Source organism: Sturnira hondurensis, unplaced genomic scaffold (assembly GCF_014824575.4).
Source record: "Sturnira hondurensis isolate 20B ecotype Veracruz unplaced genomic scaffold, ASM1482457v3 Scaffold0013299, whole genome shotgun sequence".
NCBI lineage: Eukaryota > Metazoa > Chordata > Mammalia > Chiroptera > Phyllostomidae > Sturnira > Sturnira hondurensis.
In genome coordinates, this window is record NW_028085930.1 from 8,345,277 (window position 1) to 8,489,455 (window position 144,179).

At 42.8% G+C, this 144,179-nt stretch overlaps 1 protein-coding gene across 1 annotated transcript; it reads right to left on the minus strand.

The window, feature by feature from the left end:
- Positions 1–322: 322 nt before the first annotated feature.
- Positions 323–107,013, minus strand: COL6A6 (collagen type VI alpha 6 chain). Its single transcript, XM_037061310.1, has 37 exons — positions 106,926–107,013; positions 106,705–106,802; positions 103,850–104,446; positions 101,951–102,571; positions 100,274–100,834; positions 98,880–99,437; positions 95,330–95,905; positions 92,841–93,410; positions 84,837–85,180; positions 84,675–84,753; positions 80,835–80,989; positions 77,390–77,482; positions 75,090–75,143; positions 73,317–73,388; positions 73,204–73,230; positions 72,830–72,874; positions 72,686–72,739; positions 71,905–71,967; positions 67,894–67,959; positions 66,602–66,655; positions 59,127–59,162; positions 57,321–57,383; positions 55,602–55,664; positions 47,470–47,532; positions 44,630–44,692; positions 43,736–43,786; positions 42,067–42,102; positions 40,787–40,849; positions 34,229–34,291; positions 32,696–32,731; positions 32,539–32,575; positions 30,706–30,717; positions 23,903–24,396; positions 16,145–16,241; positions 12,618–13,289; positions 9,646–9,739; positions 323–737 (listed from the first exon to the last, which is right to left on the minus strand). The coding sequence occupies exons 2-37, from the start codon at positions 106,769–106,771 to the stop codon at positions 521–523; spliced, it is 6,816 nt and encodes a 2,271-aa protein (XP_036917205.1). The 5' UTR covers positions 106,772–106,802; positions 106,926–107,013; the 3' UTR covers positions 323–520.
- Positions 107,014–144,179: the final 37,166 nt, after the last annotated feature.

Consider the following 144,179-nt stretch of genomic DNA (forward strand, 5'->3'; position numbering starts at 1 on the left):
AATCAGAATAATTAGCACTGGCCCATGTACACATGTGTATAACTATATAAAATTTACCTTCAAATTATAATCACCCTTAGACTTCAAAATATTTCTTCATTCTTCCATCTCTTAATGATAACAGTTCTGTAATGTATCAGTCTTAGTATGCTGGACTTACCAGGAGTGGTCACATACATGGACAAGATACATCTTAATACCAATGAGCTCACACAGCACACTGCCTCTCACTCTCCACCCTGTGGTTTGTCCAGCCCTCCGGAGTGGACAAATGTAATGTATCAGTCTTAGTATGCTGGACTTACCAGGAGTGGTCTGTAATGTATCAGTCTTAGTATGCTGGACTTACCAGGAGTGGTCACATACATGGACAAGATACATCTTAATACCAATGAGCTCACACAGCACACTGCCTCTCACTCTCCACCCTGTGGTTTGTCCAGCCCTCCGGAGTGGACCTCCAGGTACAAGTTACCCACAGTCTGGCAGTGAGTCCAGAGTCTTACCATGCTTCCTCAGGTTAAATTCTTCGAGCACCTCCTTCATCACGTCCTTTGGGAATAGTTTTTACCACTTTCCAGTTTTTAAAGGTACGGAATGTGTTCCTGGTAATGTTTCGAACAGTATTACTTCTGCTGTCTCTTGCTGTTCTTGAAACATATTTTTTATCTTGAAAGAATTTTGCCTTTCGTAATGCGTCTTCTTTAAGGGCAGTTTTATGTGGTCCAGGGACAAAGCTATACAGCGAAAGAAAAACATTATAGAAGATAAAGGCCCCTTCAACTTCAACAGGCTCTACATTAATCTTCCTCCCTAAATTAATTATTGTGCCCATTTTTTGTTGCATCCTTCTTTCAGGGTAATTTTATTAAGATGACTAAGTGGGCAGAGATACCAGAAGCTGGTAAGACATCTTGTCAAGGTGTGCACAACTATAATCTCAACAGCAAAATTTCTTCTTCATGGAACATGTTCCACCCAGAACTTCACATGCTTGGCTCCTGCTTATTCACATTTGGGTTCACACGGTATCTCATTAGAGTCCGCCACATCCATAGCTTTCCCAGTCCCACTCCCACTTCCAGTCAATCCACACAACACTCTCATCTATTTCTTCATAGCACTTATTACTAGCTGAATTGTTATTTGCTTGTAAACTTCTTCGTGATCTGTTCTCCACTCTTCCACACTCCCAGGCAGAAATTTAATTTCACAAGACCATGTCTGGTCACCACAGTAATCCCAGGAACCAAGAAGCACAGAGTAAACACTAAGTATTTGTCTAGTGAAAGCATAACTGAATGCCATCCCCTTCTTTTGTCCCTCCCTCCCTTTCACCCATCCACCCATCCACTCATCTATCTATCCACCCACCCATCCACCGATCCATCCACCCACCCATCCACCGATCCATCCATCCACCCATCCATCCACCCACCCACCCATCCACTCATCCATCCATCCACCCACCCATCAACCCACCTATCCTTCCATCCACCCACCCACCCACCTATCCATCCATCCACCCACCCACCTATGCATCCATCCATCCATCCACCCACCCACCCTTCCACCCTTCCACCCAAATGTTTACTTGCTGCTCTAGAGAAGGCACTGTGTTAGGCACAGCGGGCAACATAGAAACTGTGCCCATCTGACAGGCACACAAACAGTTTGATTGGAAGTCAAGAGGAACCCTACAGTGAAGAGAGACAGGGTCTCANCAGAAATTTAATTTCACAAGACCATGTCTGGTCACCACAGTAATCCCAGGAACCAAGAAGCACATAGTAAACACTAAGTATTTGTCTAGTGAAAGCATAACTGAATGCCATCCCCTTCTTTTGTCCCTCCCTCCCTTTCACCCATCCACCCATCCACTCATCTATCTATCCACCCACCCATCCACTGATCCATCCATCCACCCATCCACTCATCCATCCACCCACCCACCCATCCACTCATCCATCCATCCACCCACCCATCAACCCACCTATCCTTCCATCCACCCACCCACCTATGCATCCATCCATCCACCCACCCACCCATCCACCGATCCTTCCACCCAAATGTTTACTTGCTGCTCTAGAGAAGGCACTATGTTAGGCACAGCAGGCAACATAGAAACTGTGCCCATCTGACAGGCACACAAACAGTTTGATTGGAAGTCAAGAGGAGCCCTACAGTGAAGAGAGACAGGGTCTCAGGCTCTGGAGCGCCTTGAACGCCAGACTGAGAAATCAAGGAACCACAGAAGCCGAGTGCGGACTAGAAGTTCTCCCCTGTCCAGTGGAATTCTGTGCTGCAGGAAATGTCCCTTAATCTTCACTGGCCAGTATGGCAGACACTAGCCACATGTGGTTAATGTGACCGAGAACCTGAATTTTTAATTTCAACAAATTGAAAGGTAGTGGCTTCTGTACTAGATAGCACAGGAAGGGAGCCATCTCAGGTGACCTTGTTTTACAGGGAAATGGCACAAAGTTTTGGTTCCAAAAACATTTTTATATTCAGTTTCCTCTTATATTCTATTTCCTTTTCTTTTCTGTGTCCTTATTAGTTGAGCACTTTTGAGGAAACAAATCGTTTTGAGTGATCCTTCTTTCTTCAGGTGTAAAATGGAGATAAAAACAATCTATATTTTTGTGAGCAACAGTGGAAGTCCCTAGACTAGTTACCTTGGTGCCCTATTGGTTACAGATGAGGAAACGGAGGGACAAATAGGGGTCAAAGGTCAACGACAGAGTTGAGACTATAACCCAACTCTTCTGACAATAAGAGTCCAATGTTACTGCCAATGAACTAGGTTTTTATTTGGGATGCTATAAAGAACTATCAAGATAATGAATAAGACACTGAAATGATAAATGTGACACTTTCTGAAGCACCTGGATATGGGTGCAGAACCACATGAAGGCAGATGGCCTGGGGCAGGTTGGACAGTTAAGGTATGAGGAACCTGGTGTATACGCTCTTCATAGACATTTTTGGAGTGAATGCATGACAGCCTGGTGGCATAAGAGAAGGTTTAGCAACCCCCCAAATTAGCTGAACTCCAAATGTGGAGACCAGGAACACAGTGGCAACATCCACTCCGATCTATTTCTTCACAGGGATTTTTCTGCTCTCACTAGCTAGAAGTCTGATCTCTCTCACAAAAACATCAATATTTAGAAAATGAGTGAAAGATACAGAATTTAAAATTAAGTTCACTGCTCTCACAGGCGCCACATACTTCCTTTCATCCATAACGATAGTCAGGGGTGGAGGAGACACCAAACCAATAAAGAAAACAATGCCATTCACCTTACACAGACCCTGAAGCCTCTGCACCTTGCACACTGTATGTCTGGGATTCTGAAACTCAAACCCCAGCGCGTGCCCCAGGTTGCCTCCGTCAGCGCCATCAGGAATGGACCAAGTCAATCAACAAGCTTCTCCCGGTCCCCAAGAACAGCTGTTGTGCCTAAATGTCAGTGCAAACACAATGTTCTCACACCCTCCTATGTTTTTGCTCTTCTCTGTATTTCTTATTAATTCCAGACTGAACACTATGAACTCAAATTCCCCAAAGCCATAATTGTCTATCTGCACAAAACATGGCTCCACTGATTGTGGAGATTATGTTCTTTTGAGCCTGGAACACACTGTTTTCATGGCTTGAATTTATTTTATCTATACTGGTCTCTCCCCTCTGTCCCCCAGCTCCCCACTTCTCATTGCACACTTTTTATGCAACTGGAAAGGTTAGTTATCTGTTATATTCTTCCCTCTTTGTTAAGAAAAAAAGGGTGTTACAACTGGTAACTGCTTCTTTAGCATAGCATTGCAGTCTTTCTCTTCACTCAAATATTTATGTTCTCAAAAGGGTTGAACATGATAAATACCATATCTCTGAATTCCCGTTTGTTGCTCTGTTGAGTATAGGAGCTTGTATTGGATAAACATTCGATAAGAATCATTTGATTAACTTGTTTGGAAATCATATTGACTTTATATACTTCTTTCTCCTACTCTATATTGTTCAGCTACTTTACTGATCAGTAACTCCGACAATAGGTAGTCAAGTTAAAGGCACAGGGATGAAATAGCCAATTCATTTTGCAACGTGTGCCCACCTCCAGCAATGTTTGTGGTAGCTACATAAAATGAGGTCGGTGGATGAGACTCGTGGCAGGCTTCAGTTCCCTGTGACCACAGATTCCTCCCTCTACGCAGACAATTGCACAGCCATACTGCACTCCCTGCCGCGGAAAACGCAGACAAGATGGCTTCTAGTTCAAGAATTCTTACTTTTTACTTTTACATACATTTTGTCTCTCCAAACACACCCCTTGGAAAGCAGAATCACAACAGATGTATTATTCACATGGCATTGATGACTGTGTCCATTTTTTACAATTTAGTTTTTTTGGCTCTGGTCTGTCAGCGCTTTAAAGTCTGGCACTTTCAAGTCTGGCACGAGTGCCTGACTGAATGAACCAACAAGCAGGTGGCTCTCTGCCTTCTATTGCCTCTGAGCAGATCTAAGTGCCTACAAAGATGCTGCCCCACAATCTCACCCTCACTGGCCATCTGTGTCCTTGGTTGACTGTGCTTTGGTCCAGTTTCTTTCTTTTCCCATCTGATAAGAACCAGCTTCCACCTGTATTTCTTAAAATCTCACAGCAGAACTATCTAATTCTCATGCAGGTCACTCTCAGGACTCGGCAAGTTGTCGCTGTCTCCCGCACTTCTGTGTGCTCGGTTCTGCCTCACTTCCCTTGGAAGGCTCCTGCAGGGAGTTTCAGAAGCAGCTGAATGGCTTGTTACCTTCCATTATGGTCTTCGGTCACTTAGAGAAGGCCTGGGGTGGCCTGGCCTAACACAGCATCAGGGAGTTCACTGGCAGAGGTATGGGCTGCACGTCAATTTCTGATACCCGAGTCAGTTCCTAACGTTCCCCGTTTTGGATACACAGGGGAAGCTGAGCCTCCAGGTGTATGGCAATGTGGAGAAGGGGAAAGGAACTTCCCATCCAATCCCCTCCCCGACTCGACTCGTTACTCTTCAAACAATGCAAGGAGGGAGTCATTTCCCAAATGCCTTTTAATTTGTATAAACTGACTACTGAGTCCGCCCCCACACTTAACAGCCCGGCTGCATATAGCGTGGAGCCCAACACAAACGCCATCGCAAAACCCTTGTCCACACTTCCAGGCACCTGCAGCAGAGGGAGCCCCACTCTCGGTGGACTGACCGCAGGGAAACATTTTAGGCTTTACTTCAGGCAGCCTTTGCTGCTGGACAGTTCCCTGCCTCCCAGCAAGGTGAGGAGCGCAGTTCCAGCAGGGGGCTTCGGGATTAGGAGGGCCTCTGGCCCTGATCACCACACAGAAATGCACGCGCAGCACAATAAAAGTGGACACAGTGTCAAAGGCGTTTGCTTAGGTGTGATTCCCAGCCGCTGGTGCAGGTTTGATTTCAGGGAGATGTGGGCAGGCGTGTGGGTTAGTACAGCACGATTTATCACCGAAACAAAGAAACCCTCTGGTAACTACTTGATCTAAATTATTTCTATTTAAAAAAAATGTAAGTAGTATTCACACAGGCAAAAGGTATGATATAAATGTTTATTACTAAGTTTAAAGAAAACTAAGTTTTGCTTTTATTGATACTTTTAAACATATCTTAATTAAACCTAGTAAGTTCTACTTTATTCCTATCTTTGGGTACAATCCATTTTTTTCTTCTATAACATCTTAAGAGCCATGTTTAACTCATTAACTTTTAGAGCTTAAACATTGCCCTAACATAATGCTTAAGACTATAAACTTTCCTAAATTACGAATTCTGACATATCCCATGAGTTTTGACATATGACATTTTGATTACTATACAGTTTTAAGCATGCTTACATTTTCATTACAATTTTTGTCCCATTATTTAGATCACGATTTTAATTTAAAAGTGTATGTGCTGTAAAAACATTGTTTTCATTACTTTCTATCCTAACTGCACTGTGTGTGATCAGATCATTTGGGGTGACGACACTGGTGTGCACAGGCGTGCTGACACTTGCTAAGTTAAACACTGCCCAGTGAACACCTGGGAACTCTTTACTTCGGGTCTACTGCTGGTAGTGTTCCGTATCTCCTTCAGAAGAAGGTCTCATTTTTCTGTGCAGGGTTCTAAATGAGCCTATTAAATCAAGTTTGTTACTGCTGATTAAATCTTGTACCTCTACTAATTTTCGTCTGCTTTACCTACCAATATTCCAGCGGGCATACTGACATCTCCAACTTTGATGACAGTTCTGTGGCAAGTTCTCCATGTAGTGTTTCAATTTCCACTTTGTGTATTTTTAGATTTTATTGCCCTCTTATAAATTTAGAATTGTTGTATCCTCTTCATGATTGGACACTGTCATCATGTAGTAATCCTCTTTATTCCCACAAAATGGTTTTGTTTAGAAGCGCATTTTATCTGATGTTAATAGAGCTATCCCAGCTTTCTTTCTAAAATGTTTGCCTGTAATATTTTTTCCTGTGATGTTACTTTGAACTTTCCCATTTCTTATTTTGTAGCTGTGTCTCTTGAAAGCAGTGATAGCTGGATTTTATTTTGTTTCTTACAATCCATCAATCTTTGATTGTAACTGGCATATTTGGTTTATGTGTTTTTCTCCTGCTGTCTTCTTTTTGCTTTCTACTTATCCTTTTCCCCCTTTCCTGCCTTTAAAAAAATTTATGTGTGAGAGAGAGGGGAAGGGAGGGATGGGAGAAGAGAGAGAGAGAGAGAAATTGATTTGTTGTTCCACTTAATTACGTATTTACTGGCTGACTCTTGTAGGTGCCCTGGTCAGAGATTGAACCCACAACCTTGGCGTATCAGAAAGATGTTTTAACCAACTGAGAACCAGACCAGGACCTTTCCTGCCTTTTTGTTAAAAATATTTATTGTGTTGTTTGTTTTTAATAACAAAAGATGATCTTATTGTTCAAGTAATTAACATCAATGAGTATTTACTAACATATGTAGTGTTAGTACAGTTGTTTTTTTCCCGTTAAAACCACCAGGTGCCAAATGTTTTATTTCCACTCCTTAAACAAGTACAGCCATTTTGTAACCCCACAGATTAGATATTTCAGTTATTTAAAAATACATTTATTTAGATTTATTTAAATAGTGACAAATCACTCACTCTTCTTGTATCTCAAGTCTTTCCTTCTGTGGTCATTTTTATTTTCCTTCAAGTAACATACTTCAGAAGTTCCTTTAGCAAACGTCTTCTTGTGACAAGGTATTGTTTTGGGTTTACCCAAGTTGTCTTTGCTTTACCAGTCTTTCTGAGCTGACAACAGTTTTCTCCCACTACTTGCGAGGTTCTCAGTATCGTGCCTTCCACTGGTGCTCCTGGCAGCTCAGCTGTCAGCTCGGTTACAGTCTCTTTGCAGGCGATCCTCCCAGCGGTTGTAGTTCTCTCAGTCACGGGGTCCTGCATTCTCTACACAGTGCCTGTTGTTGTTCCCATTTTCTTTATCCTGCCTGTTACATCTTGTCTTTTCTTCAACTTTTCATGTATATCTTCCCCAAGTTCTTGAGTGTGACCATCTCTTTGCCTTTCAATATTTCCTCATTTATTATTGTATTTTATCTTTCCAGAATTCCAATGAGATAGGTTCCGGGGTATCCAACCTGTGGCCCACAGGCCGCATACAGTATGGATGGATGTGAATGTGGCCCAACGCAAAATTGTAAATTTACTTAAAACATGATGAGATTTTTGTGTGTGTGATTATGTGTTGCAATGTATTTAATGTGTGGCTCAAGACAGCTCTTCTCCCAGGGTGGTGCAGAGACACCAAAGGGTTGGACACCCCTGGTAAATCTATTCGCTGTCTGTCTGTAAAATTCTTATATTTATCTTCTCTGGATTCTGAGTAATTTCTTCACTTTTCAGTCCATTGTTTTTCTTCAGATGTGCCTAATACTCTGTTTAACCCATTCATTGACTTTTACAAGCTTTTTTTATTTTGAAAATTGTCAAGTTCACAGAACACTGTAAAGAACAGGACCATGAATAAATATCTGTATACCTTTCACCTACATGATTCTCCAACTGTTACCATCTTGCTACTGTGTGCATGCACACACACGTCTGTATACACACATGCATACACATGTAAAAGTATACAGGCACACACGTGCCTGCCAACATGCACGCACACACAGCCCATAAACATGCACCGGCACACACATGCACATGTGCATCTGTATGTGCACACATGTACACACATGCACACACACACTATCCTGCTTCCCTTTAGGATGACCGCCTGGCAGCAGGCTGCACCACCATGCACGTTACCCTCAAACACTTCAGCGCCCCTCTCTGAAGAACAGAGGCATCCCTGCACTAATGTGATGCCATGGTCACGTGCATACAGTGAAATCGCCATGAATCAATAATATCCTCCAGCACATTGTTCACGCTCAAACTTCCCCAGCTGTCCCCCAAATGTCATTTAGATAAGCCATTCTTTCTGAACTAGGATCAAGTCAAGATTCACACTATCGCATTTGGCTATTACAGCACTTCAGTCTCACCCACTTTGGCACAGTGCCCACATGGCTCTGCAGTTCATGACACTGAAGGCTATGAAGCACCTAGGCCAGCTGTTCTGAAGACTATCCCACATTCTGGGACTGCCGAGAGTGTCCTCATTATTAGACTTGGGCCAAACATCTCCAGCAAGAATCTCACGTAGGGGGCACATAATACCAGGCCCTGGTTAAAGGGTTCCGACTGATCCTGCTGCCAGACCTCCTCACACGCAGGCACATCTCCCTCCTCACAATGAGTAAGCAGGTAATGTGAGTGGTTCTGTGGGTCTGGGTAAAGAGCCTGCTCCCTAGCAGCCTGTCACCCATGGTTTCAGCAGTCCTCGATCCTTGCCGACTCAGTTATTGCACTTGGGATGACAAAGAGGTGGTTTTCTAATCTTACCATTTCTTCTATATTTATTAGCTAGCATACTTCTACACTAAAAAAAGAGCTTTTCCCCTGTCCTCCCTTTTTGGGTCTCTCTATAGACTTGTGGATTTTTTAAAAATCAGTATGTTTCAATCTATTAACATTATTATTCTATCTGATGTTTGAATTGTCCCAAATTTGGGCCAGTGAGAATCCTTTCAAGACAGTCCTTTGTCATTTTGACACAATTGTGTTATTGATGACTTTCTGGGTTACTAAATATTCCAGGCTCACACTGTACTTTCCATGCGAGAGCCTAGAAATAGTTATTTCTCCACGAACCCCTGGGTCCTTTCACTGGGGAGTGACACTTAGAAACCACGGTCTGGTCCTTTGGTATGCTCATTGCTACGGGGGAGTCCCATCGATTGTTTTACTTCAACAATTAGACTTTCCACTTTAAAAAACCTCTACTTCTTGTTTTTCAAATCAACGGGTCACTTGTGATAGCCTCTTATTCCCTCAGATGCTATTTTCATATGGTTTATCAATAGATTTTGTCCAAACAGGATGGAGGAGGAGGAAGAGGAAGAAGAGGAAGAAGAGGAAGAGGAGGGGAGGAAACGATGGACAAGCAGGAGGAAGAAGGGGATGCATTCATTTATCAAGTGACGCCAAGCAGGTAATACCTTCGCAGCTGCTGCGGGGGCTGCCGCAGATTTGCAGAGCTGAGCCTATTGCACTTTGTTCTCAAGTTTATGGGAGGGTATTTGTTGATTGCACCTAGGAAGAGAAAAATCTATGATGAGTCAGTCAGTCTCTTCTTCATGGCTATTAACATCCCAGCAAAACGCTCTGTATGCCAAGTGTCACTTTGCCGTTTTCAACAGCCATCAAAGGGAGAGACCAGCTAGGTGGCCATATGGGATGAGAGATTTCTCAGAGGAATTTCTAAAACTGCATTTTAATTTTTTAAAAAGATTTTATTCATTTATCTTTAGAGGGGAAGGGAAGGAGAGAGGGAGAGAAATATCAATGTATGGTTGCTTCTCGTGATTCCCCTGCTGGGAACTGGCCTGCAACCCAGGCACGTGCCCTGACTGGGAATCGAACTGCAATTCCTTGGTTTGCAGGCCTGCACTCAATCCACTGAGCTACACCAGCCAGGGCTAAAACCGCATTTTAAAAACACATCTCTGCCAAATTTATAGGTGGAAAGTTCAACCTGCTTTTCAAGAAGATGCCCCTTAGCTTCTAAAGTGGGTCAAAATTAGAGTTATCATGAGCCAGTCCCGAGTCTGGCCTCTAACTGACTTGAATTAATCAGAATAGTTAGTTTTATTTTTCCCTTTGAAATATCAAAACGTGAAGGGGAAACAATATTACCTTGATCGTCTTTTTCATTAACAACAGAAACAATAGCACCATCTTGGGTTTAATTCATTAGTGGCTCATTTCATCTGGAAGCTTATTACTTTTTCATGATAATAAAGCGTGCCTCTAACCACACCAGCAAGACATTTAAAAGCCATCTTTTATGGGAAACTTTAAAAAATGTATTATTTATTTCCTTGCAGCATTAAACTGAACTGACTTGCTACTGAAGCACAGTTAAACCTCTTCCTGGGGTCCGGGGTGGTCGCCAGCCTGTCCCAGGCTGGGGGACAGAGCTGCTGCAGACTGCACTGCGTGCTTCGAGACCGAATGGCCCACGGCTGGGATGCTTCCCTGGCCGTGCATCCGAATTTTAACTTATCTGTCTTAACTCCAAGCATCAGGTTGTGGGCCAGTCATTTTGCTTTTCTTAGAAAACATGCTGATGCTGATGTGGACTGAGCTCAACAGCCAACGCTGTCACAGCAGTGCGAGAAAGAAGAGCCACAGCTTAGGGAGGTGGCCTGGGATCCCGGAGGGCGCTCACACCTGACAACTGTTTGTGTTGAGTGGGTGGGTGTGAGTCTGGGGGTCAGCTGTGGGGACAGGCAGGCAGGCTCGCACACCATTTTGTCAATGCTCGTCTCAGCTCTGTGTGCTTTTACGGCCACAGTTTCAAGATTGAGGATTTCTAGGTACTGAATTTCTAGAAAAGTGGCGTATAACTCTGTCATGGTTACTGTTTTCCAAAAAGCACTTTCTATCTCCCTCGCCTGCCCCAAGTCACTCTTAAAACATCCCTCCCCCTTTCTCTGGGTTGTGGGGGGCACCTTTTCTCTAATCATGTACAGGCACACCTCCCTTATTGTGCTTCACAGACACTGTATTTTACAAATTGAAGGCAAAACCTTCCTCGGACAATAAGATTATGGTCTGCTTTATTGCAATAAATATAAATATACCTTTATTGCACTAGTCTGGAACCAAGCCAGCGATATCTTCAAGCTATGCCTGCAAGTGTGACTGATTACCATGAAACACAACTAAGAAATTTGGGGGTGGGGAGCTGAGAAGGAAATTCCATCTTAAACTTTCAGGGTTTTGCCTCCTAAAGAGTGTTTCTTTACAAGTTTCTCAGAGTCTTTCAAGATGTTCTTTCATTTTAACCTTCACAAGGGCCTTCTGGTTGCTTCCTTCAGAATGGCCCCTAGCTGCCATTTTTTTCCTAGCTCTTCTTTTTGGTTCTGGTTCGAGAACACATCCACATACATTTCATTCTGGGAGCTCACTGCTCCCATATCAGTGTTTCAGCATGTGTGGGGTGGGGCCTGAGGTTCTGCATTTTCTGTAGGCTCCCAGGGGATGCCAATGCCATTGGCCTTGGACTCATGCTCAGGGTAGCAGAGTCCCACCAGCCCTTTCCCTCAGACCTGCCCTGACTAGAGGGTATCTTTGCAGCCTTAGCTGCTCTCAGGTCTGACAAGTTTGAGACAATCTGATGCCTGGGTGTTCATTTTCATGTATCTGAACCCCAAGGGTTCATTTATCATGAACACATGCAGAAATTCAACCCGAGTGGTTTACAACCTCCAGAATTGCCCAGTATCAGGCCAGGGCTTCTTGCTACGTGCCCCATTGCATTCAAAGTGAATTGCATCCTTTCAAGGCAAGGTCATTTCAAGAAGTATAGCCATGCTTTAAAAATTTTTTTTAATGGGCATCACTACACTAATTACCGGCATCAGAAGAAAGTCACTAACAAGGCTGAGAAAGTTTTGCGGGCAGGTGTCTTCCATTATGACAGGTAAAATGGCGTCTCTTAACGTTTCAACCTCTGCCTTTTGATCTTGTAAAAGCAAAGCCCAGAACTGTTGTTTTTTCCCCTGGCTCTCTTTTTGGATGTGTTCACCGATGACACTTGCCATCAAAGGGCAGCATTGTCATGTGACGTGGCAAGGGTTTCTACTTTGTCTCTCAAGTCCGGGCTGAGACTTCACACCCCCAGACTAGCTGTCCCACGCACTCAGACATGTGAGCAGCTGCTTGTTTTGTTTTGATTGCTTCTCCATAGCAACCAGAGACATTAAAAAAAGATAAGCCAGAAAACTAAGTGCTTAGGAATCAGAGGCTTCCTCCCTCCACCATTCATCACCACGTGTTTTCCTTTCTGACCCTGTGGTGCCCTGGAAGACACCCAAGAGGCTCCCAAACATCCATGTCAACCCTTCATTTGGGAATACTGAGCATGCTCTAACTGTGCAAGAGAAAAACAGGTTTTACAACTTACGCCTGATTGAGTTTATAAAGGACTTCACAAACTTCACACCGTATCCGTGGTCAGGTCTATGAATTCGACCGAGCTGAACCAAGTGGTGATCCAGGGGGTGGCTGGCTAGATCTTCCAGTTCCTTGTCATTCCAAGTAGGGCCAAAGGAAAACACAAACAGGGCAAACCCTTCACATTTGGCTTTCAAAGATTCTTTCTTTAAGGTTTCTCTGTCCAAGTGACTGGTTTCCCCAGCTGATATTACAAATATGACTTTGTTTTTTCTCAGATTCGGGGCACTCAAAAAGATATTGTCCAGGGCCCACTGTAGGGCATGACCGATAAAAGCGTCTCCATTTAGCTGTTGGACGGATTCTTCCAAGTGCCTCTTCATGCGGCGCCTGCTGCCGTAGGTGGTAAGGTTGAACTCGGTTCTCACGGGACTCTTCTGTGTGTTGGGTAGGAAGTTGGGGGGAGCATGGCTTAACAGGGCCACCCTGTCTCCAGTGACAGAGGTCTCAGGCTCTGGGGTGACTTCAAAGTGATCTAACAGTGCTCCCAGGAAGTCTCTTATGCCTTCGAATTCGGCACTTCCCACGTGCCGGGAGCTGTCCAGAAGGAAAGCCGCGTCTATGTAAGACTGCACGGGGGGCGGTCTGGCTTCATCGCAGGAAGTGTCTGGCCTGCACACATCTGTAGACCAAGAGTCACTCTGGGTTACCAAACAGAAGGAGATGGAAAAGGAGAAACAGAATCCCAAATATTTCAACATTTGGAAACTGCACACTCTTTGATCTTAAAATAGTTCCTAAATGACTTTGATAGCAATACCAGGAAGACTTCCCAGTCCATGGTTTGCATCTACTGCAAATTTTATACCCAGCCCGGGTCTTCAATTCCGCTCACTAACACTCTGACTTTTAAAACCTCAGCTGCTTTTGACAGAAGCTTCTTCTTAGCTGTTTTATTTTTAAGTTTATAAAGATCGAAGTGGACACTTTATCGCATGCTTGAAAGGGTATACTGTCTCATGACATTAAAGCTGATCTTCTCTCTAGTTGACAATATACAGGTTAAAGCAATGAACTTTATTATTATGCCCACACTGTTCTGTGGGAAGTATTCTGCTTAAGAAGGCAGAGTGAAGAAAGTGTGAGTCTTATTTCAGTTTGAATAAAGGGTTACAATTCAGTGTCTTTCTGTGTCCACACATGAAGGACAAAGCTACTGTTTATGTTTGTTGTCTCCACAGCAATTATTAGTTGAAAGCTCAAATTTGTTTATTAAATAAATGAATATAAATACTGCATATAAAAGGGCTTTCAGAGCATGAGGTCATTTTAATAAATATGCATATCTCATTTGGCAAAAAATGTGTAGTTATAAAAACAGTAAATTGTATCGACTCCAACCACGTGAATATTCAGAGAAATAAAAAAATAAAAAGAAAGATCTTAAAGGTCACCTAATCTTCTAATTTTACAGATGACACCGAGGGCAGGACAATAAAACAATTGTGTCCAAGGATACAGCAGTATTTCTGGAAGTTTCTGCCTACGAAGTCCATGTTCTGTGGCTAGAGACCAGGCCACGTGGTGCAGTGGCGGGAAGGTCCCTTGGCTTGAGAACCAGGATACCTGGGCCTTGGCCTCACCATGCCCAGTAACATGCTCTGGACATTTATCCAAGTGGCCCCTGGACCTCAGCTCTGCCCAATTCCTGTGCACAGTTAGGTGGCTGGATCAGATTCACCAGAGGAGCCCTTCTGGGACTGACACTCTGTAATCCTGGCTGTTCAGTCATGGTGGTTAAGGATGAGAATGGCCCCCTCTAACACCTAAGAGAAGACAGAGACACGATAACATGTGTGTGGACAGCTGGTACTGAGACAGGGGCCTGCGCTGCAGATAAAGGCTATTAGAGGAAAGGGTGATAACCGGAATGCGGATCCCGGGGGATGCAGCCGGCCTCCCAACCTCATGCCTGTTCAGGGACTCGATATGGCTCTAGACAAGTTAGAGTGCCCTTACTAAAACCCAGTAAAATTTTACGACCATATTTAATCGCCAGATGACAGAACAGTCACCTGTGTGCAAGGCAGTTTCTGAAATCAGGGACAGCAGGCTGCCCATTTGCTCAATTTTGTGGAGTGTTTTAATTGTAGGAAACAGCAGCCAAACTATCTTCCCTTATATGCCTCAGAGACAAAACAAGGGCTTAAGCCAAGAAATGAAGCCAAAATCTATCCCCAGCCACACATGTGCAACTTCTGACTGTGCAACATACCAGCGCCCTGCTGTAACGGACAAGGCGGGGGGGAGCCAGCTGAGAACCTAGAGGCTGGGCTGTGGCGTTAAGTGCTACAGTGGGGTTGGCACTTTTAAGTGCTTTGAGTAAGAATTCCAGCACCTAAAGCTCTGTGCAATTGAGAGCGGTCAGGAGGGAGAGGGAGAAGGAGATATCAAGGTAGGGATGGAAGGAGAGAGAGAAGGAAGCAGAGGGGAGGAGAGGAAGAAGAGAGGGTTAGCAGAAGAAATCCTGCTTCTCCCCCAGGGCTCCCATCTCCCTGCGAGGTCAGTTCCATGGCAAATATTAGCACCTCATCGATACACATGGAGGAGCAGGAGAGGAATCAAGCATGTCTTCAAGGCCAAGGACAGTTTCAAGAAGCAGAATAATGGGATCTGGGTTGCGCATAAATGGCAGGGTTTTTAAAGCTACTTTCTTGGGTTTGATCTGGCTGTGAGGCCCTGAGCAAATGATTTCATCTCTCTAAGCCTCATTTTCCTCATCTGTGAAATGGAGCTATTAATAGTTCAAGTGTCTAGATTATAGTGATCGAATGGGGACAATGAGAAAAGTGCTTGGAACACCATATACACAACAGCGTAAGTACTAACTGTCATCGCCAGCACCAGTGCCATGTAAAACAATGAGAACAGTGCACGGTTTCTAATAAATGTTTGATATCTGAGCTCTCACACCCTCCAGTGATCTCAGTGGCTGTCTCTCATTTCCTCATTACCAGAACGCTGACATTATTAGAACACTCAGATACAGATCGAGCCAATGCTCCAGCAAGACCTGCAGACTGTATGAAGCGCACCATCGCACAAACCAGCTCTTCAAATCTTGCTGATGCCTAACTTTTGGGAGCCCAGGAAGCGCCTTTCCAAAGAGAAATGCATGACTTTCTGCTAACTGCCACTTGTAAAACACTTCTTTGGGGTTGTGAACATTTGAGATTTAGAAAACACATAAATACACTTTATAGCATGAACAAGTTGGCAGTGAGACAGACTACATTTTTCTAAAAATCGGTGCCTGGAATGTAATCCCCCAGCTGTGATACTTAGGAGGAGGCCCTGGTCACAGCTGAAAGGTTCCATCTGTGGATGAGGCAGTGTGATGAGGTGAGCCCAGAGTGCCTGGGGAATTTCTCCCACAGCCACACGTGTCCTTGCTGCCAAGTCCCAGCCACCCCTACCAAGGGTGACTCAATGTGCTCAACAGACCTGGGCAAACTGTGTTCTCTCCGGGGGTCTTACCATAGCAGAACGTGCACCTCTGCAGTCTCTCCAACGTTGGCCTGTAGTCAGCCCCGGATGGAACCATTATTACCTGGAACGTGCCAGTATCATCGATCTGCAAGCAGCAGAAGCCAGAGAGAGAACAGCTTAGTGGGTGGGGCTGCAGGAACTTCCCAGGGGAACTACGAGGCTGCTGCTGAGGTCACGGGGCTGGAGGGCAGGGAGCAGCAAGTCAGAGCACCACCTGGGTGTGAACCTTGGCCCTCGCTTTGGCTGTTTCCTCCTCTGTAAAATGAAACAATCACACACACAAGCTACTAACTGGGCTACTGAATGCGTTCATAATTGAAAAGCACTTACCGGCACAGGGTGGGTGCTACGTGGGTCATTAGAGACCACGAAGCACTTTCCTATCTATTCCCTCAACAAACCGTGAGCTTTTTCTTATGTTCATCATCCCTGTTTTACAGATGAGAAAACTGAAGCTTAAAGAAAGTTTAGGTGTTAGGATGGCCTCAAGGTCTGGGCAGTTCTTACTAAATGCTGTTCTTGCTAAATGTTAGAATGTAGCAGAGTATTCTGCAGACCCAAGTTTAACAGGGTGAGCTTGACTGGAACCTAACTGGCTAAGTGTAGCCAACTGCAAAGAGGAAATCAATGTATAATTAACCAAACAGTGTATATAAGCAATGGCTAAGCCTCCCTTTGAGGCAGGGGACAGAGCTTGTGAAGTGAACCCCAGTCTCTGTTACTTGCTGACAGTAAATAAAACCACCTCAGGACAACCACGACCTTGTCTTGTTTTTGAATGGAACGCCCTGAGCAGCAAACCCCTTAGTTTCATAAGAAAAGGACTGATTTATGGACACTGGACACCAAAGCCTTTGAGGAGCAGGATAAGAGACCCCCCCCACCCCACCCCCCACTGCCCCGTACCAATCCCAGAGAACCAAGAGAAATCACATGATGCGCTTTACAGCCGTCTTGGATCCGCACTATGAACCAGACGTTGGAGCTGGCTTTGCAATGTGGGCCCTGATCCATGTCCATCCAGGTAGCTCTCCTCTGAATAGCTCCTGACCTCTTCCAATGTGGCCCCAGTGCTAGTGACCCACTTGGGGAGTTTGAGGCTGCGGAGCAGGGAGAAGATAAGGAGGCTCCACACAATGAAGAACCATGAGCTCGTTGGTTAACGGACTCAGGGATCATGGACAGCTGAAGGAAAATGGTGGGCATGATCCTAATGCCCAAGAGATGGGGCAGGCGGCACTTGGTGTCCCGTGAATCCTACTGGCTTCTTCCCCTGTTTCCCAGGGAAGCTTCCCACCCAAATATTATCCGTGGAGGGAGGACTTTGGTGGCCAAGTTTACAAGGGGTGACTCCATCTCTCCAAGCAGGCTGCACCGGAATGGACATCTGAGCCCATCAGATCCATTCTCTCAGGTGTTCGGACTTGGCATCCTGAGGTCTCTCCACGCTCGAGGTGAGTGCTAAGAGAGCTGCAGGCTCGCCATCTTTTATCTTGTGGACCAAGGGACAAGGGAAATGGGAAGGAGGGTTGGGGTGGAGGATTTCCCCAAGACTTTTCTGTTTCTGTCCGTTTTTACTTGGTGTGTAAGAGACGGAGCAATCTCTGCTCCCGGAATTGCTCCCTGAGAGACCACCGTGTGTGCTGTCTGCGCCAGAGGAGGGAGCTTCTTGCTAAATTCCTAGGCACAGATGTGTAGTGGACGGAACGGGCAGGGCCCTGGAAAGACTGCGAGAGCAGCCAAAGCAGCAAGGGGGAGCACTGTGCAGAATGAGAGAAGAGGAAGGAAGACAAGACCCTGTGATGGTAGGGCGGTGGGGAAAGGACGCGGTGGTGACAACGAAAAGGGGATGTTTGCAGGGGAGGGCAGTGCTCTGCATTGCTCCCCGGTGCTTTGTGCAAGGGATGCCTTTGAGGAAATGCTGAGTTGAGTGTCCAGGGGGGCACAGGGTGAAAGCAGAAAGACAGAGGCTGCCCACCTGGCTCAGAGGCAGAGGACACCTGGGTTATACCTGGATCCTCGTGATACATTCTCCCTTGGGGTGCGTGCCCGTGTGTACTCAAGCTGGCTTAAGTTGGTTTTGGTGATTATGTAAACAGAGTCTTGGCAAACACACCAGCAGAGACAACTAGTCTGTACTGTTAACGGTTTTAACAGGTCTCTGGGCAGTGTTGTGAGTGAATCGTGTCCTTGCTGCATCTGGATCTTGAGGTGTGATGGGAAACCAAACCCAGAGAGCATGGATAGAGCACGTGGTGGGGGCAGAATGCTGTCTTATTTCCAACTAGCAGGATCCAGAAAAACAATCACATAATGTTTGAGCTAGAAGAAATCTTAGAAACCATGTGACCCAAACCCACCTTCTGACAGATGAGGAAAGGGGGCCAGACAGGGGCGGGGTATGGAAGCTGCAGTGTAAGCCGTGCTCTCTCCTGCACCAGACCTGCCTCCCAACCTCTGCAGGCGCTACCTTGATGACTGCAGTGTGGTGTCAGGCCTTCTACCTTAATTGAGAGCAGCGCTCCCACGATGTCGCCCAGGGACTGCCGCCATTGAACTAGTTTGCATTCTGCACATCTGCAGTGTGACAGTGTCATGCTTACAGCACCGGCACTAGTCGATAATTGAGGCTTCATAGTTAATCGTGTACCAACACGTCGAGGTTGACCTGAAACATCGTTCTCATCGACTCCGATGCTTGACTCCACTGCCCGGCTTCACAGGGAGAGTCCACGGGGAGTCTGAGGTCCTCACCCTCCCGGATCCGAGTAATCTCCTAATCAATAAAGCTTCCCAGAGGTGGTTTTAGCCATCACCCATCCTACTGTGCATCAGTGGAGCGACTACAGTTAGCATATATTGCAGAAAACTCCTTGAACTGAATGTGGGTTGGGAATCTAAAATAAAAGTGTCCTGCCCTGGCTGGCGTAGCTCAGTGGATTGAGTGCGGGCCTGCGAACCAGAGGATCACGGTTTGATTCCCAGTCAGGGCACATGCCTGGGTTGCAGGCCGGTTCCTTGCAGGCTAACTACCAGCAGGGGTCGCACAAAAGGCAACCATACATTGATGTTTCTCTCCCTCTCTCCTTCCCCTCTAAAGATAAATAAATAAAAGCTTAAAAAAATAAAAATAAAATAAAAGTGTCCTATGTAGAATTACTTAAAATAAAAGGGTCCACATTTCTTCCTGCTTTTCTGGGATTCCAAGAAGCACTGGCTTGGATAACAGCACAGCTGTGTAGCTCACAGACAGGCACAATGAGGCATTCAGCAAGTGGTTACGGGTGCTGCTCCATTCTTTCTTTCCTAAACATTATGGGGCTCCACAAATGGAGGAATGCAGGAAAAAATACAATTAATAGTATGAGTAATATTCTTTCTTCAGATAATTCTGTATTAATGAAGGAAATCCTTGTTCAGTAAAAGGTTGGGCGCTCAGAGTGCTAACACTGCCCATGAAAAGGCCTACTCCACTCACGGTCTCTCTGTCTTCCATCACCAAGATCATGTGTAATGTCAAATATTACTCTTAGTCCTTCCCCTGCCTGCAATACCAAACAGCAGAATAAAGAAAAAAAAATAGGCCAGCTAAAAAGAGACATTTCTTATAAGCTTATTAGGCAGGGAGACCATTCTGTATTAGAATTCTTAATGTAGAGCAAGTATCATTTTACCAGAGGTTAGTTGCCAAGGAAATTTAGAGGGAAAACCTTAGTGGCAAAACACAGCTGAGATTGAAGTTTTTCTAGGCAAAAATGGCCGTCCGCTCAGCGGGGATGAGCAGCTGGTCACTCAGTTCTGACCCAGCATGGAAAATTTCCAAGATGCTGATGCCACGTCCATTTGCTGAGGACCACAGGGACATCAGACCACGCTGTCTGGGCAGCTGCTTCCGAGCCCAGCCCCACACGTCTGCTCGGGCCCCAGATGTCACACGGGGCTGCTGAACGCTCAGGTCAGCAGAGACTTAGAAAAGTCACCATAACTATGAAATAACCTCAGGTTTTAATATAGAGCCCCCAAATAAAGATGTGTTGTCATGAAAGTTTGGAGGGCTGTGCTTAAAATAATAATACAGTGCCGTTTGAGTGCAGGTAAGCACAATGGAAGAGAATGAATAGGAGAAGAAAGAAAAAGAGGGCAAGGGGAGAGGTAGTAACATAATTTCTCCTCTGTAGTGTCAGGTGTTGGGCTCCCACTGGCCTGTGCGTTGCCTCTGTGTTTAGCCTTCCTGCGCAACCTCCTCCCTCTCTCCTCCATGAACTAGGTCCCTTGATTTTCTACCTCACTCTTGTGTCCCCAGAGCTGAGGACAGCACCTGGTATGTATGACCTGTTCACCACGCACTTGTTAAATGAATGAACTTTGGGTCCGATTCTGACTTCTATCTACATCTCTCACTTTTCTCCAGTCCCAGGGGTGTTTGGAGCCAATTCTGCTCAGATTTAGGAGGGTCTTTGTCAAGAATTTGAACCTTCGTCGGTACCCTTTTGAGATGGACTATGAAAGAGGCATAGTTCAAGAAAGAGGCAAAGAGTCTCTAGGGTATTTGGGTAGGGTCTTTAAGGGGGATTATTAACACAATAAAAGGTTTAAAATAAACCAACAAGAATACGTTTCCTTGAAGTTATATGCTGTGAGTATACCTTTGTGTGAACGAACGGTGGAATCACGTCAGTTTAAGTATGCTCAATTGTTTATCTGCATTAGGATATTAACTTATCTCTTGTTCTGCGGCTAAATAAAGCCAAGGGACAGTAGGGGCCCTCAATAAACAGAGGGAATTATGAGCATTCTGGTGGTGACCACATCCACGCACAGAATTTGGAGCTCGGGCATCTCCCAGCAGCTTCGTCTGCACGGCTGGCGCCAGTCTTTCCTAGTTCATGTGCATTTCCGTTTCTGAGGCTGCAAGTGCCAGCCTATTCATTTGCATAATTCTGAGTCAGTAATGCTAATAGCCCTTTCAGTTCCTTTACAACGTAGACTTCAATATTGTTACAGAGTTCAGTTCAGTAGCAAGTAAATGAATGACCATAAAGCAAAAGCTACCTCCTCGAATGTGTGCTGTGTGCTAAGCACGGATGTACAGCGTTCCATCAACTCATCTGCACAGCAGCTCCAGGCTGTGGGCACTGCTTTCTCCCTTCTATAGACAAGTACTCTATTTCAACTCCCTCCTACTTATTTGAACGTCTTCACAGAAAATTATGAAGCAGGAAAGGTCAAAAGCCCACTTAATCCTAGCCACCAGCCTCCAGGGAAGACAGACAGATGTCACTGACAGGTGAGTGACTGCCCCTGCAAAATGCCTTCGGAAAGAGGTGACGTCTCAACCTCCTACATTGAGCCATTCAGTCTGCGCCAACAGAAAACCTTGCCTTCGGAAAATTCTTTCTTAACTCTAAGCTGGAGTTTCTGCTGCTCTTAATCCCAGTTTCTTTACTATGGAATTTTGCTAAATTGGAGTTCAGCTGGCAAATTCTCTCCAGTAAGAATTTTTCTCATACCCAAAGACAGTGATTCAGTTGCTTCTTACTTTCCTTCCTCCAAATGAAATAACTTTCAAATGCTTGACCTTTTTGTTCGGGTTGCATCTTCCAGGACCCTTTTTGCTGCTGTGTGGGGCCCCTCTTTTCGGCTGCCACAAGAGCAGAGAACAAAATACCATGTTGGGCCAGCACAGATGACTGGAAGGACACTCCCTGGGTCCGGCAGGTCTTTTGTAAGGGAGCCCTGCCACGGAGCCACCATTGGCAGGGTGCTTCAAAGGTTAGAATGCCTATTACCAACCCAGACAAGAAGTAACAAGTACTGGCAAGGGCATGGAGAATAGGTGGCAACACAAATTGGTTCAGCCACCATGGTAAACAGAGTGGAGGGTCCTCAAAAGGAAATTGAAAATAGAGCTACCATATGATCCCATAATTCCACTTCTGTGTATTTATCAAAAACAAAACAAAACAAAACCCAAAACACCAGCATATATGCACTTTATGTTCATGTGCCATTATTTACAATAGCCAAGACATGGAAACAACTTGTGTCCACCCATGAGAAATGGATGAGCAATTGCTATTCAGCCATAAAAAAGAATAAAATATGGCCATTTGTGATAATACAGATGGCATTATGGGAAGCAAANCCTCAAAAGGAAATTGAAAATAGAGCTACCATATGATCCCATAATTCCACTTCTGTGTATTTATCAAAAACAAAACAAAACCCAAAACACCAGCATATATGCACTTTATGTTCATGTGCCATTATTTACAATAGCCAAGACATGGAAACAACTTGTGTCCACCCATGAGAAATGGATGAGTAATTGCTATTCAGCCATAAAAAAGAATAAAATATGGCCATTTGTGATAACACAGATGGAACCTGAGGGCATTATGGGAAGCAAATCAGAAAAAGACAAATGTCATATGATGTCACTGATGTGTGGAATCTAAACACAAAAACAAAATCTGAACTCATACAGAGAACAGACTGATAGTCCCCAGAGGTGTGGGGTGGGAAGATGGGTGCAGTGGGTAAAGGGAGTCGAAAGGTACAAATATCCAGTTATTACATAAACATGCCCTGGCCAGTGTGGTTCAGTGGATTGGAGCATCACCCTGTACATCAAAAGATTGTGTGTCTGATCCTCAGTCAGGGAGGGCACATACCTAGGTTGTGGGTTCAGTCCCCAGTTGGGGCGTGTATGGGAGACAACTGATCAGTATTTCTCATATCAGTGTTTCTCTCTCTCTCTCTCTGCCCTGCTCCTCTCCCCCTCCCTCCCTTCTTCTCTCTAAAAGTCAATAAACATACCCTTGGATGAGGATTAAAAAGAATACATCACCCAGCAGGGGACACATGAGAGGCAACCATACATTGCTATTTCTCTCCCTCTCTCCTTCCCTTCCCCTCTAAAGATAATAAATGAAATCTTAAAGAAAAGAATACATCATTGGAATGCGATGTACAGCATGATGAGAATTAATACTACATTGTACAGCTGAAAGTTGCCAAGAAAGTAAATCTTAGAAGTTCTCATGGCAGGAGAAAACACATTTTGTAACCACTTATGGTAACAGATGTTAGCTAGATTTTTTGTGGTGACTATCTTGTAAAATATACAAATAGTGAATCATTATGTTCTACACCTGAAACTAATATAATGTTATATGTCAATTATACCACAGCTTAAAAAAAAAGTCCTCTTGATCCCAGGTTTACTTAGGAATGCCATACAGTAAGAATTTAATCCTCAACCTGAGAAGCTATAACTAGAATGGCTTTTCCTTTGTAACGTTTGGATAATTACACGACGAAGGAAGTTATAAAATAAGTCAATTGGTTTTCAAGGTAGAGTCACGGTTACTACTCTGGCCATAAAGTGACATGCAGGAACGTTTACTGGTCCTCCTGACTGAGTCCCTTTACACCCAGATGCCGCTCGGAGGAGGCCCCTGCATTAGCAGCAGAATAGCAAGCCTGGGCTCCAGTCCTGATGTTGCCGCTTCTTCGCTGTGCAACCCAGGGCGTATCAGTTCACTTCTCCAGACTCAGTTTTGCTGTGTGATACATGGTACCTCTTAGAACTAAACAGGGTGATGATTACCAAGGGCTTAGCATGGGCCTGGTAACAGTAATAAATAGTATAATTCAATCCTTTCTTATAGAGGCTTCTGATTATAGTCCCTTGTCCGCCCCAGAAAAAAAGAAAAAGTCACGTAAAAGGCTTAACCCTCTTACCGAAAACGCACGCTTGATGGAGGGCACGTTACTGAAAGCGATCACAACAGGGATGATGTCAAGGGCGCTGAATTCCATGGTGGCCGTGGTGATGGACTGGCCATCAGCAGACTGACCATTGCTGAAGAATGTGGCGATTCTTCTCGTGTGAGGGCCTGGAAGGGTTCGTTTGAAGACGTTCCTGGAGATAAACCTCATTGCTTTGCCGATCTCCCTGCTGTCTGAGGACCTCTCGTAGGGGATGGCTTCAATTTCCCGGAGGAGGCGCTTCTTCTGGTAGGTGTCTGAGAAGCGGATGAGGTGTCTGACGTGCGAGTTGTAGGACAGGACCGCGATGCGCACTCCCACGGGACAGCGGCTGTCGCGGACACGAACGCTGCTCACCAGGGTGGACATCACCTCCTTCATCTGCTCGAACTCCTGCTTGGTCACATCCTGCGACTGGTCCAGGGCAAAGACCAGCTCGGTTGGGTGCACGGGGCATTCGGGTTTTCCTAAAAGGCAAGAATATGTCTCTGATCATGCAGCGCTTAAAAAAAAAAAGAAACATAGAAAGCAAAGTAATTTTAAGTGGTATTCAAATTTAAACAGTAAATAGTAGTCATTTAAATATAAAACATTCAAAATACTAAATATTTAACTTTTGAATACCTAAAAATGCTACTCTACAATCTGAAATTGCTCTTTTAAATAAAGCACAAGGAAAAATCTATAATTCAATTTGAGTTTTATGACATTTGTAAATTAATTTCCAATTTCCTTGTAAATGATAAAGAGAGCTCATGGATATTGGATATGCCCTTCCTTTCACTTACGGAGATTGGATAAATGGCACCATGTTTGTTGCTGGAACTTCACTCAGTGAAATAAACTAAAGCATATTTTTTTTTTAAAGATTTTATTTATTTATATATCTTTAGAGGGGAAGGAGAGAGGGAGAGAAACATCAATGTATGGTTGCCTTTTGTGCGCCCCCTGCTGGTAGTTAGCCTGCAAGGAACCGGCCTGCAACCCAGGCATGTGCCCTGGCTGGGATTCGAACCGCGATCGTCTGGTTCGCAGGCCCGAGCTCAATCCACTGAGCTACGCCAGCCAGGGCTACTAAAGCATATTTTTATTACTTAATGAGGAAATGTAACAGGGGATAAGAAGAAATGGGTATGATAACTCTGACAAGAAGTGACCAAGCCCCCAGGTGGCAAACACAAGGCCCGCGGGCTGAATCTGGCCCTCCACCTTGTTTTATCTGACGGCAGTGCAGACAGTAACCAGGTAACTAGGGTACCCTAGTTAAGGAGTAGCTACATTTATACCGCCCTAAAATTACATTTGCCCCTTTGAAGGCGACCACGAGGCAGAGTGGCCCCCGGTGAAAGCGAGTTTGATGCCCCTGCTCTATGCGGAACTGACAATAGATGCAAAGACAGCGGGCACTACCACAGAGGGTGCAGAGCCCTGGCCCAGCTGCTGACTAGCCCTGTGACCTTGTCCAGGTGTCTTCGTCTTCTCTGTGCTTCAGTCTGCTTATCTGTAAAATGTCAGTGCTAATATCTCCCACTGCATAGGCCTGTGTTTACCAACACAGGTAAAGCAATAGGGTAACAGTGCCTGGCACATAGTAGGCACTCAAGTAATGTTAGCCATTGCTAACTATAATAATTATTACTACAGACTTTTTCACTGTGATAGAGAACTACATCACTTTAAAGAAGAAACACTTTAGCTGATTTATGTAGCAGCTAAAATGTCAGTTTAATCAATAAATAGCTCATCAGTTAGAGAAACGCTGAATTACGATGGTTAAACTCAAATGTAAGCATTACCTTCAAATTCATTCAATGATCCTAATTCCTTCATTCTAATCCCAGTTCCCTGTACTTATTGCAGTTGGCATTTTCTACTTGCCTGATTATCTGATTAATGTTTGCCTCTCCCACTAATTTAGGAGGTGTGGGGACAGGAACTGTGTCTTGATCTGCCAAGTTATTAGTTCCTGTCATATATCGGGGATCTAATAAATGTGGACTGAATAAAAAAGAACCACAGGACAGCTCTTTGTCGCAGGTACGGGAAGAACAACCTGCCCTGGCTGATGTGGCTCAGGGGATTGAGAGCCGGCCTGCAATCCGAGAGGTCATCGGTTGGATTCCCAGTCAGGACACATGCCTGGGTTGTGGGCCAGGTGTCCAGTTGGGGGCCATGAGAGAGGCAACCAATCCATGTTTCTCTTGGAAATCACTTCTCTCAAACACTGATGTTTTTCTCCCTCCTTTCTCCACTCTCTAAAAATAAATAAATAAATAAAATAAACTGCCCCTGCCTTTCAAAAAGCATTAAAAAAAAAAAAGTAAAGCATCCAACTCCTTAAAAAAAAAAAGAACAGGAACTGCCGGCCAAGATGGAGGCATAGGCAGACACACTGAGCCTCCTCGCACAACCAAAAGAAGGACAACAATAATTTAAAGACAAAAGGCAGTCAGAACTGACAGAAAATCAAACTGTATAGCAACAGACAACAAAGGAGTTAAAGAAGACACATTCATACAGCCCGGGGAGGGGCGGAGGCAGGCAGTGGGGCAGAGAGGACCAGTGCAAGGCAGTGGCTGGAGGACCGGGGCAGTCAAAGCGGCAGTGGAGGACCCAGTGAGGCAGCGGACTGTGGAGCAGGCCTCTCAAGGCTGAGCTAGCTGGCAAGGCAGCAGCAGGTGGACCCAGCGAGGCCGCGGGTTGCGGACTAGGTGTTCCACATTTGCAAGTAGATAAACTGGGAGGAACAATTGGGGAGCAGGACAGACTGCACAACCCAGGGTCCCAGGAAATGAAACCCCAAACCTCTGACTGAAAGAATCTGTGGGGCTTGAGGTGCTGCGAGAGGCTCCCAGCCTCAAAGGAGAGTTCGCTGGAGAGACCCACAGGGTCCTAGAATGTACACAAGCTTACCCACCTGGGAATCAGCACCAGAAGGGCCCACTTTGCTTGTGGGAAGTAGGGGAGGTGACTGAAATCCGAGAGATAGCAGAGCAAGTGCCATTGTTCCCTCTTGGACCCCTGCCCCACATACAGCATCACAACACAGCAAAGTGGGTTACCCTGCCCAGGTGAACACCTAAGGCTCTGCCCCTCACTATGTAACAGGTGCATCAAGACAAAAAAAATGGCCCAAATGAAAGAACAGATCAAAGCTCCAGAAAAAGTACAAGTAAGCAATGAAAAGATAGCCAGCCTATCAGATATACAGTTCAAAATACTGGTAATCAGAACGCTCCCAGAATTGGTTGAATTTGGTCACAAATTAGATGAAAAAAACGAAGGCTATGCTAAGCAAAATAAAGGAAAATGTACAGGGAACCAACAGTGATGGGAAGGAAACTGGGACACAAATCAATGCAGTGGACCAGAAGGAAGAAAGAAACATCCAATTAGAAAAGAATAAAGAAATAAGAATTCAAAAAAAATGACGAGAGGCTTAGGAACCTCCAGGACATCTTTAAACATTCCAACATCCAAATTATAGGGGTGCCAGAAGGGGAAGAGGAACAGCAACAAATGGAAAACTTGTTTGAACAAATAATAAAGGAGAACTTTCCTAATCTGGCAAAGGAAATAAACTTCCAGGAAGTTCAGGAAGCTCCGAGAGTCTCAAAGAACGTGGACCCCAGGAGGAACACACCAAGGCACATCATGAAGGAGACAATTCTAGAAGCAGCAAAAGAAAAGGAGACAGTTACCTACGAAGGAGTTCCCATCACACTGTCAGCTGATTTTTCAAAAGAGACCTTACAGGCAAGAAGGGGCTGGAAAGAAGTATGCCAAGTCATGAAAGGCAAGGACTTACATCCAAGGTTGCTCTATCTAGCAAAGCTTTCATTTAGAATGAAGGGCAGATAAAGTGCTTCTCAGATAAGGTCAAGTTCAAGGAGTTCATCATCACCAAGCCCTTATGATATAAAATGTTAAAGGGACTTATCTAAGAAAAAAGAAGATCAAAAACATGAACAGTAAAATAACAGTAAACTCACAATCATTAACAACCACACCTAAAACAAATAAACAAACAAACAAAAAAACAAACTAAGCAAAAAACTAGAACAGGAACAGAACCACAGAAATGGAGATCACATGGAGGGTTATCAACAGGGGAGTAAGGCAGGGAGAGAGAAGGACCAGCTACAGAGAATAAGTAGCATAGATGCTAGATAGAAAATAGAAAGGGGGAGGTTAAGAATAGTATAGGAAATGTAGAAGCCAAAGACTTATATGTAAAACCCATGGACATGAACTAAAGGGGTGAAATGTGGGTGGGAGGGGGTTTGCAAGGCAGAGGGGAGTCAAAGGGGGAAAATGGGATAACTGTAATAGCATAATCAATAAAATATATTTAAAAACAAAAACGAACAAAAAAAAGAAGAGCAAACTTCAATAATGGGGGAGATGCCTGGTGTTGAGATGTGGGTTCATAAAAAGAAATCTCAATGGTGTACTTCTCTTAGAGGGGTGTCTCCTCTTCTTCATAGGCCAGCAGGTCATGTTCAAAGACAATAAGCACACCATGAGGCCCACCAGGTCTTCACATGGAGCTCAGGAACTCAGACCTGCTGGCTGGCGCCTGGGCTGGCAGAGGAGGGAGTCCCTCTGCGGTGGCCAGCTGGGCCTCACCGCCCCAGCCCCTAGTGCTAGACTGTTATCTCTTCCTGGTCCTAGACTTCATGACCCTCACAGGCAAAAGGACCAGTAAGAATAAACATTCAACCCCAAATTTAACTGCGCATCTCAGTGGAGACAGGACAAAACTTGGTGACCCCTGAGTCTCATTTAGGGGGTAGCTGATGTTTAACAATTGAGGTCATGTCAATTCTACAATAAAAATGAGAGGAATTATGACCAAACATAGAAGTGGTTCCACCAGCTTTGCGTTTGGGCTGTTCCTCGAATATGGGAATGACAACAACTCAGCTTCAGATATAATTTAGAGATAAAGGGGAAAAAGATTCACAGCACCGGCTGAAGATATAAACAAATTCAGCTTTCCCGGAAAAACACCAAAGGGCTAATGTAACTTGCCAAACACATTGTCTGAAATCCAGCAAGCTGCCAGGGAGCTGAGGCTGCTGAAGATGCTGGGCTGCCCTGTGGGGGCACTGAGGGGCCCTCCTCCAGGCAGGGACTGCTGCACCGAGCCCAACATGGCTCTGTGCTCACACACCGTATACTGACAGTTGCTGCTGGACACTGAGTAGGTGATCGTGGGGACAGAAAGATGCAAACCACACCACCAACATGGAACTGACATGTAACAATGGTGGCCCTTGTCCAGGACACCGCCATCTTTGCCAGAAACACAACATCTCCTAACTAGTCCTCTGGCTTTTACACTTATCCCATAGTGGCCTGAGGATGCTTCAAAAAATTGTTCACCGCTCATGCTCCTCCCTTCATACCTTCGATAAACCTTTAACACTCTCCCAGGACAATTCAAATACAACTATAACCTGCAAAGACCAGCTTGACCTGCTGTTGCTTGCAGCTCCAGTTTTTCAAATACTCCCCTTCCCCTCCCTCCCTATGTCTCAGTCCTATAGGGCTTCCATCGGTTGCTAGGAAATGCCTAGGTCTGTTTTGGCTCATGGCCTTTGTACTTGCACTTCTCTCTGCCTGGCTCTTAGGGAGCTGGCTTGTTTTTACTCTTCAGTGACTTCAATGTCACTCCCTCAGAGAGGAGCCCTCCCCTTTGGGGTTCTCACCCAAAGGGGTGAGAACCGCCCCTAACATTATTCTGTGACACAGCCTCCTATTCTTTCTCTATTTCACAGCACCTGTGAGTCTGTAATTCCTTCATTTGTTTGCTCTCTGGGCCCCTACTGAATGGAAACTTCTAAAGACAGGAACCATGTCTATCTTATTCAGCCTCGTGTCCCTAGTTCCTGGGACAGACTGGCACAGACTAGGCTTTCAATAAGTGTTTGCTGAATGAGTGAACAAGCAATCTGAGGTCACGGATTGGTGGGTTTATATAAAAGGCATAAGAATATAAAGGTGTAAGAGGGGATGATGAATTTGTACAAAATTAGGTAACAAGCATTTCTAAAAAGACTTTAAAAACTATCACTGAAAGATATTAAACCAACTTGGGCCCTGGCTGGTGTAGCTCAGTGGATTGAACGTGGGCCTGTGAACCACATGATCGTGATTCAATTCCCAGTCAGGGCACATGCCTGGGTTGCAGGCCAGTTCCCAGCAGGAGACTCATGAGAGGCAACCACACAGTGATATTTCTCTCCCTCTCTTCTTCCCTTCCCCTCTAAAGATAGATAAATAAAAATCTTAAAAAAAACCCCCAACTTGGTAATTACCATGAGGCATGAACTTCATGGATTGTAGCATTATCTGAGCTTGCACTTTCAGCTTGCTTGCTATCTGATTATCTCTACTTTTATTTTGCACATTTCCCCCTCTGGATCTTAATTCCTAACCTCCAAACTACAGAGACAATATGATAAATAGTGAGAGAGAGAGAGAGAGAAAATGTAGGGAAGGGGATATTATTACCAAAAAACAACAGTAAGATATGGTAATGTTAGTCATTAAAATATTAATAAAAAAATCAAACCACTTGGCCAGGAAACAGCTGTGAGACTCAGCTACAAATGAGTGATTTCTTTGTCTGTGCCACTAGTGTGAGGCAGCAAAGACAGCCCAGGTAAAACTTGCATCATTCGGCAGGCGATACATTATTCTAACTCATCTTTCCAGATGTATGACATTTTGGGCTTGATTATAATGTGCTATAAATAAAGGTTACTCACCGTATCCGCCAGCTGGGGAGAAGAACAAAGGAGATTAGGTTATTATTTGGTAGGAGAACAGAACTCTGTGTAGGAAAATCAGGGCAGCTGAGATTCTGCAGTGTGTGCTTTTTGTACATGATTCAACTCTCAAAGCAACAGATAGGGTTCAGAGAAAATGCAGATGCAGCCCAGCATCTTGGTACAAACACTGCTCCTTCCACAGGGAATAGCAAGGGAGAGGCGGGGCAATCTTCAGCCATAAATCAACAGCCTGAAGCCTGCTGTCAGAGGAAAAGAACTTCTGCTTATAAGGGAACATTAGGTTGCAGAGGTACACTGAATTTGGAAAGTTAAAAGGTCCTACTCTCTTTTTACCCTGAATTTTCCCCATGCAGATTTCTACAGCTATTAATTATATGTACACTCACAAACACACACATGTGTGTGTGAATAAACATCAGAGACAGATTTATTCTGAGGATAATGAAGCTCAAGTTTTAGGTCTGCACTGTTCAATATGGAAGCCATGAGCTGCATGTGACTTTAAATTTTAATTAAAATGAAAGGAAATAAAAAAATTCAGTTTTCCGGTCCTCAGAGCCACGCAGCCAATGGCTACCACACTGGACAGTGCATCGTAGCACCTCAGTCGTTGCAGAAAGTAGACTGGATGGCATTGCTTTTGACCTCTCACCTGCCGGGCCCCCTTGTGAGGCCCTGGGAGGGTGCACAGTCGCGTGCTCACATGAACACGCACTTTTGTGATGTGCAGAAACCATTGTGTGTGACTTCCTTTCTTGTTCCAAAGAACACTTGCTTTTGAAATAATTTTGGACCCACCTTTGGACCCGTAATTTTGTATCAAGCCCCTCCAGTTTTAAACAATCAGGCCTCATCATACTTGGACGTGCCCTTGGGCCATTATAGTTCACAAGGCTTGCGTGTCAGAAAGCCTGCTGTGCTAATGCAGCCCCAAAGCACCGGTCTTCAGGCCCTAATGTGTATGTTGATTCCCGCCACAGATGGGTCCATTCTGCTGCACAAAGGCAGGGCTGAGATCGGCCCTGCATTCAGAGCTTTTCAGTCTGCGTCTTTGAGACCAATGCTGTCTACAGAAAGGGGCTCTAATGTGTCTATTTATCTTCCCCAACATGTCATGAGAAATTTTGACTTTTCCCATCATTCATAGCATTTATTTGGGAAGTGAATGAGCATTTGTAGATGAATGTTAAATAGTCAACCCTCTCCTGATTTTGTACATGGAAGGAATTCCTTCCATGGTGGTAGCATGTGTTTTAATAGAATAAGCTGCCATCAGGGCCTTACAACAAATTCCAAAGAGCATTTTCCAAATCAAAATGCCTGCTCGCTTACAGAATTTCGAGAGGAAAAATATCACAGGAATCAAGCACACCTTTCTAGGTATTTCCAATCTATGAGCCACACTGCAGACTCCCGCCTGCCCACCAGGGGCACATTTCTCTCACCAGGTGAATGCAATCTTGCCACTTAGGGTCAGGTGTTAATATCATTTTAAAGAGCTCACCACCATTGTCCACCAATTGACTTCACCCTCAGGGGAGTTTTGACCTCTTGTCTCAATGTCCCCCAGATTCAAAGCCCTAGATATACTATTACCTAGTGCTTGGAACAGGTTCCATTAGACAAACCAGCACTGAGAGAGGGAGTTAGTTAGTCATCACCAGTCTGTGCTGACTCAAAATATATGCAGTGACATCTCTAATTTTAAGAGATTGGCTGGTTAATTATCTCAATTTCAAGTGCAGAAATTGCTGCTTTTCTGCTATGACTGCTGACAACTTGCGTGATCGTGTTCAGCAGGGTACTTACGACTGTGGTCTCGCACATATTGAATGAGCTCACAAATCTACGATTCAAAAATAAAACAGAGAGAATTAACCAACAGATTGCCAGGCCCTGAAGTTTACAAAGAAAACAAACTTAATGGAGTGCTTGGGACACCCTGTGGGAGCCAGGAGATACATACGGAAAATGAAGCCAATCCTTTGGCCCCCTTCACACCCTAGAGAAACAAACAAACAAACAAACAAACATAAAATGTGGTTTCATTGCTCTAGACACACACCTCAGAGGCCAGAATGCATACCAATGTTACTCTGAGAAAGTGATAACTTTGTAAAGATTTTTATTCTTATTAAGTTAGAGGGAAAGAAAGAATACATGTAGACATCCATCACCTAATTAATTATAACCTATAAGCTGCAGCACAAACCTCTGAAGACCGATTTCCTCCAGCCCCATGTCTGGGTGAGGGTTGCCCAGAATCTAGGATGAAGCTGACCAGTTGATGCTGGCATGAAAAGCTACAGAGGAGGCCTGTGACTCACAGGGGTGTCCAACCTGCACCCATGGGCTGCACCCCGGGACAGCTGTGGATGCGGCCCGACACAAAATCATAAATATACTTAAAACATCATGAGATTTTTTTTGTGGTTACATGTTGCAATGTATTTAATGCATGACCCAAGACAAGTTTTCTTCCGGTGTGGCGCAGAGATGTCACAAGTTTGGACACTCCTGGTAGGATTAGGTAAGGCTGAACCAGCCATAGGGCTGCTCCTCCTTAAGAGAGACATTGGAGTCCCTCAATTCCTTATTTTGCTTTGGCCACTGAGCAGCAGCTGAGCTGATTTCTTAGTCTTTCCCCATCACCGGTTAGGATGACGAAGGGGCCAGACTCAATTCGAACATCTGGAAAGGCAATCCCACTTGTACTCCAAAATGAATATACATTCGTATAACATATGTATATGCAAATGTGTGTCTGTCTGGGTAAGGATAAAAAGAACAAAGTGGAACTGGTTTGAAATCCATGTGTTCAATCCTGTCTTTGGAGCAGAAAGAGTTTGGCTAAGAGAGACACCCAAAGAAAAAAATGCAATGCTGCTGGCTGCTGTGGCTCAGTGGATTGAGCACCAGACTGAGAACCAAAGGGTCACTGGTTCAATTCCCAGTCAGGGCACATGCCTGGGTTGCGGGCCAGGTCCTCAGTAGGGGGCATGCAAAAGGCAACCACACACTGATGTTTCTCTCCCTCTCATTCTCCCTCCCTTCCCCCTCTCTAAAACTAAATAAATAAAATCTTTAAAAAATTCAATGGAGCCCACCTGAATTCCTAAAAAAAGTAAGTTTAATGTGAATGCAACTTTGATCATTTATTTGCTTTTTATTAATATCTCTTGCCTTCCTTCATTTTTTTGATCATTGAATATAAGAGGAGGACGAGGATTGAATAGACAAATAAAATTTACTGATAATTGTGAAGTCTCATTTTAGTCTGAATACTCTTCATTTCCTCTCTCAATTCCCCCCATCTCCCAAGAAATGGCAACTGATATTTAATTGGCAATTTTTGCTTCCTCTTTCCAAGCCCATCAGGGTGGAAAATAGTTGCCAAGCTGCAGAGACAGAAAGCATGTCCATTTGGACAATGAAGACCCTTTGCGTGGACTATTTACTTGGAAAAGGATCTGGTGTGATTTATGGCTTTTCAGCTTACCTTGCGTCCAGCGGGTCCCAGCTCCCCAGGGGATCCTGGTTCTCCTGGAAGCCCAGTGGATATCTTGAAGCAGAATTTATTTACTTTAAAATTGTATGTGTGCACACACACACACACACACACACACAAATAAATAAATAAATGTGGAGGGGGGTTCAGTGTGTTAAGTTTCAAAGTAACTTTCATTTAATAAAATTGAGATATTTATAAAAAGCACACAGAAGAAAAAGAAGTCCTCAGGAACCACTCCTCCCCCTGACAATGCTAATATTTTGGCGTCTTTTTCTAGTTCTTTATTTATTCTCTTAGTGTTAATCTATATGTTTTTCCTTAATATAATTTTATCCCTTTTTCTCTGTTGCCCTTTAAACTAAATACCTATGGTATCTCTGGACACTTTCATGTTACTCAATATTCTTTTGCAAAATCACTCTTCCTGGTTGCACAGTATCCTAATACCTAGATATACCACGGTCCATCTAATCAGTCCCTTATTATTGGCACTTAAGTTTGCTGCTGTGGCAATAAGCAATGCCACTATAAAGCTGTATTGCAATTCTGGTTACTTCCTTGGGGAAGCTTGCTAGAAGTGGAACCAATGGGTAAAGGAAGAAATTTTTATCTCAATGAAATTTTATCTAAATTTAATTAGTGACTAAAATGAAAAACAAATGAACAAACCCCCCCCCCGAAAAACAAAAAATATATAAAAATCCTTAAAACAACAAATAAAACATTAACAGTTGGTTAGAAATCTTTAGTGAAATGGGGAACAGCAGTGATCATAAAAACAACCGTTGTCGACATTTAGTTTATGCCAGGAATTTTTTCCATGTTCATGTAACAATATGATTTAACAAAGGAAAGCTAGAATTAGTGTAAAAATTAGAACCATATTCCTTTGTTCAGTCAAAATGCTGCAGGATTTATAACCTTTATAGGAATAAACATGAACTTGTCTAAAATCAACATAATTTGTAGAAGCATTTCCCAAGGAGCTGCAAATAATTATTGGTGCCCTTTGGGTATTCTGATGATATTCACAGTATGCTGGGTTGAGTAGAAAAGAAATCACCTATCATCTTTTATTTAGAAGATACAGACTAACCTTCCAGGGGAGAATGGTAGATTGAGCATATGCATGTACTTTTGAGCCTTCCCGGTGCCTTACTGAAATAATAGTAAGTGGACTTTTAAACAGGGAAAAAAAAAACCCACCAAGCACGGAAAGAATGAGAAAGGAGATAACAGCCATAGTCTTTGCAAGTTAGAAGGCAGATGTATAAGTGTGTTACATGCCTCAGCAGATCTGAAAAAGCTGAATTCTAAGTCAACAGCAGGGAGAGCCAAGAATTCATGTGCTTTATAGCACATTCCCAGGAGGCTCAGGAAGTGTCCGCCCGGGCACCTCTAGAAGCATTGTCGGAGCAGAGGGGAGAAGCTGACTAAGGAGGACTGGCTGAAAATCATCTGAGGAATCCACCATCCCCTCTCCATTCTCTATAGCTGTGTGAATGTTCCTTCTTCTACCCCAACACCGGACAGAAGGAAAGCCGAGGTGTCTATGCTAAGGATTTCAGGGAAGAGTCGAAGGCCCCTGGTACCACCCTGAGAACAGAGAGATGGAATGAAGGTATGTGAAGTAGATATAAGGCCCTCAGCTCTTCTTCTCCACGTGGTCCCTAGAAAGCTGGCAGTCCGACCTCCACCCCAGGCAGGAAATGGAAAGAATCTTCTCAGGAGACTCGGACTAGACAAAGACGACCTCAGATGCTGGTATCAGAGATTTGCTAAGAACTCAGCCAGACCATTCGGCAGTGAACTTGTGGTTGACCAGTCCCATTGTCCCTGAGGCTTCCAATCAGCCTTTTTGTCCTCAATTCTGAAATAGGAAGAAATATTGCCTTCTTCAGACATGTGAGAAATATAGAGAGAAAAAAAGAGTGGAAAAAAACAAGCTATCTGGGCAAAGAAGACTGAAAAATGCCAATTTAGATCCTTAAGAGAGGTGAGAGAAGAATTTTAGCCATGAAACAAGAAGAAGTAGTATAAAAAAAGTAATATTCAGAGAGAAAAAATGAGCTCTTTTAAATTGAAATAGAACACCATGAGGTAAAGTCCATGAACTCTCCCAAGAAGTACAGCAAACAGACAACCTAAAAATTTAAGAGAGAAGAGATGGGGGTGGAGGGATTGCCATTTTTTCCTCACAAATCTTGTGAAATTACTTGATTCTTTCAATCCGTGGTTCTGAACTGGGGAGAATTCTGAGCCTCCCCCCACCCCCCGAAGGAGCCACTTGACAATCTCTGGGGACATTTTTGCTGTCATAAGGGGGATGGGGACAGTGGCGGCTGGTGCTGGCATCTAGAGCAGCAATTTTCAACCAGGGTGCCACGGCCCAACGGGGTGCTGCAAGGGTTTTTAAAACATGCAATACCTGACCATTTAGTCAGGGGCACTGACCTCTTTTTCCTTAGATTGTCAAATTAAGAAATGACAACGGCCAACATAACAATAGTCATCCAGTGTGAACAAATCAAAATTATACCTATTTTTGTCAGATTGGCAAAGAATATTATTTATTTTTTCAGTATGCCACAGAATTTTGGTAATTAGCTTATGTGTGCCAGGAGATGAAAAAGGTGGAAAATTGCTAATCTAGTGGATAGATCGGCAGGATGGGACACTGCTAAATCTACTGGAGTGCACAGGACAGCAGCTCACAACAAAGAGTTATCCAGCCCGCCACGTCACCCCTGAGTTTGAGAGTCCCTGCCTTGAAGTATGTGCATTTTTTAAAGTTAATAAAATATAAGTACATACAAACACACAAGAATACACAAAGTAAGAGAGGTTAAAAATCAAGGCCAATTAAAAAGAAAACTCTTTAGTTAGTGGAAAAAAAAAAAAAACCAAGGTGAAGATTCAGAAGGCTTACACTAGGAATGTCAGTATTCCAAGAGAACTGAAGAGGCACTCACCATGTAAGGCAACGCTTCCCCACAATCCTCCAACAGCAACATCAACTTTTTGAGAAGGAAAACCTGGAGGTTTTCAGTGCACTTCCAATTCAACAATACTCATGTAGATGAAAATGCAGCTTGGCAGATGAAATTAGCAAGTTACGCACAGCAACAAATTGCCCAATGTGGGAGGAAAGAAAAAAGAAATTCAAGGAACCAAAGGCCAAGAAAAAAAGTTAATATATTACCCACTAGTTTATTGTTTTTTCAAAAATGATTAATGTGCCATTGGGAGAGAGGAAACCAACAAGCAGCTGAACTCGTTAGAAGGTTTCCAGTGTTCAAGGGTAATCAGCCTCATTAACAAGCAGAGAGAAAGAGGATACAGAGATATTTCAATGCAGATGACATCTAGATTAACTTGAAAGTCTTTTCCAATTGTCTAATTATATCAGTCTTCCATTTCTTTTAAAGAGCCTGATGTTAAAGGACAGTGATCCAGAAATATGATGAGGGAAAGAATTATAGCTGGGAGGCAGTTCTCTTGGGAAAGGCAGGATGACGGGAGAAAAGAGCAGTTTCTTTACTTTGCAGCCCTAAAACCCACATAAATAATCACTAAAGTGCTTGCTGTATGATGTAAAATATACATATATATATATATATATACACACACACACATATATATATATATATGTACATATGTATATATATATATATATCCAGAGTAAAATGAACTCTGATGACAAGAACGAAAAACCACCTCAAGTACCAAGTTCAGTCAGATTCGGTATTTTTCTTTTCCTGCTCGACCTGGTGTTCGGGTCAGCCCACCTGATCAGTGCTGGTCCCAATGCGACAAAGAACACATCTGGAGACAATTATACTACCCTTGTCTCTCTTTGTAAAACAGCTGTCTCATCTAAGTGTAAGATGTAGAAAGAGTCAGCAAACACAAAAATCCATTCTGAAGCCCCTGGAACCCAAGGCCCCTGATGCCTGCAAAATGTAATGGAGACTCGTGTTCGGTCTGAGTGAGTCACAGCATTGGGCAACATCTAACCCCCTCCCATGAATAATAAAGGGATATTCGGTTACATAATACATAGCAACTGGCTCTCAAAGCTCAAGAGATACCCTCTTGAGCTCAATAAAGAGAGGGTCTTTCAGGGCACATACCTCACTAAGATACAACAGTTAACAAAGCCTTCACAGTGAAGATAAGCTCTCAGAGGGTGTTAGGTTGCACTAAAGCTGCCAGGGAGACGTGATTAAATGGACCATATTTGGGGAGCTTCATTACCCAATGTCGCCCCAATAAATTCTATTAAAAACCCATTTTGGACCACTGGAATTCCTTAAAACTTTTTTAAAAACCAGGAATTATAGTACCTTGGCAGCCAGAAGAGGTAAACTTGGTCACTAAAAGCACACAGTTATTGCCCTCTTCCTGGCCTTGAAGGACGAGCAACACATCCATTTCCTTACCCAAGTTTGCTTTAAAAAAGTGCACACATTTGGCCTCTTCACACAACTACAACAAAATTACAACTAAAATATAGAACCATCATTCAGAACCAACAGAAATCAAGGTGAATGAAAGTCTGACAGTTACAGAATTAAAGAACCCACAACCATTAAGACTGGTAAGAGGGGCTGGTCCTATAATTACGTGAGGTGGATAAAAATTTGGGAGGGATATCTCAGGAGCAAGGAGTCCAGACCCACACTAGGTCCCCCAGCCCAGGGTTCCAATGCCAGGAAGATAAGTTCCCCCAATTTCTGGCTGTGAGAACCAGTGGGGAGTGCTTGGTGGAGAAACAGCTGGAGCCCCAAGCACTTCCTCTTAAAGAGCCCACAGGCAGAGTCGTCTACTCACACTCACCCCCTCTGAGCTCTGGCACAGAAGTGGTGTCTAGAGGGACACCAATGGTGTGTAGGGAGAGGCTGAAGTATCTGGCATCAAGGTGAGCAGAGGCCATTGTCCCTTTTCTGGGCCTTCCACAGAGCTGGCAGACTGGTCCCTTATCTAAGATTCCATCAACCTGACCTAACACTGTTTGACCTGCCTTGGAGATTCCCACAGACTCGCCCCACCTAACTTAAGGGCCCACCCAAGCTGCTTTTCCGTGTGAACAAACAAGCAGCAGCTGGCTGCAGTGAGCGCCAGGCCCAGAACTAGCAGCCTAGATTCACAGCTTGGCTTCACCCAGGAATTTCCAAGCCCAGCACAAGTAGCTGCCATCTCATATTGCTTTATGGTTCAGGCAGGGTATCCTGGGTGAAACAGGTGGGGGCTGACCTTGGCCTGCACCTCCCAGGGAAACCCCAGAGCCAGCACACCCCGTGGACAGCTACAGACCACGTTGGAGCACCACCATCCTGCCCCTGCACAGCTGATCCTCCACTGAGGGTGGAGGGTTGTGGACAGTGGTCACTGCCAGTCCTTGCAGCTGACTGGCCTGGGTAAATCCTTCCCATTGACCTGCCTACAGCAATCAATGCTCAATTAAAGAAGAGGGTGTACTCAGCCCACCTGGAGGGCACCTCAAGTACCCGGCTTGGGTGATAGGGGAGGCAGTGTCACTGGACCCTACAGGGGTCCTACTACATTAGGCCACACTACCAAGACACGGAGCTAAAGCAGCTCTACCTAATACAGACACAGGGAGGCTGCCAAAATGAGGAGACAAAGAAACATGGCCCAAATGAAAAGACAAATCAAAACTCCAGAAAAAGAGCTAAATGAAATAGAGAAGACCAATTGGTTATAAGGATGCTCAAGGAACTTACTGAGGACCTCAGCAGCATAAAAAAGAACCGGTGAGACACACAGGACACACTAATTGAAATAAAGAATAATTTACAGTGAAACAACAGTAGAATGGACAAAGCTGGGGATCAAATCAGTGATGTGGAACATAAGGAAGCAAAAAATGACCAATCAGAACAAGAAGAAAAAAATTGTTTTAAAAAGTGAGGATATATAAGCAGTCTGTGGGACAACTTTAATCAATCCAACATTAGCTTCATAGGGGTGCCAGAAGGATAAGAGAAAAGAGCAAGAAATTGGAAATCTATTTGAAAAAATAATAAAAGAAAATTTTCCTCATTTGGTGATGGAAATAGACATGGAAGTCCAGGAAAAAGCACAGAGAGTCCCAAACAAGATGGGTGCAAAGAGGCACCAAGACACACCCAGATCAAAATGTCAAAGGTTAAAGATAAAGAGATTGGAGGGGGGTTGTGGGAGAATGGGTGAGAGGCGAGGGGATTAAGTGTAAACAGGTAGTTACAGAGTAGTCATGGTAAAGTACCGTATAGGAAAGGGAGTAGCCAAAGAACTTGCAGGCATGACCCATGGACATGAACGATGCTGGGGGGATTGCCTGAGGGAGTGGGGACTGGTGCTGGGTAGAGGAGGGACAAAGGGGGAAAATCAGGACAACTGTAATAGCATAATCAATAAAATATAATAAAAAATACATACATCTTATGAGCCTTTGAAAACAAGTGACAACTCAGATGATTGGAAAAACATTGAAAAGGACTTCCCAAAGTAGCCGCGGTTGTGAGCATCAAACAAACTTACCATCAGGCCCCTGGCTCCCTTGGGTCCAGCTTCTCCTGGACCACCGGGGTCACCAACCTCACCCTAAATAAGTTTGGAAAAAGAAAATAAATAGTTATTAAAATCAGAGAGATACCTCAGTGTCTTTTGAAACTAATTCCAACATGGAGACATTTTCTTTTCTTTTTTAAATTCCAAGTCAGAGTTATAAAACTCCTTTCCAAAATTTTTACTGTTATTTTATTATAGTCATCCCAATTTCCCCCCTTTGCCCTCCCCTCCCCAGCCCACACCCTCCTCCCGCAGCCAATCCCCTCTCCGTTGCCCGTGTCTGTGGGTCATTCACACATGTTCTTTGACTGGTCCCCGCCCCTTCTTTCCACCATTATCCACCGCTCCTTCCCCCTCCTGTCACTTTCAGTCTATTCCATGTTCCCATGCCTGTGGTTTTATTTTGTTTGTTAGTTTGTTTTTTCATTAGATTCCTCTTATAAGTGAGATCGTACGGTATTTTGAAGACATTTACATACACACTTGTACCTTTTAAGTCTTTTTTGAGGTACACCCCCAAACTCCACAATTTTATAGCTGTTTCACTTCTGCCTGCCCAGTCAGAACACAGACTCTTTGGAGACATGAGCTCTGTCCTTATTTTGTCCCCTGATCCTGTCGGAGGAGCTGGCATCTACTGAGCTCGGTCAGTGCTTCTAGCACAAGTGACAGCATTGCTAACTTAGTATCTGAAGGAGATTTACAAACATGTCGGGAAGAAGGGGTTGGGGGGGGGTTGGGTAAGTTCGGTGGTCCTTACACCTCACTTTGAACAAATAAGAAAACAGATACGATAGAGGAGCAGCAGCACAAGTGCTCAGGAAAACAAGGACAATTTCTTCCTTTCCCTATGAATTCAACAACTAAAAATAAAATTCTTATTTTTCCAAAGATTTTATTTCTTTCTTTTTAGAGAGAGGGGAAGGGAGGGAGGGAGAGAGGGGGAGAAATACCAATGTGTGGTTGACTCTCACGTGGGCCCCACTGGGAACCTGGCCTGCAACTCAGGCCTGTGCCCTGACTGGGAATCAAACCGGTGACCCTTTGGTTTTCAACCTGTGCTCCAATCCACTAAGCTCCATTAGCCAGGGCTAAATTCTTTTATTTTTAAAAAGCCTGCTGTCTCCCCTCCTTTCTCCCACAATGACTTTAGAAATTCATTTATAATGAATTGCCCCATTGGCCCATGGCACGTTCCATGACCTGAAGCGCCTCTGATCGGTCCCCAGTTAGTGTGAAGCGCACAGTACCTTAGACCCGCTTTCTCCAGGGAACCCTTCTTGTCCCTGTAATCGATAGTACAGAAAATTAATATGTGCATAGATCACCAAGGTAGATTTATACTGACTTTAATTTGACCTCCTGACTTATCTTGTTTTTAGTGCCTATGAACCAAGGAAGGACCAAAACACCTGAAAATGAAACTGTAAAGCACCATTTGAAAAAATGACTTCAACTTCTAAATTGAACTACTTACTGACTTCACCAAAATATCATGGCGAGCTAAGATAAGTGGACAACTGCACGCTGCTGAGGAATTACAAATCAGCTCCCCTTCCACTGTAGGGGTAGCATGGGGAAGCCAGTCTTTTGGCCACGTGTTTCTGAAATCGTCCTCTTCAAATGGATTTCAGTGGGGAAATCTGGGAAGCCTGGAGTCTCAACCTGATCTGTCCTTGTCCAGTTCTCTGCTTACTTTACTTTGACCACAGACTATAGTTGAAGAAGTATGATAACCCCCATTTGATGAAAAAATATTTGATTTAAAATAAAGTTTACTTTCTGATTATTAAGCAGAGTATCTCCTCAAACATGGATAAAATACAAAAGAATAGAAAGAAGAAAAGTCACCCAAATCTCATCACCCAGAATCTCATTACCCATTATAAATACTTTGTGATATTTTCTTTTAGCTTTTTAAAAAGTATTAGAGCACCATTGGGATAAACGGATTTTCCTGATTCCATTCTGATATTTTACTTGATATGTTACATAATGATGTCTTCACATAATTATACATGTCACATACATACACTCTAAATAGTGGTAATATTCCAATGCTGTAGGCCACTTAATACTTCCCTTTTATGAGACAGTAAAGTTGTTTTCAATTATTTTCTATTGTAAAGCACATTTCACTGGCAATCTCTCATTCCAAGTTCTTTCATTCCAAAGAACTTTTAGCTTTGTCTGTTTTCCCAGACAGCCTCTTGCGTCATTCCCAGTGGTATTTCATTTGGAATTACACTGATTCTTCATAATGTTTTAGACTTTTCAACATGAACTTGGCATGTCTTTTTAATCATCAAAGTTTCTCTTTTATATCTCGGTAATTCTTTCTCATAGGTCTCAACCACTTTACATAAAGGACATTAACCTTATTGTTTCTGTGGCTGTTATTATGATTTCTAGGCAGTCACTATTAATGTATATATAAATCACTGGCTTTGATAAATTTTCTAGCTTACTTCCAGACACTTAAATATACAACTATCCTTCCGATATAGTTAAAAGTTTTGTGAGTTACTGCTTGGCCCAGTGCATTTACAAAGGCTCTTCCAAACCCTCACTAATGGCTAAAGTAAACATAATAAAACAAGAACACCTTTGGGACTGTCACCCTAAATACACTCAAGCACAGGGCGGGAACATGTCAGGCCCCGGCTGCACGGCTCTGCAAAGACCAGGACATCAGCTTTCAAGTTTCAACTGTTGCCTGCACCATAAACCACCAAATTTTTCCTTCTTCTACCATATTCCCCACAGGATATCAGCAAATAAATTGCCAAAATCTATCTCTAAAAAGTCCAAAACTGCCCTGCTCACTTTCTTTTCTGTTTAGTGTGGAAAACGAACAAAAAACCCCCAAGCAACAAAGAAGTAGTGGAAAATGTCCAGCTTGCTGCTGCTGAGTCTTACCTTTGCTCCTTTACTTCCAACGCTACCGTAACCTGGGTTGCCATCGTCACCCTGTAAACCAAGCAGTTAATTACAAGTGCCCAGACCACAGACAGAGGCAGGCTTATTTATCAGAAAACAAAGCAGCCAGCTGTGAGGTGTGATGGAGAAATTAGGAAGCAGGATTCTCCAAGGCAGGCCACTGACATTTGGTGACAGCGGCACTAGAGACATCTCTCAAGAACACATACAGCACTGTCCCTTAGTCTCACCTGTAGCATCTAATAAAGTGGGAATAATAATTATACCTGCTCCTGGCGTTATTATGAGGATTAAATGAGAAAAATCTCAGGCATGTCGTACTTTCAATAAAAGGCAAGTGGTGTTTTGTCTTCCAGATAACCCAGGCATTTTAACCCCTTAACACTAATCCATTCCCACTTTGCCAGATAAAAATAAGACCTTCTGAACGCCTGGGCACTGGCTTCTCTTGGACCCTTGTACAAGGCCTTAGTGAGCTGTCTTGAGCTGGGGGTGGGGGGGTAGGGGGGGTGGGGGGTGGGGAAGTGGGGGCTGGGTTTCTGATGACTGGGTTCTCACAGTGGGGTTGGGGTGGGGAAGGACAAAAGAAGGGCTCCGGGGATGCGAAAGGCAAGTTCCGTCCATTTAGTCCTTTGGCTTCCAGAGCTCCTGGCCAGGATGATTGACACCTGGGAGGATGCCACCTTGGAGAAGCTGGCCAAGGAACTCACCCAAAATGAGGATAACATCTCAATTTCTAGAAAGTTATAAGGCTGGATTAGGATGGTATATTTAACCCCCTATTTAGAGAACTGCACCTGACACCCACTGAACGAAAAGATTGTGAGGGCAATGCTTTCATCTCCAAGCGAAAAGTAAGGACAAAACACAAACCGGCAAGCCTCGGGGGCCGGGGAGGCCCATGGCTCCTTTGTCTCCCGGATCTCCAGGTTCTCCCTGTTACAAAGAACATTGAAATGTATCCTTGTTAGGTTGTTTTTGTAAACAAAATAAAAATGATAGCACAGAGACAGTACTTCCAACTGCATCCATGTGTAGCGCACAGTGACACTGGGTTTGTAGCCAGGACTGAGCATTGTGCAACCATCACCGGAGGAGCTGCTGCTGCTGCTGGCTACTGAGGTCTCCTCTAGTGATAAATGAAGCTTCAACGAGTCTGATGTGTTCAGCGCAAGCTGCCATCCTAGCCACTCAGTGCCAAGGACCGCACCCGTGGAAGTGCCTTGCCACGAGTCAAAGAGGAAGCTCTGTACTGTTTAAGAAAATGAACAGAACTATTTTCCATGATGATCCATGCAGATCATCTGGTTGCTGTAAAGATGACAGATGTTATTAATCTAGAAGTGCCCATCAATACAACAAAGCATTCCTGGCAATGACCTCTGACAGCTGGAACACCCACTGAAGGTTCTAAACCAACCTCAGGACTGTGTTGAGGGAATTCCAGCTACTTCGGAGAGTTGGCACAGGTCGACAAAAGGCTACCTCCTTTTCTTAGAAAACAAACAAACTTTCTTTTGATTTACAGAAACGTGAAGACAATACCCAGCGTTCCGATATGCTCCTATCGACCATTACTTTAGTCACATTGATAGGGAACATTTCTCAAAATAAATGATATTGATTCATTATTAACAAAAGTCCATACTTTGTTCAGATGTTCCTAGGTTTTACCAAATGTGCTTTTTGTTGTTGTTGTTCCAGGATCCATGTCACGGCTACTTAAGCTCCTCTTGACTGTGACGGTGTATTAACTCTTCCTAGTTTTTGATGGTGCAAACAGCTTTGAGGAGTACTGGTCAGGTATTTTGTAGAATGTCCTTACGTTTGGGCTTCTAAGATGTTTTTTTCCTCATAGTTACATTGGTTTTTATGGGTTTGGGGGATAAAGGCCACAGTGGTCAAGTGCCATTCTCATCCCATTGTGTCAAGAGTATATCCCGTCTCTCACTGGCTCTCACTGCTGATGCTAACCATAATCATCCGGCTGAGGCCATGCTGGGCGAGGTTCCCATTGTCTCATTATCCCCCTGCCCTTTGCCTCATGCAGCCTTTGGAAGAAACCCTGTGGGAGTGGTGTAGCCCCCACTGAGTGGGAGTGGCTAACTCATTTTAGGGCTAGAAAGGCAACACAGTGCATGTGAGAAGTGCACATGGACGCATGTCCACCAGCACTGAGGTCAGGGTGACACCTAAGAGGGCTTCACGGAAGGGAAGCAGACCATCTGATGCCCCGAGGCCTCTTTCTGGGCAGTGGCTCTCAAAGCATGCATCAGCGGATACTCTTGACCTTTCCTCCTTGAATGCTTCTTCTCAGCACCCAGTATGCTTTTTGGTTTCTTCCCCTCCTTTCTAATAAGTCATTGTGTGACTTCTCTTCCCCTTCTTACAAAAAGACGTTCCCCCAGAGTCTGAATGACTCTGAAATCTGCATGTCCAACTAGCCCTAAAGCCTCTCCCCATCCCCCAAACCACATGAGCTTCTTCACTCCTATACCCGCTCTCCCTCGTGACTTTCTGACTTCCGCGATGGTGTTACCACTCACGATGGAAGCCTGTGTGTCCCCAACCAGCCATCTCCCCTCTTGATTCAGTTTCCTCCTGGAAGAGTCCCCCGCTGTTAAGTCACCCAGTCATTGTTTGGTCTGGTAACTGTGAGCATATACCAACTAGTCTCCGGGCCTCCAGTCTCAGCCTTCAAAATATTTGCGCTGAGTTGCCTATTTACAAGTCTTTCAAAGTCTGGCTGCTTTCATATACTTTAATACAAAATTGTTAATAGCACTGCACTGGCTACTTAATAAAGTCAGTCACCACAGACTTTCTTATTCTTTACGTGCCATTGTTCAACCCAACTACCTGTTTGCAGGATTTTCCAGCCCTGTACTCTCCTTCACCCAATTTCTTCTCCGTGAAATTTCCCATGCTCCCTCTCCACTTGCCAAAGTCCTGCTCATATTCTAAGGCCCATTCAGAGTCTGTAGCTTCTCGGTTGCCTCCTTCCCCGGTCCGGAATACCGCTATGAGCACTATGTTAACACTTCAGTTCTCTGTTTCCGACTCTCTGATACAGATTATTGTCCTGAAAATATCCTAAATTCTGTGGAGTTGACTCCATGTCATATTTGTCATTATACGACCCAGAAACTCTTCCAGGAAACACCTATTTCCTAAGCACATATTATGTGCCAGGTATAGCTCTCAGCATGAGGGGCGCCTCAGTGAGCAAAACAGACAAGGCTCTCTGCTCTCCTGGAGCGGACTTTCCAGGCTAGCTGAGTGCCAGTCCAGGGCCTTTGCCTGAAAAGGTGTTCAGCAAACATTTATATGAATGGAGAAAAAAGTAATGGGAGAAGTAAAGGTTTGCATGTATGGAGAGGAGAAGAAGGGAGGAACAAAGGAAAGGAGCGTGGGTGGTAGGAGGGAAGGAGGAAGGAGGGAGCGTGCCCTCAGAAGAGGCCCCCTTCCTTGGGGTCCCATAGCTCGGACAGGGAGTAGCCCCTGCTGAGATTCTGTGACCTGGAATCCCTGATCTCATCCTGGTCCACACCCAAGTACTCACTCTTATTACTGGTTCTCTAAGAATCAAGCCAGGGTATAGGGGCAATGGGATATGTTCTCCTCTCTGTTGAAAGGGCTCTGGCTAATCCAACCAGACACATTTCCCTGAGGAAAAAAACTTAACTTTGGTGGGTACAAAGAATGTGACCTACTTTATTTCCTTGGCTTCCCAAATGGCCTTGACTCCCTGCCTTTCCTTCTGGTCCTGGAGGCCCCTGAAACAAAACAAGAATTACAAATACAGCAGAACATAAAACAACTTTCCTTGAAACCATCGGTGTCTTTTCTAAGAGCAAAATGAACCCCAGACGCAAAAAAGACATATGGCTTCATTGATTCTTGCTTTGGAAAAAGTATCCCAGCTGTCAAATGAAGCCTAGTAAATAAAGGAAAATTAATAAAGTAATTCATGCCAGATGTTGCCTAAATGAGTGCCAGTCTTCTCTCCAAAGAGATGTTAGGTTCTCACTGTTTTGCTGTTAGAGTGGATGTTGCTAAAATGTGAAACATGTACAGTGGGTGTTCTAGATGACATTTGCCTTGAACTATATTCTTCTTGGTTCCTTGCTTTGGTAGAAAACACATTGTGTGTGTGTGTGTGTGTTCTATGCTAAACATCTTTATTTGCCAATACAAGGGGGTGGGATCCAAAAACCCCAGAATTTATTTAGAAAATTTTGTGTATTTATTCTTAAATCTTTAAACTACAGTCACCGTCAAAGTACTCTCTGTTTGATGCAATACACCTACCAAGACTTTTTTCCACTGCTCAAAACAGTTTTTGAACTTGTTAATTTTGATGCCTTTTAGTGTTTCTGTGGGTTTTTTTTAACTTCTTCCACATCAGCAAAACATCTTCCTTTGAAAACTTTTTTCATCCGGAGAAACAAAAAAAAAAAGGTCACTCGGGTAAGACTGGGGGAATGGCGGGGGGGGCATATGAGAATTAGGCTGTTTTTGGTAAAAAATTGCTGAACACCCAGTGTGGTGTGGGCAGGTGCACTTGTAAATCACCCATCATGAAATGGACAAACATGTTGAAAGACTCTTAAAAAAATATTCACTGAAGCTGAATGCAGCATCTCACAACAATGCTAGCTGGTATACTGATAAAGATGGGTTCTGAGAACACTCACCTAGTGGGGGAAGCCTGAACCACAAGGGGCCTGCCTCCAGAAGATAATTCTGTTTTTTTTCTGTGTTCCCCCTTGTTATAGTATTTGCACACCAGAAAGATCAAGAAACTTTACTGAAAATAATTTACAATAACAAGATATATTTAGGTAGTGCAATATTCTGAAATAGTTTTCTCTTTCCTAGCAATAAGTTAGAAATTTAAATGACTTTTCATTTACCAGTGGGAAATATACTGTAATATTCTTAGATGAACTTAACAAAAAAGATAAAAGACCTACATAAAGAAAGCTTTAAGAGCCTATTGAAGAATATCACAAAACTTAAAAAGATGGGTAAACACACCACACATCTATATGGAAAATCTATTTGATACAATAGAAGTCTCTCCAACATTCCAGAAGAATGTTTTATTGGAATAGTTTTAAAGCTGAACATTTAAAAATCCCAGTTCAGAAAGAGCCTAAATGCCTTTTTATGTTATTGACATTTCGGATTAGAGTTTTCCCTTGGGTTATCAAAACACATGGCAACAAAAACGTGTTTTGGTTAGATTGTTTCTAAATACTTGTAAATAACCCCAGTATTGGTGAATTAAAATCATTTTTATAATTTTTTTTACCATGGTTACTATAATTTAAAAATAAACAAAATCTGTGCAATGAGCATGGTACTTAGCAGATTGTGTTCAGAAGAAAAAAATTATGACATTAATCTTTCATCTTCAAAAAAGTTAAAACTGCAATAAGTTGGGCATAAAACATTTCCCAATATGAAAGACTGTTAAACAATGAATTGGTTACTAAGAAAGATAGTGTAATATTTCCACAGCCTGTCATCTTTTCCCCTCGCTTGTCTTAAAAAAAAAAAATCTCAATTTTGTCTCTCTCCGTAGCAATCTGTGTCCTTCCACGTCCACCACTGCACGGGGCTCCCACAGCCTGCAAGTTCTGCCCAGTTGACTTTTTTGTTCTGAGCTTATCTGAGTTTAACCATGTATATTGGGGGATTTTTCCACTAACTCTGTAACATCAAGTTACCATGGTCTTCCTGGTCCCTCTCTCGTCTCTTCTCAGGAAATCTTGAAGACGCTTCATCTTCTATTTGCCTCTTAAATCTCCATGTGCCCCAGGGACCCGTCCTCTGACCTTATTTTCTCACTTCATCCCCTTTGGCCGAGTGGCAGCCCCGCAGATCCACAAACCACTTCCACACAATGAGTCTTAGACAGATCTGCAGTCCAAACCAGACTCACACACTAAAAGGCCTTGTGGCTATCCTGTAGGAAGTGATTACCAAAGATATATTGACCGTAAGTCATGTTTAGTCTCATGTTTTTTTCATTAAGAAATGGTGACACTTTTACTCCCCCTGAAACACAAGCCCGAAACCCAAGGATCATCCAGACCCTCCCCTCTCACTCATCTTTCAAAACAAATCAGCTATTAGCTCCAATTCATGCAGACTGTATCCCCTCTCTGTATCCATCTCTCTTTCATTCCATTGCCTCTGACCTTCCTTGCATTCTCCCGAATTCCTGGCTTCCCTTGCTGTGGTCCGGCTTCTCTCTACCTCATTTTCCATTCCTTTCTGCTTTTCACTTAAAATGTCAGGCTGCTGTCGTCACTTTGCCTGAAATTCTGAATTCTGAATGGCTTTCAGAATAAAGTTTTAGTACTTTCTTAACGTGCAAAATCCCTCCAACTGGCATCGCCTGCCTCTGTAGTCATCTGTGACTACCTCGATCATTCTTTGCTCATCGAACACCTGAGTCCCAAATACTTCTTGTGCCTTACACATCCACACTTGTGCACGTTGCTCCCTGTGCTTAGGTCCATTTTTCCGTCTAGGGAAGAAGAAGAATCTCCCTCTACTGAAAATCTGACTTTTGGCATCACTGTCTCAAGAAGAATCCCAGAACCCCTCTTGCTGTGCTGGATCTCTCAGCTGCCCCAAAGATTCCTCTACTCTGTATATGACTGTTCACCAGCTCTCTCATCCACTAGAGAATAGCCTGTATGCTCCTTAAAGGCAAAGGCATATCCCATTGACTTCATATCTCCAGAATCCATGCATAGTACCTGGAAGCCATCCATTCACCTGCCTGTTCACCGATTCATCCAACCTCCTGTCCAGCAATGGTTCCCAGGAGAGATAAAATCCTGTGTTCGATTTGTTGGTTTTCCCTAGGAAATTTTCATGTAGATCAACAGATAGAAGTAGAGAGATTTTAAGTGCTCTTGACACTGAGAGCTGAACTGGAAGTCTTGCCTAGGAGCCCAAATTCTGTGCTTCTTTCAGACACCATAAACTCTGTGAGGTGAGGAATATTTCTGGGAGATTACTTAATGTGTAGGCACCTCAAATGCACGTGAGCACGATGAGAGACCAGCCTGTTTGAAAGCCTGCCGAAGTAGAGGGTTTCCTGGGCAGATGGAAGGACGCAGACAGGACCTTTTCCTGAGAACATCGGAAAGCCTGATTCTGTTTCCTGTGGCTTACCACACAAAGCACCACACTGGGGGTTCTGACTGCTTGAATGGAGCACATGCTTCAGGGAGTTGTTACCCAGATAAATCACCTGCACAAATACCGCTAGTTATACAAGGGACCATATTTCTAAAGGAAATAAGAAAAACTCTCTGCCGCCCCCAAGACATCCAAGAGGCGAAAGGCTGCCTTGATCAGAGATCAAGAGTAGCTCTGAGTTAAAATAGCAGCTCAGGCTGTTTAAAGAGGAAGGGCATTCACTAGAGGTCAAATCTCCTCTGGCTGTGTCATAGCGTATTTTCATTGAACATTAATTTTGTGCAAGGCACTGTGCTGAGAGGTATATATTTATATGTGGCTTCTTCAGTCCTTACGACAATACGGTGAGATACAGAGTATTAAGACCTTTTCACCAATCAGAAACAGATTCTCAAAGTGTTTAACCCCAAATCACTCAGTTAACAGGACAATGAGGTAAGAACCAAACCTGACTCTGACCCTCAAGACTGAACCCCCAGCCACCCTATCTCTTATTCTGAGGCCTGAGTCTTGGGCAGGACTCCCGAACTCTTACCATCCATGCTTCAGTTAAAACTGGAGTTTTAAAAATGTGAATCTCCAAACGTCATGGAGGAGGGTGGGGCCAGATCTACTTCCAATAAGGTGACTTGGTATGGGGGGTCACTGGTTCATGTCGAGTCCTTGACAGTCGCAAACACTTTAGTGTTAAGTCAGGATAGATGAAAAAGGCTTAGATTTTTTTAAAAAATTGTCCTTAGGTAGCACTGTATTTGAAGGGATTGCACTAGGAGTTTGGGATTAATGGCTAGGGCATTCCCAAGGACACCTCCCTTTTGGATGAAATACACCAGGGCAGGAGAAAGAGGTGCATGTTCTTTTCACCTTTAAAAGGAATCCTGTTAGTAATTATATTCATGGAGGTAAAACTTTGGCTACACTGACAACCAGCAAATATCAGGTTGTGACATCAGACCTGATAAGCAAATATCAAACAACCCAAGGAGATTAAATGCTCAGCTTCTGTAAATCTGAGAAAAAAAATCAAGAGGCCAGCAAGGGGTGAGCTAATGCAAGAACTAATCTCCAAGGCACCTGAGAAGATGTTGATCTTGACAGTGCTAGTCCATCCTGCATTCCATGCGCATGGAGCTATGCGTGGCTCCCCGAATTCACCATAATGTCTCTTTTTCTACAGTCTGGTGCCTTTTCTTGCACGCCTGTCTCTCTCCCTTGGTCACCTATAGAAAGCCTCCTTATCCCGCAAAAGCTAAGCCACGGTTCCCCTCCTATAATGCCATCCTCCTTCCACCACACTACCTTGGGTATAATTCTATTTTCTTTCTGGCTGGAAGCTTTATTATTTCAAAAATAAGCATCTTCCTGGCTCAATCCTCAGTGGATTGAGTGCAGGCCCGTGAACCACACGATCGCAGTTCGATTCCCAGTCAGGGCACATGCCTGGGTTGCAGGCCAGTTCCCAGCAGGGGACTCATGAGAGGCAACCATACATTGATATTTCTCCCCTTCTCTCCTTCCCTTCCTCTCTAAAGATAAATAGATAAAATCTTTAAAAAAAATAAGCATCCTATGTAACATGAGATGATTAGAATAGTTATTTCTGGACTAGTGTCATAAATGCTTGTTTGAAACACCCATCATCTCAATAATCATATGCACTTATTTCTTTCATTAAGAGCTTCCAAAAATAACTCTTGTTATCAAAAATCTTACAAATGTCACATAAGAGTTAAGCAACGGTCTGTGCAAGAGGGAAGGAAAATCCTGCCAGGGTATAATTCTACTGTAACATTAAGCACACCACCTCTCAACTGTCTGTCTGCATGGGTCTCCCTGATGAGCCTGGGAGCACTCACAGTAGGCTCTGTGTCTGACTCATCCTTTTATCCTGCTACAGGACCTGAGAGCAGGAAACACTCGGAGAACATCTATAAATGTCTATAACGTCTATAACGTCTACTGATGCGTCATCTAACCCAGATGATGCACAATAATGAAATCTGGGGATTGCAATACGGGTCCCATATTGTTATGTTGTTGTCATTATCCTGGCTCTCCCTGGATTGGCTAGGAGCATGCTTTGGGTGGAAAACGTCCTTGTTATTGATGCAATATAGTAGTAACAAACATTTATACAGTGCTTACAATAAGGTAGGCACTCTTCTAAGCACCTACATATATTAAACTGTTTCATTTCCACAAAGATTTGATGAGGTAGCTACTATTGCTTTTCTTATTTCACAGCAGAGAAAATTGAGGCAGAGAGAGGCTAAATAAATTCCTGAAGGACACACAGGTTTGAAGGCACAAGGCTGTCAGTCACCCTCAGGAAGTCACCCTCAGGAAGGACTTCACACTCTCTGCCCTTGACCCCTATGCTATTTTGTGTAAAGATGAAATTATACTCTATCCCAAATTTGCCCTTAATAACTTCAAACTTCCTTGATATTGCATATGATACCAGTGATTGTTTCACAAAACCCCTTATGGATTGAAAGAATAATTCCAGCTCTAATTGGAATTAGCATTTTGTGTCTGAGTTTTCCATTCCTTTTCTAGGCCTTGGTTACATGACTCTAGGACCTTCTGGTAAACCAAACACGAAAGGAACAAAGGAAGGTACAAAAGAATATGCCATAACTTTCAAAGTACTTTCTTCTTTTTCATTGTGCCATGGACTGTATTTCTTTTATATCACAGCCAATTACTAGGCTGGGTTACTATGTTTGATTTGTGCAGAATGCTCCAACACCCCATAAATTAACAAGCCTTCAGAACATTGTCAACAGACATCACATCCCTTTTTCTAAATGCATATCTTAAGAACAACTTTCCAGCCTGCAATTAGAAAACACTCATATGATTCCACCCGAGTAGCTGGCCTGCTGTTCTCAGAGAATATGAAGCCCTATTATGAGTGGATTTAGAGCCAGTGAAGAATAACGCCCCCTTGTATACACCTGATTGTGTTTGTCTCCGTGGTTTTCCTTTGGAAACAACAACAACAATGAGGTCTCATTCATCACACCCTGAACGTAGAAAACTTTACACATCTTTGAAATAGTACTTCCGTTGTGTTCACATGGGTCTTGAAAAGCAAGTAAGCAAAGAAAGAAAACCATGCTTTCCAGCCAGATCAATGGAAGAGCTAAACCACAGAGTAGTGGTGCCTTTTGACTACCTCTGGCAATGCCATGAGACTGAAAGATTTATGACTCTTACCGAACTTGCCAAGGCAAGATTAAAGGGCCCTCACTCAGAAGTTCGCTACAGGGCACATGGAATCATTTATTGGTGTTAACAGTCATTTGGATACAATTTTGGATTCTAGAGCAAGGGAATTAAACTCTTTGAATTTCAACCCATCTACATCTCAATATTTTATATAAACAGATGAGATAATCACCAGATATATCTTTCCCTTGGCATTAACTTTTTAAAAAAAATCTCCATTTATGATGCAGCCAAGCTTTTAATAATTCAAAGATATAAATGCAAAATAGTTACTTTTCATAAATTGAATCCTACCATGAAATTTTAATTTGTTCATGCTTTTTGAAGGCATACATTCATCAAAAAAACAGGAGAAATATACCCATGAGCAGTAATTAATATGCTTTAAAATATTGTGTCATGAGATACAAGTTTATGCAAATAGCCTCTAACTTAATTCGATGATTACAGCCACATATGTTGGACCACTGCCCAGTGTAATTAATGGACACAAAGTAGCAGATCCCCTATATCCTCCTGCTAGCCCAGAGCCCAAGTCCCAGCTATTCCCACTCATTCATTTACTAACGGATTCCTTATGCAGCTATGTATTGAGCTCTACCACGTGGCAGCACTGTTGCTCTGGGCTCTGGAATAATAAGCAAGACAAAGTCCTGGCGCTCACCAAGCTTATACTCTAGAAGAAGGGAGGGCAGGCAAGGGTCAAATCATATAGGACCTGGCTACTCAAAGTGTGGTTGGGGCCAGCAACATCAAAATGCCCTGGGGGTGTGCTGAAAGTATAGAATCTCAAGCCCACCACAGACCTACTGAATCTGACTCTGCATTTGAGCAAGTTCTGTAGTGATTCTGATGGACTTTGAAGTTTAAGAGTGCTGATGTGGGGTGGTCATTTCCACTGTTCGGTGTGTGCGTTAGGCTCACCTGGAGAGAATTAAAGTTACTGAGACCCTGGCCACATCTCCAGAGATTCTGATGTCAGTGGTGGGGGGAAGGTCCCAGTGGGTGGATGTTTTACAGTCTTTCCAGGGGAGTCTCAAGTGTAGCTAGACTGTGTTTGTAGTGGGTTGAATTTGGGGTTCATGGGAAGCTCCTGAGGAGTGAGGGAGGGAGAGTGACATGACCCTATTTACATAGAGGAAGAATCCTTAACCTCACGATAGTGGCTAAGTTGCTGAGGTGAAGGGCTAGAAACCAGCTCTGTGTCGGACAGAATGACAGCCTGCTTAGTAATAAGGTAGGGGCCAGGACGGGGTGTTGCCATACTAAGCAATAAAGTCAAACCCCATACACATTTGCTAGTTCACAGGCAATAAATAAACCACAAAGGCATCCAAGTTAAAGCCAAGATCAAAGCCAGATGCAGTCACTTTGTCTCAGTACGTACCTGGGGACCTCTACTTCCCGGACCTCCTGTTTCTCCTTTCACACCAGCCTCTCCTCTTGGGCCCTAGGTACAGGGAATGAAAGTATTATTTTCTCCACAAAACAGAATACTTGAATATTAAAATGCTAAGTCAGTGACATAGCCAGAAATTGGAACGAGAAGTCCGCCCATGTCTTTGGTTCTGCCTTGACCTGTCAAGCTCTCCCTCTGTGCAGGGAGATAGGCGTCCGATCTGACAGCTAGGCAGCTGGGCATTAGCGTTCAAAGTGAAGAAATATCGAGCAGGGGAAACGTTCAGTATTGCTTTCTAATGATCTTAAGCATCTTTATATTTCAATTGCATGTATTATGTGAAAAGAAAATAATCCTAAAAACAAAATAATCCCTAATTATATAAGCCTGAAAATGAACTATTTAGATGGATTCTTACTCAGTAACTGCACAACTGGTCATAAATAAGATAGGGCACGCAGTAAGATGGAATTTGGATATTTCTACTTCTGGGGTATTATTTATATTGCTTATTAACTGTGGCTTCCACATGTTATGCAGAGACACCTTCATGCTGTGTGTGGTTTTTGCATCTCTTTTTAAATTATGCCATGAAAAAAGTACAAATCTGCAGAATAGAAGTATTGCTTGTTTAGCACAAATAAAGCCAGTCAATCCACGGAAATGCTTCCCCACAATCCTAATGGCAAATATTCCTCATCTGAAGGTGGGAGAGGTGAACTTTCCTCAGCTAGCAAGTAGGACAAAGAAAAGCAATCACGCTGGAGAGAGACGGAGGTCCAGGGGCAGACTGTTGGCTGCTCTGAAATCCTGGTGAAACGCGAACCAAGTTTCTCTTCTCCAATCTATGGATATTCTGCCCAACTTCCATGCACCAAGCTGCCAACATGTACTAGTTACTTCGGTTATTTTTCATAACTACGTGGGTTAAAACACTGAAAAAAACTGCAAAGCCCTTGCTTGTCCTGCATTTGCCAAATAGCAACATTATTTCCCAAGATTTCAAATTGAGAAAGGAAAATGATTCTAATGTTCTATAGTCTGACTTTTCTTTTTTTTCCCATCTTTTCATCTCAGTCTTTTCTAGGACTTCCCTTCCCTTCTCATTATTTTAGGCCACATTGTGTTTTTTCTGGCACAGGCTTCCTCTCCCCTCATGTGATCTGTAGGAGAGCCAGCCAATGCGTTGTTTCTTGTAAAGAAAAAGCACCGGGGGCAGCTCCCAGGAGAAGTGAGCTAGAAAGCACAGGCTGAGTGCCACACTGCAGAGCGTCCTGCTGAAGACTTCAGCTGTATTTGCAGTAACTATTTCCTACAGCGGAGCCAATTTTTCTACAGCACAGGCACCCAGATATGTAACACTGAATGCTCATGGTGCTGAATTGACCAAAATCCCCAGTTTTGAGGCCCTATGTTTTCCTTGGCCCCAGGTCTCTGTAGAGTACCCTTGCCGGCCTGAACCCATGGCTCAGGGACCACTGCCCAGCAGGTTCATTCTCACGCCACCTCCTGACTGGAATAAAACGTAGACAAAGGAGACTAAGTACTGTACAAGTCAGGACAGTGCTGCTTCCCTATAGCCCTGAAAACCCTTTAAACAACCACAATTCTGCAAGGAGGTGGAGGGGGGGGGCGCGTGCATCAGGGGCTTCTATCAACACTTCAGATTCTGTAAGTTCTCACATCATGATTAGTTTCAATATGTACCTGAGGGCCCTTAGGTCCAGGTGAGCCTTCAAGTCCATCTGGGCCTGGAGCACCTGTTGTCCCCTGTGTTGAGACAGAATCAACCTCTTAATAGTGTTCCTGGAGAATTTTGTCCTCTTTACGTGCAAGATTATAAATGTCTTTTTAAAAATCACAATGACAGTACAGGATCTTTGCAAAAATATGAATACAGGAAAATACAGAGGAGGAAATAAAAATTTCCTATAGTCTCATCAGGCAGAATTAGCCACAGCTTTCAGTCTTTACACACATACACACACACACACACACCATTATTGTCCTGTAACACTTGTAACATGCATGCTATCTCTAACTTGGGCGTTGGACTTGAAAAATCTCACAATTTACTTTGCATTTTCTTCAAAAACTCTAGGCATCTTACAACATTACATTTATGTTAAAATAGTTAAAATACTGAAGGATCAACAGCCGAGCCTTCACTTCACGTGCCCTTAAACTCTGCCACAGACACGAACTCTAAGAGAAGTCAGAATGGATTAAGAAAGTCTTAATTCAGGCAATGACTAGGACTGCCCAAGTTACATCTCAGTTGTCAGACAGTTAGGTGTGATCAACTGTCCCTCACTGAGGCCTTTCCCAAGAAATCAGAGGGAGGAAATTTCTCAACACTTTCTCTCCCCATCTCATTTATTTTATGCCGTTTTTCTGGATTTGCTTTTTTGTTGTTGTCAAAACCTAACCTTGAAGTGTGTGTGGGTAGGGTGATGTCCGTGGATGGTAAACTCTTTGTCTACCTGAAAAGGTCTACTTTCCTCACTTCTGGTTTACCTACAAAGTTCTAGGTTTCTGGCCATTTTGCCTCTGCACCTGCGAGATATTAATTTGCCGTCTTCTGGCATTTATTATTAGGGAACAGAAGTCTGCTGCACTCTAGTTTGTTATTTCTTTCATGGGTAAAACTAACTGGCTTTTTTGCTGGTAGTACTTAAAATGTTTTCTTTCACATTCTGGAGTTCCCCCATGATGTGATTAAGAGAAGATTTATTATTTATCTTCAATAGGAGGATATGTGCTTTCTCAGTTTTGAAAAATTCCAAGTCACAACCAGTCTTTCTTAAGTATTGTAGGCTCATAAAGCATGTTTGCTTACTGTATAACCAATACATTTAAAGGGGATAAGATTATGATACTTGGTATAGTCCACTTTTGAACAAAACATTCAGAAATCCCACTTATATTAGGGGTTTTTTTGTACTCTCTTGGTTTAAAAGGGGTTTATGTAAATTTTAAATAAGGTTTCAGAGTAAATTGAGCAAAAATCTAAAAGAAAAGTTACTCACTGCCCTGTCTGGTGTAGCTCAGTGCATTGAACACCAGGCTGTGAAGCAAAGGGTCACCAGTTTGATTCCCAGTCAGGGCACATGCCTGGGTTGCAGGCCAGGTCCCCAGTAGGGGACACATGAGAGGCAACCACACATTGATGTTTCTCTCCCACTCTTTCTCCTTCCCTTCCCCTCTCTCTAAAAATACATAAATATTTTTTTAAAAGAAAGAAAAGTCACCTACTGAGTCACTATAGTTTGTAGGCATAATCCAAGTTTAATTTAACAATGATTTGGCAAGTAATATCTCATCATTGATTTTTATGATTTTAAGTGCCCAAATTTTTGAAATTGCAGCCTAAAATTTTTCTCACATTTTATTCTTCTGCAACTAACATCATCAAAAAGAAAAGAACTGCAGGCCTGAAAGCAAGTTTTCAGGGTCTTCATCCCAGCTCTCTGGTTGGACATTTGGGGTTAAAGGGAAAAAACATCACTGTACCTGTGGGCCTGTATGTCCTCTTCGGCCAGGAGCTGCCTACAACGGGAGGAAAAGGTGTATGTCAGAAGTTCTGAAAAACAATGTTTTTTATGTGTCATTTACATTAGTAATGGGCACTCTAATGCACTGACATTAGAAAAACTTTCCACCTATTGCTCAAAACATTAACTTATCCACTGCACCAGGAAAGCAAAATGCTGCCAATTCTATTCTAAGGCAACAGGTAATTCAAATCATAGACAACTGAACTCCATAGATATGTAAGAGAAGCGACTTGGGTCAATGATTCATCCTCTACTAAACTATGACCAGAGCTGTTCACACAAGCTCCAAAATGGACTGGTTTGAATTTTATTTCTCTTTATGTTTCCAAAGTGCTACTACCTAAGCCAAAAAATCAAGAATAGCGTGGTCAATAGGCAGGAAGCCAGAGGAATGACTGAGAAATTTAAGATCGTGAACTTTATTACAGATTAAATTCAGAAGTGAAGGATAGTCAAACTAATTTTATCCCATCCTCCCCAAAGCCAAATACCTGTCAAAAAAGGGAAAGAATCACCACAATCATTCAAAAGTTACTCAATTTAGTTTGTTAATAAAATATCCAATCAAAATAATGGTGCTACATAATCAACTGGGTTTTCCCCTACTAATCTCATATTTAAGATTAGGTTCTGGGTATATTCCAGATCAATACTTCATAGATCTGGAAATCAAGAGACAAAGACATTTTATTGTCTAACTTCGGATCTCTCTGTGAGGTAATAGCAACACTGACATCCAGGATTTGCAAAATTCAATAACTATCAGACAATATTTCCTTAATGGACATTTATTGGGATGTTCAGGTCAAAATTCCGAGAGGCCAGTATTGCAGACTTTAAACTCTACTAATCATATTTCAGTCAAAGTTTATTATTATCTAGGAAACAGACTGCATCTGGGGAAATGGCTGGAGTCCTATTTCTTGAAAACCCTGATGAATCAGCTTGAGATGAAAGTTTAAATCCTCTTTCTTACAGAGAAGGAAAGATGCTTTCTCGGTTCTGAATCACTTCAGTTCCATTAAGAAAAATATCTACCAAGGGTTGACTACCCACAAAGCACACTGGGAGGGGATCATGCAGCATAAGGATCACACACACACACACACAGAGTCCTTGATCTCAGGGGCCCCTCCCTCCTCAGGTGAGATGAACACTTACAAAGCAGAGTATGGCCAACACCACAGCAAAGGGGAGCAGCAGAAATGCGGGCTTTGAAGAATGCAATAATTTTGTTAGTCAAATCAGGAAAAAGTTTCCTGGAAGAAGAGATTTTAAAGATGGGTTATGGAGGATGGGTAGGAGTTCTACGGGGAGAAGATGTAAGAAGTCCTCTTTCCAGCAGAGGATACCAGACTGAGTAATAAAAATGGGAAACCAGGAATGTATGTGATAGGAGCGGTTCCGGGTCAGAGATGTGAGAAGAAAAGCGAGTAGTGGGGTTCTGAAGGCTGAAAATACAAGACAAAGGGTTGGTACTCTGTTAGCAGAAACCACTGGGGCTCCTGGAGCAGAAAACGCACACGGCCGGACCTGCGGTTTAGGTGGACACTTCTGCTTACGTAGGAACAATGAAATGAAACTTTATATTTGGGCAAAATAAAGAGCTTCCTGTAAAATAAAAGATATGAAACAAGCCTCCACATCCCCAAATCCAGTCCACTGTCGCAGTGTTTGAAACATCCATGAATGTTTTTTTCTCTTTGACCTCGACCGAGCTTGATTAAAATGACTTATCTTTACACATATTTATTGAGCTCCAGCTTCCTCCAAGGCACTTGTCGACCTGCCTCCTGTCCTGAGGCAGGAGTCTGTAAGCCCAGCGGGAAGGACAGGCCTTAATGGCACATTCAGTGAGATAACAGAAGCATTTCCAGAAGTAATCAGCTAGCGCTTTCATTAACAGCTCCTGGGGATTTAAACTCCAACTAAAAGTCATGGTTTTAAATACCTTGGGTAGATGTGAGAAAAGGTAAAAAAATTCAGGGAAATATGGAGGTGATTGTTATAATTTTGCCTCAAATTTTCAAATATTTTAGATGGGAAACATTAAATCCCGAGACATCTTAATGGATTACCTGCAGGTTCATAGCTATCTGGCAACACATCCAGGTAGCATTACTCACCTGTGAAAGGGAATGTGAATGGGCAGAGCGAGAAAGAAAATCTCCCCAAAGAAGACCTGAGAGTTAGAAGACCCAGAGGAGCCCTCAGCCCTCCGGTTCCTTGCAGCCTGGCTTTCTGGTTGGTTACCATGGCCCACTTTCCCAGATAGATACGGACTGATTTGGAACTCTGAATCCCCAGGAAAATGAAGGACATTCTTAATGGCAAAGCATCCCATTAGTCCTAAATCTTAATGGCAAGCTCACCCACAACAATAAATGACCGTCCTACAGCACTTCAAGCTGCCCGTGAACAGTGCTGAGAGAGAGGAAAAGGGCAAAGCATAACTAACAGACCCTCAGGACTTAATAGGACCAAAGAGCGTGTGTTAGTTTGAGGCTACATTTGCTTCTCATTAGCCATGGCACAAAAATCTGTTCTTATTCTCAGAAATGTTTGGCTCAGAAAAAGCCAACCTCCCACTCCGATCCCCACCCCATCCTTGGCACTGCAGCTTCCTGGCCCCGGCCCTTCCTCCTCCCAATCACCCAACCCATCACAGACTCCTGGCACAGTGCTCATCTCTCCACAGGTCTGCCTCCCTCCACCATAACAGTGGTTCCTACCCACAAGGGGGGGCGCTTAGCAACCACCCCCTCCTTCCCTGGGAACATGTGGCGCTGTCTAGAGACACTTTTTGTTATCAGTCAGGGGTGCCACTCCTGGGTCTAGTGGGCGGAGGCTGGGGATGACACTAAACATCCTACAACACACAAGACGGCCTCCACCGCAAAGGGTTGTTCAGTCCCAATGTTGAGACGCCATGCTCTCAACACGATTCTCAGTTCCTAGACAGCAAAGGTTACACATCTCATTTGAGTTTGCAGCTCTAATAGATAGAGTTGCGGGTACACTGCAGGTGTTCAGTAGGGTTTACCAAATGAATGAGGGTCAGATTCGGTCCCCTGCAGGGATTTCCCCACGTGCCACACTGGCCATCCTCCCTTCACTGATCAGTCCAGCAGAAATCCCTCACACGGAGGAATCCTCAATGCTCCTGATCTACCTACATTGTAGAGCTTTTTAGTGTTACAGATGTTTCTTCTCTCTTAAAGGATAATGACTTCACCCTAATTATGAAAATGACATGTTGATTTTTAAATATTCAAATGCAAAAAATGCACAGAATATAAATGTAAAAGTTATCCCACATCCTCCATCTAAAAATAACTATGGTTAACATTTAGTAATCATGATTCTTGGCATCTTTTTATGAATGTTTACAGATGGAGTCCTAAATATGGTGCTTTTGATTAAAAAGGGATCATGCTACTCATGCTATTCTAAAATCAAAATACATGTAATTGTATTTGAATAGGAGGAAAAATAAACCTGAAAGAATTGGAAATGTCAGGTGGTAACATTTCTTGACCATGAAGATTAATTAGGAGGTGAGGATATTTTTGCAATGTGTATTTTAGCTTAAGAATATACTTAGAGATTGAGTCCCTACAATGCAAGGTGAGGACTCAGTATATCAACACTGTCCCCACTGTCTCATTTTCATATGATTTGTAATTGTCAAATGTTTAAAATCTACACTTTGTTCTATAATCACAATTTCTGCTTTAGTCTTATTTCTCCACCTAAAGGGATTCAAATTTATTATTATAAAACTTTAAAGAAAGGAACGTGAGAGCCATGTTGTCTGAGTTTTTGACGGCTTCATCGTGTGGCGAACTTACATGCTCGCAGGACCACTTGAGTGAGCATACAAAGCTTGCGTCGTTCTGTCTCAGAACTCCGGCCATTCTCCTGTTTCATTCTGTCCCTGAATGTTGGGAGGAAAGCTGATGACAGACTGAGTTTTCTATCTTTTCTGCTTATGTAAAGAAAAAACTCTTGTGATTTTTCTTCACATAATAAATTTGGTGGTTTCCACACAACGTGGCTCAGTGATGATATATCTGTATGAATCTTTTCTAAGTGAGAGTATGTCTTTCCTATCTGCATATTTGAGCTTCTGCTTCTAGAAGTTATAGTTTATTACATTTCTGAATGTTTTTACATTGCATTTTGTTTAATTTAGTAATGCAAATTCTACATTTTGGCTATCCACTGTTGATATTCTATCTCAATTATTGCTTGTGTGGCTTCTTGATTACCATATGCCTGCCTGTATTTTTTCAGTCATATTTATTCTTATTTTTTGTTGCTTTGAATACATTCTCCATTTTCCCCTTTTCCATGGCTCTCCAAGTACTACCAGCTTGCTTTTCTCACTTTGTCTTATCAGTTCTTCAGAATCTTTTTAGAGCAGTCATGTTAACTTTTTTTTTTTTTTGAGACTTTGGAGAACGATTTGCCAGAGTTGTTTCTCCTTTGCCTTAAGTATTTCCTCTTCTAACGGTTTATCTGCCCTGTGTTCATCTGGCTCTCCCCATTTTCTTGCTGTTTCAACACATAGGTCCTGGTTAGTAGTCATCTAGTTAACAATAAAGATTACAAATGCTTTTCATTATTAATCACCTTTGAACAGGGTCACCTATTTACTGAATAACTTACCGCTACCTGGACTTGGGTCAATATCTTTGATGTAGGTATGCTGCCTCCGGCCCTTTCTCATCATGAATTATTTCTTTTACTTTATGGCTCCCTCCGCTTTCAAATTCTGACATTCAAGAGACTCATGGATATGCTGTGGTGTCTCTTCAGATCATACAAATCTTTCGCCTTTTTGAGAGACTCCTGGAGCTCACACGAAGCCCCGTAACTCATAGCTTCTCCGCGCTGTGATGGTAGTCGCCACTTCCTGCCCTGCCTTTGCAGCTCTGTGACCCGCTCAGACTGCTGTGCCACAGATACTAAAACTGGAATGTTCTTCAGTTTCTCATTGTTTCTGTCTCCTCAGCTAAATGGTGCCTGTCAGGATGTTCCCTGATCTTCTCAAAATGTATAGTACCCCTGGGATTTTTTCACCGGCTTTTTCAGGAATAGGGCAGCTACTTTCAGAAAACCCTCATCCCTGCCTGAGGGCCGAGGCGGCCTGAGTCAGCTCTCCAAAGCCCCCCACACAAGGACCCAGCTTTTAAAGTAGTGGGGCCAACAGTCATTCCATGCAGCTTAAAGTTGTGGTCACGGCTTGTTAAACTATTTACAGTTTCTTCTGTTGTTTTTGGTGAGAGGCACAAATGGGCAACAGTATAAAAAAACACCTTGACTTCCCCTTCTTTAGCTGGAAGTCCTACTTTTACTCATGAATGACACTGCTGGACCTAAAACCCAAGACGATGCTGTATTTCTCAGGAGTTGTGTAGGGTGACACGTGGTGACACGCACAGCATTAGCCGCCAGAGAGAGGACGACCTCTGTACAATGACAAAAGTGCATCCTCCACACTGGGGTCTCTTGGGTGATAATCCTTCAGTTCAAAATATTTTCTTGGGGTATGTAAGCTGGCAACACCCTTTTAAAAGGTGAAATGAATAACAGATGTCTTTATCTCTAGATGCATTAAATGGCAGTAGTGAAGTGCTTGCCCAGCAATCAGATTCCATACATTTTAATTGTAATCTCTGTTTTTAGTTCCATCTCTCTGCTTTGCAAATGAGTGCCTTCCAAGACAGAAAAAAATTTTCTTGATGGAGTATTATAGCTGGTTCTATGAACTTCAGCCCAGAAAATATAATGCATAATAAATGCAATATATTAAATTAGTTTTTATTTGTGCTCATTTAAAAAACATTATATATTTTGAGGATGGGGAGGTAAAGGCAATTGCGGAAGGTTAGATAACTATATAAAGAATGAAAGAAAATGGTGCACAATGAGAAGAGGCAAGTCTAATTTAGAATTCAATACAGGCATTTAAGCGTATTTTATCAAAGTATTTCTTTGGGTACTTTGGGTAAAGATTTTCTTTTACAACCTCTGTGTTCTTCCAAGAAGTCAAGTGTAGAATCATTTGTTTAAAGTACTCACTGAAAAAACAAACAAATACATTTAAAAAATCCCAAAAGGTTTCATAAGCAAGTAATCAAATTCCACTCTCAGGTATATATTTTTATGCCTCGAAAATATATATTTTCAATAGTATGGAGGTTCCTCAAAAAACTAAAAATAGAACTACCAGTAATTCTGCTCCTGGGTATTTATCAAAGAAATTGAAAGCACTAATTCAAAGAGATACCACCATATTCAGTGCGGTATTATTTACAGAAGCCAAGACATGAAAGCAACGTAAGCATCCACTGATGAATAAATGAATTAAAAAATGTGGTGTATATATACACAATGGTTTTGTTTACACAATAAATATTATTCAGCCATTAAAAAAGAATGAAATCTTGCCATCTGCAACAACAAGGATGGATCTTGAAGGCATTGTGCTAAGTGAAATAAGTCAAAGAAAGACAAATACTGCGATCTCACTTATATGTGAAAAAAAAGCTCACAAATACAGAGAGCAGATCAATGGCTACCAGAGGTGGAGGGTAGAGGCTGAGTGGACATGGGTGAAGGCGGTCAAAAGATAAACATTTACAGTTATAAAATAAATGAGCCATGGGATATAAGGTACAGCATGGCAACTATAGCTGGTGATCCTGCGTTATATATTTTAAAGTTGCTATGAGAAGTAAATCTCAAAAGTTCTCATCACAAGAAAGAAATTCTAACTCCGAGTGATGAAGGATGCCCACAGACTAGTGGTTACCATTTTTGCAACATATACGCATACCCAATCACGCTGAACACCTGGAACGAATACAGCATTATATCTCGATAAAAATATACAATGTTGTAAAACTGAGCACAAATAAAAAGTAGTTTAATATATCACATATATTATACACTGGATTTTCTGGGCTGAAGTTCATAGAACCAGCTATTATACTCCATCAAAAAAATATTTACAAGGTGGAAAAAATGGAAGAACAGAGAGAGGGCTTCAACCAAGACTCATTTTTCCAAGTGCACAACTGTACAATTTGATAGGGAATGGAGTTTTAGATTTAAAACGGTGTCACTGGCCACCTCAGTTAGCCTTGTCAGGAGGCCACACTCAGACACCTCTTCCCCTGGGGGGCTGTTGCTTTGTCCTCTTTGCCTGGCTTGTTCTCCTGATCAATCATTTCCCCTGTAGCCAGCACCCTCCTGCCCGAGATTCAGAGGCTTCCCCAAGTTCTCTGCCAGCTCTGTTCTCAGGTCAGTGTCCCCAAGGTACTGAGCCCCACAGAACCAGCTCACCACTCCCCCGACTCAGCCATTTTCATCACATGATGGGCTCCTGGAGCAGTGGGTCTCCTTGTCTAAAAAGGCTCTTACTGTGTCACTTCTGGAGCCTGGTGTTCCAGGGGGGCCTGGCACGCCTCTTCTACCCTGTCGAATGACAAAACAGATGTGTGACAGTAAGTACACAGCGCAGACACATTTCTCCTCAACCTCAGCCTGTTTGCTCCAGGGAGGCAGGATGGGTACCCACCAACTGGAGAATTACTCTCCTTTTGGAATGTAGCTCTGCTTCCACTGGCCATAAATCATCTCTATGTGGGTAATGAGCAACTGCAGGACAAAATGCTAATGACATGGCTTCATCTGTTCATCACCGCTGCCTAACGTGCAATTACAGTGCAGTTAGAATATTTAAATCAGACTATGCCCACAGAGTGGATAATTAAAGCATGCCACATGCACAGTACAGACAGTACTGGTTTGGATTTCTACCTTTGGACTTCTTGTTCTGTTTAGCTAACCTGCGTAGATTACACCCTGATGTGAATAAAACTATGAGTATCTCACAGTACTCACAAGTCTTCCCAAGACAGAAAAGGAAGAAATAATTACGAGTCTACAGTGAAACTTACGTTTACCATTTAATAAAAATTGAAGGTGGCATTTCCTAAAGGGTTCTCATATGGCGGGGTCAGTCACTGAATTCCCACCATAACCGCCAAAAGTAGGCTTTCTGTCTTATTTTACAGATGAGAAAATTAAGGTTTACAGAAAGTGGGGATGGTAAGGGACAGGTCCTGAAACAGGGCCCAGCCTGTCCCCAAAGCAAAGTCCTTCCACCATGTCAGACCTCCCTGCCAGGTGGAGTGGCCGAGGACACTTCCTCAGCCAGAAGATCCAGCATTAGCCAGATAATAATCTTTTTCATTCTAAAAAAAAAAAAAAGATGATCCAATTGCTCCTTGGGAAGGTTCACGAGATCAATCCCAGGGGACTTGCCTCCAGAGGCGATTACAGCATGCCAGATTTTGTACTTTTTGTATTGTGTACTATGAAGAATATGCTGGCTTTTTAGGGTATCCTCTGGATCCTGGGAAAACTAACACCCTTTTTGACAGTTCCTATTAGCTAGCCCGACATTTAGGTTGGAGTCTGGGTGTTTACATACATGAATGATGACCTCAAGGGTATGGCTTAATGAAGCACATCACCCCAAGTTCAGAAGAAGAGAATGTTCCTGGAATCCTGTAGTAGCAGATAAGATTAAAAGATCCTTTTGTTCCTAAAAATAACTTCTGTATGAAGTACATCCACTCTGATTCAAAATTCTGTGTATGAATTTCATATTCTGTCACAAGTTGACTTTCAAATGCTCCCATAATTACCTGTCGTCCACGTCCTCCTTTCAAGCCCTTGGGTCCTTCTATGATATTGTCAAGTCCAGGAACTCCCTGAAAATAGGAAATAAAAAGAAAAATTAATAGATTTCAAACCTTTCTCCTTAAAAATATGGCTTGTAACATATTTAGTTACTCCCAAGAGTAGACAGAGGTTCAACCCAGTGGAAAGCAGAAATGGGTTAAGAAGGTGTTTTCTTTTCTTTCTGTGATTTGTATTATCAGAAGGGAGTAGAAACCCGAGGTGTGTGCAGGGGACAGGATGAGAGGAATGTGGAGCCAAGTCAGCATAGAAGGCGGAGCAAGAGAAGCAAGGGTGGCATGATCTGTTTATGACAACTCTTATCCTGGGTCTGGGGTACCCCTTTCTGGTTACTGCAATCCTTTCTCTTACTATTTTTTTCCCCTTGGGGCCTAGGCAAGTTTATCCTGGAGGGTTGGCAGATGTGACTCTCACCCACCCTTGGGAAAGGCAGAGTTTGCAGCGCGCTCTACTGCATGAACACAAGCGCGCTGAGCAGCGGAGGGCAGCATCTGCCACCCGCTCCCTCTTTCTTCACACAGGCGCCTGGCTGCTTTCTTCCCACATATGCTCACCCCTACTGTTTTGGTTTTCAAAAAAGCCGGGCGTTTTTCCCAACAGTCACACGGACGTTCCTGCAGAAACTCGTTCCCAACAGGCACACATGGTAGGGTGTCGTCCCATGCGCGCCAAGCTGAGAGCTCTCCCTACCTCGGGGGCGGGGGAGATTTAGGACCACAAACGGAGCAGCGGCCACACGGTGCCGGTGCCTGAGGATGGATCAGAGATGGCCCAGTCGGTGCTCCGATTCATTGAGAAGGGAAAGAAAGCAATTACCCAGCCCTACTGAGTGCCAGCTGTCGGCTGTTTGGCTGACAGCCGCCCAGTTACCTTCATCAATCAATAAGCAATTTGTGATCACCAACAGGGACATGTTATTGTTCCAGAGAGTCAGTAAGCTTTTTAAACGAGTAGTTTGTTCACTTACATGGTTTATAGGTTAACGGAGTGAAAAAGATGGGCTTGGAATCTACTTTATAACCAATGTTATTAAGACAAATAGAAATTATTCTCTCTTCCATATACTGAAACCAAAGATATTTTCTGTTTTATTCTTTAAATTTTATTTTCCTGTTAAGTTCTCCAAGCAGGATGTACTTAAATTACAGTATTATGTAATTATAATTACATAATTCTTCCTTTGGTGAGAAAGGTATGTAAGGGAAAGGAAGGTAATGAGGTAATGTAAAGCCCCAAATTTTATTCCACTGCCTGTATAAACTTCTTATCGTGGTCCAACTTCTAAACTATTTGATTCAAGAGATGACATAAAAAATCATATTCCAGCACATTCTTTAGACTAGAACATCCTAATTCTCATGTTTGGTTAGTCTGAATGTAATATTCGGTCAAGTCTTTCATATTCTGTGAAACTGGATGTAAGAGCACCATATGACTCAAATTTATGACTAAACATGGGCTTCTAACAATGGTATGTTTTGGAATGATAAACTCTGTAGCTCAGATAAATGATCTAGCCCAGCTTTCCCTCCAATTTAGATGAGATTTGAAAAAAAAAATATTTAAGTCCAAGTGGGAAATTTCAAACAGCCAAACTAGCTTTCACATGATTGGACCTTCTTGCTGAATAAACATAGGTTTTTCAGAAATTTGGGTCATCTGCATGTATCCCTATAAATAACCTGATCCTGTGTTTTCTATTTATTTTGTCAATCTTTTTATGACATTTAAAATAATTTTCCTAACATAGTAACCCACAGAAACCATGGAACTGTGTTCAATGTGAGATATATATTCCCAAGTGGTGAGGAAGAATTATTATGTGTTGAAAAGCCATCTGAAGTTAGTATAACAACAAACCACTCAACTCAGAAAAGCTCTAGTGGATGGAATTTTCAGCCATCTCTTGAAGCCACGGAACAATTCTTTCTAAATAAAAATCCTTTTACATTACTGAGATTCTTTAAAGGTGTTACATAATCATACAAACCATTTAGCAGACAATTAGAGTTAATCCTGACCACAGTGAATGGCAGTTTTATAGTATTGCCCCAAGTGGGGTTTTAGCTATCATATCTAGATGACTGAAATGCCTTTGTATTTGAACTACTATTTCTGAATTATCTGTATTGGTGGATAGTTTTTTGTTTTTAATTAGCTAGTCTGAAGTTTGAAAATTTTCAGGTCACCAGACTTGTCAGGAGATGTCACTTAGTAAACAATGCTGTCAGCAAGTGCAAATTCCTCTGCTTCACAAACGGAGTTGTCTTCAGTGCATGCCTGGCATTTACATTTGTCAGCATATATTACACCAAATTCTATATTGGATCGACCCATGTGTCCTGCGGGGGCAGCTTTTAAAGAAGAGCCCCATGAGATTCCCAGCTGCCCCACATCCTTATCAGCACTTAGTTCTGTCAGTGTTTATCAACTTTAGCCATTCTGCTCGGGCACCTTCCAGTGGGGGTGTAAATGAGTAAAAAAAATTTGCAAAATGTTTGGCTCTACAAAGTTAATCTGCATATAGGTATTTCAATGATCACCTAGGCATCCTATTTCTAAGTATGGACCCAATAGAAATGTGTACAAAAGTGCACCCAAAGACAATACAAGAATGTTCATAGAAGTGCTATTTATAAGAGCCAAAATCAGGAACGATCCATATACCTACCCACAGCAGAACTGATACGTAAATCATGGCATAGCCACACAGTGGAACACTATACAGCAGTGAGAGAGCATGAACTATCATTATCCACAACAACATACATGAATCTCACAAGCATACACTTGAGCAAAAGAAGCCAGGGAGAGAAGGGGGAATCATAAATGGTTCACTTACTTAGAGCTCAAGAACAGGTAAAGCTAATTTATGAGCCTAGGCTAGTGATTACCTTCGGGAGGGCTGGCAGTGACTGGAGTGGACAGGAGGGAGTTTCTCAGGTGCTCTGTTGTTATCTAATGTTCTATTTCTCTACCTGGGTGGTGAGTACACAGGTGTATTTATATTCATCAAGCTATACATTTATCATTTGTGCACTTTTCTGATGTATTTACAGTTCAATAAGTTTTGGAGACCTAATGCCCAGGACAGTGATTCTAGACAATAATACTATGTTATCATAGACATCAAAGTTACTAAAAGCCTAGATAGTAAATGTTCTCACCACAAAAAATAAGTGGCAACCCTGTGCCAGGATAGAGGAATTAGCTAACGCTGTGGTGGTAATCACATTGCAAAATACAAAAGAATCATATCAACACTTTGTACACTTCGAACCTACACAATGTTACGTGCCAATGATAGCTCACTAAAAAGGTTTAATAAATGTTTAAAAACAAACCTAAATCCTAATTCATCAAGGTTTTGGAGACTTCCTTATGTGTGAGCACGGTGCTGAAAGCAAGTTGTCCAGTACAAACATCTCATTTGACTTGGCAGGTTCCCTGTTGGCGTGGCCCTGATTTTGGGGTGTAGGTCTTGTGAGAGCAGGCACCTGTGTGTCCTATGTTTGGTCTAATATGATCTCAGCTGGCTTGGATTTAAAAAAAATGAAGCTAATGTACTCAAGTGAGAAAGGCTTTTGGAGAATAGAAAAAAAGATATGGCATTGTTTCTTCTCCTCTGTCCATATTTTGAGTCAGCCAGAGGAAGTAAATGAAGTAGACTGGAATCCCTTCCCAGCTCTGAAGTGCAAGGACAGTTCTGCATGTGTACTCTCAAAAGATACATGTGCGAGTCAAGTGCAGGGGCTTCTCACTGTCCATGCTCATCTTCTACGTGACGAGGATCTAACATAACAAACCTGCTTTTAAAATTCTACAATTGTGCCTGTGGGGATTTGAACTCAGGACTGCTGTTGTAGGACCTCAAAGTGGGGAGGCCTTTCCCTATCGAAAGTGCTGATGGGAGCTGAACCCTGACACCAGTTCATGCCCGAGCAGCCGGCACTCACGGGGTCTCCTCGCAGGCCCTTTGCTCCACGGTCTCCAGGAATCCCTTTCTTTCCTGGGCTTCCCTAAAGTTAACAAAAATCAGAAGAGGGACAAGTCAAGGAGTTTTAATAACATTAATAGAAACAAAGAGTTTATCTTCTCCCTGATTTGAATAATTAAATATTTTTTCCATAGTTATTTTTAAACTAGAAAGGGAAACAACCAAAAAATAGTTTCAGGCATCATATGAATAATTTAAGAGTGACCCGAATTATTTGCCACAGTGGTGAACTCTGTTCCAGACACATTTATCATCCTGTTTAGTTTTTAGCACTACCTTATACACCAGATATTGTTTATTATCTTGCTCTTAATGAGGCAACTGAGATTCAGAGGGATTATCCATTTTCCCCAAGGTGGTTGCATCAGCTAGAAAGTGGGTTTCTGACTCCTCCGTCCACACACTGAAGACAGATAAAGTAGGTGATGGAACTACGACTGTTATGGGTATTCGTTCTAGATGAGAATGGGCTGCTTTTCATTAGTGACCCCAGTTCTTCATTCCCCTCTGAATCTATGCTTTTTGCCACATAACTCTGCACTGCCTTACAACTGTGTGTGTCTGCACTGGTGAGGGGGAGGCAACATCCCCTACCCCTGACTTTGGCCATGACTCAATGGGGCCAACAGAAAGAAACAGAAATGTCACTGAGAAAGCTCAAAGCCTAGGCTTCAAGAAGACTTGGGGCCTGGTGTGTTTCCGAGTACAGGTTTCGTGTTGTCTATTTATTGAGTCCCTACCTGCGATCCTTCGTCACCTTTTTCTCCTTTACTTCCAGGAAGACCACTGTCACCCTAAGAAACAGAAGAATAAATTCCAATCACCATTTTCTTAATGAGAAAATAGCTCAGAGGGGTCTTTATGGCACAAAGAAAATGCTCTACCTGTATGCCACTCAATCCGTCAATTCCACTCTCCCCAACTTCTCCCTAAAAACAGATGTGATCAGAACAGAGTGCATTACATTTACATGGAGAGAAGTCAGACACCAAACAAGACATCTAACTTTGTGTTCCTTATACAGCTTCTTGGTTAGGCTGGCCTTGGGTAATATCAGTTTACTTAGTAACAAAAACTGTCATCAAATAGTACACATTTCCTGCAATGAAATATAGAAATAAACAAAATTCAATTACTAACAGCAAAAAAGGAAGGTCAACAGAAACTTCGCTCCCATGATCTGCTGGCCAATAATCTCACAAATAAAATATTTTTAGACAGCAACCGAGGAGATTGATGGATATATGTGGTACCATACCTGATGTCCATTTAGTCCTCTGTTTCCCTGAAAATAGAAAGGACAGTGGCAGTTAGTGTAAGAAAACGGAATTCATGTTGGGAAGACTCCACAATGTCTTGCGCGACCCTTACCTTAGGACCTTTGGCACCATTGCATCCCTTGGTACCTTGTTCTCCCATTGGTCCAGAGGCTCCTCTTTCTCCCTGAGAAAGAGCACAGAACCAGGTGAACTTTTTCTATGTTAATCTGGAATCTGTCCTGGAAATTTGACAAGTGTTATGTTGGAAAACAAATGTGTGATGGCTCACAGTAGACAATCCAGAATTCATGCTTATAAAAACTAAGAATGGAAGTGAATCAGAGCTACCCTGTTGACAACTTTGCTTTGCTTCAGCTCCTGTGTGCACTCTGCTATGGGTGGGATAGTATCTAAATAAAACAGGCATACAAAGAACTGGCAGCTAAGCTGCATTCTCAAGATTTCAGTAGGTACTGCAGGAAAAGACAACGGAAGATTGGTGAGATATCAGAAAAGGATACTCTAGGTCTGATCTAAGCAAGAGGCATGATTTATAGGACCAAAATCCATTGTTCTTTTTCTTAAATAAATACTCCTCCTACAGTCCTCTTCACAATGACCCTACCCATCTATACATATTGTGAGCTGGAAACAAAGGTGTGATCCTCAGCTTTTTTCTTCCCAAGTGGTCAATAAGTTACATTCATTCTACCTCCATTCATACTATCTAAAACTAAGATTAGGACCACTTTGTCTTCCACCTACCACTGCATGATTTCCACCTGTAATCACAGCTTTATCATCATGCATAATAGTGCCTGGTTATGCTTTCTAAACACACACCCCCATTAGTTTTACTTCTATCCATGACATCATTCAATAACTGCCCACTAGCTGGAAGACACCACTCAAACTTTTCACAGGGTATTCAAGGCTTCCAACAATCTAGGTCTTGCTTGACATATAACCTCCTTTCACTGTGTCCTGGGTGCCTTTGTCATTCTGCAAACACATATCTCTGACTCAGTTACATGCTCTTGAACACCCTATTCTTTCTGGAGAAATTTCTATTTGTTCTGCAGATGTCTGCCCAAGCATTAGCCTTTATGTGTATATACTCTTCTTCCAAGCCCTAACTCCCACCAAGGCTGTTACTTGAGATTGTTAGGTGTTTGTCCTGCTACACCCTGTCACACTGCATCTATTCCTCCACTATAGTCCTTGTGTATAATAGCTGGGACCATGATTGTCTCTTCTGCCTTTCCACTAGTCTGGAAGTTACCTGAGATGGGAACCCTATTTGTCTTTTATTTATTTTTACTTCTAGAACCTAGCACTCCTCCTAACACATAGTAAGATGCTTTAATATATATCCTAAATGAATAAATGAATTTGTAAAGACTGTGGTAAATGGTAATATATAATTGCTGGCTGGCTGACTAGATGAATGGTTGGATTGATGGACAAATGGGAGGGAGGGAAAGAGAGAGGAAAAGAGGGGATAGAAGGATGCAAGAAAGAGTGAGATCCTCGATGAACAATGTGTCCAGTTGGTTTACCTCTGCAAAATGGATCAGGAAGGGGAAAATGGCAGCAATCTGACTCCCCTGGTGAGGAAGATAACTTCCACACTGGGTTCATTGTGCGGTGTTGGTGGATCATGAAAGAGGAGACAGTAGGTTAATAGACCACTGATGATCATCAGAAGCAGAACCTGAGAACGATTAGGAAAGACCTCTCATTCTGCACACAAATCCTTAGAATCTCACCTTTCCTATGTCTCTGATTTGACACCAGGATTTCATACTGTAGAGAGGTCCTTAGGAATAAATGAGGCTACAAAAAACAAACAAACAAACAAACCAAAAAAAAACCTTTGACTTACAGCAACTCCCTCTTCTCCTAGGTAGCCTTCACTGCCTTTAAAACCTGTGGATCCCTGGAAATAAGGAAAGGTGGAATACATTAGCACTCCATAGAGCAAAATCCAGAGGTAATCAAGCAAAATTTTTCAGCATCAGTTTTACTTAATTTAGGAAAGAATTTGAAAAAAATAGTTCTCTGCCACAACCTAGGCTGCATATATACACATAAAAATAGCTGAAAATTTGAGACAAGTATCCAGATAACTCAGGGGTATGTGGGTGAATCACAACCATTGTCTGCAAGTCTCTTTGGTGTTATATATAGTGCTGGAGTGTTTGTGCAGACAGATGTTCAAATGAGCTCTAGGATTGATGCTACATATAAAAAAATAGACCACCCACATTCCTTCCGGTTCTTTTTGAGCCCTTTTTTAGAAAAAAATTCTACCACTCTTTTTACATGAAATTGAAATAATCAAAAAATAATTAGTTCAAAAACCTTCTTTACATACACAACCATGGTGATTTGGGAATTACAGTTCTATCTATAAATTATTTTAGGGTCAAAATGGATGCAAGCAGTATTGAAATTATTATTAAACATATCCATAGTATGTTTTACATATTTGAACATTTTCTAAACTCCCAAATCATAGTTTTACATATGGGTACATAAACTTCTTCTGGTCAGGAAACATCTGTACCTGCTGTTGGTTACCATTTGCATAATTTGCCTGTTCTTGTCTATGCATCTGTGTAGTGGACCGCTCTGCCTGGTTTCAGGAATTGTAACTCTACCCCTCTGTGGCTAAGGATGAGTCAGTGACCTTTGGAGTGCGAGCTGCAGGAAACAAAGCTTGTCTCTGGTAAAAAACGCTGCCTCAGTTTCCTCCCTGCCCCCAAAGCACGGTCAGAAGTCATTGATGGGTAAGACCCCTCACGACGGGGGGCAACCTAAGCCAGACTTGATCACTTGGGAGGCCATCATGGAAGGACTCTGGGGCTGTAACAAAGAGCAATGGACTCTCGCCCCTGGCTTTGACAAAGCCCAAGTCCCCATGACCTCTGGGAGAAGCGCTTCCTGGCTCTAATCCCCTTAAGCCTGAATACCTGAATGGGGAGGGGTGCAGCTCCTTGCCTTGCTAGAGCGTGTCATGGGGAAAAATCTGGCATCACAAAAACTTCCTGATAAACCTATGAAATCTGCTCTAAGAGTGCTTTCATTCATATGTTAAGGGTTCAAGCAAGACACCCTAAAACTCTCTTCCTGACAGACACAGACTCAGACTAAGCCCTCAGATTTCTTTGAAATGTTATCTACTGTTTGATTCTTGCTACCCTGTATTCCTGTGTATTACAACTCAGTAAAAAAGCCCTTGGAGGAAGGGGCTCAATGCCTTTTTTCCCCTGAGAAACTGGCCACTGCTCAATGCCTTTTTCCCCTGAGAAACTGGCTACCTCTCCTCCCCAAGCAGATCACATCCTGTCTCTGTCATGTTTATTCTCATCTGTGGCACATGGGGGGACTTGCCAGGAAAGTCACCCCACATATGGTGCCCGGAACAGAGACCCAACAAATTTGGGACCTGCTTCGATCCAGAGGCTTGGAGCCAACACCACAGATGCACACCTAAGTGAAACGGAAATCAACACTTCATCCCCAGAGGGATCAGGGGCATCTGTGGGTAAGGCCCCCAGGAGTGTTAGAAATAAGTGAAATGTTACTTTTTACTACACCTTGAATCTCCCCTGCACTCACATCATGTCTCAGTCATGTTTACTCTCATCTGTGGCACACGGGGGGACTTGTGAGGAAAGTCACCCCCACACATCTGTGATAACATTTTGGTTTGGTTAGAATTGAATGAAATGTCTTAGCATCTTTTGCTATGATAGGATGATCTGACTGAGCTTGATTTTAGCAGACTACACAAAATGTTTTCTACCTGATTTAAATGACTGTAGTAATTAAAAATGGAAATTGAAAAAACAATGGAATTCGGGAGGCTTTCATTATTCAACATGAGAGATGACAATCGATTTTTCCTCATCACCATCATCAATCCTGAAACACTGGGTAAGCAAGAAGCTCAGCAGTTATTTCTCCTGAGACTTGAACAAATGTTTTTAGAAAGATTCCAATTTAGAATGCCAAAGACAAGCTATGACTGTCTAGTTTGGCATATACTAAGAGAAGTATAATAATAGGTCATCTGAGAGGCTCTACCTAGAAGTTAAAATCACCCCTTATTTCTACCTAAACTCATGGCTGAAAGCCATACTACATTCAAATAAAGTGAGTCACAAAACTTAAAATTGCCTTATTCCCAGGCGGTCCAAAATCTCCCCTTGTGCCATCTTCTCCAATGCACTTGCAGAATAAACAGCAGCATGTCCTTTCGGCAACATTGACCTTGAGAGAGGGTAGGAAATACTTCACATTAGGTGGCATTGCTTCCCAATCACACACATAAGCTCACCGCTGCAATTCAGATTTCTATTGTTCACCATTAAAGTTCACCATTAAAGTGACTGTGTTCTAAACAGAATGCACGAGACATTCTTTATTGTCCATCTTCCCTTCTGTGATCTGCATTCTCCACCATTTGAGGACTATGAGGGATTCAGAATCAACTCAAAGGTGTTTTTGTGTTCTCAAAGTGTTATCAGTCTAGCTATGGCCAACTCATTGCATACTACTGGCCAAAAACTTCATTTGTTTTGTTCCATATGATGGCTCTAGTAGTGGTTAGTTGTCTTTAACTTCATTCAAAACAATTCTTTAGGTTGTATTGTGACATCTGTCATATCAGCATGCATTTAAAAAACATCAAAATTGGTGAATTTTTGTATAGTCATTTTAATATTGAGATGGAGAAAAATATGCAACATTTATGGCATGCTATGCTTTATTATTTCAAAAAAGGTAAAAATGCAACCAAAATGCAAAAAAGATTTGTGCAGTATGGAGAAGGTGCTGTGACTGATGAAACATGTCAAAAATGGTTTGTGAAGTTTAGTGTTGGAAATTTCTTGCTGGACGGTGCTCCATGGTTAGGTAGACCAGTTGAAGCTGATAACGATCAAATCAAGACATTAATTGAAAAGAACCTATGCATCCCTATGTTCAGAGCAGCACTATTTATAATAGCCAAGTGCTGGAAGCACTTGTGCCCATTAGTAGATGAGTGGATTAAAAAACTGTGGTACATTTACACAATGGAATACTACATAGCAGAAAGAAGGAACTCCTACCCTTTGTGACAGCATGGATGAAACTGGAGACTATTGTGCTAAGTGAAAGAAACCAGTAAGTGAAAAACAAATGCCATATAATTTTACTTATAAGAGGAACCTAATGAACAAAATAAATTAATGAGCAAAACAGAACCAGAGACTTGGAAACATGGAACAGACTGACAGCTGCCAGAGGGGAGGAGGGAATGATGGAAAGAAGGGAAAGAGATTAGTCAATGAACCATGTATGAACACCCATGGACATGGACAATAGTGTGGGGATTGATTGTGGGAGCTGGGGGTGGGCAGGATAGAGGAGGGCAAAGTGGGAAAATTGGGAAAACTGTAAAAGAATAAACAAGAATAAAGAATAAATAAATAAAATAGAACGATCAACATTATACCACATGGGAGACAGCCGACATACTCAAAAATATCCGAATCAATAAAGTTATTGATGAGAATGAAAAATGTGTCCCTTATGGAACAAACCATACAGACTCTTTGGCCGACCCAATAATTGATTTATGTGATTTCCTGTTTCCGCCATCCCAGCATTGACCATGGTGTTGCTGATCACCCTGTATAATTCTGCCCCCAGTGTTCTGTCCAATAAAATGAATGTATGTCGCTTTGTTTCCTGTCTTGTGAATTCTTTGCATGCTAAAGGATTTAGATGATGCCTAGTGTCACACTGCTTGGAACTGAGTCCACTGATACACACTTCCAGAACAGCCTGTGTGTAACAGGATTTCAAAAACACCAGTTGCATGGGCAGCATGTCAGAAGCACTCACTATAAAGGTGGAGGCATGAGGAGAATATTCCTCCATCTACTCTGGCCCCCCAAATCATATTCTAATCATATTCTATATTTTAAAATGTGAGTGAATTTCATCCTGGATGTAGTTAATCATCCCCTGAATAATAGACATATTTCATGGCAGTTTTATAATTAACCCACAAAATTTCTTCTTAGGAAAATTCTATTTATAGTAAATGCCATGATTTGCCTTAGTGGGATAGAATTAATCTTTTCGTTGAGAAGTTTTCCATCAAAATTAAAGTGTGATGAAAATGAAATTTTCTGTTGTAACTATTTAGCAATTTCTTCTCTTTGTTTCTTATTATATAATACTTCTGTTCTGACATCAGAAAATTCTTGTTTTTCTGAAAATCTCTGAGAAATCGATAACACTTGAAATATATGAAAACAAATAATAACAGCAAAACAGATTCACCAAGTTCATATTAGATATCAATTTTCTTTGGATCACCAAAATTTGACAGTATCAAATCTCCCATGGTTAACATTAAAATTAATACATGTCTAAAATTAAGGTTCTCTTGTACAGTGTTGCATTTATGTAATATTTAAAAACTGCCAGTCTTGTTTTGAGGAATAACTTCCTCCCTCTGTGACCTATCCCTACAGATTTCCAAGAGCAGTAGACAGAAAAATACATTTAAAAAAATAGACAGTACTTTTCTATGTACAAAGAAATTCCAACAAAACTTCCATATTCTTTAATCAATTGTTTTTACATGATTAGTCTACTGAATAAATTGTGTTGAAACATCCACTTATATAGAAATTCTATAGGCACAAAATAGCAGGAGCTTGTACTTTATTGGAAAGTGTCCCAATATGCAGATTATGGGTTTTATAAATTATAAGCAACTTACAAGTTAATAGCCATTTATTAAGGTGAAAGTAGTGCCACATGACCTGACACTTAACCATTCTCATTTGAATTCTCGTACATTTCTAAAAGAAATATGATTGAAATGCATCTCATGCAGACATTAGGTGATAAAGGCAAAAATCTCGATTAGTCAAGACAGCAAAATTTTTTGATCGCTCACAAAGTACAACATAGGAGGTCTATCATTCCATCATTAGTTTTCTCTCAACATTGGAGCAGACTGCTTTTTCTATAATTACACCCTAAATGTAGCTGGCTCTCACTGGCAGGCCTCGTTGTGGGGAACATACGCATTGCGGACACTAGAACCATACTTGGTGTGGTTGCCTGTGGCCCTGAGGACCCACAAGGGACGTGAAAACTGGCTGGCTGAGGGAGCTGCTGATTACCTCCCAAGTCTCGGATTCCCTTTGGCACTTATATTCTTTGACTGTAATTTGAGAGGAGTGTAGCTGCTATTTTTTTAAATTAAATTCAGTGGGGTGACATGGGTGAATGGCATCATGTTAATTTAAGGGTACATCTATGATACATGACCTGTATGCTGCATTGTCTGCCTATCACCCAAAGTCAAAGGTAGGTGCTGTTTGGTTTCTTTTTCTTTCTTCCTTTTCAGCCAAGTATATACACTAAACATGCTGACACACCTCTACTGTCTTACAGTTCTTTCAAAATACCCTCTTATTTCAGCTGTCCACTAATTCAGAAAAGTCTTTCTTCACTCCCAAATGAACAAATCAGTTCAAATTCATAGGCATCAATATTAAGCCAACACAAAAGAAATAGAAAATTCAAACTTACCTGCCTTTTCTGAACAACTTACCAGCTGTTTTGAGAGTTGGCTCCCGAGACCCCCCATTCCAATAGTGAACTGGGTCTTGTACTCAAATCCTTTCCCAAATTCAATGTAGGGAAGATCAGCCAGGTCACCTGAATCTGGGACTCCATCCAGAGCCACAGTTATGAGGGCATTCAGGCCTATCCAACACAATATACAATTCTCCAGGTGAGGAGGGCTTGTTATTTTAATCTTTGTGCACACATATCCAAACTGTTATTTTAGGAAAATGGTCACAAGAGGAACCCTCTTTCCACTGTCCACTTCCCCTGACCACACACTGTAAAACTGACAAGTAACGAGACCAATCAGAACACAAAAGGAATTACATTTTTCAGAACGTAATTGGAGATGGGAAATGACAACAGTGGGGTAGGGAGTTTATAGGGTCCACAGAACATGCTTGAGCACAGGGGAACTTATGTATCGAGAAAGCATTCTGAATGTTTGCCACTCAGAGGGGGTCCATGGAGCAACAGGCTGGCACCCCCTTGGAGTGCATCGGAAATGCAGAATCTCAAGCCCCGTGCCACTCCTACGGAACCAGAATCTGTGTTTTAATAAAACCCCTAGGTGATTGGTGGGCACATTAAAGTTGGAGGAGCACAGACCTAAATGACCTCATAGGGAACAGATAATAAATTGCAGGTAGCAAAAGACAGTAAAAGACCTCTTGTTTGGTAATTAGAAACAAATGACACATAAGCATTAAGAGCTGCAGCTCGCAGGCTTTGGGATTGTATAGACCAGGAGCAGTCAAAGACTTTTGGGGACTGGCAGGGCTGATGTGTTTTGCAAAGCAGGAACATTATGAAATGATAGTAATAAAGCTGGCGATCATTATGGTGGTGGTAACCATAGTAACAGCTGTGCTCTCATTCATTAACAGCTGCTACATGCCTAGAAGTTGCTTAAGTGCTTTACATACATTATCTTATTTGATACAAATACAATTGTATAGGTATGTATGATTATAGCTCTATTTTACAGACAATCAATCTGAGGATTGAGGAGGTTAAATGACTGGCTCAAATGGTATTTTTAGGTTTACACCCAGAGAATCCAATTCCAAAGCCTAGACCCAAAGGACATTGTAATAACAAAAATGTTCTAAGGACATAATCATAAACACCAGTTCTAAATTTGAATAAACTTAGCTTTATAAAAACCCAACCCCACTGGCGTAAGTTTTCTCATTTTTCTGATGGATGGGTAAGGATTCTTTGGATGGGACATGGAAACCAATGGACTAGAATAAAGAAATGATCAAGGACTTGACTGAGAACTAAGAATGCTTTCTGACATAACTTCACATGTGATTCTGAATGGAGTGAGGGGTAGATGAAGAGGAGAATGCAGAGAATAAAGTTTCAGGGACATATTGGGGAGGCTCAAGTTCTAGGGGAGGGTAACAGAGAGTGGTCACTGAGGTGAAATAGGGGAAGAAACACCAGAGAATGGGATGACCAAACTGTCCTGGTTTGCATGGACTTTCCTGGTTTTTGTACTGATAGCCTCTGGCTTGCTTGGCTCAAGCAAACAGGGACAGTTAGTTACTGTCCCAAAAAGTAAGATGAGAAGAAAAGGGACGATGGGGAAGGCTGGGAGAGGCAATGGGGAATGCTGAGTTCGTCAATTGGAGTAAATGATTAAGAGAAGTCGCGCTAGTGAATTTATTTATAAATGGGCGGGGGTGGGGGGGGGTGAATCTCACATCTATTTATAAGTTCCCAGTAAGCTTAAGAGTTAGGAGAACCATGGAATTGTTGATTTGCAGGAAATGTTCACAGAACTATCGTTTGTAACTGCTTTTTTCAGGATAGGGATTCCAATCCTATTCCTTTCAGAGTCACCTGGTAAATGAACCATATGATCTTAAACACAGTGTCTTCGATTCCTAAAAATATACTAAGGAAGAAAAGACTTCAAAAATTGGTAAGATACATAACCACTGAGTAGATTTGAGAGTGCGGGATCTTTAAAAATTAAGAGACTAATTCAAACCCCAATTCACATGGATTATTTATAAAGCCACATCCACCATTGAGGATCTTTTTCTCCTGGTCTCTTCCAGTTTCATGGTGATTGCAGAGTTAACGTGTGTAAAATATAGCAGTTTACAGGGCCTAGAGTTAGGGAAGCTCTCCAAGGTCAATCAGTCATAGGTCCCAGCATCACCTGAAATCACGTGTGCTCAAATATGGGAAGCCAGAGCCAGAGATACTCCTTGTTCAAAAGAACGAGGACACTGTGGCTTGTTCTCCTCTTTCCAAAGAACATTATGGCTATCATTCCTGTACCTCTCCCCAAACATTCTGAATTTCTGAAGCTATGAGAAATCTAGTTTCTGAAGTTGAAATCTATTTATTAAATTTTCCTTGGGAGTTGGAATAATAAAGATTGGTCTTAGAAATCTAGGTGTTCGAAGAAAAACTTCCTGGAGAAAACTCTGATGTGATCTGTAAGAGGTATGCCTTTCCCCACAAAAGAAGAGATGAGATTAAAAAAAAAACCTACCCACTTAAACTAAGCACTCTAAGGTCTTGTTAATTAAAATTTCCACTATAGCTCATGAAAGAAATGCCAAGACTTGATAGACTACAGAGAAAGGAGCTTTAGGAAATAAAGGGCAAAATAAAAACTCTCATTCTCCAGCTGCAAATTCAGTGAACTTTGCAATTTGTTTAAGATTGGAGAGAGAGAACCAAATAGCAAAGACAAAATCCACTCAGTCTCTAATCAATAACCTTGCAGGCAGATGTCTTAGGTCAGATTCTCTAGAAACAGAGCCCGAGATAGCAATTTGGCTGCACATACGTTATTGAGAAACACTCTCAGAACAAAGGGGTGAGGGAAACAGGGCAGGGAGGGAGAGAGCTGAGCAAAACAGTGTTTCAGCTGCAGCCTAGCGTCAGCCTGATTCCATGAGGAGCTTAGAGCACAAAATGCACCATATGCTGCTATATAGAGGCAAAGATCCAACCCTTTGTATTCTACCTGCTGCCCAGGGGTGGGACAGGGAGTAACCTTCCAGGTGAGGGCGCTCCCATTGGCCAAGGGCAATTCCTCAGAGAAGGGGGACGTGGGAGTCGTTAGCAGCAGACACTCACAGCTGGAGGTTGATGGGTCCCGGCTGGAAGGGGGAGACTGGGTGAGGCACCCACAGCACCCACTTATAGGCAATAGTTTCTCTTCCTTGTCAGACCCGAATATTGGGGTGCATTTTCTTTCACTGACCGATAAATGTCAGTAGGAACAATAACAACCCAGATTGGGCACCAGTTTTTAAAGCCTAAAGAGTCACGCCAGAGCTTTACAAACTCATAAATACCATGGTGTTGGCGTCTCTGTGGCCTAAAGAAAGGAACTAATTAGAAAGTCCCAAAACATGAGTGGATTTGTACAAGAATGCTTGCAGCTCTGAAAACTTTAGGAGTGTTAGAAGAAAATAATCTCACTCTCTCATTCTTTGGTCAAAGAGAAACACATGGTTCCATTCTGCTGATACTGAAGAAGTAGTAATATTAGACAATATGAGGCAAGGTCAGGCAGGAACACTCTCCAGAAAACCTTAGGAAGAATAAACATAGTAATACAAAAGAAAGAATAGGACTTTGTATTCAGTGCTGTTTCATATTCATAGGGTTTGAGGAAGAAAGACGCCACCAGCATGTTCTGAGAACTCATTTGCTCAGTCAAGTGCATATGAAGTGGAAAGGTTGGGAAATTCAGGATTGAGTGTCTGGACACTGGAGAGCCAGAGTTGAGTTCTGAGAATCAAAAGTTAATAAACATCCCTTCCCAACTCCTCCCCCACGTCCATACCTTCTTTTCTAAGCTCATCAGATTTTTGTTCGAGTGTTTCAACATCATCATCCAATCCATCTGAAAATAAGAGAACCACCTAGGAAAGTATTCAAAAGGAAATGTGAATGAAAAGGAGGTCGCTGAAGCCACAGACCAACACATAGAATAAAACCAACTTACCTTCCCTCGGGCAGCCGACTTATTCTGAAACGCATCCCACAGGGAAGTTAAGAAGTGTGCATTGAGAACAGATGGTCCATTAACTGTTACATCCTTCAGGCTATTCAGTATGTTTTCACTGTAGATCTCGAACTTGGGTGAGTATTTTTCCATGGCGTTGGTCACTTGAAAAGCCACGCTAACCTGGGTCTCTGTGCCCACCTCACAGCTGACCCCATTAAGGGAGCTGATGGCGAGTAAGATGTCTTGCAGGTAGGTTTCCACCCAAGGTTGACCGTCCAGCAAAGTCTGCCCCTTCTGCTGAGTTGAGATGTCAAATCCTACCACGACATCCACGAAACAATCTAGGGTTCAAGGGAAAAGCATATGTTACTGGATCAAATAATCAACACGTTCAACTTAGATGCCATGTCTGAATCAAGGGATTTGGAATTCTTATTTCTATTCCAGTTACAAAGTTGGAAAATAAGAAAAAAACACGAGGGAGTCATGGAAGAGGCTCAGAATCACTCTCTCATAACCTGTAAAAGTATAAGTATATAGTATTATTTTTCACTGGTAGAAAATCTAGATGATTCTATGACAAGGTCCTGAAAATTTTTCTTGTGGTTATAGGAAAAGCTATGCAGTCATTTAAATATCTAAAGTATATTGTGGAAATGTTAATAGTTTAAAAAAGCAAATTCATATCATGTTATTTATCAATTCAGGTCATTTAACAAATACTGTATTATAAGAGAAATATAAAAATATTTATATAAAGTCATTTAGAAAAGAAGTCAGAAAAAACTTGTCTATAGGAATGATTTTGATGACTTCTCTTTCCAAAAGGCATCTGTTTCCTCTTTCTGTCCTCTAAAATCCACTCAGAAAAGAAAAAGTACAAAAAGAAACAAGTGCTCCAACCGATCCTTTGAGATCTTGCTTGGTTTAAGTCCTGCAGGTGAAGACCCTGGCACCAAATTACCCTTACTTACCCTGTCAAAGGAAGTGCTGCCTTCAGTGCTCAGCCACTTGCAAAGGCAAAGCCAATGCCTCCTGGAGTTCAAGAACTACTCAAAGAGGGTATTACATTTAAAATGCTTTGCTCCTATAGTTATTAACTCCAGGGACACTTAAGCACTGCAGAAACTAGGGACTTGATATTTTAAGCTGAGCCTCATAAAGGGAAGATAATTAGAGAAGAATCAAGTCTTGTGACATATCACATACACTCTTCTTTCAAGAACTTGTAGCTTGGCTAAAATCTTCAAACTTTTTTCAATAAATTCAATACCATAAGTTAAAGGTAAGTTAACTTAGTAAGTTAAAGGTGAAGAGTGTGCATTTTTAATTTGCTTTGTTTAGAAAAGCAATTTTCCAGATACTTGTTGTGTGGACAAATGGTGCCTTGGCTACCTCCAGACACACTGGCCAGTGGAACATATGCAAATCTTTGAAATGAAAATGTCGGTTTCAATTCTTAAAAACAAGGTTCGGTTACCTTGTTTTTAATGAAAAAGGGGTCCAATGAGGGAAAATAAAAGCAATAATCGATAATCAATTTCCACCATGACATTTGAAGTGAATCAATATGTTATCAAGAAAATCTGAAAGGTAGATTTTCCTATTTTACTGTACTAACTTTACTGGAAAACATCTCTTCTCCAATATTCAGACAGTAAGGCAAAGAGAAAGAAACAGGTCAGGAGGAAGCATCAGAACATCTCCTTTCCAAAATTCCTCTTGAATCTAGCTCCTTTCGTTCCTATCTTGAGACTGAAAATTTCCCTCTCACATGAGCATTGTTTTAACCCCCAGCCAGTAACCAAAATGTTTTGCCTTCCAGGAAAACCACCTCTTGCAAAAAAATAAACATTGACTGGAATGCCAAAGTGTCACTGAGTAATCTTGGAGGCGGTCCCCTATAGATGTTGAGTATTTTAATTTTTTTTTTGTCTGGATTACTGAAAGGACAAATTCTAGTTCCTTGTGTTTCTTTAACTAATTCCAGTTGACAAATAATTCCATAGTAATGTGATCCAAGGAATAGAATTTGGGGAGCAAGTCCAGAGTGAGCAGCCATGCCTGCGAAATACGATTGGACGAATGAGGCCGCACTAAACATACAACTCTCACGTAATGCCCTTGCAAACTACAGAGACATCTGCTCTGGAATTAGGAGCCTTCAAAGTTAATAAGAGGCAGGGATCATTTGGGAATTGAGCTTGCAGGCTAAAATTAGATTTCCAAAAGACATGAAGGATTAAATGAGGAGAGCAGGCGTGAGAATAGGAGTCACAAGTGCAAGGGAAATCAGGAAGGTAATCCACAGAACTGGCTCTAGAGGATGATAAAAAGGAGAAGTAAAACCAGTGTTCTAAGCAATTGACTCGTCTTTGCAAACAGCATGTGGAAGCCTGGAGGAGAGAGGTCCTTGAGTGGGAAGGCACAAAGTTCAATGTTAGTGATGTGGTAGTCACGACTCTGCTGTTGCTAAATAACTTGGCAAGTCCTCTTAACTTCTCTGGGCACTAATTTTCTTTCCTATGAAAATTAGATTACATATTTCAAAATAAAAATACAAAAGAACAGAAAAGAATGGATTGGAATGACAGTTACAGTCTCACGGTTCACTGCCAGACCCAAAAGCTCATTTTAATTAACTGACTTATAAAGAAAGTCCTTAATTGGAGTTGATGATGGCACTTGCTTATTGTCAAAAGGGTAGGCTATATTAATACGATTAGAAGACAGATTTACTTTTTTGTTGTTCAAGTACAGCTGCCTCAATTCTCCCACCACCACTTTTCCCTGCCACCCCACCCCCCTCAATCCTTCCCCCCTTAGGCTTTGCCCATGGGTCCTTTATACATGTTTCTTGATGACCCTTCCCCTTTCTCCCCATGTAACCCCCTCCCCACTCCCAGTAACCCTTCTGGTTACTGTCAGTTTGTTTTTTATTTTAATGTTCTGCTTGCTTGTTTTATTGATTAGGTTCCACTTATAGGTGAGATCATATGGCATTTGTATTTCACTGCCTGGCTCACTTCACTTAGCATAATGTTCTCTACTTCCATCCATGCTGTTGCAAAGGGTAGGACCTCCTTCTTTCTTTCTGCTGTGTAGTATTCCATTGTGTAAATGTACTACAGTTCTTTGATCCTCTCATTTACTGATGGGCACTGAGGTGGCTTCCAGCACTTGGCTATTATAAATTGTGCTGCTATGAACATTGGGGTGCAGGCTATTATAAATTGTGCTGCTATGAACATTGGGGTGCATAGGTTCTTTTGAATTAGTGTTTCAGGATTCTTAGAGTATAATCCCAGCAGTGGAATTACTGGGTCAAAAGGCAGTTCCAATTTTAGTTTTCTGAGGAAATTCCATTCTATTTTCCACAGTGGCTGCACCTGTCAGCACTCCCACCAACAGTGCACTAGGGTTCCCTTTTCTCCACATCCTCTCTAACACTCGTTTGTTGATTTGTTAATCATCGCCATTCTGATCAGTGTGAAGTGGCATCTCATTGGGGTTTTAATTTGCATCTCTCTGATGGCTAGTGATGTTGAGCATCTTTTCACATATCTCTGGGCCCTTGGTATGTCCTCCTCAGGTCCTTTATCCATTTTTTTAATTGGATTGTTTGTCTTCCTGGAGTGGAGTCATGTGAGTTCTTTATACACTTTGGAGATCAAACTGACATAAGGTAGTCTTGATTCTTTGGCTATTTAATTATGTCTCCATGCCCACACCCCCCTCCCTACCCCCCAAAAAACTAGGACTTTAACTGAGAACTGCCTGCTCTAGGTAGTTGGAACAGCCAGGCTCAAAGAAAAGTCAGGAACATAGGCATGAATGAAGGTTAAAAACCCCCAGACTTTGGAGTTTAGTTGCATGGGAAGTTTGTTGTATCTTAAGACATTACATTTGAATATGGCTCTAAAATGTTGCTAAAATATTAAAGTTCCTAAACCAAGGAACTCTTGGTCAATTGCCCTGTGAACTAACCTCATCACTCCATGTATTTTGCATTTATAAGATCACTTCAGTATGCCTTCTGCAAATTCTTTGATAGCTACTAATGCTCATTAAACACTTGCCACACACTTTCTGTTCATGATCTCACGTATCCTTATGCAACACAGACTAAGTAGGAACTCTCCTGCTGAGGAGGCGGCTATGACAGAACAGCTTGCCCGCCATTGTTATTACTACTGCCTCACAGGTATTACTAGATCTGAATTCCAAGTGTGGAGGCTTGTCGAGAGTCCATATGCCAAACCACCTCACTTTACCACTTTCTGGGTAGTCGGTGATGATAAGTCCGGTAGGTTCCTAGTTCTGCTACTAGATTGTGAGCTTGGAAGTGACACCTTAATGGTGGGTGGCTTCCTCAGGGAGCAGCAGCTCGTGGAAACAATGGCAAGGTAGAAACCCATGATGTCTTAAGTTCCAGATACAAACTGGTTAAGCAGAACACTGAAACACTACTTCTTCAGAACACTGGCATCAGCCACTCCAGACAACAACCACATCAAGAAAACAGGCAGTGTATTTAACAACAAAAAACTGGATTGGAGTCAGACAGACCTAGCTTTCAAAATTGGCTTAGTCTGTTACTTCCTGTGTGTTCTGGGTCAAGTTGGCAATATTCCATTTTTCCTCATTTATAATTAATTGGAAATAAAAATATAAACCATATAAGGTTTGGAGAGACTAATGAGATAATGCTCTTAAAATGCTTAAAGCACCATGCCTGACCCTTCATAGATGCTCAAGAAATATTGATCCTTAGTCACTTCCCTCCTTTTCTCCATCGTGAGAAAAACTAAAAAGGGATAGTGACATCTCCAAAACTATGCATATTTTAGTAAGAAGCAAAGCTAGCTAGATATCCAGGCTGTGAGTCTGGTTCGCTTTGAGCCACACCAAGTTACCATCTGATTTCCTTGAGTTCAGAGCTTACAGTTTAAGAAGAACAGGCATCCTCTAATATATTTCACATGCCTTTGAAGCTTTATCAGTGTTCATTCCAGCCTCATCAGTCCTCAGCCCACAGCTTGGCTACAAAGGCCTCGAATTCTTGCTTGCTGCAGTAATGACTTCAAGTTTATCTCGGAGTACTTTCCTTATGCACTTATTTATTTATTTATTTATTTTTGCACTCATGACTGTTTCCTTTAAAGCTCACTCACTCACCACTTGGAGCATAGTCCCCTGGCTTTGACTTTCCACCTGGTTTTCTGTTAGTCTCCCAAGTAGAGACTAAGTAGATGGCTGCAAGATAATTTTACCCCCTAATAATTGCAAATGGGTACTGCATGTGAAACTGGAAGTTAATGTGCTAGGTTTGGCTGAGATCACCAGACACATTCCAAAGGATGAGGAGATCATGAAGCAGGATTTAGAAAGACAATCATCCCTGGTCAATTATGGGACTCTTAAGCTTTAGCCTACACATTGGGTCTTACAAAAGACTTGAAGTTCAGAAGAGCATGTTTGGAGAGAGCTGTTGATGTGCAGTGAGCTCTCCCACCACGTACACACATATTCAAGGAAAGGGGGTAATTTCCTCTTTAAGTCAAGAGAGAGGAGCTTTAAGAGATAACTTGGAGATGATACAAGCCTTGGCATTCTAAAAAATGAGACACAGGATGGCATGCTGTTCTCTCTGCAAAGGAGAGGTGGCCACACTGGGGGTGGGGGCACACAACTTCCAGGGTTTATCAGGGAAATTGGTGCTATTATTGCCCTCGGAGCTGCTGTGGTTATGTGCAAGAAAAAGCTGTTGTGGGCTCCTTGATTCCCTGTCCAGGAAGGCTGTTCCTGGAGGGGCAGAATGAAGCTGAAGGCATCACCAGGAGACCAGAGGCTGAGAAAGGCATAAGGGAACACCTGGAATTGAGGCATGCTTGTGTTCCTCGAGGAAACTATGGTGGAAAGATCCCCTGAGAAACGTGCTTTGGTGCGGGTGGAGGTGATGGTAGGCAGGTGGGAAAATCTTAGAAGTACCCAGGGATGGACCCAACTTTAGACATGGGACATCATCAAAGAAAACCAATTCCTGACAAGTGCCATCAAGCACCAACGTCCCCTTTGCTCTCTAGCTCTTCTCCCTTTCCCCAGCCCATTCCAGGGAGGCCAGAAAGCATGGTGAGCAAGAAGAGGGCAGGGTCTGGGAGAAGAGGGTAGGTGGGAACAATAGGTAAAACACCGATTACATGTGACCTCATCTCTGTGACAGAGGAGCAGCCTGTGGCAGGTTGGGAGAGCAGAGTGACCTTGAATGAAGTTTAGAGTTACAACAGTTATAATGGGAGGGACACATTAACCAGCAAGAAGAGATTCACTTATCTCCTGAAAGTAAGTGGGGGCCAGAGAAGAGCTGGCCCCCATAAATAAACTTAATGGGTCAGTGGTAGACAAAAATAGAGTACTTTGTAATTATATCTCTGGCGTCATGCTTATTCAAAGTATGAAGGGGGAACCACCCCCCAAACTGGAATTATCTTCTGGAGGGCGGATCCCTTATAGTACAGGCATCCCCCACCAGGTGAGTGTTCTAGGAACCCGTCTGTATTGGCGTACCACTCAGCACTGTTGTGAGAGGCGGCATGTGTCTTCGGCGGATTTCTTTTGAAGACTCTTTCAATGTGTTTGCCTATTTCCTGATGGATGATTTATATGAGCACCTGCCCACACCGCACTGAGTGTTCGACAGTTTTTGACCAAAAATGGCATGACCCCCGTGCGGCACCCTCCCTATTCACCCAATATCACTCCAAGCGACTTCTATTTTTGGTTTCCCCTAGATGAAAAAGTCCCCAAAGGGAAACATTTTACCATTGTAAAAGAAGGGAAACAAAAAATGGCAGAAGCACTAAAAGGCATCAAAATCAACAAGCTCAAAACTGTTTTGAGCAGTGGAAAAAACATCTCAATAGGTGGGATTTAGAGGAACAAATATAAAGGACACGGACAACAACTAAGAAGGGTGGAAATGGGAGGGGAGAACACAGGGGGATGGGATGGGATGGGAGTAATAGAAAACTGTACTTGAGGGAAAAAAAGACTGTAAAAAAAACTTAAAAAAGAGAGAATACATTGGAGGTGACTGAAGTTTAACATGTAAGAATAAATGCACAATTTTTATAAATAAATTCCTGAGAGTTTGGGGATCCTCCCTTGTAAAGTTGAAATGGGCATTTTCTCATTTAAGCTTCACAATGATTTTTTGAACTAGGTGCTGCTACTGTTCACATCACACAGATTTGAAAATTAAACTTACAGAAGATAAGAAACCTGTCCCAGAAAAAGTGGCCATCGAGCATGGATTTGGAGCAGAATGTCTGTCTCTGGAGCTGCCTCTTAGCAACTGTATAAGCTTTTCTCTCCCTGGTGAGAATCCAGGGTGAGTGTGTACCATGGGTAATTACACAGAATCATGGCCAACATTCTGGGTGCATTTATAAAAACAGAAAAAGTTATTTTTTTTTCAAAACCTTTCTTCCCATCTGTTGGAAAAGAAAAATCACAATGTGTGGATTTTCAAACAGTTACTAACTTCTGCAGTAAAGTTTCACAGTAAAGATATAAACCTCTAAACTCATCCCCTGCCTCCTTTAGCACAGCACTCAAGCCCCATTGCCAGGCAGCCGAAATCCATCAGATAGTTTCTTTCTTTGGTATATGTTCTTCAGCCTCTGAAACCAACCAGATTGTAAACAAAGGCTTTTTCCTCACACCTTCAGAAATGGAAAGATTTCCATCCACAAAGGGGACGTGATCTCCCAGCAGAGGAGAAAAAAAAGACAAGTCTCTCGGAAGCCCTGTTTCTCAATCCTTTGAGACTTTCACAAGTCTCAAAAAAACAAAAAAAACCCACTTGGTAACTGTGAAAAGTTCAACTTGAAATCCAGAGGCACCCGTCTGAAGTCTCCCACCAGCTGCAAACAGAGCTTGAGGACACGGTGAATGAAGACAGGGGAGGAGAGAACATGAGGGACACACTGGAATACTTACTGCTCTCACCGCTGGAGGTACAGATGTTGCGAACTATCCTCTTTTTGACCTTACGCAGTTCATCGAAGTTATGAACTGTAAGTTTTTTACTCGCCGTCCCGGTGATCTGAATAAGCTGCTGGTCATCCACCTTTCCGATGCCCACAGTGTAGATGTCGATGCCTTTGTGTCTCAGGTCTTCGGCGGCCTGAGCCACCTCGTCTTGGGACTGGCCATCTGTGAGGACCAGCAGCACCTGTGGGGTACCTGTGTTTATCCGGCTGCCCATGTGCGGCTGGAAGTAATGCCCCACCTTCTGGAGTGCAGCACCGATGTGCGTGTTTCCAGAAATCTGCTTGATCTTTTCAATCTGAAATGATATCTCCTTTTTGCCTGTGAACCTCCCCAGTAGGAACTCTGGACGATAGTCATGGCTAAACTGGGCGGCTCCTATGTGTACTCTGTTGATGCTGACGTCAAAGTCTTGAATGAGGGACACCAAGAACGCCTTCATCTTCTTGAAGTCTTCCTCACCGATGCTAGTGGAGCCATCCAGGAGGAAAACGAGATCTACTTTTTCAATTTCACAATCTGTAAGGACAAGGAAAGGGAACAACAAAAAGAGATTAGATTGTTGTTCTTTATTTCACCCAACCAGAGTAAATGAAATGTGTGTAGTTATATAGAAACGGTATTTCTGAAGGCGATTTCTTATCTTATGCCACCCTGTGGTCACATTAATTGGAAAAGAAATAAAAGCAATCAGTTCATAAAGGTGGCACCAGGCAAGAAGAGCTCGCCCGTCTCTCTGTGCTGCTCTTAGCTTTTCCATTCGGCCTTATTCCACCATTTTTCTTTCCCAAGGTGCTGGGGAATTAGAGGGGGGAGCATGCTACAGAAAACTTGCCCTTACCTGCAATCTAGCCTCCTGGAAAACCCAGTGAGAGCCGCGGCATAGCAAAGAAAAACAAAATAGCTCACACCCACTTAGAGATTCAGACCAAGACACAGATGGTCTGGAGAACTGGCCTGGCCTCCCTGGCCGGTGGAGCCAATAAGTACTTTCTTGTTTATCAAGACAAATTGAAGTTTTAAAATCATGCCTCCTGACCTATATCTCATTTTCCACTTTATCAGCTTCCTTTCAGGTGCATATCAATAAAAATAGCCACTTGAGAATAATGTTTTTGAACAAACAATGCAGGATACTTTAGAGATGCTTCCTTGGTGTTGACACAGAAAATATGAAACAGAAAGACGATGACAGACCATGGCCAGTGAATGAGCTACACTTGGCATGGGTCTTCTTCAGCCTTCTGGTAAGCATTAACATTTCCCTGAAGCCTCCAGAGCCCTCACCACTGACCTAGCTCACTTACATCTCATATCAGCCTCATGAAAAAGTAAAGGTGTCTGGGAGTCCCATGGCTGAGACATGCAGGAGAGAGATAAAAAGAAATATGATAGCTAGGTTCTTCAGGAATTGGTTAACTTACTAAATTTCTTTGTTTCAGATTCAAGTAAAGGAAATAAGGGAGTATTCCCTGCCCAAGGGAATACTTCTCACTAAAATATACAGTACCAACTTCTACAGTGAACTTGAAAAGGACAAATCAAATTTCAGGCATTGGCTGCCAGAAGGCAGGAGATCTGTCCCAGTCTTCAGCAAGACCCACAAAGATCATTAGTTTCATGTAAGAGAGAGATAGTAGCTGCATTCTTGGGAGGTCATGCATATGAAAACCAGAAAAGTTAATTTTTTAAAAAGAATTGTACCAAAATGGTGGAATCCTAATAGCAATTCATCTAATAAAAATACTCAGTATTTTTGGTATAATACTTTTAATAAATGTGAGGAATTCTAATACATCACGATCTCCCTTTGAAATGGTGTGAAATGACAATGAATGAATACATACGTGCATACACACATACATACATGTGGCAACACAATCTTCAGATGCTGGAACAGAAACACAGCATCCAGGGCAAAGGAAGTCCTACTTTACTCTGCCCTGGAAACATCTGGGGTTGGAACAGAAAGTTTGTTATTGGGCCCTGTGTCTTAACAGAAGCTTGTGTCATAACTGAAATAGGTGAAGGAACTGGAGACTTACAGCCTGGAGGAGAGAAGACTTCAGGAAATGATCACTGATTATTAGGACAAGATGGAATTCGATTTCTTGGGTGAAGAGCAGGAAGAAAAACTAATGGATGAAGATGACATGGAAACAAATTCATGCCTCAATATACAAAGCTAACTCAAAGAACAATGACTCCCCCATTGTTAGGAGAGTGTAGGCAGAAGTGAGTAGGAATGTTGTAGAATCCACTCCTCCTTGGGGAACAGGGTAAAGCACGCCTCTTCGAGGAGCAGGGCGCATGCGCTGTCCTACCAAACAGCTGGCGCTGCTTCTCCCATTTGGAGAGCTTGCTCCTGAGGGGCATTGCTTTCTCCCTCATTGGGACCTCTGCTGACAATTAAGAAAAATCTAATTGACAAACCTTACCTACTTGTGAAGAGTTACACACACTGGCTGACACATCTGAAAATATCCCCTTCAGGCCTCCAAAAGTCTCCACGAAGAAGTACTTGTCACTCGACCCAGCCATGGCTAGCAGCTCCACGGGGTTAGCACCAGCGATCCCCACGGCCAGAACGAGAATGCCTTTGTCTCGCAAGGCGTGGGCTGTGGCATTGAGCTTCCCTGCATCATCGGATTCCCCATCGGTGATCACGATGAGGACTTGGGGGACCCCTTGGTGCAGGCGGCTGCCCCGGGCTTCGGTGAACATGTGGTCTGAGAAGTCCAGAGCCTTGGCAGTGTAGGTGTTGCCCCCCATGGGCTGGTCCTTCTGGAGCACCGAAATCACCTTCGATTTTGTGTCGAGGTTATCCAGGTAAAACAGCACTTCCGGGTCATTAGCGTACTTCATAGCCCCAAACCGCACCTGGTTCTTGCCAACGTTAGCTTTTTTCACCAAGTCTATCATGAAATCCTTCATGATATTATATTCATTCCTGTCAATGCTACCAGAGCTATCAATCACAAATACGACGTCTAAAACTTCGTATCGCTTGCAATCTGAGAGGAGAAAGGCAAACCATGAGATTAGCGTTGGTCATCACGGGAGACTCACCTGCCCCCGCCTGCTTTTCAATTGTGTCTCCTCTCCTTGGCATCAAACTGTATATTAGAATGTCCACGCCTTAGATAACATACACAATACACATGTATTTGTGTTTCCTGTATGTAGTAATACTCGGGTGTGTTTTTAGGACCACTCTGATGTAAAGTGAAGCCTTCTGTTGGGGTGGGAGGGAGAACATGCTTTTGGACTGAAAGAAAAAATCACAATACTCTGGAAATTTTCCTGTATAAACATTTCCTTCAACATGTGCTTTCATTTACACAGAGTTGTCTGTTTAAACCACAGGGTTCATGAGATTTTATTTTTAAGATAAACCTTGGGAAAATGACCACGTGAAAAATGAATTTGGCAACACTGTATATATTTTTTTCATGGTTATATGATGGCTTACTTTTCAAGGTTACATTTTCTCCCTGTTTGACATTCTGGAAACATTATCTATTTTCATTATTGGGCCTCCTCATAGAAATAACCCCGTTTTGCACTTGGACCAACTAAGGTGTCCTAGCATGACACTCCCATTAACCTTTTGTTTTTTTGGGTCAAGCCATGGGGAAGTAAAACAGAAAAGACCCAATTAATACTTATCCACGTGTATGTCGTGTGTTCTGTCTGCAAGTGCAGAGGTCTAAACGCCAACTTTCACGTTCTGGAGAAGTGGAGTTGTCTGGTGTTTGGTGATTTAGTCCTCGTGTAGCACTGTGTCTCTGCAGGCCTCCCCAAGGTCTGTTCCAAATGCTAGCCCATCCACTCAGGAGAAATGGAACCATGAGGAAGTATGTGCCCACCTCTCCACCAGAGGTTCACCACTTGTCCTTCACTGGCCAGCCACTTGCTTGCTGTGTGGTAGGGCTGTTGAAAATCCAAGGGCCAATATATTTTCCCTCAACCCCCTGACTTGAAGAAAGGCTGAGTAAGATGACAGAAAATATGTACTGGTCTCTGCAGTTGCTGACACAGAGCTCCTGAAAGGCCTGTAATTTCCTAGGTGATAGAAGTGCCTTTTGTTTTAATGCCATGACTCTGGATGGGACCCTGCTGCGTGTGTTTCCTTCCTGTTGTCTGCTGGAAGGAATGGCTCCTGGATGAGGGCTGGTCCCCAGAAAGACCAGGCTTGGAATGTGCAGCCCCAGCCCCCACTTTCTTGAGAAGGAAGAAGGGCTGAGAATGGAGTAGGGCTGAAAATGGAGTTAATGACAGATCCTCTCTGGGGTTCAGAGAGCTTTGGGGTTTGGTGACCCCAGGAAGGTGCTGGGAGAGAGGGGTGCTCGGAGAGGGCATGGGATGTGGTGCACGCACACGATAGCTCTGCATCCCTGCCCTCATAACCTGCCCTGCGCATTTCTTCCATCTAGATGTTCATCTGTGTCCTTTATCCTATCCTATAACCGATATGTAACCATTTTCCTGAGTTCTGTGAACCCAAGGAGGGGGTCATTGAGCCTCCCATCTATAGCAGGTTGGTCTGAAGCCTGGGTGATGACCTGGGCTTGTGACGGGTGTCTGAAACAGGGCCGGGTGCAGTCTTATGGAACTGGGCCCTCGGTCTGTGGGGTCTGATGCTGTCTCTAGCTAGATGGTGTGTGAGTTGAGTTGAAGTCTTGGACACCCTGATATCTGAAAATTGCTTGTTGGTATGGGGAAAAAAACCCTCTACCCATCTGGTGACCACAAGTGTCAGAAGTGAAGTGCATCAAGTGAACAGTAAAGAGGACAACAGGAAAGAAACACAGTAGGGAAGAACTGGGGTTTTTCCTATACAGGGGGAAAAATCGAGGTTTTTCTTTATAGGCTGGTTCCACAAAAGAAAAAAAACTATGTCCTTCTGGCCTTCAGCTGCCCTGGGGATTCTGTTTGGATCACCCGGAGGACTGGGGGCAGATTGCTTGGGGGTAAGCACCCTTCAAAGAATATGTATTTGATCCCAGTGAAATTACCAGGACAAACACTCCAGGTGTATTCCTTCTACCACAAAACACAGACCACGATCAACCTCCCGGTGGGCATTGAACAGAACTGGTATTTGAATGGAACAGTGTTTCTCCCTTTCCCTCAAAACTCCACTGAGACCATCTCCTCCACAGAGATTTTTCCAGAATGCTTCTGTCTTCCAGCCCAGGAGTCACAGTGTGAATAAATCCCTTATGTTTATGGAACTTGTGTTTTATCACTTTCACTCCTCTCTGAAGTTGCTGGAGAGGAGGGCAGGGACTCCACTGTTTACTTCCTTGGAAGCACCCCATGCTCCAGTTCCCCTACTACAGCCCCCCTTTATAGGGTTTAAGAAATCTCAAAGTATATAGTAGATATCAGGTCAAAGAGCAGCCACCTTGCCAACAGGTCACGCCCCTCTATGGCCTGCCTGGGCCGCCCACACACTGCCCAAGGACTCAGCCTGGGCCTTTCATCTCGCGGTGGAACAGAATCTGTGCTGTAATTCATGCTCTAGAGTTTCCCACGTGGTCCAGCTGAAGCTCGATTCCACAAAGACCACCTTCTGGCTAAGTTTACTCATGCCCTGTCCTGCTTTCCTTACTTGCCTTCCAAAAACGCATCCTCAATAAACCACTCCCATGAGAATCCCTGACTCAGCTTCAGCCTCTAGGAAACTTGACCCACTGTGATACCAACTGCTCTTCAATGGAGGCCCCCATCACCCTAGGGCTCTTCACCTACAAATGGGAAAGAATCTCAGTGGATCAAAATTGCTCCCTAGGGACTCTACTTCAACAGCTCTGTTGAGGAAAACCACATTTCCTATGGCTTTCAAAAGCCCCTAGGACAAGCGTTCCAATCAAACAAAAAGTTTCCAGTGTTCAAAAAGTAGTCTACTTAACTCAAGAAATAATGACTCACAGGGACATACAGAACCTGCACAGCCCCACTAGTGAACAAATCCAGGCCTACCTTCCCGGGGGCTGCATATTCCAAAAATGAGATTGTCTTCAATGCTCTGCAGAATGTCAAAATTCTCAATATAAAAAACCATCTCCCGCCTTCCGCTGATCTCCTCCAGCTGGGTGACATTGGAGCCAAACACGCCCACAGAGTAGATAATGATGCCATCTTGCCGAAGTGCTTCCGCTGGGTCCTTGACTATGTCATGAGCTTCGCCGTCAGTGATGAGGATGAGAAACTTCCTGACGTTGGGCCGGGCCCCCTTGGCGGGACTGAAGTACTGAGACACAAAGGCCAGGGCACTGCCCGTCATCGTGGTTTGTCTCCTCTGTTCCATTCGGTCTATGGCATCTGAAATTTCACTCTGGGACATGTATTTGTTGAGCTGAAACTCCTCCTTATTGACGTCACTGAACTGGACTACGCCGATTTGCACACGATCTGCCCCAATCTGAGATTTGCTCACCAGGTTTTTCATGAAGGTTTTCATTTTGCCAAAATTTTCATCTCCTATACTGCCGGAACTGTCCACCAGAAACATGATGTCAGCTTTCATCTCTTTGCAGGCTGCGTGGAAGAAAGTGAAACGTTTACTCATGTAAAAAAAAATTTGAACAGGAAAATCCAAACCCCAACAATTCTATATTGAAGATAAGGATTGGTAATGTTGGTAGCAAATAAATAAAGCACTGGAGGCAGTGAAAGTGAAACTATTCTGTTTGTTATTTAGTAATTTGCTTTAGAGTATTATTCAGGGTTTGTCAACCTCAAACCCTGAATAATGACATTTTGGGATGGATTATGTCATCAGTGGAAATGTCATTTCCCTATGACATTTTGGGATGGATTATTTTCATCATGGAGGGCATTGGCATTGTAGGATACTGTGGAATGTTTAGCAGTATCCCTGACCTTTACCCCTTAGATGCCAATGGCATTCGCTTACTTATGACAACAAGAAATGTCTCTAGACATTGCCAAATGTCCCCTCAGGGGACAAAATCCCGCCAGCCCCAGGTTTAAAACTATTGCTACAGCTCTACAAGAATTCATAAAAGTTTTGTTAAAAATCAATTTAAATAAACCCGAAGTACTCCTTAAAATAAGAAATCATTTAATCATTTACACACGCAGTACCTAAGCAAATGTCTGTGCTAGTAGGGATTTGTAGGAAGAAGCTGTTTAATACTTAAAAAGGCAAATGGCACCAAGTGTCTTTTTGCCTCAGGTACAAATTAGAACAACACTCTGATGGGCCCTCAGCTTTCTTCTGAAAACAAACACAGCTACACACGTCAACAAATCTCGACCTGGGAATTTGTCTCTCCAAACCTGCAATGCCAAGTATTACAGGAAGGCAACCTGGGAGCTGCAGTCCACAGGTAAAGCTACCATTCTCCTACCTTCTTCAGCACAAATTTCTTGAACAACTTGGTTTCTTATGTCTTTCAAAGCGTCAAAGTCATGCACGTAGTACACCCTCTTCTCCTCGCCCGCGATCTCTAGCAGCTGTGCTTGGTTGGCCTCCTTGACCCCGATGGCATGAACGTGGACGAGCTCCTCTCTCAGCCTGTTTGCAGGCTCCAGGATGCTATCCTCTGACATGCCGTTTGTCAGGACGACAAGATGGCAGGGCACTTGGTTTCCTCGCTGCTGCTTTGCTTTTTGCAACAGCCCCAGGGTGAAATTCAGGGCTGCGCCTGTGTGCGTCCCCCCACCCATCTGCCTGATGTTATCAATGGCCTTTCCCAAATCGTGCTTGTTAGAGTATTTATTGATCTCAAATTCCAAATCCCAGCTGTCAGCGTACTGAACAGCCCCAACCCGCACGTTCTGGGGAGCGATGTTGAACATCTTTACAACTTCTGAGAGGAACATCTTCATTTCTTGGAAGTCTGTGGCCTGGATGTTCCAGGACCCATCAATGAGCAGATAGATGTCTGCTTGTTCAGTGTCCACACAACCTGAAAGGAAACCAAGAAGTTCAGTGTGGCACTGGGACAAGTGTGAAGAAGAAATGGGGGCAGACGGTAAGAACAATAAATACGAGCCTCTTCCGACAAAAAAAAAAAAAAATAAGGGAAAGAGCTTCTAACAGTAAAACACATGCTCTGCTAGGGGAGTCGTAGCATTGGTTGGGCGAAAAGAATTTCCTTTGACGGGTTAAGACTATTTTGATAATTCTTTGCCATGAATTAAGGTGAACTGGGACATAGTAAAAGATTAGAATGAAAATTTGAAGGTGACTTTTCACAAGTCGCTCCTCTCATTAGTGAGTAACTGCTTCACAAAAAAGGCAAGCAGTGCGCTGTGAGATGGTGAAAGTCTTTAACTGAACATTGTGGTCACATGAGCTCTCTTTCTTGAAATCCTGAACCAGTTACTTATTCCTCATTCACTCCTGGTCAGTGAACAAAACTAGGGGTTATTGCAAGTGGCTTTGTATGTGCAGACAATGGCACTTTTATAGTGAACATACTATAAATATTTGTTGAAGAATATACTTGTGTGTGTATATATACATACACAAAATATTTACAGAGCATACATGTGTATATATGAAGTATATAAAATACATTATCTGTCTCTCTAAACTCACAGAAACTAGAACAGTACTTCACAACAAATTACTTGCAATGTCCTTAACCCAAATCATACCTCCTGTTCATTCTCTAAATTGGAATTTGAGAATGAGGGGAGACGAGAAAAGAGAGAAAAGGTACAAAAAAAGAAACAAAAGAAAGAGCAGGGGAACATGAGAGGCAAAGGAGAAGGGAAGAGTGAAGGGAGAAAAATAGCAAAGGATGGAATTTTCTGGGGTGTTTTGTAAGTAGCAAAGAATCCAATCAAAGCTGCTCAAAGAGGAGGTAAAAAGAGAAATCCCATTCCAACACCACAATAGCTTTTATTCCTCCCCCCACCACCGCTTACATGTCATGTGATCAAGCTCAAGTAAAAAACATAGGAACTTATTCTCACTCCCCATCTTATAGGCCATCAATTGCTTTTGTTGACAGAATATATAAGACAAGACAAAAGAAAAAGGATTGAATAGTACTTCTCTCAGCAAAACACTGTACCTGATTTGAGGGTCTCGGTTTGTTCAGAAAACACAGAGACTGTGTGTGTTATCTGGTTCCGCAGCTTCTTCAGAAATGTCTGGTTGTGAGCAGCCAGATCAGAGAAGGTCTTCAGTTTGGAGACATACACCTCGGCGGGGTGTGACGCAATCTTCTCCAGCTGGCTCTCTCTGGCCCCCTCTATGCCCAGGGTGAAGACGGCCACACCCTGGCGCCGGAGGTTGACAGCCTCCTTGGTCACGTTGTCTTCTGATGGCTGGTGGGTCACCAGCACAGCAATCTGGGGCACTCCCTGATTCCTCCGACTGCCATTGTGTGCACTGAACACTTCCTCCCTTATCTTTCTGAGGGCGGCCCCGGTGTAGGCCTTCCCATCCTGAAGAAAGAGGCTCTGGATAGACTGGAGAACCTCTGACTTATTTATGCCCCTGCTCAGTGGATTTATCACCTGTGTCTCATTGCTGTAGGTCATGAGGCCAACCCTCATGCAGTTTTCCTTTATGTCAAGAGCAGATACACTTTCATTGAGGAATATCTTAAGATAGTCTAAGTTCTCCTGGCTCCCGTTGACAGACATATCCAACAGGAAGACAACGTCAGCCACTGAAGGGCCTTGGCACACTGTGTGGGCAAGGAAGGAAGGAAGGAGCACAAATTAGCTGGAGGCTTGGCATCTCTGCTTAGCATTACAAAATGTGGAGAACATCTACCAGAGCTTGTTTTGCTCTTAAAGAAAGAAGAAGATATACACAGTGATTTTGATGCTGGTATCAGAGGGTCCTGGGTGCAAATACTGAATCTTAGCTAAGCTCTGAGCTTCCATGTCCTCCTCTATAAATTGAAGAAAATAGTGATATTTACCTTACAGGGTTGTTATGGGAGTTAGATGAGATAGTATGGGGCCTGGCGTATAAGAGTCATTCAATGAACAGCAGCTACTACTATCATATTAAAGTCATTAAATATCAGTGCTGTTAAAATCAGCATAATCCAAATATTCCTAAGAGATGGTATTGGGATACCAATTGTACCTTTTCCATTAATTTATTTGGGAAAGATACTAGTAATAGGATCTATAGTTTCAGAGATTACCACAAGGAAAGCATTTTCTATTAACAATAGATCATTTTATATATCATGTCATTCAATTTAACCAGAATGGGAGTTTCCTATGTTACTTGTACACTTTGAACAAATTGGTATTGACCGGCTCTCCCCTGTCCCTCACTTGAATGATGTCCATAAACCCTTGTCCTGTGTTAATTAACAGGATAGTTTGAAGTCCCCAGACAGCAGGATGGAGGTCGAGCAGTTCTCTCAGAACAGAGAGGCAGGAAGGGAGGCAGCGTGGGGATGAAGTAACATGGGTCTGCGAATAGAAACCCCTGACCTAGCTGTGACGTCAAAACGCCGTTTGCCCCGCCCAGGTTACATCACCACCTCTGAGGATGCCTGCAGACTCCTCCCTGCAGTTTAGGAAGCTTGGACTACTCAAAGTTGTTTCCAGCTCTGACATTCCGTTGTCAAGGATGTCTCCAGGAATAAAACACACCTTTTCAAGGAACCGGTAATAAAATCACATAGCAACCAAAGCCCAGGGAGATAATTCGGAGATCAGCCAGTGGCCGGGAGAAAGCAAGCGTCCCTGAATTTTAAGAAGCCTGTACATTATGTGCAACGTGGACAAAGAGAAAGATGGACCACCAAGGCATGTGGAGGTTCACTAAACTTAAAATGGTCACAATCAATGGGCCCCATTGCACATAGATATGCAATAACTAAAAATATGGCCCGGCTTTTTGGGGGAAAGGGATGGTCACAGAGTCTTAATTCTCTCTCCATGTTGATTTTTTAACAAAGCATTTTATTATCATTTCTATATGTGCACTCTAGGCCCACCTTCAGCAAGAATGTCATCAACTGCTCCTTCCTTGTACTGAGTCGCGTCCTTGATGATCTGCGTCATGTTCTGGGAGAACGCGCTGAGGTCCCTGACCGTCCGGAGTTTGAAATGAAACTGAGCCGTGGCCATGGCCTTCAGGTTCTCCTCAGAAGCTGTCTGCAGCCCCACGGAGATGATTCTCACCCCGTCTTGCCGCAGAGCCTTGGAAGCCTCTTCCACGTCATCCTCGGATTCGGCCGAAGCCAGCACCACCAGAATCGGGGGAAACAGTTTCTTATCTCTCCCATTGGCCGGACCCGAGAAGTAGGTCCTGTGCGCCTCCTGGAGAGCATTTCCTACCCGCAGGGAGCCGCCCATGAACGCGAAGTTCTTCTTGAGGTGGTTCAGCATGGGGTTCTTGCTCTTGAAGGTGTCCAGCTGGAACTCGCTGTGGAGCCTGTCGCTGTACTGGGCCAGGGCCACGCGGTACTTGTTGGCCTCTATGGGGAGACTGTTGACCATCTTGTTGATGAATGTCCTCACAAGAGGGAAGGACTTATTTCCCAGGTGATCAGAGCTGTCCACCAGGAACACGACATCTGCATACTCAGGATCTGCAAACCCGCACACAAATAAAGCATAAACTTTAAAAATGGACTGCCATGTTTAATGTGAACCATAGGGGGAAAAATGTATTTTCCTATTTTATCTGTATTTTTCTATTTTATCTGTATTTTTCATAAATACCTTCTCAATGAACTGAAAATAATAGCCTGTAATTACACATGCTCTCAAGAAAAAATATTTATTTCCTAGGCTACTTCTTTTATAGATCCTCTCACTTAAATCAATTACAAAATTAAGCAACACTTTTGTAAGGAATTAGTTAATTAGAATTAGGTAAATTGAGAGTAAAAACTCCTGAGTTTTTATATTGTTCGTGGATAATTTACCCTTGTATCATTTTTTATTTTTGCCTTCAGAATTTGACCTCAATTTATATCAAGAGGATATAAATTTTAATTGAGAACTAAACTGCTTCAAGTTTTTTTGAGTGGAGGAATCTGAAAGATAACCCCTTGCTGTGGTTCCGGTGCAAACTCTGCAACAAAACAATCTGGTTACGTCATAGACATATTAGTCCTGTACGTCATTGTCAAACTGATGAAGCTTAAAAAGCACCTAAATGCCATAAAAATATGAGATTGCCTTACTCTATTTTAAAGTTAGTTACAATTGTTTTTGATAAATAAGTGAGTGAGCATTACGATTGGTCAATTTATTCACATATGTAACATGTGATAGGACCAATATACCTTAAGCTGGGAAAACGATTATGGTTTTAGTTTCTATTGGTACTAAACATATACTTTTCCTATAAGAATACAATACTTTGCTGAACTTTTTAAGGCTTCATTCGATGCCAGGTTCAATGCTGGGTACGGAGAATTATATTTTCATGGGATAGGGAATCACTTCGTTCAAGCACAAAATGCTGTTTATGGGTGATCTGTTGGTTTGAATTTGCAGCTCTCACCACTTTAGTTATGATCTGTTTCTCACTCGGGGAAGGAAGGGAAATGTCTGTGTGAGTCTGGGTGGTGTATATTTAGGAAAGTATGATGCAACTGGACAAGTAAAAGAAGTCCTGACTCTACCAGTTCTGCCAAGCCATTCAATACACTTGGGCCTCAGTTNCAATGCTGGGTACGGAGAATTATATTTTCATGGGATAGGGAATCACTTCGTTCAAGCACAAAATGCTGTTTATGGGTGATCTGTTGGTTTGAATTTGCAGCTCTCACCACTTTAGTTATGATCTGTTTCTCACTCGGGGAAGGAAGGGAAATGTCTGTGTGAGTCTGGGTGGTGTATATTTAGGAAAATATGATGCAACTGGACAAGTAAAAGAAGTCCTGACTCTACCAGTTCTGCCAAGCCATTCAATCCACTTGGGCCTCAGTTTCCTCACCTTTAAAATGAGTACATTTAATGAGAAAATATCTAAGGTCCCTCCTTGTTCTGAGATTCTCATGATCTGAAATGATTACCAGATAAATTCTAACACATGAAAATAACATCAATCTTTTCCTATGTACAGCTGCTAGGCAACCAGTTTTGGCACCCCTGCATCTTATTTCATTCTCTTTACAGCAGTCTGTCTGAGGCATAGTAGATAAAACCACTCTTTCTTGTCTTCTAAGTCACCCAATTTCAACCAGCTTGAGCTTTCTTTGATGGTCACATAGCCAATAGCAATGTAGGGGAAGAAATAAGAGAAGATGACTTAATATCTTCCTCCAAGAGAAGGCGGGAGCCCCTGTGAGGACTGTCAGGCAGGCCCCGCCCACTGGACTATCCAGTGGAACGTCATCCAGTAAGACGTTCCAGTGGAACGTCACTTTCAGTCATAAGTCAGTTCAAGTCCACTGGATGTATATTGCTGACAGACAGTAGGCAGCTATGGTGCTTTCTCCTCAGAGTAAAAGCACTTTTTAAAATAATAACTCATAAACAGTTTAAATTGGAGTCAAATCTGGGTGCTTAACCCAGATAATGTTTTGGCACAAGTGAGTTTGGAAGAGACCTTCCAAAACTTCCAGGTCTGAACCTAATAGTAAGAGACAGAATTTTCTGCAACCTCCCAGAAGACTTAAAAGGGGTTGAAACTAAGGACAAAATAACAGCTCTTGTATCTTTCTATAATTTACAAGGAATGATCTTCAAAAGAAATGGAGCTGACACCCCGACTCTGACCGCTATCAAAATCAAAACAAAGTGAAACAAAACTCAACTTTTAAGTAAGTCAAAATTACGTATTATCTATTTTCCAAAAAGATAATTATGAATTCTTTCCACTTTTTTTCCTTACCAGAATCTTGGTTTATAGAAACATGGGAGTAAATTATTATGAGGAACCAAATCAGCAGCATTTTCATATTATGAACTGAAAAATCTCCAACTTGAAATCTGAAAAGGTGAAAAGAAAACCATCTAAAATTATTTTGGGTATTATTTGGGGGAAAGACATGCACAAAAGAATATAATAAATTGGGTGCAACAGGGGATAAGGAATCTTTGAGGTTCTCTGACCTTCTGATCTGTGAAGTGTCTTAGAGAAAAGTGAACCAGCAACATTTACAGAAGTACAGTTTCTCCTGGTCCCCAGACCCTATAGAAACACAAGATTTTAGATTGTCAATAGGGGTGGCCAGAGCATTCCACTTCCAACAATAGTATGTGTTCCTATCAGTCATTTTTCCAGTACCCTAGTATCAACCTCTGTCTACTCATTTACCAAGACAATTCAGAGTTCATGGCTGGGGTAGTCTAAGACCTGATTCCACAAGTGTTTGCAGATGTGGTCCTTTTTGAAAAATTCTTCTTTTCCCTACATAATTAATTAGAAAGGTGACCATTTCCCTTCGTCCTTGATGAAAGAAGACAAAAAAATTAGTAGTATTCTTCCATATTCCATTTGATGTCTTGCTCCTCAGAATGACTCAATTTGTACTGTTTCTCTTCCAGCTACCCAGAACTGCATGAAGTAAGAGTTTTTCAATTCTATTTAGACCTAAGGCATTTTCAGCTGCCTTCAATGTTTCATTTCATAGAATAAAACAGAATATTAAAGATATTGAAAATAAATATTTTAATTATGTGTTGGGCTCATTCATTTGCTCATTCATCCATTGAGTGAAAAAAATTGACCCATATGAATAAACTAGTGTCTGTTTCTTACTTTATTTTTACCCAAATGTGTATTCGCAATGTTATACATGGTTGTCTCATTGCTTTGTCAGGCATGAGGCTTGTGCTTAATATTTCACCCCTTCAGAAAAGGTGCCTTTGCCAAGAAATCCCATCCCTGTTTTCTCACCTACTTCATCATCCCCCTTGACATTTTGGAATTTGCGACTCTTTTATTCCATCGTAAGAAGCCTTGATGAGATAAAATTTTCAGGCTGTAAATCAATTTATCAATCCTAGTCCAGAGGTAGTCAGTGAGCTGGAAGGGACTCTTAAGTGGGTGGTTTTTTGTTTTTCTGTCTTTTTTTTTAGTTCAACCCTATCATTTTAGAGAAATTTTAGTTCCAAGGAAAAACCAGGTCATACCATCTGTACAAATTTCCCCCCCAATGTGCGTAATAATCACGACATGCTCTACCTTCACTGCACCTTCAGTGTGTGCCATGTCCTATGCAGATGGCTTTACATTTGTTCTCCTACTTGAAACTGATAACAAACCTAGTAGCAGGTGATATTATTGCTCCAGTTGTACAGATAAGAGAGGATATTCATAAAGGAGACACAACCGACTCAAGGGCACATCTATACAACGGACCACAGTTCAGACGACAGCCGAGGTCTGTCGGACTCGAACGTCTGTGTTTTCAAACTCAGTTACTCTGCATCCTAAACTCAGTCTTATAAACACAGCAAGGGTCTCCAGGTTTCTTTGTTCTGTCTTTTTTTCTGAGTATCAGGAAATACTGATATTTGTTCTCATGGCTTTTTAGTTTTACTTTTCAAAACTAGGACTTTATGCCAGTCGCTTCTATTTCTGTATATATTATGAGTTTTATAAATAAATGCTATTTTTAGGAGCTATAAGTGGGAGAAGGAGTGAAGGCTTCAGAAAGAGTCCGCATGTCAGAGAGGGAGAGGAAGGAGTGCTGAACGGGAGTTAAAAGCTGGGTAGGAAAGGGAGGATTTCGGGTCAGGCCGGGTCACTGCCAGAGCAGCAGTCAGCTGTGCAACTTTGTGGAAACCCAGTGACAGCTTCTCCCGAGGTGCTCAGGTGCCTGATCTGTCTGGGTGGTAGGACCAGAGGTGGGACTAAACCTCCGAGTTCATGCTTGGGAGGCTTGGGTTTATTTTTAGCACATCAAAAGATGGGTGAGTTGCCTATGACCTGAATGTGGTTTTACCACTAGAGCTCACCGGGATTTACGTAATTTTGAAAATAAACATTAAAAAGTCTTGAAGACATGAGGGGAGAATGAAGGAGAAATTTACTTAAAGTAACAACGTAAAATTTCAATTCACACTATACTCCATCTCAATGGAACAACAGCGAGAGTGTTTGCTTCTCATTAAGGAAACACTGTCAAAGGTTCGAACCTCTAATCTCAATTTGTTGTACTGCATTTATTCTAAATCGAGCAAGCCAAAGCTAATACACCTCTTTTGGAAGTTTTATGTTATAAAAAGCCTTTTGAAAAAATGTGGGTATCTGTAAACTTTCTATTGAGAAGGTAGGATGTTTCTAATTTAAACTACAGCTGCGAAAGTTGACACAGTGAACCATCCCTTGGCTTCAAATCAGAATATTTGGAACTTATGCAACACCTCTCTGGAGGCGATCAAGGCCCAGTGGTTCGAGAAGACCTCTGCCTCATAGGAGCCAATTCATAATCTAGTGCATATGTTCCAAGAAAAACAGTTAGAGCCCAGAAGGAATAAAGTAATTCAGCAGAATTAAAGTAATGCCATTTCTTTCCTTTGAAATCAGCATGCAAGATTCATCATTTCTAAGTACTAGTTATATGTTTCTTCAGAAACAAGGATATTGTCGGCTGCCATACTGGAAGAAACGACACTGGGTCTGGGCCACACGGTTCAAATAAGTGGTTGTTTAACCTCTGGTCTCTCGCTAGTTTCCCCCCTCAAGCCCTCTCCGCTTGTCAGAAGTCAACAGGTGGAAAGAAAAGTATTCAAAGACAGACTTAAGTTCATGTTGAAATGTGTGCCAAATGAATCTTTGGCACACAACTGCAACCAGTAAACACTGAACCGTGATGGTGAGCACCACCACACACACAAGCACTCGCAGGCACGCAAGGCACGTTGTTTCATTGTTAATGTTGCAACTTCCCCAGCTGCTGTTTCTGTTGATCATGTTGAACAAGGTCATGCAGGTGACCCTGCCATGTTATCAAAGGAACGCTCTTCGGTGTCGAGGTGTACTTTGTGCAGTGGAAAGAGCACAAGCTACAAAGTCTCATGACCTGGTTTCACTTCATTCTGAAAATGCTGTGTCTTTAGACAATACCACCTCATTTGGGTGGGTTCCTAATCTGTAGCACAAGGGGTTATATTCTCTTTAAATGTTAGCAGCTCTGCATATTAGTGTGCTTCGACATAACAAGATAGTACTAAAAGAGGAAACATATGTGCACAATTAAGCCAAGGACACACTGAAATACTGAGCACATGTTTTAAAACAGTCCAATGAAGGAAACTGCCCCTCAGACCACCACCTGGGCGAGTCTTCCACTGGAGGGGTGAACAACAGCAAAAGGAAGAGCACGTCTTGACTATTAGTCTTTTCTGGGTGAGAAGCTTTGATGGAACCCGTCCAGACTCAACTACACGAGCTTAAGGGGACTAACCCTGCCACAAGTTAGACCCACTAGGAATTAAGTGCCCAACTTAGAAATTAGAAAAAGTACAGAATAAATCCAGTAGAAATATAGAGATGCTAAAATAATAAAAATTTGAGCAGAAATTAGCAAACTAAAAAACAAAGACAAAGAAAACTAAGTTTTAAAAAGTCAACCTCACAATAAACTGATCAGAGGGAGAGACACAAGTAGGTAATTGTATGAATGGAGAAGGAGACATAACCATAGATAAGGTAAACACTTTTTAAAAATTAGAGCTATAGTTAAAAATATCCACAGAAAGAGCCCTGGCTGGTGTGGCTCAGTGGATTGAGGTCTAGCCTGTGAACCGAAAGTTGCCAGTTCAATTCCCAGTCAAGGTACATGTGTGGGCCTGGAGCCAGGTGTCCAGTTGCGGGTGTGAGGTAGGCTACTAATGAATGTTTCCCTCCCTCTCTTTCTCCCTCCCTTACCCTCTCTCTAAACAATAAGTTAAAAATCTTTATAAAAAGTATTCACAGAAAGAAGGCTCCTGGCCTAGATGGTTTTATTGGCAAGTTCCATCAAATTTTCAAGAAGTAGATCATTTGAATCTTCTACAAATTATCTCAGCAACTAAAAAAGATGAACATTAGCCATTTCCGTTTTATAGGGTCAGTACGATGTTGATATGCAAACCAGGTAAGAAGAGGATGAGAGGAAAATCAAGGGCCCATTTTACTCATGAATATAAATACAAAAAGTACTAAATAAAACATTAGAAAATGAACTTCCTTAGTGTATAAATAAATAAATTCATCTTGATAACTGTGTATTGTCTCAGGAATGCAAAGATGTCTCAAAATTAGAAAACACATAAATATAACTTACTATATAACTTAACAGACTAAAGGTGATAAACTATAAGCCAAAAAGAAAAACCACCCCATTAATTCATAATTTTAAAGAAGCCTAGCAAGCTGGAAATAAAGGCAACTTACTTAACCTGACACAGAATATATTTTTAAAATATCTAATATATGTCTTTCAAATGGGGAAATATTAGAAGTACTCTCTTTAAAATGAGGAACCAGAAAAGGTGGCCCTCTCATTTCTAGGTTCTAGCAAAATTCAAGCCACAAAGATTAAAAAAAGAACAAGAAAAAATAAAATCACCATTATTTGCAAGTGACATTACTTACCTCTACAGGCCATTTATTAAAAATGACAAGTATTCAAGGTATCCTCATATAACACCAAGACATAAAAGTCAATATACTTCCACATTTCTGCAATAAGCAATTCAAAAAAATCAAGCATTTTTAGAAGGGTCAAGTTAAAGTAACATTAGCCTATCATATGCCAAGAAATAAACACTAAATGTATAAAAGATTGATAGCAACAACTCATAAAACTTTACTGAAGTGACCAAAGGAATGGAGAGCAGAGCCAGAGACGGCCACGCCTTGTTCCCGCAGTGGGCCAGTGGGCTGGGCATGAGGCGATGGTTACTCCCATAGAAATGGATGAAATCAGATCTCTCCTTTACATCGTACACAGAAGTCATCTATGGAGGGATACAGCTCTTAAATATTAAAAGAAAAACTTTAAATTATTAAGTAAAACCATAGGTAGATTTATTTCTGACCTTGGTTAAGTTTAGGGAAGAATTTATGAAACAAGACACTGAAAGTGCCAACAAAATAATCAACAAATTTTCCTGCATTAGAATGAGAACTTCTGTTCAAAGGTATCTTAAAGACAGTGTAAAGACAGGTTACATTTTGGAAAAGATATTCAAAATATTGACAAAAGATTAGTATCAAAGATACATAAATGGCCCTGGCTGGCATGACTCAGTGGATTGGGCCCTGGCCTGTGAACCGAAGGGTCACCGGTTCCATTCCCGGTCAGGGCACATGCCTGGGTTGCAGGCCAGGTCCCCATTGAGGGGTGTGCAAATGGCAGCCACACATTGTTGTTTCTCTCCCTCTCTCCTCTGGCTCAAATAAACAAATAAAATCTTTTTAAAAGATATATAAATAATTCCTAGAATGTCTAGGACTAAATAACCAAAAGAAAATGGACCAAAAAACACGAACAGGTGTTTTAGAAAACTAAAAAGTATCTGAGCACTGCACATATAAAAATGCTAAAATTAAATTATGATCAAGGAAATACAAATCAAGATCACATCAAGATATCATTTTATATTTATCCTATTGGCAAAAATTAAAAAGTCTGAAAAAAATCAAGTATTGGAGAGGATGTGGATCACATGGCCTCCTATACATGGTTGGTGGAAGTATAAATTGGTACTAACACTTTGGAAAATAGTTTGGCATTATCTTATAAAACTAAATATTTTCATGCCCTCTGACTAGGTAATTGTATCGAGCTTCTGGGGAAGCTCTTTCACATGTATGCCAGGTGATATGTTCAAGAATTCTCGCAGCAACACTGATTCCAACAACACAGACCTGGAAACAACCCAAAAGTTTGTTATTGATAGGAAAACTGAGTAAATCAACGTAGCACAATGACCCTAAGGCACACTCAAACCATCAGTTGAATTAACTATAGCTAGGTACAAAAATGTAAATAACAGCAATATAACGAGTAAAAAAATAAGTTCCAGAAAACTAGATGTGATATGATATCCATTTATTTTTTTTTATTTATCTTTAGAGGGGAAGGGAAGGAGAGAAGTATCAATATATGGTTGCCTCTCGTGAGTCCCCTGCTGAGAACTGGCCCGAAACCCAGGCATGTGCCCTGACTTGGAATCGAACCGCAATCGTGTGGTTCGCAGGCTTGTGCTCAATCCACTGAGCTATGCCAGCCAGGGTGATATCCCTTTAAATTAAAAACTAAAAGTAAGTGTTACAGTTTTAACAAAGTGTAAATGTGACAAAATGTAAACTGTATTTTCAAAACGTTTTTTTATCCTCACCCAAGGATTTATTTTTATATTATATATATATATATATATATATATATATATTTTTTTTTTTTTTTTTTTTGAGAGAGAGAGAGAGAGAGAGAGGTTCCCTGGCTGGTGTAGCTCAGTGGATTGAGCGCAGGCCTGCAAACCAGAGGATCGTGGTTTGATTCCCAGTCAGGGCACATGCCTGGGTTGCAGGACAATTCCCAGCAGGGAACACACGAGGGGCAACTATGCATTGATGTTTCTCTCCCTTTTTCCTTCCCTTTCCCTCTAAAGATAAATAAATAAAATCTTTAAAGAAAAGAGAGAGAGGAAAGGAGCGAGGAAGAGAGAGAAACACTGATGCAAGAGAGAAGCACCGATCTATTGTTTGCCTACATGCCTGGACGAGGGATCAGGGATTGGAGATCAAGAATGGAACCAGCAACCCAAGCCTGCGCCCCAACCAGGAAGCAAACCTGCAACCTTCAGTCACATGATGAATCTCCCACCAACTAAACCACACAGGCTGAGGCCAAAGCTATATTCTGAAAAGCAAAAGGATGGTTTCCAGTTCAACATGTAAGAAGCCTGTAGGTTGCCGCTGGTAAAAGGCTGAGAAAACTGAAAAATCAACAACTCTTCTTATATCTACGAGAGGTGAGTTCACCAGGCAAACTGCTGCTCCCCAACTTTGAGAGACAGACAAATACAGAGAATCACAATTCACCGGAACAAAAACTGATGCGCTGAACCTCCGAAGGAACCAGTGCTGTGGCAGGAAAACCACCTGAGCCATATTTGACAAAGTGCTGGAGGTTTCATGTGGACAGTTCTGAGACCTAAAAAACTCCAGGAGGGCTCACTTCTGTGAATTTACCTTTCTGTTTCCACCAGGAGAAAGGGAAAAGGAACCAATTTGAGATACATCAGAACATTCTGTCCTTCTTAGCAAGGTTTGCCCTCGCGAGAAACCTATTTAACCAGAGCCTAACTAACCTGGGGGAAAGGAAATATGCAACTCCAGCCCACTCTAGCCACGTTGCTCCGTTTAAGAATGGGGAGCTAAGAAGTACTTGTAAGGGTCACAGCCCAAGGGCACAGGCTCACTAAAAGACTGAGAACCAATCACAGAGAACACTTCTCGTCCCCCCATACCTTACCACCACATTACTAAAGACTTATTTATAGCAGATGTTTTTTTTTTTACCCAGTACCTCATGTCCGGCTATCAAGAAAAATCACAAAACATACTAAAAAGCAAAAAAAAAAAAAAACCACAGTGTTTGAAGTGGTAGCAAGCAGAACTAAAATATGACAGATGTTGGAATTATCAGACCATGATTTTAAAACAATTGTGATTAATATGCTGAAGTCTGAATGGATAAAGTAGACAGCATGCCAGAACAGATTGGTAATGTAGGAAGAGATGGAAATTCTAAGAAAGAATCAGAAAAATAATAAAGATAACAAAATACTGTAATAATAATAAAGAATGACTTCGACAGACTTATTAGAGTCGGCAGAGCTGAAAAAGAATCTGAGCTTGAGGATATCTTAATAGAAACCTCCGAAGCTGAAAACCAAATGGAAAAATTGAAAAAAAAAATACCACCACACCAAAATACCCAAGAACTGTGGGACAACTACAGAAGGTGTGATATATGTGTGATGAGAATGCCTGAAGAAAGAGAAAAGGAAAAATATTTGAAACAATAATGACTGAGAATTTTCCCAAATTAATGTCAGAAACCAAACCACAAATTCAGGAAGCTCAAAAACCACCAAGCAGGATAAATTAAACACACACACAAACAAAAAACTAAACCTAGGCATTTAATTTTCAAACTACAGAAAACCAAAGATAAGAAAAAATTCTGAAATAAGCCAGAAAAACAAATAGCTTATCTATAGAAAAGCAAAGTTAAGAATTACATCTGACTTCTCAGAAACCATGCAAGGAAGAAGAGAGTGGCCTGAAATATTTAAAATATTGAGAGGCAAATTCACCAGCCTGTTTTATCTTATGAAATTTTCCTTTAAACATGAAGGAGAAATAAAGACTTTCAGAGACATATAAAAATTGAGAAAATTTGTTGCCAGTAGACTTGCCTTGCAAAAAATATATTAAAAAGAAGTTCTTTAGAGGAAAGGAAAGTGATAGAAACTCATTCATACAGAAAGGAAAAACACTGGAGAAGAAATAAGTAAAGATAAAATAAAAACTTATTGTTATTCTTAATTAAGATCTAAGATAAGTTTGTTCAAAATAAGAGGAACAATATATTCATTATATATTTTATACATACACTTTATATATGAGCTTATGTAGACTTCCCTATATGTGAAATGAATGACATGAATGTTACAATGGATGAGAGGGGAAAATTGAGACTGTTTCATTAGAAGGTATTTACACTACTGTGAAGTGGTATAGTGTTATTTAAAAGTAGACTTGTAAAGGTATATTGTAGATTCTAGTGTAAATACTAAAAATAGTAAAAAAAAAATATATAACTGATATGTTAAGAAAGGAAATAAAATGTAATCATATAAAATGTCAAAACATCAAAAGCCATAAAATGAGTAGAAGACAAAAATAGGATATCAATAATCCTAATGTACTAATTAAAAGACAGAAGTTATCAGAGTGGATCAAAAAACAAGACTGAACTTTGCCTTGTGTACGAGAAACCCACTTGAAATAGAGACAGATATAGATTAAAAGTAAATTGACATAGAAAAATATGCCATGTTAATGCTAATGATAAGAAAGCAGGAGTAGCTGTATTCATTTCAGAAAGAGCAGAGTGCACAGCAAGGAGAGTTATCAGGAATAAAGATAGGCACTACGTAATGCTGAAGCAGCCAATTCTCTGGGAAATCATAACATTCTTTAACATGCACTTACCTATCAACAGAGCTTCAAAATACACAAGGGAATAATGGAGAGAAATGCAATGAGAAATAGACAAATCTATGATCAGAACTGAAGAATTCAACACCCCTCTATCAAAAATGGACAGACCCAGCAGGCAGAAAATCAATAAGGGTATGGTTGAACTCAACACCACTATCAATCAACTGGGTATAACGGGCATCTATAGACTGCTTCGATTAACAACAGCAGAACACACATTCTTCTCAAGCTCACATGAGTCATTCACCAAGATAGCCCACATTTTCAACCATAAAGCACACCTTAAATTTAAAAGAACAGAAATCATACAATATCTGCTCTCAAGCCACAGTGGAATTGAACTAGAAATCAGTAACAGAAAGATCACTGTAATATCCCCCAAATGCTGAAGATTAAACAAGACACTCCTAAATAATACATGGTCAAAGAAGACACAGCAAGTGAAACTGAAAAAAAAAAAATAGAACTAAATGAAAATAAACACAAGTCCTGGCTGGCATAGCTCAGTGGATTGAGAGCAGGTTGTGAACCAAGGGGTCGCTAGTTTGATTCCCAGTCAGGGTACATGCCTGGGTTGTGGACCAGGCATGTACCTGGTCCACTCCAGGCACCACTCCAATATGGGGTGCAGGAGGGGCAACTGAGGCAACCACACATTGATATTTTTCTCCTCCTCTTCCCCTCTCTCTAAAAATGAATAAAATCTTTTAAAAAATAAAATAAAATAAACACATAACTTACCAACATTTGTGGCATGCAACGGCAAGGCTTAGAGGTAAATTTAGAGCATTGAATGTATACATCAGGAAAAAAAAGAGTAAATTAAATCCAAGGTAGGCAGAAGAAATAAAAATAGAACAGAAATTAATAAAATTCAAAACAGGAAATCAATTCTGAGAGTCAACAAAACCAAAAGTTGGTTTTTTTGAGGTTAATAAAATGGATAATCCTCTGCCCAGGCTAAATAAGGCAAAAAGAGTGAAGACACAGATTCCCAACAACAGAAATGGAAGAGCAGACATCACCGTGGACCCCACAGATGTTAAAAGGATCACCAATGAGTGCTATGGACAACACTATGCCCTCAAATTCCATTGCCTAGATGAAATGGGCCAATTCCTTGAACAGCACAATCTGTCAAACTCACACAAAGAAATATACGACCTCAGTAGGCCTATTATTTAACGAAGAAATTAAATCAATAATTAATTACCTTCTCAAATAGAAAACATCAGGACCAGATGGGTTCACTGGAGAAATTAACCAAACATTTAAGGAAGAAATAATGCCAATGCTCTATCATTTCTTTAAGAATACAGAAGCAAAAGAGAATAATTTCTAACTCATTTTGCAAGGCTAGCATTCCCCTAACACCAAAATCTAACAAACATATTACAAGAAAACTACAAAACAGTAGCACTCACAGATGCAAAAATCTTCAATAAAATGTTAATAAATCTAGACTGGCAATGTATAAAAAGAATTATACACCTCGGCCAAATTAGCCTTATCCCAAGTATGCGAGGCTAGTGCAATCCTGGAAAGTCACTTAATGTAATCTATCACATCAATGGGCTAAAAAAGGAAAATCACATGATCATATCAATAAATACAGAAAAAATTGTTTGACCAAACTTAACACCTATACATGATCAAAGTTCTCAGTAAACTAGGCATAGAGGGATACTTCTTCGACTTGACAAAGACTATCTGCAAAAACCTACAGCTAACATTATACTTTATGACGGGAAACCCAAAACTTTCCCACTAAGATAGGGAATAAAGCAGGGAAGTCCATTCTCACTGCTGCCTTTCAGCATCGCACTGAAAACCCTAGCTCAAGGGTGTCAAACTCTCTTTCACGGGGGGGGGGGGGGGGGGGGGGGGGTCATTGTGCCCNGGGGCTGCCTCACCCTCACGGTTGCCTTCAAAGGGCCGAAAGAATCTTAGGACCGTATAAATGTAACCCACTGCTTAACTGTTAAGGAGTTGAAATTACATTCGGCCCTTTGAAGGCAACTGCAAGGCTGATGTGGCCCCCTGTGAAAATGAGTCTGATGCCCCTGCCCTGGCTAATGCAGTAAGACAAAAACTATGCGCTATCCATGCAACCCCTATCAAAATCCCAATGGCATTTTCCCAGAAACAGAAGAAATGATTCTAAAAATTGTTTTGCCATGACAAAAGACCCAAACAGTCAAAGCAATCTTGAGAAAAAGAACAAAGCTGCAGGCGTTGTGCTCCCCGTTTTCAAACTATTACAGAGGGATTATAGTTAAAACAGTATCATACTGGTATAAAAACAGACACAAAGATAAATGGTACAGAATAAAGAGTCCAAAAATAAACCCATGGATACATAGTTGATTAATTTATAACAAAGGAGCCAAGAATATACCATGGGAATGGGACAATCCTTTTAATAAACGGTTTCAGGAAAACTGGACAGTCGCAAGCCAAAGGATGAAGCTGGACCACTGTGTTACACTGCACACAAAAGTAACCCAAAATGGATTAAAGCTTGAACAGAGACCTGAAACCATCAAACTCTTAGAAGTAAACACAGGCCTTGGCAATGGTTTTTTGAACCCTGCATCAAAAATAACAACAAAAGCAAAAATAAACAAGTTGGGCTACATCAAAGTAAGATGTCCTGTAGAGCAAGGAAAACCATCAACGAAATAAAGGCAACCTCCTGAATGGGAGAAAATATCTGCACATCAGCCCTGGCTGCTGTGGCTCAGTGGGTTGAATGCTGGTCTGCGAACCAGAGGGTCGCTGGTTTGAGTCCCAGTCAGGGCACACACCTGGGTTGTAGGCCAGTTCCCTAGTGGGGGTGGTGCGAGAGGCAACCACACATTAATTTTTCTCTCCCTCTCTCTCTCCTCCATTTCCCCTCTCTAAAAATGAGTAACTAATATCTAACATTTTTTTAAATTTGTAAATCACATATCTGATAAGGGGTTAATATGCAAAATATATAAAGAACTCATATAACTCAACAGCAAAATAATAATACTGAGTGCCAACAGGTCCATATCTGATGCTCAACATCATTAATCATCAGAGAAAAGCAAATCAAAGCCATAATGAGTTATCACCTCGGACCTGTTAGAATGGCTATTATCAAAAGACAAGAAATAAATGGTGAGATTGTGGAGAAAAAGAAACCCTTGTGCACTGTTGGTGGGAATGTAAACTGGTGCAGCTACTATGGAGGTCCCTAAAAAATTAAAAACAGAAATACTGTGTGGTCCAGCAATTCTATTTCTGGATCGTATGGTATTTCTATGTGAAGAAAACGAAAACAGTAACTTGAAAAGATATGTGCGCCATCATGTTTACTACGTTATTTACAACAGCCAAGATATAGACACAACCTAAATGTCCATCAATAGATGAATGAATAAAAAATTGTGGTGTAGAGATACAATGAAATATTGTTCAGCCATAAAAAAAAAACCAGGAAATCCTACCATTTGCAACCATATGAATGGAGTTTGAAGGCATTATGCTAACCGAAGTAAATCACACAGCGACAACTACCATATGATCTCTCTGATATTTGGAATCTGAAAAAAAAAACAAAAAACAAAACAAAAAAAATTCAGGCTTATCGATACAGAGAACAGATTGGCGGCTGCCAGAGGCTGCGGTGAGGGTTGGAAATAAGTAGCAAAGGAGCAAAATCAGTACAATGGAAAAAAGAGAATCTTTCTGAACAAATGGTGCTGGAACCTCTGAACATTCACATGCCAAAAACCAGATCTAAACAGACTTTACACCATGCCCAACAAGTAACTCAGAATGAATCACAAACCTAAATATAAAATGGGAAACTATAAAACACTTGAAGACAACATGGAATAAAATCTAGATGACCTCAAGCCTGGCTATGACTTTTTTTAGGCATAACAGCAAAGACACAATCCATGAAAGAAATTTTGGATAAACTGCACTTCATTAAAATTAAAAACTTCTGATCTACACAGAAACTGTCAAAACTCAACAATAAGAAAACCAACTGCCTGGTTTAAAAATGAGCCAAGGACCTCAGCAGGCACCTTAAAGGAGACTTACGTCAGACCAATAAGCACATGAAGGCATATTCCACATCGCATATTGTCAGGGAATTGCACGTGAAAACAACTAGAGGCCACTACCCATATCTCAGAATGGCCAAAATCCAAAGCACTGACACCAGCAAATGATGGGGAGGATTCGGAGCAGCCAAACGCTCCCAAATTGCCGGGGGGGGGGGGGGGGGGGGGGGGGGNGGGGGGCGGGAATGCAGAATGGCACAGCCGCTTGGGAAGACAGCTTGGCGGCTTCTGACAAAACTAAACAGACTCCACCAAATGCTCCAGCAACTGTGCTCCTGGGTTCTTATTCAAAAAAGTTGAAAACTTGTTTTTCACACAAAAAAACCTGCAAATAGGTTTATTACAGCAGCTTTGTTCATAATTGTCAAAACCTGGAAGCAACCAAGATGGCCTTTAGCTGGTGAATGAGTAGATGGTGGGGCGCCCAGACAGTGGAATACATTCAGCAATAAGAATGAGCCACCAGACCACGGAAAGACGTGGAGGAGACTTAGATGCCTATTACTAAGTAAACGATGCAATCTGAAAAGGCTGCAGACTGTACGATTCTAACCATGTAACATTCTGAAAAGGCAAAACTATGGGCACAGTAAAGAGATCCATGGTTGCCAGGGTTGGGGGGAAGGAGGGATGAATAGAGCACAGATTATTTCTGCAGCAGTACCATTACGGTGTATGATACTGTAGTGGTATTCCGTAATAGTTACTGTAATGGTGGATACATGTCATTATAGATTTATCCAAGCCCATGGAATGTACACCAAGAATGAACCCTAATGCAAACTACGGACTTTGGCTAGTAATGGTGTCAGTGGAAGTTTATCAGTTGCAACAAATGTACACTGACTGTACTGGAACATGCTGATGAGGAGGGAGGCTGGGCAGGGCAGTGGGCATACGGGGAAGCCTTGTATCTTCTACTCGCTTTTGCTGTGAGCATAAAACTTCTCTAAAAAATGAAGTCTATTTTTTTTAAAGAAAAGGAATAATTAACACAAGATCCAGGATAGTGGTTACTTAGGATGTGGGAGGCAGGGGTGTGGTATTGGAAGGGAATGTATTATAGGTATGTTATTAATCTTCCAGTTTTCATGTGGGAAGCTTATAGGTTTATTATTAATAAGTAAGAAAATTAATATTTAGGGAAGTCTTGCAAGGACCCATGGATGACAATATGTAATGAACCAAGGGTTAGGATGAATCCAATTCTGTGCACCTGAGATCCAATAAATGTATAGGAAAAAGGTTTTTTGATTGATTAAATAAAATTAGAGGGAAAAAATCAGCCAATTAAGTGACATGTTGAGGGCAGGTATGGAACAGTCACAGGGAGAAATTTGTCTTCTGACACTTGTCTGTGATAAGTTTTGTATTAATGGGAGGGGAAACAGGGAAGAATGTATTTTGGTCAAGAACTTTCCCCAAGTTCATAACTCCCCCTGGCATGCTGAAGAACCCAATTAAAGGCACTCAAATCAAATTCCACCCATGATACATCACCTCGTGCCATCATGATTCCAGTACCAGACACCTCTAGCTGCTCACGAAAATTTGTGCTGCCTCCTCCACACTTCAGAGTTGTCACTAAGCTGTGACTACCAGCTGGGGACTACATGTCCCAGACGCACTTGCAGTGCCTGAATAAGTTCCAGCCAGTGAAACATGCATGGAAGTGATGTCACACACTTCCAGGCCTGGCCTCACACTTCCCACCGGGTGCTCCTGCATCTGTTTGCCTCTCCACGTGGCTAGTGGCTAGAGTGGACAGGGCCTCAGGAGCCAAACGCTGAAGACGGCAGAGCTACTTGAAACCTGGGGACCTGAACGACGGTGTGGAGAGGGGCTGCGCCATGTGCTTATCCACCTACTGCTGTTCTGTTAGGAGCAACGGAACTTACTATTGCATTTTCCAGTACACATTTTTGGGTTTCCAGTACACACTTGCTACAGCAGCAAGCATCCCACCCAACACCTGTGTTGGTAGGACAGCATGAAATAGTGGGGGTGGGGGAAAATCATGATCTGGATATAGGAGGAGTCAAATAAACTTCTGAGGCTCAGTGGGAATCACTCCTCTGAAAATGACTTGGCAACCCCCAGTAGTGAAGTCATACCCCAATCGTGCCAGGATCCTGCAGTAGGTTGTATAGCCTAGTGGTTAAATCATCGGTTCTGGCATCAGGCCTGATTAAACCCTGGCTGTTGGCCCACTAACTGAGTGACCAGGGTGGATAATTTAAACCCTTTGAACCTGCTTCTCAGCTATAAAATGACGTCAGTAACCGTACCCACTTTGAGGAAGTGTTGTGGGGTTCACATGAACTTACACATGAAAAGGAGGAGGCAGAGCATCTGCTTCGCTGTAGATAGTAAACAGGTGTTATTTTCATTCTTGTTATTACCATCTTTTTAAAGGGACAGCGTGTGAGGAGGGCACTCTAGAAAAGGCCCTGGCTAATAAATATCCTGGAAAGAAACTATGATTATGTCCTCTCCTAAAGTCTTTCCCCTACATATTTCTAAGCCTTACATTTTTGATTAATTAAATACAGTTGAGAAAAGGGAAAAACATCAGGCAATTAAGCCCAAGAGCCCAGTGACAGGTTGAGGGCAGATATGGGACAGATACAGGGAGAAGTCTGTCCCCATGAGAGTCCTCTGTGGTAAGCTTTATATTCATGGAGTGAGAAACAGGGAAAGGAGGCATAACATTTTGCTTAGATGTAACATTTTGCACCTTTCCATAAATCCCTCCACAGCCATCATCTCCCTGAATCTGGGTAACACCCCTGTGAGGTAGGTAGGAATTGCTATTCCCGTTTTACAAAAGGAAACATCTGAGGCTTAGCAAGACAGGGCATTTCCCCAGGTCCCAGCTGGCCCTCGTGTTCTGAGTTCATTGCTTTTTCAGCTCCATCGTATTGCTTTCCTTGAGGCAAAGCCTTGCATGCTATCCAGTTCTCTGAGGATGAAGGAGATCTAACATGTTAGAATGCAGTGGATAAGCTATATTTGTAATTACATTTTACTGGAAATTATTCTTTAACTTGTCTTCTTTTTCACTGAATGAGTATCAACTGCTGTGGATTTCTGTTTACAGCTGATCCCACTAAGTCTGAAGAGAGGCTCCTCATCTTCAAGATGCTGTTTTTCCTCTATTTGGCTGCAGCTACGGTACAAAAAGGCTGCCGTACTGACACAATTACCAAGCCAACAATGACATCCGCTAGTCTGAGATGTGTCCAGCAATACCCAGAAGGACCAGAGATGCAATAAAACATGTTGGGTTTCTGATAAAATATTTATTCATGACAGCTAAATCAAAAGCATACATGGCTTAGGATGGCAGGAAACAGGAATCAGATCTAACCAGTCCTCTTTAATATCCTGGCAGGTAAGCCCAAAGCAGACATTTAACAAATATCTACTAATTGTTGGTCTCCTAAGTTTCAGGCTCAGAAAAGCAAGATGCAACTGAAGAGATTCGGACATAGAGTGACATTCTGAAGTTGGCGTGGATTTTAATCTATAAGTTTTGAAAAATATTCTGACTTTGCATTAAGCAAACAAAGTAGGGCGTTCCTCAGAAGATCGCTGGTTTGACTGGCTATGGCTGGGGAAGGAGTTGCCGAAATGAGTAAGAACAGCCAATACTCACTGAGCACATGTGCCAGGCATTGTTCTAAGGGCTACATAATCCCCTTAACAACCCAGTGAGTAGGAATAAATACTGGACTCCTTTTACAGATGAGATTGAGTCAGAGAGTTAAGCAGCTTGCCAAAAGTCACATGGCTATTAATTACTAGAAGTGGAGTCAACTAATCAATCAAATATGAATATAGCATGCCCAACTATGTTGGCCTGTGTAGAGGGACATCAACCCACCATCTAATTCTTGAGCTGTAACAAATACAGGAGTGGGAAAAAGCAAGTTTACCATTGTAGTACAAAAAAAAACAGTATAATACTTCAATAATACACTCTGTGTTTTGTATATTAAGAGTAAGTCTACAATTAACTGTTAAATTAGGCACAGCCAATTACTGCTATCATCTCAGTAAATGGCACAGCTACTACGACGTTGCCCAGGCTAGAAACATAGGCATTATCACTGCTTTCTCTCTTTCTTTTCACACCCATAAGCAAAGACCGTAGGTTTTATTTTTAAAAGTAGATCTCAGATCCAGCCATGTCTCAACACCTTTTTTACCTCCATCCCAATCTAAGACACCGCCATCTTACCTGGATTTTAGCAAAAGCCTACTAATTAATTGGATTCCTTACTTCCCTCTCTTGCCCAACTATAGATTTTTCTCATGTATTTTATTTTAAACTAAAAAATGAGATCATATCACACATCTACTCAAAATTCCTTCCCATGTCCACGAAGGCCCTACATGGTCTGGCTCCTTTAATTCTCTGACCTCATCTTCTTCCTCTCTCCCTGTCTCCAGATCATTCCTGCTCTGGCCGCCTTGCTTTTCCTTGAACAGGACAAGCTTGCTCAACCCCAGAGCCTTTGAGCTACCTGCTTCCTCACTCTGCTTAGCTGTTCACATGTCTTCCTTAGGCTTTTGGTCGACACCCTACTGAAAATAATTTCACCTTACATACTTCTCCCATCCCCATCACAGTATTGACTGTGGAAAAACAAAATAATTTGGGCCATTTTCAGATACAGTGCCACTAAAATATTCAGCAACAGTAGCATGAATGATGAGAGAGATTATTTAAGAAACACATAGATAATTATTAAGGTTAAACTCAGATAAAACCAAAGACTCTGCAATAGCAATATGACAGAATGCAAACCAAAATCATTGTGACTTTGGAAGACATTCTTAAGGAAGACAGAATAGAGTACAGATCATAAAGGAATACACGCAAGTACATTAAAATGTTAGATGTGGACAAGACATCACAAATAAGAAATAAGCAATCAGCCTAGAGGTGAGACATATTTAACCAACAACAGACTAATACCCGGAATATGGGAAGTATTTCTACAAATCGATGAGAAAATATTAAACCCAATAGAAAAATGGACAACAGAACATAGGTAGGCAATCCACAGTAGAGGTAAGCTGAGTGGTCAGCAGACACATGAAAAGATCCTTAACCTTACCAGTTACAGGGAAATGCACATTAAAACAATGATGAGGTATCACTTCCCTTCTATCGCACTGGCAAATTTAAAGAGACTGACAATGCCAAAGGTTGATGAGGATGTAGGAAAATTGGAGCTCATGTACATGGCTGGTGGGAGTATACTTGGATATACTCACTTTGGAGAGCAATTTGGCAACACCTAGTAAAATTAAAGATGACCCAGAAATTTCATTTAACGTAAATGCCCTAGGGAAAGTCTGGTACGTGTGCACAAGATGACTTCTATGAACATTTATAAAACCTGCAAATCACCTAAATGTTCATGAAGAGGAAAAAGGAGTAATAAATCTGGTGCATCCTCACAGATGGAGCTATTATTCAAGCATTAAATGAATGATTTACTGGAGTTGCCTTGACAGGAATACTGCATTTCACTATGTATAACATGCACCCACATTTTGCATGCATTATACATGGGATCCTTATGCCCATGTATAATGCAGCGCCTTATTTTTCCCTCAAAAACTTGGGCAAAAAACATGCATTCTACACAGAAAAATACAGGCAAATCTCGAAACAGACTAAGAGAACGGACGGTGGGTTGATATGACTTACCTACAGCAGGGCCCCCATTCCTGCATGAGAGGATCAGAGAAGATGTCCCCAAAAAGTATATCTTCCATGTAAAACTAGTAAAACACACCAAGATGCTGTCTTTCAAAGCACATGTATATTAAAGTATGGCTGGGAAAAACACAAATCAACTCAAGAGTAGTGGTCTCCTCTGAGAAGGCAAAATGGAAAACAGGACCAGAGAGAGGGGTCAAGCGGACTTCAACCCTACCCTTAATATTTATTTCTAAGCAAACATTGCAAGATACTAGTGTTAAATCTGGGTAGGGGAAACTTATTACGTTATTCTTTGTAGTTTTCCATATACTTCAAAGGAGTCGGGAATAAGGAACGAAACCAGAATGCTAGACAATATAATACAGGAAATAAAAAGAACCAACAGAGACTCTTAAAAAGGGAATGTTCATGTCTTATGAAAACCAACTTGGTAAGAAAATTAAATTTCCCGAAAGTGAATAAGTTAATTTCAGAATCATTCCAATGTGTTCTCTTTAAAAGCAAGAAACTGCACTTGCTAGAAAATGTGGCAGATTAAATATGGCCATGACTTTTTACTACCCCTTCCACTGGGAGGGGCATCTAACTTCCCTTTTCTTGAACCCAGGGAGGCCTTAAGACTTGATCAATAGAACGTGGCAGAAGCCATGTAGTGCCATGCAGAAGCCATGTAAGACCTGTAGTGCTAGGTCATTAGAGACCTTGTGGTTTCCACTGAGGCTCATGGAGCTCTTGGAGCATGAGAAGCAAGAGCTAATTGCCATGTAAAAAGTTCCACTATTCTAGGACCACCCCGTTATGAAGACGCCTGAAGTAGCCTCAAGAAGGGGCTATGTGGACAAAGAGAGAGATGCCTGGCTGGCCTTTGGATGACCCAGCCATCCAAGCCAAGGTACCAGACACGTAATTGAAAAAGCTTTCTGATGACTCCGGACCCCATCCACCATGTGACTGAGACCCCAACCAAGAACTGTCCAGAAAAATCCAGTCAACCCGCGGAACCATGAGAGAGCTAAACGGCTATTTTTAGTCCACTGTTTTGGAATGGTTTGTTTTTCAACATCAGATACCTGATAGAGTAAGGAGGATTCGGACCTAGTCTTTTCTGAAACGCTGTGTCTGAGGTGTCCACGTGACATGGCAGTAGAGAGAGACATCCTGTAGCCAGATAAACAGCATCAGAGCCCTAGTGAGTCATCGTCCTCATGAGTGGAGACACCTGCTTTGGCCAAATAGTGCACCAGCCCCTGGGAACACAAAACCCAGTAAACATGGCCCTGGGCCTTGTGAACTCACCGTCTCTTGGGTGGGGAAGTCTGTGATATGATGCCGGAGGGTGGGGGAAGCCCCCAAGGCTACGGGAAATCAGGAGAAAGGCATCTTGACGCCTTGGCAGGGGAGGGTGGGGGAGGGGTTCAGAGACAATTTTTCTGGAAGAGGTCTGCTCCAGCTAGTTCTGAAGGACAAATACTTGGTCTCAAGCATGGCTGCTCCAATAAAGGCAAAGACAATGCAGGCAGGTAGAATTACTGATGGGGGCTGTCATTTCTGGGAACTCAAAGTTAATAACTAAGCAAATTCCAGTGCCTTGGCAACTGCCCTGTTAGGTAATTTATGCATTAATCTCAGAAGGACTTAGAAAGGACCCTGCCTACATTACTTTAAAAGCCGTTGGAAGAAAGTAGAACAAAATGCAAAATATGATATGCAAACTCACTTGTTTATTTGGCATTTCCCAAGGTCACACTTCCTCCTAAACCACCCTGTACTTACTATCCCCTGACAAAAGAAGTAAAAGCCATGATTTTGCTTTGGTGGGGGTGGGGGGGGAATCTTATATATTTATAGGTCAAAAAGTGTTTTTACTTCACTACCACTCTATGAAGTAAACTCAACTGGTGCCATCTTTTAGATAATACAGAAGTTCAGGAGGAATGAATAATAACCCCAAGGTCACAAGCTGGTAAACAGGAGATTTGGACCCAGATAAAATGATCTGCTCGTACGAGGACTGCCCTTCCCTGCAGGAGGCTCAGCGGGAGTGGGCAGAGAACACACATGAGGTGAGGCTGTGAAAAGACCACTGGCAAAGGGCGCACAGCAGTGAAGTGAGTGGGCACAGACAGAGAACTGGGGCCTGGGTGGGGGGAGGGAGGACTATCATGACCACCTTTGGTGCCAGTGGGTTTTGAGCCAGAATTTGTGGGAAGTGATACGCTGGTTTTGATGGGGGAAGGGAAGGGTGTGGGCCATGAGCCACCCTTGGGTAGGAGGGTGGCACTGGTTTCATGAGAGTGAACTAGGGAGAAATGGCTCGTGTATTTTCACAGTTCTCAGTGGAGGTTTTTGTCCCCCAGGGACAGCAGGCAGTGTCTGGAGAGATTTTTTTATTTTTAGTGCTGGGGAAGGGGCGCAGTGCTACTGGCACCTAATGGGTAGGGATCAGGGGTGCTGCTGACCCTCCTGCGATGCACAGGACGGCTCTCCACAACAAAGGATTATCTGGCTCAATAGTTGGGAAACTATATAGGTTGAGAAATAGTGATCTGCACATTTGTAACACATTGTGTGAGCGCTCTCGAGAGAAACAGAACCAACAGGGTGTGTATCTATGCATATATATATATATATATATACACATATACATGCATATATAAAAATATACATATATGCACTATATGGACTTCTCTATAGATATCTGCATATACCTATACATCTATCTATACCTGTATCTACATAGACATATGGAGGAGTTATATACAGACTATATCCATATTCCTACAAACTATATTTATGTATAGGTAGATCTATAGCCTTTGCTATGTATCTATAGGCTATCTGTATACACTAAACCTATATATAGACTACATATAGAGATCTATACTGTATCTATACTATATCTCTATGTAGACCATATCTATGGCTATATCTTCATAGACCTGTGGAGCAGGAGTTTGAAGGAACTGGCTCCCGTGGTTGTGGAGACTAGAGACTGGCAACTCTCAACTCTGCAGGCAGGAGTTGATGTCAGTTTTGCCTGGAGGCAGTCCCCCTGGAAACTTGGGAGACCTCAGTCTTCTCTCAAAGTTGCCAACTGATGGCTGAGGCCCACCCACAGATGAAGGGTCATCTGCTTTACTTACCGTCCACTGGTCTAAATGTCAGACACTTCTCAAAAACCCCTTCACAGCAACACCAAGTTGCTGTTCGACCACATAACTGGGCAGCATAGCCTAGCCCAACTGACACACAAAATTAACCATGACGCACATTTAACCTTCAAAACCATGTGAGGCCAAGATTTCACCCTCATTTTAAAGAAAGTAAACTTGAGAAAAGTAAATGAATTCTCCCATAGTTGCACAGCTACTACCACTAACAGTTTTCGTATTTTGAGAACTTAATGGTGAGCAGGTGCTGTGCTAACAACGCTAAGTCCTTAATCCAGCTGAGGTAGCTATTATTCTTATTATCTCCATTTTATAGATAAGAACAGAGGCAGAAAGGCAACGTTAATTCCCAGAGCCAAACAGGTTTTAGAGAACAGAGTCCGGATTTAAAACAAGAGAGTTTAGCCCAGAGCCCACACCCGAACCCCCAGCCTCCTACACAATCCCCAGGAGACTTGGTTGAAAGCAAAGGCTGGAGGTAAAGACTTGTGTTTCTAACAACCTCCCAGGTGATGCGAATGGGCAGGCCTGGGCACACTTTAATAACGCTCGCTCTAGATCACTCTGCTGTAAGTAACAATAAGCAAGACTACTCCAACGAGCATGCATCCCACAAATATTCCCGAGCCCTTGCTACACACCAGGTATAGTGCCTCTGGTCGTCACCTCCAGCTTGTGTGTGGCAGCAGGTATGGAGTCCACACCTTCAGAAAATTCTCTAACACCAGCTGGGTGTCCTGTAATCCAACTCAGTTCTGGCACTACTTGGAGACAGTGTCAAATCCCACAGGCCCACAAGACCCCCACACTGCCCCCACTTCAGATGCCAGGCCCCAGTCCAAGTTGTCACCTGTGCTTCTAACCTAAAGGCTTTATGTAGGTCAGAGGTTCCCACAGCCCCCTCCTTGTCTTTGATTCGTTCACCAGAATGGCACACAGAACTCAGAGAAAGGTTTTACTTACTACATTGCTAACTTATTATAAAAGGATACAACTCCAGAACAGCCAAATGGAAGAGATGCATTGGGCAAGGAGTGGGCAAAGGACGCAGAGCTTCCGCACGCTCTCCAAACATGCCACACTGCCAGCATCTCCAACCGTCAAGAACTCAGAAGGTGGCCAAACCCAGGCCTTTGGCGGGGGTTTTATGCAGGCTTCATTACGTAGGCGTGATTGATTGAATCACTGGCCACTGGCGATTGAGTAACCTCCAGCCTTTTCCCGAAGTGGGACTGAACTTCCAATCCTCTATTAACAGTTGGTTCCCCTAGCAACCAGTCCCCGCCCTTACCTGTTTTCAAAAGTCACCTCATTAACAAACCCAGGTGCAGTAAATAGGGGCTCATTGTGAATGACAAGACACAATTCCACCTTTATGGTCCTGAAACTCTTTCAGGAATCGAGGACAAGAAACAAAATAGGATAACAAAAGATCCTGCCACTGCTCTTATATTTTAAGAAATTCCAAGGGTTTGGGGAGCTGTGAGCTAGGAACCCTGGGCAAAGACCAAGAATTTTATATATTATCAGTCAGAGTATCATACTAGGTGATAGAGATAAACTGATGACAAGCAGGCAGGGTCCCTGCCCTCAGGACTTAGTCTGTGCAAACAGAGAGAGGTCTGGCTCTGCTGGGGAGCCTCCCAGAGGGTAGGAAGTGCCCCCAGCAGGGGCCCCTCCCCTGGGTATGGGGCCAGGGAAGACAAGCCAGAAAAAGTGAATGGCTAAACTGAGACCAGAGGGAGAAGCCAGAATTGGACAGGGGATGATTCTAAGGGGGAGCTGAAGGGCATCCAAGGCAGTGAGACTAGCAGGCACCCACAGAGGCCCGAAGGGGAAGGAAGTGCTTGCCCATTGGGGGCCCAAAGGCGGTTTTGAGAGTTAAGTCACCGCATTTTCTTCTCTCTGCTTCGTACATCGTCACCGAATCTGCACCATACATCTGTGCCTCATTTTTCCTCATTTGTAAAGTAGGTATGAAAATACCACACTTCCTGGATTTAAAGCTCACATTTCCCCCATTTTAAGATTCATAAAATCTGGATGGGTGTTAGTACAGATTTGTACATTTTCTGCCGTTTTTTTCCCCCTCTATCTTGAAAGCTATTGGCCAACTGACGGTGTCACAGGACTAAAGAAAGGTGGAGTCATTTTTGCCTCACCTGTCCCCCAGGGCTAAGAGAATACAGGACTCTCACTGAGATCATGACCCACAGTGGCTCTCAGTCCAGGCTGCAACGGCATCGCCTGGGGAGCTTTTCAATTCTCCCAATGCCTTGGCCCCTTCCCCAGAGATCCTGGTTTCATTGATCTGGAGTAGGGACCTGGTGGGTATTTTTTTTTCTTTTTGAAACCCAGGTGATTCTAATATACAGTCAAGGTTGAGAATTGATACCATCTGATCCTACCGTTGGGGTCAGCAAACTACCACCTGGGAGCCAAATCTGATTCTTCCTTTTGCTAAATACAGTTTTATTGGGCCACAGCCACACCCACATAGTACACACTATCTACGGCTGCTTTTTCATGACTATGGCACAGCGGAGTAGCTGCAGCAGACACAGTGTGACCCGAAAGTCTGAAATGTTTATCTGGCTCTCTCCAGAAAAGGTGTGCCATCCCTTGTCCTGTGCCTTTGCTACTGCAAGTGTGGTTCCTGGCTCAGCACCACTGGGAGCCCGTTGGAAACGCAGAATCCCAGCCCTAGTGAACCAATCGGTCTGCAGGGAGCATCATCCCCAGAAGGTTTGTGTGTACAGCCAAGTTTAAGGGGTCCTGCCCTGTGCCCCTCTGACTGCTGCCCCCCCTCTCCAGCCCCTTTTCTGCCCTCTACCCCTGCTCAGGGCATCGTTGCAATGCTCCTTCCTCCCCGAGTTCCTCTCCCATTCCTCATTAATGGGATCTACTTTGTGATTTTTCTCATAGTGTTTTCCTTCACAGCTCATCTCCAATCTGTGATTAAACTTTCATTTGAATGTCAATCTCCTTCATGTCTGTCCGTCCACTAGACTGGACACCTCAGGAGGATGGACACCATGTCTCAAGGCATCAGGTATAAAGCACACGGGTGCTGCTTCCGAGAGGGGGGCCATGGGAAGAGGAAAGAAAGGTTAGTTGGGAGTCACTTGTTGGGAAAGAACGGAGCCGATGCCTATGCAGAGCCGAGAGGGCACAGCCTAGATGGTCCTGGATGCATGAGCGCTAGTTCAGATTTTTCTCTTTTTGCCTTTCAGGGTTAAATAGTATTTGATCACAGAAATGTTGGAGCACTTTGGTGACCCTGTGCAGAGCAAGGATCCAATTTCACCAGCTGTTCCTTATGTAAAACATCCACATATATAAATTGGGAGTTTAATTACAAAGGCAGCACTCCAAGGATGTGATCACTGCTTGAGAAAGCTACATTTCAGGCTCTCTTTTCCCTTCCAAGGGAACCAGGAAACTCTGAATTGCATTCTATCCTTTTTTTCCCTCTTAATCACAACTTGCCTCAACTGGGTGTGGGGTTTTATTTTATTTTTTCCAAAAATGCCCCTGGGGAGTGAGCATTTTCGAATGGCTAACTTCTTATATGAAGATGAAACACACCAGCTGCTCTTGTCTAAAGCTGTGATGTCTCTCAACACAGAATCCAAGTCAGATGGCCAAGGCCGACACCAATAGTGAGACGAGATCAACAATTCTACTGGGGAAGAAAACCAAGTCAAAGAAGGAAGGTAACGGTCTCAAGGTGCCCCAGTGAGGTGACAGGAACCGTGCTTGCTGCCAGGGTGCCTGGCTAAACAGTAGAGTCCCCCACTAGGAATGTTTCAAGTACATTTTGGTAGTCCCCTGCAGGGAAAATGAAGTCAGGCTCCCTCACCTGGGTGCCTGAGCAGCTCAGTACTGTGCATACAACCTTGAGTATGCCTACATGCACAGAATCACAATATTTTATATGATATCTTGGCACCCTGCCAGCTTTGTGTGCACTTAGTTAACAGGGAAGTTGGGACTTCCCTCGGTGCAAGACACAGCTAGCTGGGTGCATGGATCGTCCCACCCGAGAATAAAGGCATGTCAGATACCCTGACAGCTCTGTGAATTTTATTCCATCTTCCCAAATCCCGTGTGAACCTGCTGGCCTTGAACGGCTGCACAGCACCCCTTTGCCCCAAAGAAAAGTGTTTGGAAGGGGTTCCGCTGTCTGTGGGAAAGTAACCTGAGTGAGGAGTGTGGAGACAGGGGTTCTAGTTCAAGCCAAGAGGCCTTAGGCCAATCCTTTAACTTAAACTCTCAGCAATTCATTTTCCTCATCTGTAAATTAAGGCGATTTTAGTACACTTAAGTATCCACATGTTTCTGTGTGCTAGCCACTGTGCTGGGCAGCAGGCAGGCGGTGACAAGGAAAACCAGACATGGTCTTGGTCCTATAGCCCACTGAGGTACAAGGTATTTTTGAAAGAATTTTATTAATAAGCATAGAGTGACAAACGTGTTACATACTATAAAGAAGAGGTTTCTCTGAGACCCCACGGCCAATCTGTCAGTAAGTCTGGTCAGCAGTGCCTCTCAAATAGGTTTCAAATTTAACCACGCCCCACCACCTCCCACCCCCGTCCCTACCACGGCTGCCTCTTCCTGCATTCGTACACGAACAGATCCCCATGCTGGACTCCCGCCCTTCTTCACGCGCCCTTCAGACACGAGCTAGATCTTTGAAGGCATGCATTAGATCAGTATCCCCATGTTCAAACTCTCTAGGGACTTTCCATCGGGTTCCGATTAAATTACAACACCATACATAAGCAAGCCTCTAAGGCTCTACACATTATGGGCCATGTCCATGACCTGTGATCTCATCCTCCTTACTGTCTCTTTCGTTCCCTCCACCCCAGCCGTACTGGCCTCTTTGCTATTATGAAACATGCCAAAGCTGTTCCTGCTGGGAAATGTCTTCTCCCCAGGGAGCCTCATTTTGCTCCCATGTGCACTCAGGTCTCTGCTTAAATGTCACCTCCTCAGAGAAGCCTTCCCGGTCACCCCCTCCAAAATTTCCTTAGAGTCAGTCACTTACCCCTTAAATAACCATTTTTCCTGGCATTTAACACCGACCACCTGGAAGTTATTTGTTGGCTTCTCTACTGTTTATATTCTCCCCGAAGAGGGGACTTGGTCCATGTTGTTTTCTGGCACCTAAAATAAGACTTATACCTAAAAGGGGCTTAATAAATATCTGTTGAATTATTATATACTAAAATGATATGTAATAAGGAGAACTGATTAGCTCAGAGAGGTCAGGGAAGCCTTCCTTAAGGGACTGCTATTTAAACAAGGGTCTGGAGGAATGGTGAGAGAAAGGAGCATGTGCAAAGGTCCTGTGGCAGGAAGGCGGTAGAGTAGTCAAGGAACCGAAGGAAGTCCAGTATGAATGGCAGTCAGAGCAAAGGGGAGCATGACACTCAGTGAAGACGGAAAGGACGTGGCCAGGCCATACACAGCTTTGCACGGTCTATTAATCATGTCTGTCTTTATCCCAAGATCAGTGGGAAGTCATCAAAGGGTTTTAATTGTGGTGAAGGGAAGGGAAAGGACCAATCACTGTTGTTTGTTGATTTTTTTTACAAAAATCACTTGAAATAATTTGTAAGACCCATTTTTGAGCTGAAATTTTAGAATTCTATGAAACATCAAATGTAAAATGAGAATAGACTTTTGAAAATATTAACCTTAGCCAGTTTAAGCTGCATCACCCCTCTGGGACTTGATGTTCATGTTGAGTTCAGCACTCTCCTTCTCTTTCCTCCCCTAAAAAAGTATCATCCCAATTTCCTCTTAATATGAAAAATATGACTTCTGAACTATTATTACAACCATGTGAGGATCTAAGTTGAGCATCAGCATTGGGAGTTTCTGGACCATGAGGTGCACATTTTCCAGCTTACATATGCAGCAGAACAGAGGATAGCAGAGTCAAGGGCGTTACTACATCCTGAATTCACATCCCTCCACTGGTCAGCAGCTGATACTCCTGGAAACCTCAGGCCCTCATATGTGGAGGGGGCAACAATGATGGTACCTTGCTCACAGAGTTGTTGGGAGGGTTAAATGTGATCATATGAACAAAGGGCTTAATAAATGCTCAGCTAATTGACATAAGTCCCTGGATTAGAGTATTCAAAGATCCACTGTGTGAAGAGACCTGGGCTCAGCCATCTCCTTCTGCCAGGGGTGTCCTCGACTAGTTACCTCCTGCTTCCTGGCTGATGGACGCAGCCTGGAACGCAGAGTGAGGAGTTCAGCGGACGTGCAACGCATGGGATCACAACCTCTCTTTCAGTGTCCAGTGCACCTCCCCCATCAACCACGTCTATAGCTAGATGGCAATGGAACACCGGTGCCTAATTGCATAAAGAAATGGAGGGAAACGATGGACTGAGAAATAAAACAAATGAACAGATAAATGGAAACCCTCAAGTCTTTGGGAGAAAATGGGCATCTGTCTAAAACATTGCACACCTAGGAGTACATTTTAATGGATGTATGAGGTGGGTCTCTTACACAGACACCACCATCAACCACCCACTTACTTATTTCTCTTAGTATAATAACTGTTAAGCATCAATGAGTACATGCGCCCACATTGGGGTATATAAAACACAGGGGGTCTACAAACTTTGGGTGTTGAAGTAGGGAGGGGCACCCCTGGCCCTGTGGGCTTGATGACTAGATTATCACAGACTCAGGCCAGTGCACCAAAGCACTAATTTACCGAATAATACCTAAAAGTCTTTAAAGTGACAGCTCTCTGAGGTGCTAATATCCTAATATCCACCCCAATTATGTGCTTGAGTCACTCCCCACTATTAAAATCTAAAGCATGCCTCGCCTTCATCATTGACCCATGTAAGTCTGTTAATTGGCTGAGTGCTTTCCTCTAACCAGTTAAATCACCAACAAATGCTGGTGAGCATTTTCATGACAGGTCCTTAGGGCCGGATTATTAGGTGCTAATGCTGCCATTTTGGGATGACAACAGAAGTCCTGGAGGAGGGTAGGAGTCAAGGAGGAATGGCAGTTGGGGACAATTTATTACTGCCAAACTTTCGGGGGGAAAAAGTGCCTCGGTTCAGAAACTGGAATTGTGGCACTAATCCAGGAAATGTAGATGTTGAAGCTTGAAAAAGGAGGAGGATTGTTTGGAAGAAACTGTATGAGGGAACTAGATGCCATTATATGTCTTTATGTCGCTTACAGTCCCCCAAACGCCCACTATGCACCGTTCGGAAGGACATCAGAAAATCAGGATGCTCTTAGCTAAACAACACTCTCCTCCTCCGGGCTCTACCCCAAGCTCCTATATCAAAGGGCCCATTTCACTTCTATGCCCTGGTAAGTGGCGTTTATTATCTCAAACATCACAGGGTCAAGTCAAGCATAGTACTCCCCTTCCTAAATCTATAGGAACTATTATTTACTGAGCACCAACTATGTACCGGGAACCCCAAATCCATTATTTTATCAAACCCTCTCACCCATCCCGTGCCTACGGTTTCTCCTTTAAAGGAGGAAACTAAAACTCAGAGAGCTTATGTGACCTTCCCATGGTCATCAGCTAGTGAGGAACCTGATTGCAGCTCCCTTATTTGCACAACAGATAAGTATCAAACATCTCCTAAATGGCTAGCACTGAAGATAGCCCGGTAAACACGAAAGGCAAAGTCGTCACAGTTTAGCAGGAGAGCAATGTGATGAGGGAAGCCCAGGGCATTGTGGGGACTCAGGGTAGAGTAGCTTAATAATGCTTGCCCAAGGAATGGACATATTAGCTTAGCCCTCATGGGAGATAAGGGGTTGGTTGGCCAGAGTTACAGTCTAGAGACTACTGTTCTGGGTAGAGGAAACTCTAAATGCAAATGGCAGATGGCAGGAGAGACCAAGGTCTCCTTAAAAAACTGGAGGATCGGAAGTGGTGACAGGAATAGGAAGGCACGAGGCAGAAGGGGCAAAGCAAACGTGGGTGGCAGGAGGATTGTCAACCACAGGGAGGATTCTGAAGATTATCCAAAGGCCTGGGAGCATTTTAAGCCGAGGAAGGTCCAGGCTTTAGAAGGCCCAGTAAGGCTGAAATGCACAGGGTGCTGGAAGAGGAGAGGACCAGAGGCAGGGAGCAGTGCTGTCTGGACAAAAGGAAGGTTGGTGCTTGGGAGCTAGGAGCAGAGGTGACAGGAAGGAGGGAGAGGAGTTTGCAGAGAACGTTAGCAAATAAAATCATTAGGACTTGGGGACTGATTAGATGGCACTGTTGATGAGGGCTGGGGGGAAGGACAGAGCTTCAAGGCTACTTAGGAGTTTTCTAATGGGACCACTGAGCCGTGCCATTCACAGGACCAGGGCAAGGTTGTGGGGAGGATAAATAATGCCGTGCTGGGTTTGTGATGGAAGATGTTCAAGTGCCTTGTGGGCCGTTAGATGTCTGGGTTCAGAGTTCCCGGGAGAGACCTGGCCTGGGCAGAGAGTTGGGGGTGAATTAGAAAGTAATTGGTAAATGTGATGGTTGATTTTATATGTCGACCTGACTGAGCTAAGTGATAGTAACGCATTATTTCTGGGTGTGCCTGTGAGGGTGTTTCAGAAGAGATCAGTAAGTACGTGGGCATCAGCCAATCCATGGAGGGCCCGAATGGAACAAAGGAGCAGAGGCAGGATGGCGAATTAGCTCGTAGTGCTTCAGCTGGAGCACCCAGTTCCTCCTGCCCTCGGACCTTGGCACTTGGCTCTCAGGCCTTCAGATTCAGACTGAATTGTACCACTGGCTTTCCCGGTTCTCTGGTTTGCCAATGGCGGATCACAGGTCTCTCAGCCTCCTTAATCACGTGAGCCAATTCCTATGATCAATGTCCTCTTACATATCTCCGTGTGCACTCTATTGGTTCTCTTTCTCCGCAGAACCCGAACACAGTAGGCGAGTGGTGACCAAACCAGTGGAGGAGGTAGGAACACCCAGTAGAAATACAGAGAGGCCAGTTCCATCCTTAAGAGCACATATTTGAGCCACTTCCCATAACCAGCAGAATGTGTTCTTTCTCTAATGATGGGGTCACGCCGAGCCCTCACTCTGCTGAGGTCACCCCGAGTCCTCGCTGACATATCCCTCCATGTCCCCATGACACAGCTCTCAAACCGCTGATGGGAATTCAGGATCAGGTCACAACAACCAACCAACTCACTGACGCAGGCACAATGGAAACAGCGCTGGCTGGGGACAAAACTCTCTTCTCCGGAGAGTGAAGCAAGAGTTCCATTCCTGAGGTGGTTTGTGCCCGGAATGGAATCCACAGCACACTGACATTACAGCAAAAACACTGCCTTCACTGAAATGGCTAACAAAGTTGTGGTAGGCTGGGTCTCCCCCAAACAGACTCTGGGCAGGGATTTGTGAGGTTAGTGTGTTTAGGAGGTGACCTCAGGGAGCACTGGGAGAAGAGCAGGGGAGTGAGGCAGGGAATCATTAATGAGCAGGGCAATTACCCTTCTGGGCAGCTGAGCTCACTACCCTGGGCACTCTCGGAAGGCCATCTCAAAAGTTGCCTGCCTCAAACTGGGAGAAAGCTGGGTTGTTAATTCACCAACTTCCATGTGTGAGTGGGTGCGGGTTGCTCCCAGGGGTGTTAACTCCCAGGCCCTTCAGGCCCATTTCACATGAGCCATGCATGCTCCCAAGGCCAAGGGAAGGTCTCAGACCTCCACAGGTGTTTGAGGCAAGAAGGTTCCATCATGCACTGAAACAGTGAATTCGCAGGGAAGGTGGGCGGGGCTCTGGCATTACCTGCTAGCCCGCAGAGAAAAGCCTAAACATGAGGGCAATCTGCTACCATGCGTAACATCGTCTTCTCGGTGTTACCGATTTTAACTGCCCCAGAGAAAGGCAGAAGTAAATGTGGTTATGGAGTTGACTATGCATGGTTTGTGGTGAGACCCGGGTGCCAAAAGATGGCACCTTGTACCACTGGACACTGGGATTTTGGCCACCAAGCAGTAATTGCCCAAAGTGACTGACTTACTCGTGATCACCGAAGTTTTAATGTGTTTGGACTCATGCACTGGAGTTTTTCAGTCAGAATTTCTTTGCACACTTAATCAAGTTGTTTTTAAAGGACTTGTTAAGTGATTAGCTTATGGTGTTTTCCAAGCCAACACAAATGCCTTTGCCAATTCACTCTAGCAGCGTCTGTCCTTCCAAAGTCTGGGATACCATCCTCAGAGCACGCCAAAAAACCTTCTGAGTCAAATCAATGTCCAATTTTTAACTGTGAGTGGTTAAAGAATGGTTAAATGTATATTTAATATGTATTTGCGACTTTTGACGAATGTTGAGGTTTACATTCCTGTCCCCTCTGCCATTAGATCATTAAGGGAAAAACTTTCTACACATAGTAAAATTAAATTTGTAAATTTCCTCAGACGTGTTATTTGGAACCACACAAAGTATTAGCTTGTAAGATCATCTCAGTCCACCTAGACAACAAACACATAAAGGTCAGATTCAGAGTTAGTAATGGCAGGTCAGCTGTTTCTCGCTTTAGCGAATGAGAAGGTCAGGAGTGGAGACAGAAGTAGAGGAGGCACAGCCTCCTTTGTCTTCCTGAGAGTCTGCGGTGGATGCTCTAAGTGAAACTGCTCCAGGTCTACCTGAGAAGCATACTTCAGCCAGACTTGACATTTTAAATCGTTCATGTATCCAGTATGTATCAACTACCTACTAAGTACCAGGCACTGTGGGAAGTGTCAGGGATGTGAGAGACACAAGAGATCTTTTCTTCTGCTCGTGGTTCATGTTAACCAAACAGTACCCATGTTTATTCACAGCAATCTCTTCCAAATTCCCTGCCTGGGCCTTGGGGTCACCCCAAGAAAAGACAGGTTTAAAGGGTGAAGAATGAGGGGAGGCAGTGGGACCAAGTCTCTAAGGATTATTTCTTCTTTTAAAAAATTAGGCCTTCAATGAGTCATTGTTTTACAAAGGCTCCTTTAAAAAAAATTTTTTTTAACTTTCTAGTTCCTTGAAGAATTTAAGGTTATTTGGGGAGCTTTTCTACTAAAATTCTGACAATTCAAATAGAATAACTTTCTGCTGAAAGGAGGAAAACACACCTTGGTTATCACAAAACCATTATCCAAAGAAACTAAAACACTGAGTGCACTTTTGACTTCTTCAGGAAAAGTTGCCCCCAACTGTAACGCATCAGATGTGAAGAAGCACGTCACAAAATACACAGCCACAACTCCCAGGCATCTGTTCCAGAACCTCAGCGTCCCTGCGTGATAGGTCTTTCCTTAAATGATCTCTGCAAGTTGGAACCCCCCCAGGGAAGCGGGGAGATCACAAATGTTTGGCGAGTCCTGCATCGTTGTTAATCGTGTGCAGCCCTCCATGGAAACAAGGTATCTCAGCGAGGTTGGAACACAGAATAAAACTGGGCTCAGCATTAACTGAATTCTGGGAACACTGCTATTGGCCTTGACGCTTAAAATCTACCCCTGCCATCACCATTGCCCTGTGTATTGAGCCCTTATCATTTTATAAGGAGTTTTTTCCTCACCATCCCTGTGAAGCAGGTGGGTATCGCTGCTCCATGTGGCAGGTGAGAAGAGACTCACTGAGGTTAAGTGACTGTCCAAACCAGTCTCTAACTTGAACCTAGACCTGTTTCAGAGCAAAACTACACCACTTCCTACTGTAAATGACAACAACAAAAAAAAGGAAGGAAAGGAAAAGATTCTGGTCAACATTTGATCACCCTACAATGGCTGTATATTCATGACACTTATAAAAGTAGAAGTATAGAAAAATCTAATCTTCATACTTATTTCTTGGGGTAGGAGTTGGCGATCTTTGGTTGCAAAGACATCCTCACTAGCCTAGACTTTTATTGGTCTGCAGAGGCAGCTAGCAGTTGCAAACTTTTGAGAAATTGCAGAGGTAGGTGATATTTACTGACAGGGGAGATTTTTTTCAGTCATTTTAAAGATTGCTATATTAGCAGGACTTTGTAGCATACTGTGCATATAGATGAATAAATAATGCAACAACTTTTATTCACCATTCGTGTAACCTGACCTTCACTTGGTGGCTTAATTAGCTGTTCTTGACAATGTCTGCAAATAAACACATAAATCTTTCTTTTATAGACATTTCAACTATTCAAAGTGTTCTGAAATTCAGACTACCTGAATGGAATGGGAGAAGTAGAAATCGCAAGTCTATTATGTGTAACAATGTCTTTCTTAGAAAATTGTTTCACAAGACATTTAGTCAAATGAAAAGGTTTTTGTCAGCCCTGGCCAGTGTGGCTCAGGCGGTTGGACTGTCCTTGGAGAACATTCACAGGTCTGTGCTAGTTGTTTCTCTCTCCCTCTTTCTCTCCCTCCGTTCCCTTCTCCCTGAAACCAATAAGCATGTCCTAGGGTGAAGATTTTTTTTAAGGTTTTTATTACTTAAAAAACTAAGAAAATGATTCCCCAATGAGCTTTAACATAAAATCTTTTATGCACATCGTAAAATTGGACTTCACATGCGCTTCACTTTTGAGTGGAAGACAAGCTTTCCTCTCAGGTCCTCCTCCGCGCTTACAATATCTTGGAATAAAGTGAGGGAGGAGAAAGGAATCCGATGACTTCTTTCATAGGAAAAAAAACTTTTAAGACCACGTGTTTTAAAACACTTTCTTGAGCCTCCACAGGACTTTTATGTAGGTGATCCTATATGTGGAGATGCTAAAACATAAGCTGAATGGTATAACTTCACATGGTAGACTTGAAAATTTTATATTAAAAATACATCAGACACTTCTGTCTTGAAAACAGCAATGTGACTGCTATTTCTGTTACTACAGAAATTCTTGACAAGAGACTTTTAATATCCTTTCTACCTCAACTTTTAGGATTTTACCAACACTTCAGATATTCCTAATTGATATCATCACCATCTCCCCTACCTAAACTGCCCTCCCCCCACCCACTGGCAGACGTCATCTTTGAATACCACCTGGGAGTAGACTTCTAAAAGAGACATGAGAAATCTTTATCACAAAAGAACACAGAAGAAAGCACTTCCTAGTTTCAATGTTTCCCCCTCTTGCAGCCTGCCTCCACCCCTCACCAAAATTACCTGCACAGTTGATACTGAACCAGGTAGCTGGGGTTCCATGCACTGCAGAACGTTCCTGGGCATTCATAAAAGGGCACATTTTTTTTCTGTCTTCTCCCCTCCTCCCAAATAACAATAAACCCCCAACCATGTTTAATACATTTAGGTGAGGTGCAGGAGCAATGCACAGGCTGGGTCTGCACAGGCTTGGGAGTGACCCTTCCTGACCCAGGCTGGTGAACTTCATTCATCCGTCCCCTGTCCCCTGCGTAGTCCTGAGGGCCTGACACACCTCAGTCCCTGTGCTGGGCACGGGGACACACTATGGGGTAAGGCACCTCTCAGTTTTTAAGGCGCTCCGGTGTGCGGTGGGGGAGGTGGAGCAGGGAGGAGAGTGACAAAGGTGTGCACTGTAGATTCTCCAACAGAGGGGCGCAGAAAACTAAAAGGACAAACCGGGTGAGAGCCGCTAACCCAGCCCGGGGAGGTGAAAAACGGGAGCGATTCTGAGCTTCTGAAATCCACTTCTTTCCTTCATTGCGGTCCCCACGCAGCCCCCTCTCTCTGGCCCGTCCCTCTCATGCAAATACCACTTGGAAACCTAGTTCTGGCTCTTGCGGGGCCAGGGGACGTCAGCTCCAGGACTTACCTACGGGAAACTTCCACGAGGACCCCAGCCCTGCACTTCCCGAGCCCTGGACCGGTTTCCTCCAGAGGCTCACTGAGCGGACTGAGCGCACCGCCTGGAGCGCAGCGCAAAACGCCTTGGACCGCAAGGAGACCACACGGAACCTGTGGAACTGTGGAAGGGACGGACAGACGGGAGTCAGCCTGGTAGCCTTTCTCCTCTCCGTCCTGATGGCAGCTCCCACGCCCCTCCTAGATGCTATATAAAGGCTTCTCCCCGCCCCAGCCGACCCTTCCCTGCCATGGCGGCCCCGACCCAGTGCACATCCCAGGAAGGGGGCGCAGCGGAAGAAAGGTGATGAAAGTGGGAGCTGCGGGTATTACGGGTATTACGAGGGCTGTAACTGCCCCACCGGCTCCCCGCCCCCCCTCCCCCCCGTGGAACGTCTACCCTCAGCTCGACCATGGGAGGCCGTTGACCACAGAGAAATGTGGGTGTCCGCAGGACGCACCTTCTTGGCACCCAGCAGACTTGCAGGGCACGTGCGCGCCACAACAGGAGGGTTGGAACTGTTGCTGGTGGGCAGCTTTGTCTATGTTTCGGAGTCTCCTTGCAGAAGGCAGTGGCTACAACAGAACTTGAGAGTCCGGGGGCGGTGGGAACTCCTTCTTCTTGCCCATGAAGGGAGACCACCCACTCACTGCATGCCCCATGATTGAGGTCAAGTGCCCTTGGTGGCAGGGGTCCCTATGTGAATATTCTTGACTCTTTTTTCTACCTTTTCTGGATGGCTTCCCATTCATGAATCTATCCATTTACTCGTCTCACAGATATTGAGCACCTACTATGGGCTACTATGAAATGCTGGAGATCCAAAACCAAGTGGGGCTCTCAGCCTAAAGTCTCACTAGAGAGACTTGATGGACACGGGCAACAGGGTGGTAGTTGCTGGATTGGGTAAGGGCTGCAATGGGAACACGGAGAAGAGTTCTAACTATAACTCAGGAGGCCAAAAGAAGCTTCCCTGAGGAAGTTAAGTCCCAACTGAAATCTGAAGAGCGAGCCAAGCATAAAATCAGGGCAAAGAGTGTCCCCGATGAATGGAACAGCAGCTGCAAAGTCTGGGAAGTCTCAGGGAGCCCTGTCCCCTCTCAGTGGAATCAAAAGTGGGCTTTTTAAAAAAAAAAATTGCTATTTACTGTCATCCCAAGTAAAGAAAAAATTTGAAATCTGAAGAAAGATAAACTTCTAAGTGGTGAGACTGGGATCTGAATGCAGCTGTATGGCCCTAGAGTTGGCTTTTATAGCACACAGCGTCAACTCGGCAAATGGCGAGCTCGAGACCGAGATGGTTCCTGTGGAGTAA

Bases quoted from the DNA above. Each gene is read 5' to 3' on its own strand.
- COL6A6 (XM_037061310.1), bottom strand. From the start codon at position 106,771: ATGAAAATGCTGCTGATTTGGTTCCTCATAATAATTTACTCCCATGTT. The intron at 80,990-84,674 runs GTATGGACGTGG...TGTGTTGGATAG, and splicing joins TGATGAGCTTAGAAAAGAAG to GCCTGAATGCCCTCATAACT. The intron at 75,144-77,389 runs GCAATTTTAAGT...CCTTATTTCCAG, and splicing joins TTGGACCGCCTGGGAATAAG to GGATCCACAGGTTTTAAAGG.